The 115,470-nt window shown below is 32.0% G+C and overlaps 10 protein-coding genes and 1 pseudogene across 12 annotated transcripts; 3 read left to right on the forward strand and 8 right to left on the reverse strand.

Moving 5' to 3' along the window:
• The first annotated feature begins 5,301 nt into the window (after nt 1–5,301).
• On the forward strand, nt 5,302–7,843 carry LOC124836849 (Major facilitator superfamily protein). The gene is made up of 4 exons (XM_088107024.1): nt 5,302–5,488; nt 5,568–5,785; nt 6,143–6,690; nt 6,800–7,843. The coding sequence occupies exons 1-4, from the start codon at nt 5,386–5,388 to the stop codon at nt 7,638–7,640; spliced, it is 1,710 nt and encodes a 569-aa protein (XP_087963150.1). The 5' UTR covers nt 5,302–5,385; the 3' UTR covers nt 7,641–7,843.
• Nucleotides 7,844–18,902: 11,059 nt separating this feature from the next.
• LOC124836850 (bark storage protein A-like) lies at nt 18,903–20,797 on the reverse strand. The gene is made up of 5 exons (XM_047312082.2): nt 20,492–20,797; nt 20,327–20,394; nt 20,066–20,221; nt 19,582–19,833; nt 18,903–19,340 (listed from the first exon to the last, which is right to left on the reverse strand). The coding sequence occupies exons 1-5, from the start codon at nt 20,715–20,717 to the stop codon at nt 18,996–18,998; spliced, it is 1,047 nt and encodes a 348-aa protein (XP_047168038.1). The 5' UTR covers nt 20,718–20,797; the 3' UTR covers nt 18,903–18,995.
• Nucleotides 20,798–26,736: 5,939 nt separating this feature from the next.
• LOC148204094 (UDP-glycosyltransferase 88F5 pseudogene) lies at nt 26,737–27,998 on the reverse strand (annotated as a pseudogene).
• A 3,922-nt stretch (nt 27,999–31,920) lies between these two features.
• Nucleotides 31,921–39,382, reverse strand: VTE1 (tocopherol cyclase, chloroplast / vitamin E deficient 1 (VTE1) / sucrose export defective 1 (SXD1)). Its single transcript, XM_047294671.2, has 10 exons — nt 39,071–39,382; nt 38,755–38,999; nt 38,580–38,659; nt 37,934–38,010; nt 37,692–37,861; nt 37,128–37,225; nt 33,746–33,853; nt 32,759–32,875; nt 32,342–32,491; nt 31,921–32,255 (listed from the first exon to the last, which is right to left on the reverse strand). The coding sequence occupies exons 1-10, from the start codon at nt 39,313–39,315 to the stop codon at nt 32,079–32,081; spliced, it is 1,467 nt and encodes a 488-aa protein (XP_047150627.2). The 5' UTR covers nt 39,316–39,382; the 3' UTR covers nt 31,921–32,078.
• Nucleotides 39,383–41,923: 2,541 nt separating this feature from the next.
• LOC148204095 (uncharacterized) lies at nt 41,924–48,477 on the reverse strand. The gene is made up of 2 exons (XM_088106003.1): nt 48,043–48,477; nt 41,924–42,096 (listed from the first exon to the last, which is right to left on the reverse strand). The coding sequence occupies exons 1-2, from the start codon at nt 48,437–48,439 to the stop codon at nt 42,065–42,067; spliced, it is 429 nt and encodes a 142-aa protein (XP_087962129.1). The 5' UTR covers nt 48,440–48,477; the 3' UTR covers nt 41,924–42,064.
• A 20,199-nt stretch (nt 48,478–68,676) lies between these two features.
• Nucleotides 68,677–69,260, reverse strand: LOC124840589 (stress-response A/B barrel domain-containing protein HS1-like). The gene is made up of 2 exons (XM_047316666.2): nt 69,089–69,260; nt 68,677–68,986 (listed from the first exon to the last, which is right to left on the reverse strand). The coding sequence occupies exons 1-2, from the start codon at nt 69,226–69,228 to the stop codon at nt 68,782–68,784; spliced, it is 345 nt and encodes a 114-aa protein (XP_047172622.1). The 5' UTR covers nt 69,229–69,260; the 3' UTR covers nt 68,677–68,781.
• A 3,106-nt stretch (nt 69,261–72,366) lies between these two features.
• Nucleotides 72,367–73,433, reverse strand: LOC124840709 (stress-response A/B barrel domain-containing protein HS1-like). The gene is made up of 2 exons (XM_047316817.2): nt 73,262–73,433; nt 72,367–72,737 (listed from the first exon to the last, which is right to left on the reverse strand). The coding sequence occupies exons 1-2, from the start codon at nt 73,399–73,401 to the stop codon at nt 72,557–72,559; spliced, it is 321 nt and encodes a 106-aa protein (XP_047172773.1). The 5' UTR covers nt 73,402–73,433; the 3' UTR covers nt 72,367–72,556.
• A 6,543-nt stretch (nt 73,434–79,976) lies between these two features.
• Nucleotides 79,977–81,303, reverse strand: LOC124840701 (stress-response A/B barrel domain-containing protein HS1-like). The gene is made up of 2 exons (XM_047316805.2): nt 81,119–81,303; nt 79,977–80,344 (listed from the first exon to the last, which is right to left on the reverse strand). The coding sequence occupies exons 1-2, from the start codon at nt 81,256–81,258 to the stop codon at nt 80,164–80,166; spliced, it is 321 nt and encodes a 106-aa protein (XP_047172761.1). The 5' UTR covers nt 81,259–81,303; the 3' UTR covers nt 79,977–80,163.
• Nucleotides 81,304–82,451: 1,148 nt separating this feature from the next.
• LOC124840690 (putative beta-1,4-xylosyltransferase IRX9H) lies at nt 82,452–88,603 on the reverse strand. Of its 3 annotated transcripts, none has more exons than XM_088107026.1 (5): nt 88,348–88,598; nt 86,961–87,818; nt 85,950–86,199; nt 84,355–84,575; nt 82,452–82,835 (listed from the first exon to the last, which is right to left on the reverse strand). In XM_088107026.1, the coding sequence occupies exons 2-4, from the start codon at nt 87,737–87,739 to the stop codon at nt 84,399–84,401; spliced, it is 1,206 nt and encodes a 401-aa protein (XP_087963152.1). In that variant the 5' UTR covers nt 87,740–87,818; nt 88,348–88,598; the 3' UTR covers nt 82,452–82,835; nt 84,355–84,398. The 3 variants fall into 3 exon arrangements, with proteins under 3 accessions (XP_087963152.1, XP_047172749.1, XP_087963153.1); XM_047316793.2 differs by having other exon boundaries at nt 86,961–88,032; XM_088107027.1 differs by lacking the exon at nt 82,452–82,835 and having other exon boundaries at nt 84,438–85,316; nt 86,961–88,032; nt 88,348–88,603.
• Nucleotides 88,604–94,927: 6,324 nt separating this feature from the next.
• On the forward strand, nt 94,928–102,805 carry LOC124840675 (uncharacterized). The gene is made up of 12 exons (XM_047316776.2): nt 94,928–95,164; nt 95,441–95,568; nt 95,791–95,853; nt 96,754–96,875; nt 97,574–97,689; nt 97,775–98,579; nt 99,285–100,016; nt 100,564–100,785; nt 100,865–100,960; nt 101,107–101,301; nt 101,426–101,539; nt 102,250–102,805. Exons 1-12 carry the CDS (start codon nt 95,064–95,066, stop codon nt 102,508–102,510), a joined length of 2,955 nt encoding a protein of 984 aa, XP_047172732.1. The 5' UTR covers nt 94,928–95,063; the 3' UTR covers nt 102,511–102,805.
• Nucleotides 102,806–104,824: 2,019 nt separating this feature from the next.
• Nucleotides 104,825–106,246, forward strand: LOC124840667 (ARM repeat superfamily protein). The gene has a single exon (XM_047316766.2). The coding sequence runs from the start codon at nt 105,013–105,015 to the stop codon at nt 105,961–105,963; it is 951 nt and encodes a 316-aa protein (XP_047172722.1). The 5' UTR covers nt 104,825–105,012; the 3' UTR covers nt 105,964–106,246.
• Nucleotides 106,247–115,470: the final 9,224 nt, after the last annotated feature.

Raw genomic sequence — 115,470 nt, forward strand, 5'->3', positions numbered from 1 at the left:
AATCATATGTTTACATCATAAAAACATAAAAAATTACAAATTCTCACTAAAACTGAATATCGCTTAAAGAAATAACACTCATAGGAATAGTGTGCTCATACATTTTGGGATTAATTTTTTAGTGAGCAGAACCACAAGTTTGTGCTTATATGTTATATAAACAACTATTTATTCCGAACACTTTTTTAAACATGTAAGAACTTAATGTTTATATGATCTTTTATTCTCTACAAATACCACATTTCACGTTTAATTGTTTCCAATAATCCAATACTAAATATCGTAAATATCTATCTAAAACTTTTGTATACACAATATTTAAATAGGTACAAACATGAACATTCATTATACTTCCTTCTACTAATGCATAAATTCTACATTTTTTTCAAAGAAAGTCTTAGAGCACTAGTGAAGCCTAAATGTATCTCCTTCTGCCACAATTGTACTATGTGGGTTATAATCTTGCATGCCATACAGTTTTTAGAACCTTTTTAATATAACCTTTTTGAGACAATCCAGCACTTTGAAAATAATCTTGATATATTTGAATGTCCAATACAAAAGATGAATTACCAAATTTTTTCATCTCAGAATTCTTAACTAGAAATGTATGTATTTTATGTAATAAATTGATATCCTTATTGACAAGCAAAATATCATTAGACATTATAATAATTCCTACAGAACTTATGATGTAAAAAATGGACCGAATGAAACAATCAATTAAAAAAACTCCTCTAATATTCTCAAAACATGGAAATAATAAACAATCATGGATTTAATCTTCAATTTACTAATACATTACACGTATGCTTTTATTGTAAACAATCATTCTTGAATTTATTAATAGATATTGATTATTAGCTTTATAGGTCATTTTATAAATCCACACTTTCAAATCAAGTGAAATTTGAAGAAAACAATTAAAATATTGAGTTAGGTTAGTATTAAATAACTATATTTTGATAATACAAATCGTTAGACATTTATTTACTTACATATTATTTATAGTTTATGATTGATATTATTTAAAGATATAAATCAAACATTCAGTACATCTTAACATAAGTTACATGTAAATATATACTTTTTTTTAATACATATTAGTATACTATAATAAGTCAAAGTCACGTGGATTTGTAGGTAAATACTTTTTTTAAGAAGCACGTAATATAATTAACAAGGTCTAGACAAACTTAAATCTTCTCGTATCAAGAGAAGTTTCGTTAAAACTTTTGTCGGTTAGACTGATTCTATATGCTTTAGAAAATTAATCTTAATTCATGATTTATGAATCAAATATGATTATTTAGTAGAATAGAAAATTATTTGAAAGATTCTAGAGAGAAATATCTTATAAAGCCTAAGAATGCATAACGAGTTTCTTTTAAAACAAATAGAAAATTGATAACTTATATTTTCATTTTTTTTTCAATTCATTTTCTAGACTCATAGTGGGGTAAATTTGGTGTCATAAAAGTTTAAAAATTCGGAAAAGAAGAAAGAGTGCCACTTGTAAAGGAAGATATTTGTTTAATTAATTGCTTGATGGAAGAAGAACGAGTCCATGAGTATTGTAATAGATGAAATTTAGAAAAGAGGAAAATAAAATATAGAAAATAAGAAAGACAATAAAAATTGAGATGAAGACCAACGTAAAAAGAGAGAATAAAAGAGTTTTTAAAACGAAAAGAGATTAAGAAAAATTACATGACAAGTTTTATGGATAAATTGTCGTCACATAAAAATTTAATAATTTATTTTTTTGGAAAAATAACAATTACAAATGGTAAAGGAATCCATTTTGAAGAATTAAAAGTTAATTTGTTGAGATTTTCAAGTACTTTTAGATATCGCAATCATATATAGTTTTATTGTGCAAAAAAATATTGAGTAATAAATCAATGTAATAATGGAATGAACAAAAGTAAAAGAAACATCATAAGAAACGATAAATTGTTATATTTTAAGGCAAAGTGACTTTTTCTTTAAAGATTAAGAATCATATTATCTTGAGGCATTTATTATTGATAAGAAATTGTATCAAACGTATACATGGATGAAGTTTAGTACGATGAAGGGGAATATATTGAGATAACAATTAAAGTACATATATAAAGATTTAAATAGGAAAGATGAACAAGTTGAACAATGAATTAGACACCGACAAAACATTTATTGAGCTTTAATTGCTTTTAATTAGGTAAAGAAGAATTTAAATATTTAGAGGGAGTTGTGATGTGAAGAAATGGAGATTATTCTGATAAAAGTGACAAGTGGAGCCTAATTATGAACAATTTGAGTTTTTAAACATAGATTTTAATGATTGATTCTGAAACATATTTGTTATACATAAACTTTTGATGTAGGAATTCAAGGTGTGATCATTTTTTACTGAAAAACACTATAGCACATAAAACTAGGAAAACTAGTCACTTAAATTTTGGCTTCTCTATACAATCTTCTTCTTTTCCATTGGTAATTTATTTTTAAGTTATTGTTATTTATTTATTTTTCATTTACTCTTATTTGTATTTAATCTTTTAGTTTTCTGCATTTCAAATTTTAATCAATATTTATTACCTCTTGCATTTACTTTGATTTTTATTTTAACCTTTGCAAAAGTTTTAATTTTAACTTGCTTATAAACTATTTTACTTTTTAAAAATTCAACTTTAAGTTTAATTTAAATTAATTTTATCTTTAGTATAATACTTCCAGCACACTTTTTACTTTAATAAAAAGAAAACTCATACATTTTTATTCACTAAGTCATCAATATAAATACCTATTATAAGGTCTTAGTTACATAAATTAATGCAAAATCACAGCTTATATATGAAAAATTACATGATCTGAATTAAACAAGACTCCTAGTTATATATTCGTAAGAACATATGATAGATAAATGATAATAAAATTAATTTGTAAGATTTGCACCTACTATAAATTGATATTATATGTTTCTAATACACCTTTTATGTCGTGAAATATATATTTCAAACATAAAATATAAGTTAATTAATAATCTAATAACAGCTTCCATAATAGATGAAACAATACTCAATAAATAATAAATAATAAATTTTATTAAAATAAATTAACTAATAACCATGATATCATATTAAAAAGTTAACTATAAATTTATCTCAATTTTACAAAATTAACTTATAAAATAAAATAAGCATTGATATTACCTATATAATAGGTGTTAAACTTCCAAACATTATTCTTAATCTTTCAAGTTTCTTTTATATTTTTCAATTCAATTATTTAACATTTCTTTAAACAAATATATAATAAAAACAGTACTTTAACTACAAGTACAATATTAACATCCTTTACTCGATTTTATAAGAAATAACGAATAAAAATGTAATAATAATAATAATAAAAATCAGATATGTTTTCTTGATTTGTTACATCGATTATTATAATATAACATGTTCAATCGACGAGATTTTAACCCATACATAAACAAAAATCAATAATAAACGTGTGATTTTTGTTCGTTAATTTAATGCATAGAAAATCATCCATTGCCTTCTTAATTTTTTGTGGTTGAACCCAAACACACTCTTAACATTCGTTATGATACTATTAAAAAACCTATTTTTAAAATACACCTATTTTTATATATTGCACATGAGAGGACTTGTGGATTTAGTTAAGTGCGAGTAAGCATAACAAATGTGATTACTTAAAAGATTTAAACCAATTATTATAATACTTTTATTTTACTTTACATGTATTTGCAATGAAATTTGGTTTCGTTCTTGGTTAATTTTTCATTAAAAATTTATTCTTTATTTTCGTCTTTTAAATTACAATACAACAATAGAAAAGTATGTTACTCAGAATTTTATAAATATATTGAATAATAAACTAATAAAATTCTAAAATTAAATATGTAATATTACTCAAAGTTAAAATATACAAAACAAAATTTAATATCAATTTAAAAAAAGTACATTACATCACAAAAAAACGGAGTTGAGGACATCACGTTTAAGAAAAGTCAATAAAATTAACCATATAAAAATTAAAAACTTGCAAATGAAATATATAAAGCATAAACAATATTGTAAGAAGATTTAGGTTGAAATATATAAATTATTTTTATTATATTAATAATAATTATAATAATTAAATATATCAAAGATATCTTACAATACCGGTTTCAGTTAATTTTTAAAATTCAAATAAATCCAGCTCTTAGAAAAAGAAATTCTAAAACAATCTTGACTCTTATTTTTTTTTTCGATTTTCGATTATTTGGATAAATTTTTGAAACCCTACTTTACATTTAAGTATACTTTAACAATTTCTCTGTTGTTCAATTTTGTTGAATGTAGACTCTAACTTTCCAACATTGCAGTATTTGTATAAAGTTTTATGATTATTTTATTTACAAATCAGAAACATTGTTTTCTGGCAAAGTAGCGACCTAAACTTCAAAATCAAAAATAGAGTAGCGTATTGCCTAAACCGATTTCAGGATCTGAAAAGTGTTATAATAATCAGATTTTACAAATTTTTTGAACAAAGGGTGTGTTTTAGATACGTTAAGGAATCATTTTATCGAAAGCAGTTATCTGAGTCATTGCTTTATTGGTTTTTGAACTATCGGTCAGTGTGCCAAATAGAAAGAAGGGTAATTGAAACTAACACTTACTTTTTTGTGGGATGAAGAAAGGAATATAGCTACCTAACAGTCTCACAACACAATTATGCGTAATGTCCACACAAGAAAAAAAGGTTGGACAATGGTTTTTTTTTTTCCATAATTGGATTTACTATTAACATAAAAAAAATGTAACACTACCCTCTTTGAAACACACTTTTCATGATTACTTATAATCTACTCAAATTATGATATTAGATTCATGTTATGTTATGTCTTTCAATGAACTTCCACTCATAATGAATAATGCGCTTAACATTGAAGACAAAATTCTTTAGTCCTACACTCATTCGCCTCACTTACAACCCAAGCCTTTATCATAACGTTTTATTTTAATTTAATTGAGTTTTATCTCAACATCATTTATGAGATTTGTAGTGGTGCATTTCAATTACTGTATCTTGTTATTCATATTAAAAAGTAAAACAAAAAAAATACAGTAGTGTTGGAGATACTATTAAAATAAAGAAAATATATTTTAACATAATATATATGTTATTTTTTTAATTATTCATTATTTATTTATTACTATATTAACCGAACTAGAAAATGTGCCATTATTTATTTATTTTTAACTATTCATTATTTATTTATTACTATATTCAGTGGCCCACGTCACCATTTTGGTGTAACATAAGATATGGTTGTGCCATACTCTTCAATTCACCTCCACACAATCCCTTTCTGTTGTGTCTCTGGCAATGGAACATATCTCAGAAATGGAAAATGCCATAGAAGAGTCCCTTCTGAGCAAGAAGAGTTCCAATGCCAAGGGTGGTTTCAGAACCTTACCTTTCATCATAGGTAATGAATGAATTACCATTCTTTTTTCTTCAGATGTGTGATAATGAATATGTGCTAATAAATGTTGTTCTTGTGGCAGCAAATGAGGCCTTTGAGAGACTGGCTAGCCTTGGGCTAATGCCTAACATGATATTGTACTTGACAAGACAGTATGGCATGCAAACTGCAGGAGCCACCAATTTTCTCCTACTATGGTCTGCTGTCTCAAATCTCACCCCATTCATCGGTGCTGTCCTTGCAGACTCCTATGTGGGGCGATATTCCATGATCGCTTTTGGATCTGTTGCAAGCCTACTGGTAATGTTCTTTCTCTTCTCTTGTGTTCAAAGTTTTATTTAATTGCAAGCTCGGTTATAGCTTTGTCACGATACTTTTCATTTCAAGAAATTGCTGAGAAATGTGATTTCTGCCAAGTTGCAACTGTAAAGGATAAAACATAATGACTGCTTTTTTAAATGCTTGCCTGTGATATAATGTTTGTCTCCTTTCAGTCACCGATAGCTTTGTTTTCTTGTGTTAAATTTGTACGGCAACAGCGTTGATGAACTAAAATAATAATTAGTGGCCAACACTATGGTGTACTGTGTGAGAGTATGCATAAAATCAGTTAATTAGAACTGTTTTCTGAACCTTGTTTGTGTTGGGGCTGTGCAGGGGATGGTTCTTCTATGGTTAACAACTTTGATTCCTATGTCAAAGCCACTTTGTGAGGGATTTTTAAACGACAGCTGCAATAACTCTCCTACAACAATTCAATTTTTGATATTGCATTCTTCATTTGCCCTAATGTCTGTTGGAGCTGGAGGCATAAGATCATCCTCCTTGGCCTTTGGTGTTGATCAGTTGACCAAGAGGGACAAAGATGCGGGAATCCAAGAGAGCTACTTCAGCTGGTACTATGCTGCTGTTTCAATGTCATCACTGATAGGTTTAACTGTTGTTGTCTATATTCAGGATTACATGGGGTGGGCAGTGGGATTTGGAATTCCCGTTATCCTAATGTTAATAGCGACAGTATCATTTTTCTTAGCTTCTCGGTTTTATGTAATGGCGGAGGTTAAAAGGAACATGCTAAGTAGTATAGCACAGGTACTTGTTGCCTCTTACAAAAACAGATTTCTTCAGTTATCCCAGGAGACCGAGAATGGCACATACCACCAAGAGAAGGGTTCTGATCTCCTAATGCCAACTGAAAGCTTAAGGTATGTTTTGTTTCTTTGGTTCATATGTTCTATCTGTAGTTCACTTGAATGGTCTTGTAAAATGCTTTCGAGAGAAAAGGCTTAATGAAGCAGTGACTTTGTTTGGCAGGTTTCTGAACAAAGCATGCATAGTTAGAAATCCCTCACAAGATTTAACACCAGAGGGAAGAGCTAGGAATCCATGGAATCTTTGCACAGTGGAGCAAGTGGAAGAGCTGAAGGCACTAGTCAAGGTAGTTCCAATATGGTCAACAGGAATCATGATGGGTGTGAACATGAGTCAAGGTTCCTTTCTGGTACTAGAGGCATCTTCCATGAACCGCCACATCACTCCAAATTTTGAAATTCCTGCAGGCTCCTTTGTGTCATTTATGATTGTAGCTCTGGTTCTCTGGGTTATAATCTATGACCGCATTTTAGTCCCTGTGGTATCAAAGATAAGAGGGTACCCAGCAAAGTTAGGAGCAAAGAAAAAGATAGGAGTTGGTCTTTTTACTAGCTGCCTATCAATTGCATCCCTTGTGATTGTAGAGAGCATTAGAAGAAAAATTGCCATTGAGCAAGGCTACTCAGATCAACCAGAAGCTGTGGTGAACATGTCTGCTTTGTGGCTTTTGCCTCGCCAAATCCTTAATGGATTGGCTGAGTGCTCAAATGTAATAGGACAGAATGAGTTTTTCCTCAATGAGCTACCTTCATCTATGGCTAGTCTTGCTTCCAGTCTTAATGGCCTTGGATTTTCTCTTGCAAGTTTGGTAGCAAGTTTCATTCTGAGTGTTGTGGACAGGGTTAGTGGAGGCGGAGGACATGAGAGTTGGATTTCAAGCAACATTAACAAGGGTCATTATGACAGCTACTATTGTTTAATCTGTGCTTTGAGCTTTCTAAATTTTATATATTTTATCTATTGTAGTAAATCTTATGGTCCTTGTAAGGATAGAAGAAAATAGAACTTTAGATCTTATTTGGTATTTTACTGGTAGAGGAAAATATTCTGCCTTAGAGGGATAGACAGAAATGATGATAGTAGCTGATAAGATTGGTAGCGAGTCTATACCATGGGCAGAGTATTTGTTTTGTAGGTTCTTGATGTTGTAAAAGAACGTAATAACTGCTTACTGCATGTTTTCACAATGAATTATAGTGTTTGTTACATGGTCTGTTGTTCTGTATGTAATGCATACGCACAAGTTTATACAGAAAGAAGTTGATAACATGTCTACGTCAATTTGATTATGCAAATAGATTATCACGTAAGAGAGAATTAAGATTACCTAATACAGAAGAGGATCCAATTTTATGCATTTTTGTTGGAGAATAAGAAACCAAGAGATCATGTAGGAATTGTATTCCCCTATAATGCGTTTTTTTCTCCGAGCTTATGGGAGCTATCCATGCCATTGCATATGCTAGAAGTGTCAGATTTAGAAGATTCTGATTCGAATGTGATTCAAATTTGATTTGTAACCTTTCTCTCTTAAAGAGGTTGTATCGTGATTTATCAGAGATGGTTGCAGGAAATGCGTAAAATTTTGTAGTGGTATTGATTTTAAAATATCTCATATTTTTCGGAAAGAAAATTATTGGGAATACAAGTTTTTGAGTTTATGCATTTCCTCTAGAGATGTGTTCAAATGGTATACCAATATGGCAACTTTTATAAGTTCGGATTTTTATCATAATAGGTTCTGTTTTCCTATGTATAAGCTAGTTAGATTGTGTATAACTTTATAGCTGATTTGCTTTTTGTTCATGGATTTTGGTTTGGTTTTCATGAGTTGTTTGTATTTTTTTTAATAATATTTTCATGTTGAAGTCTCGGCATACCAGAGATGTATGATCATAATGATATCTAGTACAAGTTTTATAAAACCTAAGAATGTATTCAAGGTAGAAGCCGTAATAACTCTAGCAGAGCTTACCTATACGTAGGCTGACTACATCTTGACCCAGGTGACTAAAGTGTAATTGAATATATCTCGATTCAGAGGTGTAATTGAACATATGTAATCACTGTATCTCAATTTAAGGAACCAAGATATAATCAAACATATGTAATGTAATACATTAATTACTATATCTCAATTAGTTGTTGAAGCATAACTGAACATATGTAGAACAAAGTACATACGTAATTATAAAATTAATCTATTCAATCACATGGACCATATACCTTGATACAGACTTTAAAATTTTAGTAAAAAATATTTTTAAAATAAAATAATCTGTACGTTATAAATTATAAATTTTTTTAACAAATAATATATTGTGCATATTTATATTAAAAGTGTGTAACAAGCTGTTCTTTAAAATAATTAACAACATTTTATTATTAAATCTAAAGTCAAATATTATCTATAATATTAAATAAATATTGATAAAATTGGTATTATCTTTAAGTATAACTTATATTTAACATATGCTTAAAATACCATTATCTTTAAATATTATAAATATAAATTATAGATAAATCATACTTATTTATAATGTTAACTTATATTTTTAATCATTTTTATTCTCTTAATTTTTAATGGAGGTCAAGATTGCATTTAAATAAACCGAATTATGAGATACTATTACAATTGGTGGTTAATTTAGGCGAAAATAAATTTAAAACAACATACAAAATTAGAATAACGTATAAAATTATAACAATGCACAAAACTAAAACAACTTATAAATTAGAACAACCTATAATGCTAAAAGCAATTCCACTTTCAAGAATACTACTACATTTGGTGGCTAATTTAGAAAGAAGTATATGCTTTAAAAGACGTTGTATTGACACTTATTATAATTAGGTTTAATGTCTCAATAGGTCCCTATTTTTGTTCAGAATTTGAAATAGGTCCCTTTATTTTTTGCCGTCTCAATTGGGTCCTTATTTTTGTTAATTTGATGCAAATAAATCCTTTCCGTCAATTTCATCAAACGGCGTTAATGAATGTGTGACGTGGCCTGAGGACAGTATTGACACGTGTAAGGCCACGTCACACATTCATTAACGCCGTTTGATGAAATTAACGGAAAGGATTTATTTGCATCAAATTAACAAAAATAAGGACCCAATTGAGACGGCAAAAAATAAAGGGACCTATTTCAAATTCTGAACAAAAATAGGGACCTATTGAGACATTAAACCTTATAATTATTTTATCATACTCAAGCTGATCCAACATCTAGATTCAAGAATAGTCCTTTCTTATTCCGCATTTAAGATCACAACACTACATTTTAAGTATTTCACCTGACAATATAAGAATTCTCTTTTTTGAAAAACAAATGTAACATCATAGGATACAAATCATATGTCTATGGTTAACTATCACAACAATAAACAAATAAAAAAATCATTTAAGAAAGAGTATATGAAAGTATAACATTAAAGTAGAAAATTAACAAAATTTGATTTCTAAATTTAATAATTTTTTATTTACGTATGCGGCATTCTTAAATGATTTTTTTATTTGTAAATCTTGTTGGTCTTCCAATCTCTCTTAAATCCTTTAAAACTCAATGTTGTATTGTACACTAGTGCAGAAATGACCTTTAGCGTTAGACAGACTATCGAAAATTCAACGTAAAAAATGAGGTGACATTTTTGTAAATAAAACGTTATTATAGAAGTCGGTTCTTCCAGGATCAGACTCAAAACCTTCTTTAGACGTCGGGCCCCAGATCAGACGTCAAAAAGGTTCAAAAATATCTCATTTTAAGCGCCAATATCAATTTTTTTTATGACATAGACATCGAGCTCCCCAAATCAGAGGTCAAATCCTTCTTTAGATGTCAGGCCCCCAAATCAGACGTCAAAAAGGTCCGAAAATATCTCATTTTAAGTGTCAATATCAATTTTTTATATGACATAGACGTCGAGCTCCTCAAATCAGACGTCAAATCCTTCTTTAGACATTGGGACCCCAGATCAGGCATCAAAAAGGTCCGAAAATATCTCATTTTAGGCGCCAATATCAATTTTTTTACGACATAAACATCAAGCTCCCCAAATCAGACGTCAAATCCTTTTTTGGACGTTGGGCCCTCTAGTCAAAAAGGTCTGAAAATAAACGTCGGTGCCCCCAGATCAGACGTCAAATCCTCTGAAGCTATAAAATCAGAATTGAAAGGTCACTTTTGCAGACATTAGACGTCGAACGTAGAAGGGGCCGACGTCTAATACACATTAAACGTCGGATCCCCTTCCCCATAGGTTAATAAGTTGCGAAAATATCTCAAAAGTAGCGTAAAAATGGATTTTTTTAGTAATTAGACGTTGGATCTAGAGGGGGGCCGACGTCAATTGCCTTATTAAACCCCAAAAATCAGAATGTGAACCTCACTTTCTTTCGCGTTTTTGTTTGAGTTTTTTCTTCGTTCGCGTTCGTTAGTTACGCGTTTTCTCTCTAGTTGTGTTCATCTTCTTCCTGTGCTTTCTCTCGTTCGCCATTAACGTCCAGGTAAGTTTTCTTCCACTTTGCACCATTTAAAATCATTTTGCACTGATTATATTACCTTTGGAACCATTATCTTTCATTTACACCGATTAAAATTCGTTTTCATTGGCTTTTGGTTCAGTTCTTGGGCGCATTCTAGGACAATTGGGGCGACAATTTTTGAATGGTTATTGTGCGCGTTTTTCTCCTTACCCTCACAACGGTGTCTGTCTACACCAAACATCAATTAACGTCTGCTATAAATGCAACAGACGTGAATTGACCTCTGTTCAAAGATAACATATGTCAACTTACGTCTCCCGCTATCTAAAATAACATACGTTAAAAGCTATGTTTGTGTTAGTGTAGGTAGTTAAAGATCATTCAATTCTACTAATTACAACTTTTAGTTGAGTTACTTAAGACAATTACATGATATTATTTACCTGGGTATCTAGCTATAGTTAATAGGACGACATTGGATACTTTATGAGGAATGAATTACCTAGTCAAACATTGATTACTATGTATTGGGTACTATGTTTCCCACATTAAAGGCTACATTTATTCTTTGTTAACAACGTTGCTTATTAAGTCAGAATATCGCCTATCAATATCTTCTTGTGTCTGTCGAAGACATCCTCACGTTGGAAGACTTAACAAATAATAGGTGTAGTTTCTCACAAGTAAGCTAATCATTGGATCTTTAAGCCAATAGATCTATAATTGTAGTTCATTTAGATGAAGACTCATGGTCAATAATGTATGTCTATAGATATTATTTTAATCTTAGTTTAACTTTACTTTTTACATCAGTTCAGATTTAATCAAAATCTCTGACCAATACTAATTTGAGTGTTAGAGAATTTTTTAAGGACAACTCACTATTTAATAAAAAACGAAGAAGGCTTAAAACACAAATACCATATACTAACAATGCTTTCAAGGATCTAGTCGTTGGCAAAATGTTCTGCTCTGCCCTAGAGAACGAATTAAAATAAAGCTTGTTAAAATCATTATAATTTTAACGGTTAAATATGTTTTTAGTCCCTTAACTATCAAGCGATTTTGGGTTTAGTCCCTATTCGAAAGGTTTGTTCATTGTAGTCCTCTTAGTTTTGAAACTCTTATAATTGATCCTTAAAATTGAACGACGTTAACTTTTGAGTGATGTGGCAAACGACAAACCCACGTCTGATGCCACCTTCCCTGACTACTATGTGACATGGCAGTAAAGGTCTGGTGGTCGGTTAGCCACTCAGACGGTCACTAGGTCTGGTGGTCAGCCTGGTGGTCGCTCGGCCACTCGGTCTGGTGGTCGGTCTGGTGTGCAGGACTGAACAGTTAGTGGTGTGAATAGGAAGAACCAAATGGTTAAGTGTGTGAGTGTGCAGGACCGAACGATTAATTGTATGTTTTTGAGCAGAACCGAACGATTAAGTGTGTAGTACCGAACGGTTAAGTGTGTGTTTGTGTGCAGGACCGAACAATTAAGTGTGTGGGTGTAAGACCGAGAGGTGAGTAAAAGACCGAGCGGTAAGCGGAAGACAGAAGAGTGACTGAGGTAGAACGGTGCACTAGAGGAGAAACAAAATGGTAAGACAAAGGGAAGTGAGGCCAAACGGTTCGTTGGAGTAGATGCCGAGTGGCCGACCACCCACCAGGTCGACCGACCACTACACCTTTACTGTCACGTCAATTAAAAGTAGTCAGGAAAGGTGGTATAACACGTGGCTCGCCGTTTGTCACATCAAAGAAAATTTAATGCCGTTTAATTTTAAGGACTAAAAATAAGAGTTTCAAAACTAAGAGAACTAAAAGGAACAAAAATTTCAAATAAAAACTAAACCCAAAATCACGTGATAGTTTAGGAACTAAAAACATATTTAATCTTCATTTTAAATATATTACTACGTAAACTTGCATATGTAATAAGTTTACTTTACGGTTTTACTTAATAGAATTGCGATAGTGAACAAAATAAAAAGCCACCAAAAGTAAAAAGAAAAAACTATACAAAAGTAACAAAAAATATTTTTTTTTCTAGAAATTTTAGACCCGACAAGTATTAGTTTGGTCCCTACTTATTTTAAAAAACCATTTGAGTATTGATATGTTTTAATTTTTTGAAAAAAAATTATATACTTTTTGGTATGTTTTTATTATTTGAAAAGGAAAATGACACTTGAACAACCATTTTTGACAACATTTAGACACGCGCACACGTGTCTAAATTTGAGTGGTCCAGTTGGAAAAATTAAATGAAAATAGACCACTCAAATTTAGACACGTGTGCGCGTGTCTAAATGTTGTCAAAAATGGTTGTTCAAGTATCATTTTCCATTTGAAAAAGGTATCAACTGACATGAGAAGTCATACAGATACTAAAAAGTAAAATAAAAAAACATTTTTCATTTTTTATTTTTATATTTTTTTAATAATTTTTTTATAGCATTGGCGTATGTATGAAAAAGTTAGATGTCCAATAGTAATAGGGATGGAGGTATGATAAAGTTAAACAAATGTTGGAGAAAGTAAAATAAACACCTAAAATGTAAAAAATAAAAAATCATGGGATTATGGATAAAATGTGGGGTTTAATAAAAAGAGGATAAAAATGGTATAAAAGGAGGTGAGGTGCATGAGTAATGATGTGCGGGGTGCAGGAAAAGATTCAAAAATTAAATTAAATCAATTGGGGTGCAATCAGTAAAATGCAAAAAGAAAGGCGGGTGTGAAACTATAACTTCCAGATAAATTATACTTAATTATAAATTTAAATTGAATTTTTAATTATGTTTATCCTCTAACACTTAATTTGTTTTATCAAGATTATATGCTTTTGGGGTCAACATTTGATTTAAATAAACCAAATTATTAGACAACGGGGTGGCTAATTTAGTTAAAAATGAATTCAGAACTACATTCAAAGTTAGAACAACGTAAAAAATTAGAAAAACATATAAAATAATTTTATCTCTATCGTTTTCTACTCAAAGGACGAGGACTTTTATAGTAATTCTAAATTTTAGATAAACACATACACACAGACACACACACACACAGAGACAGAAACACACACAGACACACACACAGATACAGACACACACAGACACACACACACACACAGACACACAAACACACACACACACACGCACACACGCACACACACGCACACACGCGCACACACACACACGGACACGCACGGACACACAGACACGCACGGACACACAGACACACACGGACACACACACACGGACACACACACGGACACACACACGGACACACGGACACACACACACAGACACACACACACAGACACACACGCACACACACACGCACACACACACGCACACACACACGCACACACACGCGCACACACACGCGCGCGCACACACACACACACATATATATATATATATATATATATATATATATATATATATATATATATATATATATATATATATATATATATATATATATATATTACAGAAGTTCTAGAATAGAAGGGAAAACTAAAAACAAACCGAAATGAAAGCAGATACATGGTATGCACGTGGATAAGACAACAAACAATAATGTTATCATGATTTAATAACATTATTGTCATTAACTCCTTAGATTGGGTTCTCCTCTATGCGCAAATTCCTTATATATCCTCTTATGAAGGAGAAGATGAGATTTGGGTGAGATATTGAAGAGAAGAGATTGAGCTTTTAAGAAGAAAGAGAAATCTGTTTGAAGAAGAACTTTTACATAGGCTAGTTTTAGTTTTTAATAAAAACAGGGATTTACGATATAATTCTGATTTTAACTATTTCTCATTTAAAATTCAACACAAATAAATATTATTGTACTATATACCGTATGAAAACATGAAGATGTAGTAGTTATAAACATTGTAATGCATCTTAAATTGTAGGGTCGAACAATTCTGGAAACATGATTTGATCCGCATTCCATACATGTTATAAAATTTTGATTCGTTGTATATACTGTGTTCATGTTGAGGTATGTACTTCGTTCTACTTGATTATATTTTAAGGAAAATATTTTTTTAACAACTTTTTTATAATTGTTGTGGTTGACTTGTTTCATATATATAAATCAATAAAAAGTTATTAAAAAAATTATTAACATGATCCATATTTTACCACATTTCCTTTCTTTTACTTGAACACCAATATAAAATAATAATTAAAATCTACGTATTAATTAACTATAAAAAAAGTGAGTATTTATAAATGAGATATAGGATATACCTTTAGTTTATATGCATGCATGGTGAGAAAATTTAAATGTTTATATGTTATGGATGGAAATTAAATTAATATATTGCATAGTAATATGAGTAATAAAGTTTATACACAAATATTTAGGCTAGTGTAATATCTCATTTTAATAGTATAAAATTACTAAAATGAAATGTTACATAGATGCTAAAAGAACAATTAGGTAAAACAAACCTCGTTTGAAGAAGAGATCTATTTTTGTAGATCTATTTAACAACTCATTTGCTACTCCCTCACCTCAAGCTGAACAACGGAAAAAGTGAATCCCTAAGCTCACACCATTAGGTGATCATCGCAAAAGACAAACAACAAACAACATAAAACACAGAAGAAAGGGTAAGCTAGATACAAAACAATTCATATATTAATATAACTTACAACATACACATAAGTATTCATTCAAGACAAACTAGTTCAAACATCCTAACATGTTATGATCTAGACTTGACAGTCCGGACTTAGAATGATTGTCGAGCTATGGAGGGTTATGCACTCGAGGTGGCCTCCACTGCTTTGCAAAGTCATTGCCAATGGGTTTCACCCTATCACACTCACGAGATTAGTCTATACCACGCCTTGGAGCATATTGGAAGCCTCCAAGACTAAGACTTCCTACTACTCCTCACGACATGGATCAATCCTCTCTATACGAGAATGAAAGTCCATTGGAGTTTCTGGATAAACCCCAAGACTGAGCTCCTGCATTCATTCTAAAAACAACTCGAATCTCACCAAGAGAGTCTACATTGATACATACATTCCTCACTTTGATTCACATACTTTTACTTGGAACATGACTCATAATCATACCAAATCATATACTATATTTCACACATCAGACAAGCTTTACAATGTATTACAATTCATTCAGGTTCAAGGAATACAAGAAAGAAAAGGTTCAGGGAATACAAGAAAGAAAAAGGTGAACTAAAACCTGGACCATTCGCACAACGCACACACTCGCAGAGCAAATCCAGAAGTTTCTCGCACAGCGACCCAACTCGTTCTGCAAATCTTCATACAAAGACCCACCCCTCATAACCATTCGCACAACGATTAAATTCGTTGTGCGAACAAACTCTTAATTGTATCAAACCCTAAGCCCTCACATAGCGCCCCAATTCACTATACGAGAGCCCCAAACAGTGGCTCAAACTCCCCAAACACTCGCAGATCACACCTATTCGTTATTCGAATAAAAATGACAGTAGTCCCAGATCACAACCAGGCGCATATCGCCTTGATTCGCCATGCAGATCATCAAACAGAGAGCAAACCTCTCAAACCATTCACACAATGCATCTATTTGTTGTGCGAATGTCCTGGCAGAGAGCATCTCGCCAGGGTGACTCGCTGTGCAAATCTATTCGCTCAGAAAGTCTGCATAATCTGCAGCACCAAATACTATAGAATTATGCAACTCAACACCCTTTACCTATTCTAACTATTTTTTCCAACATCTAACCATCCTAATTCATGTTATACACCTAATTAGATTTGACTAATGGATTTTAAACCTTCCTACCATCAATCTAAGGCATTTTGTACACAATTTCTACTCTAAATCATCAAATTCATCAACTTAGACACTAAAATCCCATCCTACCACTTTTGACTAATTCACAATTTTACTACCCCACTTCCTCAAAACTTACCTAAAACCAGTATACTTCATTCAAATTTCTCATAAGTCAATCTCATAACAGATTTTAACATTTCATCTAGTCTATAACATCAGAATCATCATCCAAATAAGTTCATATTCATAGTTTCTTCACACACACTTACAACAGCCACAATAAGCACATTCATTCTAACATCAAATTCAACAATTCAGCTCATTATATATATAACTAACATATTCTTCACACATGCACAATATAGTTAAATAAACGGAGATAAAAATCCAGCTTCCCTTATCTTAGAGAAACACAACACTGTTCTAGAAAACCCCGACCGATGCTTTCACCGCAAGGAAACTCTACAAAAACCTACAACTCACCGATTGGTGATTGGAGAGAAATCTTATAACCTAAATTGAACCAAGAAACAAAGAAGAGAGAGAGTCTTGATCCATGCAAAACAGAAACGTCGTGCATGATCAAGAACCCTAGAATACCAAAGAAAAGGGTTTTTGACTTACTTGTTCTAAACAACGAATTGATTGTGCTTGAGGTTGTAGACCTTGACGCCGTGATCGTCTAGGCACCTCCTAATCGTCAAATAAATGACTTGAGATCAATAACTCTTAGAGAGAAAGTATAGAACTCTAGTAAAGTGGTTTCTAGAGAGATGATACGTTTTAAAATAATAAAACTCTCGTTTATAACAAAACTATTTATAATAACTGTTTAATATTAAAATAATTGAGTCTCACTATTTTTAGACTACCACCATTTTTAAAACACTATTTTTGAAGTTTTATATGAAAAATTTAAATAGTTTGACTATTGATAAATTTGGGAATCTCTGATAAATATTTTAAAAATCATACTACATGGACATAGGATGATAATTTGTTGGAGTTGTCAATCATGAACCAAACTAATAATGTTTTTGAATCAATTATTAATGAAGCACGTGATTTTTGTTAAAGCAAAATCCTTTTGCAAAAGAATCTTATGTTAAAGCAAGATATGTTTATTGATACATGTTATTTTTGTATTATTAATAACTTTTCTGCGTATGACAAATTATTGGGTTACAATGTTAAGAGTGATGAAACATACTTTATGTGGAAAAAAAATAAAAATTTTAAATACACAATATAGCTTCAACATTAAAGACTTTTAAAAAAAAAGTTTAGTTTCACTCCATATACTATTGTGAAAAAACTTTAATGAACATATCAAGTAAAACTCATTAATGTTGTCTTTGGATAAATCAAGAAAAGTCACCGACATAAGTCACATCGATGCAACACATGAAAAAATATGAGTGTGACATACATAATCTCCCCTCAATCATGTTACATTTTGTCAAAAAAGAACAAAATAAGTTTTTGTCAATATATCTAAAATGGTTTTAAAAGTATATCATCCAAATATTTTTAAAAATTTTGTGCTTATACACAATTTGAATTTAATTGGCCTGAATTTAATTGTTGTCACATCTTGGAAGCAATGTTTATTTGTGGCTATAATTGTGTCATCCTTTTTAAAAGTGTCAAACACACTATTCATTCTTTGATTGAATTTGCAAGTTAACAAAAAATGGATGAAGATCAAGATAACGTATTGTTATACTATAGATAACGTATTGTTATACTATGTCAATTTGATGTGTTTTTCTACCGTCCTTTTTTAATTATGATGCACTTATTTGTTATCTATTCATAGAAATTAGAGTCTCATGTTACGAGCAATGAATATAATATTAAAATTTTGAAAAACGTATGTCAAAAATATTAAAAATATGAACTCTAACATGTCAATGTCAAAGTCAAAACAATAATTACAAAGTTCCGTTAACTTCATAAACTCTATTAGAATAATTGAATGCATGGATTATTATTATTATTGGGAAACAACGTACGGCGAAGTTGTTTGTTTGTTACATATGCAACGTGGATTGCTACTCAGTGGGAAGATAAGAGCTTAACGAACTCAATGACGGTGCTGACAGAATTAGCGGCGGCGATGGATAAGAAGGTATCGGCTTCGTTGGACTCGGCGGAGCCACCGCCGGCCAAGTCGGAGAGAGCCCTAATAGCAATGAAAGGTATCCTTTGTTGAAGGCATATAAGAGCGACAGATGCAGTTTCCATGTCCACCGGACTCACTTCAAATTTGTTGTAGATGAATGTTCTGTATGCCGAATTGTCCACGTAGATGCTTTGGCTAATTCCTCTCTTCACAAACTGCATCTTCGGCGTTGAGCTTAAGCACGTCGTCGAGTTTACGCACGACTCTAACTTCAACCCCTGAACGTTAAAATCACTGCTTTTTACCATAACAATATCTACTTCCAATCATCATCAAACTAAATTAAAACCCATTTCAACCACCCTATCAATATATATTCCTTGACTTTTTTTTCTCATAAATCATTTTTATACCACACAGAGCCTTAATTATATATTATTTTTAAAAAAATTACCCATCCAAATAAATAAAGAAATTTCTTGATTTTGTGCTGAAGATTAGGGTTTTGCGATGATTTACCTGAAGTTTTTCAGCAATGCGGTAGTAATTGGAATCAACTGGAACCCAGAAGGCATGCTGCCTTTCTTCCGGAACGCCATCAACGGGAAAAATTTCCTCAGGTTGGTACCATATATTGTTTAGCTGGTTGTCTGCGGAACTATCATCACTTACGTTTGTGGTGAAATCTGCAAATTTTAAGAACCCTAAATTTCTGGTGTAGTCTCCATTGTCTTCCAAGGGTAACGTATCATCAGGTCCCAGTCCATGTCTCTGCTCAACACCCAAATCATTCATTAATCTTTCACCTTTCTATAATCATTCAGTTATTTGCAATATCAGATTCAAAACGGGGTGAATTAATGCGTCAGATCTCATCCAGCCAGCCGTAAAAGAATACACTTCCTACTTTTCCAGAGCACAAGTAAAGGTATCAGTTTTCTTTCCTTAAATATACTTCTACGTACATACATATATATACATATATGTATGTATGTGTATATACCTGCCAACTCCAAAGTGTAAGATGAGCCCATTGTTTGGGAATGGTTACATCTCCAATATGCAAGGAAGGATTTGCATTTCCAGCAATGCCGTAATGCACTACTCCTTCTACTGCGAAGAAACTCAGGAGAAGCTGAGTTGTTATACCTGAATTTATCTGCATATTTCAGCAACAAAAACAAATTCCAAATAATGAAGCCCTCAGAAATATATAGGAAAAAATGTGAACCCAAAATAAAAAGAAAAAGGAAGCCATATATACCAAGCTCAATCCTGTCATCACCAGTATGACAGGCTTGTCACCAATGGCTCCAAACCGAAATCTCTTTCCTTCATTAATAATTAGCCATGTTTCATATAGATGAGAATGAGAGCATAGAAAGTTATAATTAATAATATTTCGTATGAATGTTACATATGCATGTACCAGCAAAGTCTATTACGGTGTCATAGGGTGTGTAGCCTGGGTTCTGAAGAAGAGGGCTAAGTTCAAAAGAATTTGGTATGATTAAACCTAGATAAGGCCCCTTTTCGTTTGCTTCTGCAATTTTTCTCTGCAACTCACTCGTCAAAGCACAACTTACAGAAGCATGTTCAGCAATATTGAAGAACAAAAATGCAGCCAGAAACACGTACATGGCACCTCTGATCATCTTTATCCCTGATTCCAAACACGGACTATTCAACAAGTGAAATGAAAGAGAAGAGAGCTTTGCGTTTTATAGAAACAAAGGTACCAAATTGTTGGAAAATGTATCTTTCAGAAGCTAAGTCCCACATTGAAATTGTTAAGAAATATATCTTTCAAAAACTGTGTAATAAGTTTAGTTTAATAGAAATAAAAAAAAAGTTAAACACTATAAAAAAATAAAAAATAAAACTATAAATTCTAAATTAAAAATTAGAATTTTCACTTAATTTTCTCCATAAATATCTAGGAAATAATACCCATCACAAATCAAGAAAAGAGGAAGCATATCCTCCACACAAATTTATCACCAAACACATAGTAAGGACAAGCATGATTAAGAAATGAAAGGTGGCTTCAAAAATCTATTACAAATTGAAATTTATTATTCTTAATTAATCATCTTACTTTTACTAAAGATTATTTGAATTAGTCATTGACATATTTCAAAAACTGTGTAATAAGTTTAGTTTAATAGAAATTAAAAAAAAATTTAAACACTATAAAAAAAATAAAAAATAAAAACTATAAATTCTAAATGAAAAATTACTCATCACTTAATTTTCTCCATAAATATCTAGGAAATAATACCCATCACAAATCAAGAAAAGAGAAATCATATCCTCCACACAAATTTATCCCCAAACACATAGTAAGGACAAACATGATTAAAGAAATGAAGGTGACCTCAAAAATCTATTACAAATTGAAATTTATTATTCTTAATTAATCATTTTACTTTTACTAAAGATTATTTGAATTAGTCATTGACATATTCTATACGCATATCTGAAGGTAAGCTAAATATACAAAAACAAGACAACTTAAATTATTCTAAAGAGTTTCTGACTAGCGGATATCTTCTACAAAGGGAAATATCCTTAAAATTGTAAGATTTAAAAAATAAATCCAAATTATTTCGTTTTAACATGGATAAGTAAAAATAATAACATATACATCGTATTTTCCTTTTAAAATCAGTATTATTTAAGAAACTAGATAATAATTTTTAACTTGATTTGGTAATTTTGTGATAACTTATATTGGAATTCATCAATAACAAAAAATATTACATTAACAATACATTCTTAAAAGATATTTAATAAATTAGTATTTCAGTTTGTGTATTGCACAATGTTTATTTTTTTTATATAACTTTAAATTTTATAATAAACAATATTTTTACATATAAATATATTATAATAAATAAAAATATTTGAATATATAATTATATTTTTATTTGACAATGAAGATTTTAATTATGCACAAGTTTTTTAAATAATTAAAATTTAATATATATATATATATATATATATATATATATATATATATATATAATGAAAATAGCGTGAAATACTTTGCGTGTTCAATTGTAAGTCTTCTTTTAAGTTATCTTGAGACTTTGACTTTTAAAGTTTTGCCAAATTTTTCTAAAACTCACTTTTATTTAAAGAGACATTTTATCCACTAACCATCTACCTAGAAACTCGATTGACGATAAATCGGATATAGTGTTTACAGAAGGGTTATTATTAACCGTTTGGTTAATAACAAATCTAAAATATCTAGTTAAAGATATTAAATATGTTATTTATGAGAAATCGACCAGATTTTTAGGTAAGTCTGTTTATATTTTATTCTGTTTATATTTTATTGGACTTATGTCAATTTAAAGTTCATGAGACAACTTATTAATAGAGAGTCGTGATCACAAGTCAGGTACGTTCAACTTACACTTCATAACACTCAAACATTCAATAGTGATAATCTTTCACTAAATATTCAACTAAGAACCAAGGTTCTTCAAATTCATGCCTAACTTGAGCCTCAGAGTATCTTTTGTAGGTACCACCCCCTGGAGCAAGAAGGCAACCGAATGGTCTAGACTAAAGTCCACCGAATGACCAAGACTGAGGTGACCGAACGACCCAAACAGAAGTCAACCGAACGACTCAGACAGAAGAAAGGCAAGCAGCTCAGGCGATCCCAGCTTTTGAAAGGAAGGAAGACACATCAGAAAGGTTAGTCTCTCGGTCTTACAAAATCCCTACCAAAACATTTTGGCGCCCACCGTGGGGCCGAGAGAAGTAGGAGAAGCCCAATGGTGACCACAAGGAGCATGGAGGAACAGCAGAACCCTAGAGATTTGATAGCACATATACAAGCACAGGCACGAACCATACAGGCACAGGCGCAAGCACAGCAAGAGCTGCAGCAGAAGCACACAGAGAAGATTGCAACACTGAGAGCAGAACGAGGTCGCGCCGAACGGTCAGCTCAGCACTCGGTGTCCACGGTCGAACAGGATAACAACCGTCAGAATGAAAACGATGGAAGTCGTAATCGGTATCCATCTCAGCACACCAACCCGAACGGTAGAGGAAGGAGAGAACCATCGCCCTTGCAAACCGTTCGGCCCTCTAGTTTACTCCCTTTCACGACGACCATCATGCAAACTCCAATGCTAGAGAAGAATCCTCCTGTATTAGAGAAATATGATGGCTTGACAGATCCCGACAATCATCTCAGGATCTTCACCAATGCAATGGCGTTTTACACGGACCACGATCCGGTCATATGCAGAGTCTTCTCCTTATCACTCAAGGACGAGGCGTTGGAGTGGTATAACACTCTTCCTCCAAACATAGTGGACTGCTTCGCCATCATGGAAACAATCTTTAGAAGGCAATACGCCTCCAATCGAAAACAGGTGATAACACCCGCGGAGTTGGTAAATACTAAACACAAAAAGGATGAAACCTTGAAGGCCTTCATGAAAAGGTACAACGAAACCGCAAAGCGAGTTAAAGATGTTAATCACACTTTTATCATCAACAATTTGCCTTCATGTTTAAGACCAAGATATTTTGCTAAAAGGCTATATGCCCGACCACCAAAAACTATGGACGAACCTCAGGAAAGGATCGTTAAGTTTATTCGTATTGAGGGCATGAGAAACTCGAGGAAGAAACAACAAGAAGTCTCTACATGTGGAAGCAAGAAAGAAGGCAGGCAGTCATTCAACAATAACGACAAGAATGGAGGTACATTTCACAAGGATTTCATCCGAACACCCATGTATAATCATTACACCCCCCTCAACGCACCTAGGGTAAAAGTTCTTGAGGAAGCTCTTAATACCGAACTTCCTATAATCTGAAAGAAGTCTTCTCCAAAAGACGCCGACGAAAGGAAAAGGTTTCGGTTTCATCTAAACCGAGGACACACTACAGAGAAATGCGATATGTTGAAAGATGAAATAGAAAGGCTCATCCGAGGTGGCCATCTGCGGAAATTTATAGAAGAAGGAACCCAAATAAGAAGTCCTCACAGAGAAAAATCTCAGCGCAGGGAAACTGAACGGTTCTATAAAACAGTCGAACGAAGACATAAGCATAGTCGCAGTAGCAGTCGCAGCCATAGTCACAGCCCTGACCGCAGAGTTCTTCGACGTATCGACTAGAAAATATGATAAAAGGTCCTTCCTAACATGTGGAATGCGACAAATATCAAGTTTACTTTAGTTGAACATTACTATCATGTTTATTTCCTCAGACATAGACTTTTGTTGTTTACATTCTTTTGTTGGAATAAACGCTTATGATATCATTATCACGTTTTATCACATGTAGTCGGCCAATCCGCCTTACGGGGTCGTCCACAAAACTCAGGGAACGCTTTGAAGCGAACTTCTAGGTTCAAAATTGAACGGTTAAGACAGTCCCCCATGGACTATAAACGGAATGGTAAAAACAATCCCCCATGGACTATAAACCGAACGGTGAAGACAGTCCCCCATGGACTATAAATCGAACGGTAAAAATAGTCCCCCAAGGACTATAAATCGAACGGTAAAAACAGTCCCCCATGGACTATAAATCGAGCGGTAAAGACAGTCCCCCATGGACTTTAAATCGAACGGTAAAAATAGTCCCCCAAGGACTATAAATCAAACGGTAAAAACAGTCCCCCATGGACTATAAACCGAACGGTGAAGACAGTCTCCCATGGACTATAAATCGAACGGTGAAGACAATCCCCCATGGACTATAAACCGAACGGTAAAAATAGTCCCCCATGGACTATAAATCGAGCGGTGAAGACAGTCCCCATGGACTATAAACCGAATGGTGAAGACAGTCTCCCATGGATTATAAACCGAGCGGTAAAAACAGTCCCCCAAGAACTATAAACCGAGCGATAAAGACAGTCTCCCATGGACTATAAACCGAACGATGAAGGTAGTCCCCCATGGACTATAAACTGAGCGGTAAATACAGTCCCCCATGGACTATAAACCGAACGGTAAAAACAGTCCCCAGATGAAGGCTCACTCACAAGTATTCAGTCCTTCGGCTTCTTAGGTATTCGGTCATTCAGCCTCATAGGTATTCAGCCATTCGGCCTCACAGGTATTCGGTCATTCGGCCTTCCATGGCCTCAAGTGTTCAAACATTCGGCCATCCGGCTTCATAACCCAAATTATTTAATGTTAATTTGATTGACTATATTTTGCTAATCACATGCGCATTCGAATTGTTTTTCCTCTTCAGTACAGGTGACAACACCCTACATACAAATCGTCCGGCCTCTCTCAAGCTCATAAGTCCTATAGTTAATCATGGCTAAAAGCCGAACGATTAACTCGGACTTGGGGACATGTATCAGATATAGTGTTTACCGAACGGTTACTAATTATTAACCGTTCGGTCAACACCAAATCTAAAATATCTAGTTAAAGATATTGAATATGTTGTTTATGAGAAACTGACCAGATTTTTAGGTAAAGTCTGTTTATATTTTATTCTGTTTATATTTAATTGGGCTTATGTCAGCTTAAGGTCCATGAGACAACTTATAAATAGAGAGTCAGGACCACAAGTCAAGTACGTTCAACTGACACTTTATAACACCCAAACATTCAATAGTGATAATCATTCACTAAATACTCAACTAAGAACAAAGGTTCTCCAAATTCACGTTCAACTTGAGTGTTGGAGTATCTTTTGTAGGTACCTTCCCCCCCCCCTCCCCCCCTGAAGCAAGAAGGCAACCGAACGGCCAAGACTGATATGACCGAACAGCCTAGATGGAAGTCAACCGAACAGCTCAGACAGAAGAAAGACAAGTTGCTCAGTCGATCCCAGCTTTCGGAAGGAAGGAAGACACGTCAGAAAGTTTAGTCTCTCGGTCCTACAAAATCCCTATCGAAACATATTGTAACACGAGAGACTATGTTTTAATTCTGAAAAATATGGTTTTTATAAATAAATAATGAAAGTCAAAATTTATTTTTATGTTAAGTGTATAAATTTTAATTTTAACACATTAATTATTTATTTTTGAAAATCATTTTATTTCTTAAATATATTTTCTTAAAAAAACTTTGCTTTTTTTATTACTTCTGGAGCATAATATATTTTCTAATACCAGTCACAATATATTTTTGAGAATCTTTGAACATACTTGATAATCGATAAAATATAATATAGGCTTAAATGTTTACTTCGTCCCCATGTTAAGAGGTGAATTTTTGTTTAGTACCTGCTTTTAAAAATGCTTCTATTTTATCCCAAAGTAGTATAAATTGTATCAATTAGATCCCTTCCGTTAAATTGACATAAACGAAGTTAACTCCCAGCTGACGAATCTGCACTTTTTCTTCTCTCTCCTCTGCATTTCCTGCAATGTTCCATCTTTTTTCTGTTCTTCTTCCTCACTTTTGCTGCTCTTCTGCTCCTCTAACATGCAATGAAACTAACTACCTAAATTAATGCTAAGGAAGAATGCATGTTCATGACTCATGAATGTTTTGCATATGCCAGTTGCAGTCGTCACCGATTCTCCAAATTCAATTTTTTTTCTCTTCCATTTCAGAATCGCACAACACAGAGAGCTAGCTCTCTGAACGCGAGGCAATTTCGTTTCCAAGTTTCAAGGATTCGCGAGCCAAGAAGACTTCATCATCCTAATTCAATTAAATGTCATTTTCTAAAGAACAAGAGCCCATGTTGATTTTGCTGCTCTTTCTGCTTTGATCGTCTGAAATGCAACCTCTGTTCTGAGAAACTATTTCTAGTTATAATCTCATTGGTCCCATTGGCATTCCCACCTTTTGTTTTAGCTTTGAAGCTTCTCTCTCTGATCTCCTTTGTCTCCATCATTTCCCTCACTCTCTTTTCTACTTCCTCTGCACTCACAAACCTATCTCCTACCCTCTAATTCACGCCAAAAGCCACCTTCATCTCTCCCACCATCACCTCCTTGTTCACGTGCTGCTTTGCGTACAGTGGCCATGCAACCATCGACACCCCCGCCACCATCCCTTCCAACACCAAGTTCCACCCGCAGTGACTCACAAACCCCCCACCGATTCACGACTCAGCACCTCCACTTGCAGTGCCCAAGCCTTGACCACCATGCCTCGATCCTTGGTCTTCTCAAGGAACCCATCTGGCAACACTGAAGCCAAGTCGAATTGATCCCCTGGCTTTACTGCTTCCTGATTCTACTTTACTCCCTCCTCTTCTAATGGCCTTTTCACAACCCATAAGAATCTCTTCCCACTCTTCTCTAACCCTTTCGCCATCTCTTTCAACTGTGACACCGAGAACAATCCTCTGCTTCCGAAACACAGATACACCACGCTTCTGCTCGGTTGTTCCTCCAGCCATCGCAAACATTCCTTGCAGCCATCTAACAGGGGTTCCGGCATGTTTACCGCCTTTAGAGGCGCATTGCCCGGCACGCGCAGTTCCACGCCGACCATATCCTTAAACGACTCAATCCTCTCTTCGTGGAGTTTCGGAAAGTACGAGAAGAGCGCGAGAACGACGGTGTTGGAAGTGAAGAAGTAGTAGACTGGGATTCCCATGGAAGAAGTTGATTCCATGGCGGAACTGCAGAAGAGGTCGATAAAGAAGGCTTTGATGGCGGAGGTTTGGGAGATTTAGGAGATGGAGGTGGCCACGCTGGAAGCATTTGCTTTGATGAAGCCGAAGGCTCTAGCGGCGAGGCTTACGGAGGTTGAGGCGGAAAGTGGGATGTGGGGTAGGCGGAGGAAGGAGATGGAGGGATGGGCGGTGGTGATGCGACGGATATAGGCTTCGATGGTGGGCTGGTCGAGGAGGCCCGTGGTGAGGATGATGGTGATGTTGAAATGGTGCGTTTGGATGAGCTTGGCAAGTTCAACCATGGCTACAATGTGGCCTATGCCTGGTGCTGGATACATTACAATTGTGTCCTTTTCCACCTACCCTTTCTCCGTTGCCACCTCCGCCAGATCAATCTTCTTCCCGCCAATCTTACGCTCCTCCATCACTGCCACCTCCATCACCGCAATCTAAGCGAGAGAACAACCCTTCCCTGGAAAATCTAACATGAGAGGAGTAGGTACACTAAAACATATATTTTTTGCAACCATCTTCGTTGTTATTGGTTTGCAATTTTGGAGCAGAGAAGCAGAAGAAAATACTCCAAAATATTAATTGCATGTCAGAGGAGTATAAGAACAAAAGAGCAGAAAAAGTGAGGAAGAATAGAAAAAGCTGGAACATTGCAGGAAAAGCATAAGAGAGAAGAAAAAGTGCAGGTTCTTCGCCACGTGAGCTGGGAGTTAACTCCGTTTATGCCAATTTAACGGAAGGGATCTAATTGATACAATTTATACTACTTTGGAATAAAATAGAAACATTTTTAAAATCGGATACTAAACAAAAATTCACCTTTTAACATGGGACGAAGTAAGCATTTAAACCTATAATATAACATAATAAAATATTATAAATATTAAATATAGAGCCAAGAATGCACGGTTCTATTCCTCACATTATCTACAATTATTGAAAAAACCTTTTTTTTTGCCACCAGTTTGTAAAACCAACAAGTCAAAAATTCATTTTTATGTTAAGTATATAAATTCGAATTTTAACAAATTAATTTTTTTTTAAATCATTTTATTTTTTTCAAAATATTTTCTTAAAAAAGGTTTGCTGTTTTTTTTTAATTTTCGAGCAGAGTATATTTTTTAATACCAGTGACAAGATATTTTTTAGGAGTCTTTAAACATGCTTTATAACAGTTAAAATATTATATAATTAAGTAAACTATTATAAATATGAAATATAAAGCTACCTGATGCACGAGTTTATTCTTCACATTATCTATAATTATGAAAGCCATTACTATGCCACCAATTTGTAAAACCAACAAATATTAAGAAAATATAATAATTAAAAATTTAAAATGAATTTCAAATGCAATAAAAACTCTCTATTAAAAACTATTTTTGCAACAAATTATTTTAAATCTAAGTTATTTAAATCTATCTATCGAGTTTCTTGAAATTCTTTTTTTCTCTTCTCTCACCTTGAGTTATTCTTTTTACTATTTTTTAATTTTTATTACATTGTTATTCTATTTCAAGTTTCTATATATTTTGTGAATTTTAATTGTAAAAAAAGTTGGGACATGCAAGTAAGAATAACTATTAAGTTTTATTTGAAGTTTAAATAATTTATTTAAATAAAGTATATATAAATAAATAATTAAAAAAATGAAAATTTAACATTATCATACATGATAAAAATAAATATTATTTAATTTTTGATTGTTTAATAATTTTAAGAAATTTGTACAAAATAATGTTTAGTAACTAAAAAACAGTTCATTTAGAACTTTTTATATCATCACCTTAAGAAGGAGAGGAGAGACAGGGAAACATGCACCCTTCATATTTGCAAGATTTATATTGAAAAAAAAGTGTAGAAAAGTTGTGATTACATTTGCTTAGTTAATTATTTGCGTTTTCTTAATCAATTAAGGGTGTTGCTCCCTCCACCACCACACCTTTCTCCCTCCACCTCCCCAATTTATTTTAATTCCAATTATATCTTCAGATTAAAATGTTTTACTTTTACTATTTTAATTTATTTCAAACCTAGTTCTCCTACTTTACTCCTGCACTCAATATTTTCATCTCTCATTTTCGTTTAATAATTTGTCTTTTGTTTTACTCTGCAACCCAATCTGTCTTCTCCATTTCACTTCTCCTCCTCCGTTTCTTTCTTCTTCATTTTTCTTACATTATTAAAATACATTAAAAATATATTCAAAAATAATAAATCAAAACATTTAAATTAAATTATTAAAATATTTCAAAAATAAAGAATAAACTAATAAAAGAAACTCTAAAATAAAAAACGTAACTTTTAAACGGAGGTGACATCCTTCAACGGATGTCAACATCCGTTTAAGGAAAAACGAATGTCGAACATCCGTTTTACCTTAAACGGATGTTGACATCCGTTGGAGGATGTTGACATCCGTTGGAGGATTTTGACATCCGTTGGAGGATTTTGACATCCGTTGAAGGATTTTGACATTCATTGAAGGATTTTGACATCCGTTGAAGGATGTCTTAAAGGTTACGTTTTTTATTTTAGGGTTTTATTTGAAGATTTATTTGAATACGCACCTTAAGGAAGCAACACACACTGCACCACTCCACACACTGCACTACGAGAGCGACACTGCACCACGAGAGGGAGACTGCTTGATAATTCTTTGCACCACCACCAACCTTTGCAACTTGTAAAAGAAAGAGAGGAAGAAATATAATGTTAAAATGAAAGAAAAATATTTTACTCATGTACGAGGCACTAGAATAGGTTATTAGTGGAATAGGTTGTGAATGGGTAAAATTAAAAAATAACCTTAAAAATAAAATTTTACTTAGGGGTAAAATAGTAAATGGAAAGTGGAGGGAGAAAGGTGTGGTGGTGGAGGGAGCAACACCCATCAATTAAGGCTTCTTTTCATTACTCGGCCCAATGACCCTTTTAATAATTCTCTTTTTCTTTTTTTTTAAAGAAAAAATATTGATTATTAAAGTTTTTCTCAAAATAAATGTATTTTTTTATTGGACAAGATATATTTTAAAAAAGAAGGTTTTAAAAATATTTTGACAAGATGTTTTTCATAATATCCAAAATAAATTAAAGAAATCACAAGTTAATTTTATAAGGATGTATAAGTTCTTCAATTTTTTTTCTCATAATATAATGCCTATACAAAATATAGGATATATTAAAAAAAATCAATATCTTAAAGATAACATTAGAGGTATGGTTGTAAGGAGTATGAGATGGTAATTCTCATTCAATACATAAATCAATATAGGTTGGGATTTGAGAAGTAACATTATTCAAGTCTTAAAATTTTCTCAATTTTATGGTGGAATAACAAAATCTTAAGGGTACCCTTAGAAATTTGATTTAGAACAAAATGTAGGTGATGTGTTTTGCTTGCAAATGACATGAGTTATCCATCTTGAATTGTAAAAGTAAAACTGAGTCATTTCTTCTAACACTAATTTTTTTTTTTTATGTGAGAGTTGTAACATTTTAAATAAGATCCATTGCATGTAAAGAAAACAATGAGTGGAAGTCAACATTGGCAATAGAAATAAATATTATGAAAGAGAGTTGGTACATGATAACATTGCCACCACGAAATCTTATTAGCAGTGAACAAATTGGATTCAAACACACCACCTTTCTCAACTAGTTAACAAGTCTGAAAGAGACATCAAGTATTATGAAAAACTCATCATTGTAGTGGCCAAATTTCTCTATATTTTATTGGAAAGTAGATGCAAAACTTAATTAATAGATATTTTCAAAATTAAGTTTTTATTATAAAATTTCATTTTATTATTATTCAAAATATTTTTATTTAAATGTTCTATCTTTCACTTTATCATTAATGAAAAACGTCGTTGCTGCTTTCTCCAAACTTCTTTTATTCTATCATTTCATCTTTCGAATAGGAATGAGGAAAGTAAAGACAAGTTAAAGAAAATTGGAGATAAAATAATAGTCGCATTATTATACAATAACCAAGGACTACATGAATTTTTTTAATAAAACTTGATTAAACTCGAAATTTTAAACTTGAATGTATGTTACAAATTTTTAAAATAGAAGATCGAAATAAGTTCTTCATTTTGTTTTATTAGTATCGTTATAGATTAAGTAAATTAACGTTCACGATCGTGTTTAGTTCAGTTTTACGTTAAAAAGTCACTATTTAGGGGACATTAACATTTTTGGTGCATAGTTTGACATTAGAGTAAATAAATAATCAACGACATATAAAACTTCTGTTCATGAAATCAATGTAAACACCGTTGTTATATACTTCTTTTCTCAACAAGAATCCCTTTCTATATGGTGAAATTGTGAATCCTTTCATGCACTATTATAACAAAATCATAAAAATATAGCATGCATGCATTATGCTGCATGATTAAATTAAAACCGATTGACTACAGGCCAGGTGGTTTAAACAGAGGAACAAGATTAAAAATGCTATCTACGTCTATGGGTAATTGAAGGGCACGTCTAAGGGCTTCTGGTGTTGATGTCTTTCCCTTCCAAGTGTCAAACCATGGACCTCCTCCAACTTCTAGAGCTGCCATGTTACTTGAAACGTTTAAAATGATCTGCCATTTACCAAATATTCATGAGAATGTTCCACTAAATAACAAATCTTAAAAACAATTTATTTATGTGTGAAAAAAAGTGAGACCTTTCCCTTGCTGCCATCAGATCTTTGTTCCCACATCTGTAGTTTTAGAGTTCCAAAACATGTATCTTTACAAGCAGGGGCAAGGCCAGCTTCTGCTGTTGGAGCACGCAATGTTGTACCTGGATCCTCTGCTGTTGCTTCTAATTCAACCTGCCAAAATAACAATATGTTTGTGTCTGACATACTCTGTAGTACCAAAGCAATTCCCACTACTACCTATTCAGACGTATAATCATTAATATATTCAGCTGATTGAACTGATTACCCTCTTTTTACTCGCAATTATCATTTCATAGTTTATAGATCTCATTAAACGGGAATGAAATGCAAACTTCAATGACTTAATTAGTGTGGTCTGTGCGAACTATTGGCTAAACGACTGAAAAGGGTAAAAAGTACTTAGAAAGGTATAATTACCACATATTTGCCATTGTCCGCTGATATAAACCAATAACCCCAAGTAGCAATTTCCCAGTTAACAACACCGTTCCATGGCACAAATTCGTAAAATTTTCCATCGTAATGAATTCCAATCTGCAGCAGTTTGCAACCCAGAAAATAATATAAAATTAAGAAAATAAATCAAGAAAATAAAATAATAAAAACTAAAAAGAGTAACTGTTCGTTGCGAGCAAAAGAATAAGTAGAAAACAAAAATAAGTCCTAGATTATTGTAAGAACCGATCTCTTTAGTCCCTCCCTAACCTCCACAAAACTTTACTTATTTGACTTTTTTCAAGAACTCATTCACTTTGGTCCTTAAAATCAATGTAAATTGAGGTAGAAAAGGATTGAGGTTAATATTATTTTGGAAGTTTGAGACTAAATAAGGATTTAGAAAAGTCGGGACAAAAGCAACCAATGTCCACAATTTCAACAACCAATCTAGGGGTATACTAAAAAACCAAATCACAAAACAAGAACATGAAAGAAACTTTCACCAAAAGTTTAGATCCAAAAAAAGGAAAAAAAAATATTATCAAACATTAGACATGTCAGTTAGAAAAATTCCAAAAGAAATATTGACCTAATTAAACCACTTCAATTACATGACTATCACCAGTCTCCTCATCACTCAGGATTGCAGACGGTGGACAAAAGTTTCCTTCAAGTATTGGGAATGCAATTAATACCAAACTGAGGAAATTTAAAAAAAAAAAAAAAAAAAAAACTTGTTTTCATCCTCACACAAGGTTTTGTCAAATCATAGAGAATATTTAACTACCAAAGAATGTGATTTTGACAAAAGGACATTACCAGTTTAGCTATACATTCTCAATCTTCGTCAGTCCCACTACCCCTCGCCCCACCATTTATTTCGGAGCTAAACTTAATATTACATGAAGTCAGTGAAATATAATTAATAAATATGTCAAACTGAGAGCGAAATGCTGTATAAGTTACCAATGCAGCATTTTCATAGGTCTCAGTTATTCCAGGAAGTTGCCTCAATCCACCAGCTGCCGTAAGTGCAATTTCTCCACTACCACCTTCAAAAACATTACATTGAGCCTGCACGAGACATCAACAATTTGATATGCAAACACTAATCCAAATATTGATAAGAATAAGTAATTATTAATATAAAGTAGAAGATGTTAACCAGCCGTAAAAATTCCAAAACACTTAGTTACTGATGAAAATTAATTCCAAGTGGGTCAGTTAGAAGGATCCATTGGTGGATTTGAAGCAATTGTTAAGAAGTATATATAATAGGAAATAGAAATATTTTAAGATACAGAAACTCTTTCATGTTTATTTTTTCCATTAGCCTTTTCTGCCAAGATATATACTAATACTTCGTATAGCTAGGTTCAATGCATTTTACAAAGTACTGGTATCTTAATTGTTCTCTTGTAATACTCGAGTTGTTTTTCCATCTGGAAAAAACATCAAGTTATTCTGAAAAAAATATTTTCCAATTTTCTCACAGATAGAAAACAACTTACACTGTAATAGTTCTGCAATTCAAACTGCATGGTGGTAGTTACTCATAGAAAATAGCTGATGACCGTTATGTATAGGATTAAACTAATAGTAGGGTGCAGAATTAGTTAAATGTGTTGTTATTTGAAGTTTGTTGATGAATTACTCCCTGTAGGACACTTTTGTGGACAGGAATTGTATTGCTGTATTGATAGAACCTTACTTTGAGGGAAGGAGTCTCGAGAAAAAGAGAACGAAAAGATAATAAAATAGAGAGAAAACTAAGACTTCATTCATTGCTGCCTTTTCAGTATCATTGCAGTACATATATACAGCAAATATTGCTTGCAACTAACTATTAACTATGCATAACAAGAACCTACAACTTTGGCATTCTGTTATATTTCCACAAAAAACTATAACAATATCTTACTAAGTGTAATTCCTTTACTATAGAGTGATTTGTATCTTTTATTACTTAAACTAGGTTCATAACTGTTGCATATCCGAGTATGAAACCTAACCAAATAACCTCACACACTCACAACAATCACAGAACAATGAACGAATGATAATGCACGAATGAATCTCTTTTATTGATAGTGATATCTGAATAAACAAAAGTAAACAAGGGTAATTGGGAGCATAACCTCCGTCAATTACTTGGGAGCATAACCTCTCTCACAGGAGCATAGCCACCTGTCAACAAACTTAATAATCAAAAGCATGCCCTAAACAATAGCATCTAGCTTTATTTATATTAAATATTTCCCTAAAATATAATTCTATTTACTATAATTAACTTCTACTAAATATTTCCCTAGGATATAGCTCTATTTACTATAATTAACTTATACTGAATATTTCCCTAGGATGTAGCTCTATTTACTATAATTAACTTATACTGAATATTTCCCTAGGATGTAGCTCTATTTACTATAATTATTTCCCGCTCATCCTAACTATTGTCCCAGTTAGGATAGTCACTCTTCAACCGATCGGCTCCAGCTCTTCACCGCCTTCCGTTCGGCTTTGCTTCCCCTGCCTCCAACCGTTCGGCTCCAATTCTTCATCACCTTCCACCGTTCGACTTGCTTCCTCCTGCCTCCTATCGTTCAGCCCGCTTCCCTATGCCTCCTACCGTTTTGCTCCCCTGCCTTCTATCCTATCACCCAGTATCCTATCAATACACATATTGTTTGGTTTTAATGTTTACAACTATATTTCATTAGTTTATCAATTAATGTTCCATCAGTTTTTGTTCTCACCCAAAAGAGGAAGCCAGAATTTAAATTTGTCATATTACCATAACAGAACAAAGGGATTTTTTGGCAGAGGATCTTAAGGGATGTAGGGGTAGCATTAAGGGTTGAATTGTGGCTAGTATAGAAGAAAAGATGGCACAAATGGAAACTACTATGACGGATAACTTTTAAGTGAAATGAGGAAGGTGTTTGGAGAGCATGCTGAGGAAGAGCATGGAAGTTCGAATCATGGAGAAAGACTACAGAGAAAAAGGGTCTACTTAATTCAGATTGTCGTAAAGCATGAGTGACTATTGTATGGAAGTTAAGAAAGTGAAACTGCCACCTTAAATGGGAAAGACGTTGTAGGATGGATCAATGGGGGCAAAACCATACCTAGAAACATAGTTGTCAGACTCAAGATTTACAGAAACTTAATAGTTGATTTAAACTCGAGAGTTACCGTGAACTCATAAGAGTTTATCAAATATAAACACAATAATCAAAATCTATTAATGACATATATCATAACATAACACTCTTAATACAACAATAATTCAATTTTTTGATACCATAATAAAGAAAAGTAGCAAACCACAATTCACAATAATAAAGTATGATAGTACATTAGTGCTACATAAAATTAAACTACATAGATGATTAAACCATATACAAATTCATAAAAACAGAATTTTCGGGAAAAATTAAGGAGCTGCAATATTTAAATTAAGAACACATGGAGAGAGAAACCAAAGGCATTTTTTTCTTTACACCAACGCAAGGTGAATCAGTTCATGTTAGTAACTTTGGGAGATGACAATGCCCTTTTGCGAAGATGTAAATGCTATTGAAAAATGGATGAGGAGAATAAGGAAAAAGCCATTTTTCTACTTTCAGAAAGCAGTAAGTAATGATGGAAACCAAGATCCAAATAGATTGATTATGAAGGACTTATTGATGAATTGAAGGCAATCAATATTAGGAGTGCATGTGATAGAAAAAAACTTATCCTATATAAGTAATCAATTATGACTTCTGTATTAGAAAGTCCATGGTGACAGTGATTCATAAAAAATAACTGAACAATTTTGAATTAGGATTTATATCTCATAACAAGGTGTGTCCTTAGGCTAGTGTGTCATGATTTGCAGTTTGTGGATAGAGAATACTCTTTGTAGGAAACTTCCATCTCTAGGACAACAATTGTGTTGATGTATCGTGTGCGTTGTCTATACTAAGAATTATACTCTATCAATCTATCAATTGGTGTTCTATCATATATCACGAATCACTATAAAGCTAATCCTTTCAGAATATTATATTTTGCCTTTATCAAGTTATACTTGATCATCCAGAAGTAACATAAGGACTCCAACTCCTAAAAGTCTTCAAGCCCTAAATGTAAGGACTACCCTTTTTGCATCTAGTGATTATTAAGTAAATAGACAAATTATTTTAAAAGCTAAAAATATAAATAAAATGAAGAAACAACTCCCTATCCATAATTTTCAAAAGACAAAAAGTTTGTGATTGCATACATAAAACCAGCTATAGCTGATGAATTGATGTGATCACGAGTACTAAAGATACACTTTCGTGAAGAAAAGAAAAATTACCCAAAACCATTTTCTCGGGAATCCTCCACCCCAGTTCTTCTCTGAATAAGACGGGGCATTTTCAAACTCAATCCTCTCGCCATCCCACTCAATCCAACCTGAGATTCAATTTTTATGAGAAAAATGAATGAGGACAAACTATGTCATCGCAAACAGGGGTGTGATTAACTTTAAAGAACACATGCACTTCACATAATGATTATCAGACATAATCCTAAAAGCCGATCTTTATACAAACATTACAATTCTATCTTCAAAATTCTAAAGGAGAATAAGACCACTCACTCTACTTGTCTCACATTATGGCTCTATCAACAATAATATGCTTTCAGCCTCACAATGTTTTTGATTTAATCCTTACTAGCTTTATCTCTATTATTATCTTTAAGGAACTAAATATCAATCTCTTTGGCTAATTACATTAGTAGTTACTGTCACGATATATTCATATCAATAATTCAATCAAAATTATCATATTTCATTCAGACGTAAGAAGCAGGACACTAGATCATAATAAATAAAATAAAACATCAAATAGCCAACAGCTGATAAAGTGGCAAACACCTGTTGACAGTCCACCAGCCATGCATACTTGCCAATGTGGTTCAAAAACAGGGAAAGCTGCAAGCCACCCAGCGGTAGACTTTTGTGTAGACCCAACATCACCCCAACCATATACAGGGCGTGTACTATACTCCCAACGAGCCGTTTTTACTGTTTCCACATAATCTGACCTATAATTAAAATCCATGTCAAGTACAAAAGAATCAGAGAATGCAATATTTAAAAAGAAATCTAACCCCCACCTTCCATCATCTTGAATAAAACCTTGATTCCAAAGGGGAGTGACTTGAAAACCTTCCAACACTCTATCATTAAATTCCTAAGCAGAATGACCAACACATAGCATAATCAGCAGAGATAGAGAAGATCAATCTGGAAGCCAACTATGACATACTTACAGATATAAACCATGTGCTTGGGCGTTTAAAATTGTTGGAAAATTAAGAAAGAAAACTCCCTATTGCAATTTGCAAGACAGTCAAGAACTACCAAAAAGAAAAACCAAGGTCCAAAATTGTAACAGAACAGGTCCCACTGAAAAACCATCACTTTAGATTTTGAGTTTGGCCTAGTTTAACCTCAAAATTGGGTCGGTAAGTGTTGTCATTCACTTATATACACTATTATGATTATATATCACTAGTCAATATAAGATCTTTAACATATCTTCACCAACGACTGGACGACTCTAACACAAAAAGTTTGCGTAATTATATATCTGAGATGATAAGATAACAAGTGACCCAACAGTCCTAACAGCTACTACTATAATTGACTCTAATTTTATCTTATTTGAGTTTAGATGAAACTTTAACAAGGAATACTCATGTGCCTGGTAAAATGTGCTACTTTTATGTTAACCATGAGAGTGAAAGATGGAATATAAACCTGAGGAGGAAGCTCCTTGTTCGGAGGTCTAGAGTTTTGGTTGGGCACGAAAGTGTTCCCCAACATCAGTTCATGCCTGTCTAAGCATTTCCAAAATTCAAATCCAAAGAATAAGACATTGATTAACAATAAGAGGAGAAAAAAAGAAGGAAAAAGTGCAGAAACCAATCCTTACTTCCCCAGAAGAATTGCGATTCGGGAGAGTACTGACAAATATACTTGTCATCGGCACCGAGAATTTGGGCTCCGACACCGGTGAACCTGGGCCCATATTGCAACTGTTCGAGTGTCGTCAACGGCTTGCGAAACGAGGGACTCTCGACGGAATACATGAAGCAAAAGCTCTGCCTCCGCTCCGGAATGGACACTTTGAAGTACCATCCCTCGAAGAATTTGCGGGCAGTCCCATCGAAATGGTACCTAATTGTTGAAGAGTTAAAAGAATGGAGACATTGAAAGTGTTAATTGAAGGAGAGAAAGCGAAATAGTACCCGCTGTGAGGGGTTCGAAGGTCTCGGTTGGGAGGAGTGGGGGAGTAGGTAGGTTTGACTGTAAGAGAAGGCGGAGTTTGTGGGGTGTTTTGGAGGGGAACGGTGTCGGAGACGGAAGCGTGAGCTAGGAGGCGCGTGGTTGGTGGTGTGGAGGGAAAGCGGAGACTGAGAGAAGAAAGAGGGAGAGGAGGAAGAAGGGGGAAAGTGGGAGAGAAAAGAGGAGGGTGACAGAACTTGGTTTCCATCGTGTAGAGTGCATGCGGAAACTCAAGGGAAACTGGTCTCACTTTATGTCTGGGAGTGAGTCTATGCGTAACGTAACTGCTTTGGCTAACTCATAGGTGGCGCTCAATACACCATGGATCGTATGCTCTCAACACATCATCCATGTTTTGCTCTCAACTAACACATGTCTTGTGCAGATTTCGAAGTTTTAGTTGGATTAGAGATAAAAATATTTTTTCAAGGTGAATGTAAATTTTATTTTAATAGTTAATTTTATGAAATTAAGTTAAAATTAAAAAATATTATTAAATAGTGTATTTCATTAATGTAGAAGTACTCAAGTAGAAAATTGATTAATAGATACTACCCTTAATGGAAGATTGTTGTTAGGAGTGACTAATTCTGATAATTTGTTGGAGATTTTTTTTTATATAACATAGTTTTAATTTTAACTTACAAGATAGTATACTGTAATTAATATTTAACATGGATAGCACGTTTTTTAAAAATTCAAAATTCGAGAAACTGAATTTTAATTTCTTATTTCAAAACTTTTCAAAAAAAATATATTAAAATTTGATTTGGTGGGAAATCAAGTTCTGATTTTGTTTTTTAATAAATTGTATCAAAATTGTAAAGACCTGCAAAATAGAGTGTTATAAAGCAGAGTGTATTAGAATAATGAGATAGATTATTTTACTTTAAAATAATCTTATAATATAAATAGAATTCTTATAAATATTTCTCATTATTCTAAGAACATTTCATCTCTCTGGAACTCTATTGTTCTCTGAATTCTCTCTATGATTTCTTCTTGTTGAGTTATCTGTTCAACGATCAGAAAGTATCTGAGCGATCCTGACGTTGAGGGCTTGAGTTTGGACCGATCAATTTCTCGTTCTTCAGCTAGTAAGTTGTCTCCCTTTTTCTGTCCGTTCTTCTCTGTGTTGTGAACATGCAATGATTCTGGTTGCATGTGATTAGTAGTTATTTCTTCCTTTTCTAGCTCAATATAGGTTCTAAGTGTGGTTCTCTATCACCAATTGGTGAGTTGTAGGTTTCTGTTGAGTTTCCTTGTTGTGCAAGGTACGACTGGAACGTTTTTGTGTGTGTGGTTGTTATCCCTGAGGTAAGGGAAGCTAGGTTATGATTTAATTATCAGTTGTGGTTGTATGTAATGAATTATGTGATTAAGTGTTGGACAATTAACATTTCAGCTTGTGAATGTGTATTCTTAACTGTTAAAATGGTAGAAACTGTGAATTGTGATTGATGAGCTGATTTGGATTAGTCTATATGTTGTAATGTGAGCAAATTGGTGATTGATATTGGCTGTGATGTGTTGTAGTGTTGAGGAAATAAAGTGTAAAGTGTTTTGGGCTTGTTTAGTGTATTTTTAGAGGAAATGAGGTAGTGAAATTGAGGATTAGTGGTCAAGGGCTGTTGGTGACTGCTGGGATAGTGTAGATAGGTTATATGTGACTGGTTTGAGTCATCAAAATGGTCAAAAATAGGTTCCAAGTGGTAGAATTGGGTTTGGGCCTATAAGTTGGTGAATTGGAGGTTTTAGAGTAGAGATTGGTGCATAAACACTTTAGATTGGTGTTAGAAATGTTTAGAATCCTTTAGGCAAGTTTAATCTAGTATATACATTGAATTAGAAGTGTTAGAAGTTGGTCAAGTTGAGTAGAATTGCTAAAGAGTGGTTGACTTGTGTAATTCTGCAGAATTTCGTTCTGCAGATTATGCAGACTCGCTGTGCGAGTGGATTCGCATAGCGAGTTACCTTGGCGAGGTGCTCTCTGCCAATGTACCCGCATAGCGAATGGGTGCGATGTGCGAGTGAATTGAGAGGGTTGCTCTCTGTTTGTCAATCCGCAAAGCGAATTGGATCGCTATGCGACTAGTTGGGGTCTGGAACTATTATTCAGTTTATTCGATTAGCGAGTGGGTCTCGCTCTGCGAGTGTTTGGGGTGTCAAGTCTCTGGATGAGATTCTTGCGTAGCGAGATTGGGTCGCTATGCGAGGGGTTGGGGTTTGATGCTTTTCATATTTTATTCGTATAGTCAGTTTAGTCGCTATGCGAGAGATCCAGAGTAGTTGGTCTTTGTCTAAGGTTTTCACAAGGCGAGTTAGGTCGTTGTGCGAGAAGTTTATAGTCTCGCTATGCGAATGTGTGCGCTATGCGAGAGGCACGTTCTAGTTCAAGTCTTTTTTACTCTTATGTTGTTTGATATGAATCAATGAGTGTTGTATGAAGCAAGTTGAAGTTGTATCATGTAATATATGTGGTGATTGTGGTATGTTGAAATCAAAAGTGTAAAGTTCAAGTATGGTATGGACGTAATTCCATGATCCTCAAGGAGAGGAGACATGGTGGTGCCCTATGTTGTGATTCCAAGTGGAATCTCTAGTTGAGATTCAAGTAAGTTTAGAATGGATGCAGGAGCTTAGTTTTGGGGTTATCCTGAAACTCCAATGGTCTTTCATTCTCAAGTAGAGAGGATTGATCCATGTCGTGTGTAACACCCGAATATTTTAAAGGGTATTACTGATAGTAGAGACTAAATTAATTTGATATCTCATAGAAACAATCAAACTTTATTTCAATTACTCCAAAGTACAATACCAAACTTACAAACTTTAAACAATATAGTCTTCACCATTGAAATTTCAACTTATAAATTTTACACAACATAATCTTCCCAATACAAATTTATTCTTTTTACAAAAATCCCTGAAAGTTTTTCCCCGCATCTCTCTCATCTCTAAGCTTTTTCAACCGCATCTGCAACATTATCTAATCACATATAACATGAGTTATATGATCATAGTACAAACAAATAAGGGTAAGCCAACCATATCATAAAATCATTAAACTTGTAACAAAAATATTAAAATCAGGTATTTCTGCAATTGATAAAATATCATTATTCCGATGTCATTAATTCATCATTATCAAAATCATCTTTCTCATTTCCATAAATCTTACAAGTGTACCATGCTTACTTATGAAGCCTTATGGTCAGACCGCTCTCTGCCTGCTTCCTTAAGCCTCACTTACATACTATGTCTTACTTTCTGAAGCCTTATGGTCAGACCCCTCTCTGCCTGCTTCCATAAATCTCAGGTGTTACTTTGCTCATACCAAACTCTCATGGTATAACTCGAACATACTACTCCCGGTAGTAAACATCATTTCATAAGTAATGATTTCTCATATCCACTCCAACATTTCATAAAAACCAACAATTCATACCCTCTTATCCACCTAACTCAATCATGTTCATTCTTTAATCATGAATTCATAATAACCCGTTTTGGTATCGATAAATTAAACACATTGACAGATATCATGCTTCATATTATAAACTCATTTTGCCCATAACGAGTATAACTCAACATATTTTCACCAAACAAAGATCATGGATCAACCAAAATACATCAACATATCTTAGGAACTACATATTAAAGTCTGGGCTCAATGTAATGATAAATAAAATATATATGAAATTTTTACCATGATAATATTATGCATCTACAATCAACTTGTTTTATTTTATTTTCATCCTAGTAGAGATTTTTCTTTACCCCAATTGGTCACCGGAGAGGACCCAGATGTCTGAACGCATCAAACTCACCTTCGACGCCAGCACATATGACTAGTCACAACTGACTGGACCAGGCCAGGGCTGCTCTATGATCAGGGATGTGCCAACTCAGGTTTTTAAGGTTCCTCTATCCTACCAACAAAGGGAGGCCTTCAATAATTAACAATTTATTTATTTAATTTATCTACCTTGTTTTCTTATGCTCTAAATCTTAAAATGCCTAATTTTACTTCCTCTCACAACAACCTCAAACACTGTATATATATTTAATACCCATATACAAGCTATTATAGAACCCTTATTCCAAACCTTCCAACAAGATTAATTTCAGCCAACAAACTCATTCAATAAAATCATCACAATAAACATCCATAATAGAATTCATACAAGATAATTATAAACAATTAACAATAATAAAACATTACTATAAATGGTCATAGAAGAATACAATATTTGACAATCATAAAAATAATCTTAATATAAAAATTCATGGGGAAACAAGAAGTTGAATCTGGCAGAGCCGGTTAGACAACTTCTAATCCATCCATCAATACAATATAATTAAATAACAAGAACAATACATGTCTGGGGAAATAAGAAGTTGAATCTGGCAGAGCCGGTTAGACAACTTCTAATCCTTCCAAAAATGCAATAAAATAAATAAGTAAAGAAATAAATAGTTTGGGGAAACAAGAAGTTGAATCTGGCAGAGCCGGTTAGACAACTTCTAATCCTTCCAAAAATGTAATAAAATAAATACGGAAGAAAATAAAAAAAAGTTTGGGGAATCAAGAAATTGAATCTGGCAGAGCCGGTTAGACAATTTCTAATCCTTCCAAAATACAATAAAAATAAATAAGGAAAACAATAAAATGTTTGGGGAAACAAGAAATTGAATCTGGCAGAGCCGGTTAGACAATTTCTAATCCTTCCAAAATAAAAATATAAACCACTAATAACATACAATTGACATAACATAATCAATATCACATTTTACAATTATCACACTTGGATATTAACACACACAAAAAACATATTCTCATTTAAAATTCGAAACAAAATACTCCATATTTAAGATTTAAAATCAGACAAAAGAAAAATATAGCATATTCAAGACTCAAGATAATACAAAAAGAAATACTCAAAGTTAGCTTCCCTTACCTCTATTCCAGACTTAGTTTCCTCTTCTCAAACCGTTCTCCGGAAACTTCCAGAATTTCCCCTCTTTAACTAGAATTTCCTCTAACTCTCTTCTCTCACAATTTCTCTAGAATTTTGGTGTAAATCTTCAGCCTCCCCCCCTTGGCTATTTATAGCCAAAAATTTTACTATTCATTTTTACTATTCATTTTTACTATTCACTTTTACTATTCATTTTTACTATTCAAAAATTATTTTTTATTCACCATTCTTATCTCTGAATGATTAATTCTACGTGGAGTGTTCTCTTCCATAATTTATTTTAATATTTTTTTTTTAACTATTCACTATTCACTATTCACATTTCTAAAAAAATCCTAAATAAGTTATCAAAAATTTGAAGCTCTCCCTCCAAAATTACTATAACTTTATATCCAAAAATTTACATTTTTCTATCCATTAAAATTATTATTACTAATAAAATGTTAAAATTTACTATTATAAATATTTTTTTTTTTTCATGGATCTTACATTTTAACATACAAATATTTTCAAGGATCTTACAATCTCCCCAACAACAATTATTTTCGCCCTCGAAAATTATTTATTTAAACAAAGACTATTTAACAAAAAAAAAAATTACTTACAAAAGAGATATGGATATTCCTTTATCATAAATTCTTCCAATTCCCAAGTCATTTCCTGTGTGTCTTCATTCCAAAGTACCTTTACCGTGCGAATATCCTTCCCTCTTAACTTTTTCATTTGAACATCTAGTATACGCACTGGGCCAACTTCCATTGTTAAATTTGGCTTGACCTGAATTTCATCAACTTCTAACACATGCTTTGGATCTGGAATATACTTCCGCAGTTGGGATACATGAAAAACGTTATGCAAATATGTCAATCGAGGTGGTAGTGCTATCTCATAAGCCACTGGCCCAATCTTTTTGAGAATTTGATACGGTCCGAGAAATTTTGGTGTCAGTTTCCTCATCTTGATAGCTCTCCCGACTCCTGTAGTTGGCGTTACTCGTAAGAATACATGATCTCCTTCTTCAAATTCTAACGGTCTTCTTCTTTTGTCGGCATATGACTTTTGTCTACTTTGAGTTGCTTTCATCCGATCTTGGACTAATTTTATTTTTTCTGTGGTTTGTTGTAATAGCTCGGGTCCCACTGTCAGTGCTTCCCCATCTTGAAACCAACACAACGGTGTTCTACATCTTCTTCCATATAAAGCTTCATATGGTGGCATACCAATACTGGAATGATAACTGTTGTTGTAAGTAAATTCTACTAATGGTAGTATCTCATTCCAACTTCCAAGATGATCTAATACACAAGTTCTCAGCAAATCCTCCAAAGATTGAATAGTCCTTTATGTTTGACCATCAGTCTGAGGGTGATAAGCCGAACTCATCTTCAACTGTGTTCCCAGAGCCTTCTGTAGCGTCTGCCAAAACCTTGAAGTAAACCTTGGATCTCTGTCTGACACAATGCTTGTAAGTATGCCATGCAACCTCACTACTTCCCCGATGTATAACTCCGTCAGCTTTTCTAGTGACATATGTTGATTAATAGGCAAAAAGTGAGCGCTCTTGGTTAGTCTATCAACGATAACCCAGATAGAATCGTGACCTTTTGATGATTTTGGTAAATGTGTTACAAAGTCCATCGAGATACTGTCCCACTTCCATTGAGGAATGTCTAACTGTCGTAACATCCCTCCCGGTTTTTGATGCTCCACTTTTGCTTTTTGACACACCAAGCAGGCTGCTACAAACTCGGCCACATCCCTCTTCATTCCATTCCACCAAAATGACTCTTTCAGGTCCTTATACATCTTAGTCATACCTGGATGTATGCTAAGACGACTTTTATGGCCTTCGTCTAAAATTAAATGTTTTAATTCACTCTTTGCAGGGATACACACTCTGTTTTTAAATCGAAGTATGCCATCTTTACTTAGAACGAACTCCTTAGCTTGATCGGTGTCCAACAACCTGATCTTTTGCTGCAACTCTTGATCCATCGACTGCTCAACCTTCACTTGTTCTAAGAAGTCACTAGTGATTACTAAATGACTACACCATATGTGATCTGGGTTTAACTGCAACCCCAAGTTCATATCACGTAACTTTTCTAACAGTTCTAATTCCTTCACCATCATCGTTGTTATCTGAGCTTGTCTCCTACTCAATGCATCTGCCACCACATTGGCTTTTCCTGGGTGATATAAAAGCTCGAAGTCATAGTCCTTCATATATTCCATCCATCTTCTTTGTCGCATGTTCAATTCCTTTTGATCGAACAAATACTTTAGACTCTTATGGTCACTAAAAACTTGGAAACTTGCCCCATAGAGGTAGTGTCTTCATGTCTTTAATGCAAATACTACTGCTGCAAGTTCGATGTCATGCGTTGGGTAGTTTTTCTCATGCGCTTTTAACTGCCTAGATGCATAAGCTACAGGTCTCCTTCCTTGCATTAGAACGCACCCCAATCCTTGATATGACGCATCGCAGTACACCTCAAAAGATTTGCTAGAGTCTGGAATGATTAATACTGGTGCTGATGTTAGTCGTTGCTTCATATTTTCAAAACTGGCTTCGCACTTGTCAGTCCACAGAAATGGTTGATCTTTACGAGTTAACTGAGTTAGAGGACCTACAATCTTGGAAAACCCTTCGACAAAACGTCGGTAATAACCGGCTAATCCTACAAAACTTCGTACTTCAGTTACAGTTTTCGGCCGCTCCCACTTTAGCACAGCTTCCACTTTTGCTGGATCCACTGAGATTCCTTGAGCAGAAATCACATGACCCAAAAATTGTACTTTCTCTATCCAGAACTCACACTTTGATAGTTTCCCATACAGTTGATGTTTTCTTAAAATTTCCAACGCCACCCTCAAGTGTTCTGCATGCTTTTCCTTATTCTCTGAATAGATAAGAATATCGTCGATAAATACTACCACGAACTTATCTAAACATGACCGAAATATTCTGTTCATGTAGTCCATAAAAATCGCTGGGGCATTCGTCACACCAAACGGCATTACCACGTACTCAAAGTGTCCATAGCGAGATCTGAAAGCCGTCTTTTGTACATCTTCCGTCTTGACAAGAATCTGATGGTAACCAGATCTGAGATCAATTTTTGAAAACACCTCTGCTCCTCTCAACTGATCTAATAGATCATCGATTCTTGGCAAAGGATATTTGTTCTTTATTGTAACCTTGTTCAACTGTCGATAATCCACGCACAACCTTGAACTTCCATCCTTCTTCTTCACCAGCAATACAGGAGCTCCCCATGGAGACACACTTGGACGGATAAACTTCTTCTCCAACAGATCTTCGATTTGCTTTTTCAACTCTGCTAGTTCGGCAGGAGCCATTCTGTATGGAGCCATAGAAACCGGGCCAGCTCCGGGCACTAGATCTATTGTGAAATCGATCTCTCGACTAGGTGGTAAACCTGGCACTTCTTCTGGAAAAACATCAACATATTCTTCTACCACAGGTATTCCGATGATTTGTTCTTCAGTATTCTCTCTTTTCTCCTGAGCTAACACCACATAGCAGGTAGCTCCATCTTTGATATCCTTCGCAGCGACTCGAGTTGAGCTTAGTTCTAAATTGTTCAAATTTAGAAACTCTATCTTTTGTTTCCCACAATCAATAAGAACGTGATTGGCAGTCAACCAATCCATTCCTAAAATAATGTCTAGATTTTGAAGGGGTAAGCAGATCAAGTTCACTTTGAACTTGCGTCCTGCAATTTGGATCGGGCATCCGACACAGACTGAACTGGTCGTAACTGGTCCCGATGCTGGTGTAGAAACTACTAATTCACACCCTAGATCAAGCATCGGTAATCCGAGTCTTTCTAAACATGCTAGAGATATAAAGGAGTGTGTGGCTCCAGAGTCAAACAAAACATATACGCATTCTCCTAACAGCATACAGGTGTGTAAGATTAATGTACCTGGCTTAGTAGCCTCTTCTGCAGACATTGCGAATACTCTTCCTGTTGCCCGGGGCTTTACTTCAGCAGAATCTTGTTGTTGTGGTTCTCCCACCTTCTTTTTCTTTGGACAGACATTAGCAAAGTGTCCTGGATCATTGCAGATGAAACATCTCTTCCCTTCAACTCTTTCCCCAGTAAGTTTAGGGCAGTCACGTCTGAAATGTGCCCCTCCACACTCAAAACACTTCACTGTTCCTCGATATGATAATTGTGGTTTTTCATAAGGTTTCTTGTTGAATTTCATTGAAGATTCTCCCTTTGCAAGTCTGGAAACTCTACTTGGATCAAACTCCAACAATTCTATCATTCTGGCTTTCTCTACCAATGCTGGAAACTCTTGTATTTCCAATGGCATAAGTACCTTCTTCAGTTCATGCCTTAGTCCTCCCTCGAATTTTCGACATCTCCATTCTTCTGTGATATTCTGAGTATAAAACCTCGAGAGATAATTAAATTTTACTACGTACTCTTGTACTGATAACCTTCTTTGTTGTAAGGTCAGGAACTCCGCCTCCCTTGCAAATTTTGCACTGTTTGGAAAATATTTTTCCAAGAACCTTATCTTAAAGTTCTCCCAATTCACAGTCTCACCACGAACCGTCATCAACTGTTGCATACTTTCCCACCAATATTCAGCCTCACCCACCAAAAGAAATGATGCATAAGTTAATTTTTGTTCTTCTGAGCAAGTTATTACCCGAAAAATCTTCTCGTTCTGCCTTAGCCAAGAGTCAGCCTCATCAGGAGTAGCCTCCCCATTAAATTTAGTTGGATCATGCCTTAAGAAGTCATTCAAGCTAGAATGATTTTGAGGTACTTGATCAACTTGTTGTTGCTGCATCTTTGTCGAGTTTAAATGATTTCTTCAAAAAGATAACAATACAATTTAGCATATGATATCAATTTCCTCCAAATAGTCATTTTCATCATAACCATTAATAGTTTTACTAAGAATAATAATTTCACTCCCCATAGTCCCAAAATACTTTCGAAAACCATTGCTCTGATACCATAATGTAACACCCGAATATTTTAAAGGGTATTACTGATAGTAGAGACTAAATTAATTTGATATCTCATAGAAACAATCAAACTTTATTTCAATTACTCCAAAGTACAATACCAAACTTACAAACTTTAAACAATATAGTCTTCACCATTGAAATTTCAACTTATAAATTTTACACAACATAATCTTCCCAATACAAATTTATTCTTTTTACAAAAATCCCTGAAAGTTTTTCCCCGCATCTCTCTCATCTCTAAGCTTTTTCAACCGCATCTGCAACATTATCTAATCACATATAACATGAGTTATATGATCATAGTACAAACAAATAAGGGTAAGCCAACCATATCATAAAATCATTAAACTTGTAACAAAAATATTAAAATCAGGTATTTCTGCAATTGATAAAATATCATTATTCCGATGTCATTAATTCATCATTATCAAAATCATCTTTCTCATTTCCATAAATCTTACAAGTGTACCATGCTTACTTATGAAGCCTTATGGTCAGACCGCTCTCTGCCTGCTTCCTTAAGCCTCACTTACATACTATGTCTTACTTTCTGAAGCCTTATGGTCAGACCCCTCTCTGCCTGCTTCCATAAATCTCAGGTGTTACTTTGCTCACACCAAACTCTCATGGTATAACTCGAACATACTACTCCCGGTAGTAAACATCATTTCATAAGTAATGATTTCTCATATCCACTCCAACATTTCATAAAAACCAACAATTCATACCCTCTTATCCACCTAACTCAATCATGTTCATTCTTTAATCATGAATTCATAATAACCCGTTTTGGTATCGATAAATTAAACACATTGACAGATATCATGCTTCATATTATAAACTCATTTTGCCCATAACGAGTATAACTCAACATATTTTCACCAAACAAAGATCATGGATCAACCAAAATACATCAACATATCTTAGGAACTACATATTAAAGTCTGGGCTCAATGTAATGATAAATAAAATATATATGAAATTTTTACCATGATAATATTATGCATCTACAATCAACTTGTTTTATTTTATTTTCATCCTAGTAGAGATTTTTCTTTACCCCAATTGGTCACCGGAGAGGACCCAGATGTCTGAACGCATCAAACTCACCTTCGACGCCAGCACATATGACTAGTCACAACTGACTGGACCAGGCCAGGGCTGCTCTATGATCAGGGATGTGCCAACTCAGGTTTTTAAGGTTCCTCTATCCTACCAACAAAGGGAGGCCTTCAATAATTAACAATTTATTTATTTAATTTATCTACCTTGTTTTCTTATGCTCTAAATCTTAAATGCCTAATTTTACTTCCTCTCACAACAACCTCAAACACTGTATATATATTTAATACCCATATACAAGCTATTATAGAACCCTTATTCCAAACCTTCCAACAAGATTAATTTCAGCCAACAAACTCATTCAATAAAATCATCACAATAAACATCCATAATAGAATTCATACAAGATAATTATAAACAATTAACAATAATAAAACATTACTATAAATGGTCATAGAAGAATACAATATTTGACAATCATAAAATAATCTTAATATAAAAATTCATGGGGAAACAAGAAGTTGAATCTGGCAGAGCCGGTTAGACAACTTCTAATCCATCCATCAATACAATATAATTAAATAACAAGAACAATACATGTCTGGGGAAATAAGAAGTTGAATCTGGCAGAGCCGGTTAGACAACTTCTAATCCTTCCAAAAATGCAATAAAATAAATAAGTAAAGAAATAAATAGTTTGGGGAAACAAGAAGTTGAATCTGGCAGAGCCGGTTAGACAACTTCTAATCCTTCCAAAAATGTAATAAAATAAATACGGAAAAAAATAAAAAAAAGTTTGGGGAATCAAGAAATTGAATCTGGCAGAGCCGGTTAGACAATTTCTAATCCTTCCAAAATACAATAAAAATAAATAAGGAAAACAATAAAATGTTTGGGGAAACAAGAAATTGAATCTGGCAGAGCCGGTTAGACAATTTCTAATCCTTCCAAAATAAAAATATAAACCACTAATAACATACAATTGACATAACATAATCAATATCACATTTTACAATTATCACACTTGGATATTAACACACAAAAAAACATATTCTCATTTAAAATTCGAAACAAAATACTCCATATTTAAGATTTAAAATCAGACAAAAGAAAAATATAGCATATTCAAGACTCAAGATAATACAAAAAGAAATACTCAAAGTTAGCTTCCCTTACCTCTATTCCAGACTTAGTTTCCTCTTCTCAAACCGTTCTCCGGAAACTTCCAGAATTTCCCCTCTTTAACTAGAATTTCCTCTAACTCTCTTCTCTCACAATTTCTCTAGAATTTTGGTGTAAATCTTCAGCCTCCCCCCCTTGGCTATTTATAGCCAAAAATTTTACTATTCATTTTTACTATTCATTTTTACTATTCACTTTTACTATTCATTTTTACTATTCAAAAATTATTTTTTATTCACCATTCTTATCTCTGAATGATTAATTCTACGTGGAGTGTTCTCTTCCATAATTTATTTTAATATTTTTTTTTTAACTATTCACTATTCACTATTCACATTTCTAAAAAAATCCTAAATAAGTTATCAAAAATTTGAAGCTCTCCCTCCAAAATTACTATAACTTTATATCCAAAAATTTACATTTTTCTATCCATTAAAATTATTATTACTAATAAAATGTTAAAATTTACTATTATAAATATATTTTTTTTTTTTCATGGATCTTACATTTTAACATACAAATATTTTCAAGGATCTTACATCGTGAGGAGTAGCAGGAGGTCCTAGTCTTGGGTGCTTCCAGTATGGCCCAAGGTGAGTGATAACGGACTAACCTCGTGAGTGTGGTAGGGTGAAACCCATTGGCAATGGCTTTGCAAAGCAGTAGAAGCCACCACGAGTGCACGACCCGCCATAGCTCGACAATCATTCTAAGTCCGGACAGTCAGAGCCAGTGTGTGTTATGTGTGAAGGGTTTAAGTGATGTGAATGTATAATATGCTTGTATAAAGTTAAATAAATTGTTGTATGATTAGTCTTTGTTTAAACTAGCTTACCCTGTTGTGTGCTTTTGTTTTGTATGTTCTGATATTCTTCTTCTGCGATAACCATCCTTTGGATGTGAGCAGCAGAAGAAGAGGTCTCTTTGGAGCAAGGTGATGCTGCTGCTGAGTAGTTGCTTTTGGTTCTTTAGAGCCTTGTTTTTAGTTTTGGAATAGTTTGTAGTCTGTATATAAAGTTTTAAATTTATAGTTGTTTTTAGGTTTTAGAGTGATAATTATAGTACTTTATCATGCATGTTGCTTCTCTTTAATATAGTTTACATGGGATGTTACATAAAATATATATTGAAAATTTTCCACGATTTTAAAAAATCGTTTTAAACTTTAACAAATTTAGAAATTTTTTTAAATTATAAAACGGTTTTCGAAAATCGTAGAAAGATATATTAACTTTTAATATATTTTTAAAATTTGGATTTAAATTTAAAATTAATAAATAATTAGTTTATTTTAATACTATTTAATTTGTTATACTGTATTAAATCAAAGTTTATACTATTATTATTATATTAATATTATTATATTTATTTTTATTTTTAGTTTTAGTTTTATTATTATTATTATAATTTTCATAATAATTATTAAAACAATAACATATATTAAATTATATTAAAATAAATTAAATATTTTCTATTATAATAAAATTAATTTAAGAAATTTGTTAAACTCAAAAATATATTATTAAAATAAGTTAATTATTAATTAAAATTTAAATCAAAAAACAAAATTTTTAAAAATATGATAAACTTCAAAAACCGTTTAACATTTTTTATTAAATTTTGTTTTTAAATTAAAATTAATAAATAACTAATTTATTTTATTATTTTAATATGATTTAATATTTTATAATATATTAAATAATATTTTATATTATTATTATTATTAATTTTAGTTTAATTATTTTTATTCTTAATTTAATAATAATTATAAAAATAATAAAGTATATTAAATTTCATCAAAATAAACTAAACATTTTTTAAATCTTATAATAAAAGTAATTTCAAAAGTTTGTTAAATTAAAAAAAATTATAATATTATAATAAATTAATTATTTATTAAATTTTAAGTTAAAAAACAGAATTTAAAAAATATGTTAAACAGTAATTTTTTTTAAAAGTATATTAAAATAACAAAATAATGAATTATTTATTTTAAAATAATAAAATTATATGTTAATAACAAAATAAAAATATTAAAATAATAATAAAATATAAAATTCGTTTTAATATATTTTAACATATCAAATTTTATTAAAATGATAAAATAAATTAATTATTTATTAATTGTAAATTAAAATAAAATTTTAAAAATATTTTAAAAATATTTTAAAAGTTAATGTAATCTTCAACTATTTTGAAAACCGTTTTAAAAAATAGTTGAAGCCTTCAACTTAATAATAATAAAATATAAAATTTATTTTAATATATTTTAACATATTTTAACATATTAAATTTTATTAGAATGATAAAATAAATTGATTATTTACTAATTTTAAATTAAAATAAAATTTTAAGAAAATGTTAAAAGGTTTTTGAATTTAACATATTTTAAATTTTTTTTTATTTAAATTTTAGTTAATAATTAACTTATTTTAATATTTTAATATAATATTTTTAAATTTAACAAATTTTTTAAATTAATTTTATTATAAAATTTATAAAATATTTAATTTATATAATTTAATATATGTTATTATTTTTCAAATTCATTCAACTTCTTAATAGTTTTTAATAATTAAAAAAAATTGTTCACCAAATTTTCAAAACCATTGAAATTTTTAAGGTTTTCCAAACTTATTTAACAGCTCAATGATCTTTAATAAATAAAAAAGAATTATTCACAGGCGTGAAACCTTCAACGATTTTTCAAACTCGGCTCAACAATTTTTTAAAAATTGAATTCTAACCTACGTTTATTAAAAATAAATTAAAATATAAATTAGAATTCGATTTTTCAGAAATCCTACGTTTATAAAAGAATTGAAATATAAGTTAAAATTTAGTTTTTCAAAACCGATTTTTAGCCTATGTCTAGAAAAAAAATTAAAATATAAGTTAGAATTCGATTTTCTAAAAGTCGAATTTTCACACAAGAAAAAAGTATGTTAGTTGTGTAAATATAAAGCACAATATATTATCTCGTAATTTTAAATACAACCACTGCTATGTCGGAAAAAAAATCATTTGTTGGACTGAGTTGAGAAGTTCAACTAAAATCTCTACATAAACTTTGATTGTTAGGGTTAGAACAAAGTTGCAGGGTTGTAATATTATAAAAAAGTGTAGATATAGTTTGGCTATTGAGACAAACTTTTGATGGTAGACGTTAATGTTCACTTATTGTATGACATCATATTATCAACACAGAAAAAGAAACAGATAAATTTGTTTTATCCAGTTGTTTTAACAATGTTTTGCATGTACGAACCAACCATGATTATTGCAAAATAGTAACAATAAATCTTGATAATAAGATAAGGTTGTTGAAATTAAAACCAAAACTCTCACTTCAAGATGATGTTGTTGTGCTTAAAATTAGGATGATATCCAAAAATATTTTTATACTTAAATGTCCATAAAGGTTTTCACATACACCAAAAATTGATGAGATTGAAATTAAAAGAATATTGATAATCCTTTGAGTAAACATGATTTCTTTTTTTTAATGTTTTTTTTTTAATTTGGACTTTCTATAATTTAACTTTTTTACATGTTATCTCCCTTCTTATTTACTAAGTATCACTTTTGGAGCAATTTCTTTAAATTTTTTATTTTGAAAAATTATTTTTACTTTTACTGAGATGTTATGATGAAATTTTATTTTCATTTTCATTTTAAACTTATTCCAACTTTAACTTGTTTTAAAAAACTACTTTTTACATCATAATATTTTACAACAGCAGAATAAGTTTTTTAAATATATATTTACATTTAACCAAATTTGATAGTTTTGTCAATTATCATATTAATACACTTTTATTTGTTATATCACTGACAAAAATTTTATTTGCATCTCCTAACTTTTCTTCTTTCATTTCATAATCTAAATAATATTATTTTTCACTCTATTTTTTTTCTCTCTTTTTTCCCTCTTTCAGCCTCTCATACAAATCGAACCACCAATTAAAACAATTACTCTAATCATGCAACAAAACTATTGTATTAAAAGTGAAAGTTGAAAAAAATATATATATATATATTTATAAATAAACATTTAAAACATATTTAATCATATAAAAACTTTCTAAATTTTAATTGATGAATAAGTATTTTTAATTAAATAAATAAAAATAATTATTACAATTTCCATACTAAATTACTTTATTATATTAATAACTAAAACTTAATTTATAAATGTCAATTATTTAAATTATAATAACACTGCATATTTATAAATTTATAAAAATATAATATAAAAATTTAATTTTTTTCAATTATTTTAATTTAAATTTTTAAATAAAAATATAAAATAAAATAGATTAACTGGCTAAAAACAAACTAACTCGTTTTTTTAACAACAATTTGGTAAGTTAAGTAGATGAGTCAAAACTTATTTATAACCTAACTCATTTCATTTTGACACATACTAGTCCACATATCATAACACATTCTAACATCCTAATTTTTAAAATGGTATAATACTTGTTTTGGTCCCAATTTTGGTTGGGAATGTTCGAAATGGTTCCAATTTTTTGTTGTTGTTTAATATAGTTCTAAAGAATGTAATTTGTGTTCAATTTGGTCCTTTTTGCAAACGTCGTTTAAATCGTTAACGGCCAGATGTGCAATTACATAGTTAAATGTCATGTATTGGCTTACGTGGAGTCCTTTGTGGCGTTGTGAGTTGGAAGGCAAGAAGAGGCCGAGCAGTGAGGGAGAAGAAGAAGGGAATCGAACGGCTGAAGGGGTGAGGCTACCGAACGGTGGAGGTGATGGAGGTGTGTGCTGCGACGAATTTTCGGTTCTTGTGGTTTGCAGGTTTGGGGTTGGCGAGGATGATTGAGGTGTGTGCCGCGGCGGCGCGTTGAAGAAGGGAGAATGGTAGTAGTAGCGGCGACCATGGAGATTTCGTTGTTGGCTATGAATGTTGTACGAAACTCATGATTTAGGTTGGTGCTAGAGGAGGAAGACTCGTGATTTGTTGCAGGTTTGATAGCATCGCGGATGAAGATGTGGTGGTTGCAGGTTCTCGCGTTGAGTGGCGCGATTGGTACGGCAACGACGTCCTGAAATGGGCTTTGCTGCGCAGCGGTGGTGGCGAGGAAGATGATGCGCGAAGATGGTGGTCTGGCGAGCTGAGACCCTAATCAGAAATACATTTTCAATAATTACGGCTTAGGTGATGGAGAAGATGATGGAGGTGCGAAGATGGTGGTTGGTCGTGACCGTGGCGACGGCGGTTAGGGTTAGGTGGTGGCTAGGGTTTCTGTGTAGGAGTAATTAGGGCTTCTGGAGGTAGGAGATGATGATGACGTGTCAAGGGTGATGTGTCATTTATTGAACATCTGGACATCTGGTCGTTAACGATTTAAACGCCGTTTGTAAAAAGGACTAAATTGAACATAAATTACGTTTTTTAGGACAACATTGAACAGAAAAAAAAAATTGGGACCATTTCGAACATTCCCAACCAAAATTGGGACCAAAATAGGTATTATACCTTTTTAAATTAATGTAACATCCCAAAAATATAGCGTAAAACCATATCATAGATTACTCACGATTAACAATATTATAGTTCAGTTCTGAGAGAAAAGGGGTACGTTTATGGCCGAACGGCCTTACAAAAATACTATAGAATTTAAACTTTACAAAACGAAAGACTAAACCGAACGGTGTACAAAATGATATATACCCAAACCGAACAGTCATACAGTACTATGTACAAACCGAACGACCCTAAATTTAGAAGATGGGGGCTCCTCACTCAGCACTTGCTCCAGGGAGTCTTCATCGCCTTCTGCTCACGTCCAAAGGATGATCATTGCAGTAAAGAGAACGACCGAACGGACAGGGAAGGACAAGATAGAAAAGTAGGGTAAGCTAGAGTAATTTAATTAATCCATACAACACATTATTTAACAAAGATAAAAACCAGTAAAGAAAACAACATATCAACCATACAACCATCATGTACATGTTTCAGGCAATAACCGAGCACACAACAAGCAAAGACCGACCACGTAAACTTGACCATCCGGATTGTATGAATTGTGTAGCTAAACGTTTTTGCACCCAGGTGGTGTAGTAGCTGGAATGCCTTCAACAGCTGCCACCCGAGGTAAGTCCATTATGTTGTCACCCATCTCACCCTATGGACTAGGACCTCCTGCCGTTGTCACACATGAGTTAGTCCTCTCTACTTGAGAATGAGTAATCATAGAACATCAGGATAAACGACACTTAGCATGACTACATTCATACCTTACCATTCCAAACCATTCATGAGACATTCCGCCTTGGAATTCTCTTCCACATTACTTTAAAGCATTTTCATACACATTATATTTTCACTCATAAGACCAAACGACCCTGTGAACGTTGGAGACCGAATGGAAGTACTGCTTTAACCTATGAACATAACCGAACGTTAAACCCCTGAACCCTTTTTAACTTACACTGAACACTATTGGCTTACGCCGAACGCTACTGGCTAAGACCGAACACTATCGCCTTAAACTAAACCCTTACAATTTATATCGAACACTACGTACAAGACTGAGTTCTCTTCAGAAGTCCGAGTGCCAGTACAAACCAAACACTCTTCAAGAAGCAGAGTATCAGTACCAACCGAACATTCTTCGAGAGACCGAGTGTCAGTATAGACTGAGCACTCTTTAAGAATCCGAACGATCATGAACTGGAAAGTCTCTAAAGAGACTAACCTAGTTATGACCGAGAGCAGAACAAGGTCGAACGGTCAACACTAACCATTTCAGCGTTCTGCATAATTTGCAGAACTTCTGCAGAATTATGAACAACACCCAACATAACCATTTCTAAACACTTTGGCTAACTTCTAATCCTCAAAACTTGAATCATATATCAATTCACACCTAATCAGATATACTTAAACTTCAAAAACACAAATCTAGAGAGTTTCATGACAGATTTCACCTCAATTTACACAAAATAAGAACCCAAGGACTCAAAGTCAGATTTCTCACTTTTCATACCTTACAGAAGAACTTAAAGGCTCTAACAAGTCAAACTAAACATGCTCAGACACAATTCATTACCTAATTTCATTTCTAGCCTCAACTTCTCAATTTCACTCATTCACTTTCTCCAACTAAGAACAAACCGAACATTATTTCAGCAGAAACCAAACAGTTCACAGGTCTCGGTCATACACACAAATCAACAACACAATCATTCAAGCATACATGCATACATTCAAACAACCAATTTCAATACATAAAACGTAATTAAATTACTAGCTTCCCTTACCTTGAATCAAAGAGATCACTTTTACACGTTTCAACCCGAGAACTTCTACAACAATTACAATTTCTGGTCAGTGCAGCGAAACCAATCGAAGAAACCAAAAGAGAAAAGAATCAGGAACAAATGCAAGAACACATGTTAGTCGATCAATGCTTGCATGCACAAAAAATGCCGAGAATTCATAGGAAGAAGTTTCGGACCTTACCAGCTTCAAGAGAGGATTTTAATCGGTGCAAAGTGAGGCCCTTGACACCAGGAGTGCTCAGGCACCAACTGATTGTTGATCGGAAGAAGAAGGAAGGAGAAAATTTAAAGAGAAGGTGAAGAAATATAAGGAAGAAAGTAGAGAGAAGGAGGAGAAAATGTGCAGAAGCTTAGTGGAGAAGAAGGTTGCAGCAGGGAAGTGACACGATTTTTCAAAATCTCAATTTAAATATTGCTGCCAAAAACCGTTCGGTCATTCTCTTACTTACACCTGGCTTCCACTCTCTACATGTTTTCTTGGTCTTTAGAATTAACACTTATTTATTTTTAAAAAAATTATTTATAAATCATCTAAAAGAAAATTCATGGGAAAATTCTAATTATGTATGTTTGTAAGGGTATCTATCCTATACAGGCTCCACCATGTATGTGTTAATTATGTTTTTTTTACGAGAATAATATTGTATATTTTGATAAAGTGTTGAAATACTTCTAATTATAATTTTTTTAACATTTTTTTGGATGATATATAAAATAAATAAATATTCTTCACACGTTATATGTATAAATTTTCAAATGAAATCCTCTCTCATCAAAATACTTGAATTTTATCTGATTTTCTCCTACTTCAAATTCTTTCATCTATTCCTACTTGCAGGAGTTTTATTTTTACATCTATTTTTGATGATGTTATTCATCTCTTGTAACTTCTATTTTTATTTATATAAAAAAAAGTGATGTTCAAATAAATGGGTAGACCCTCAGCAATTACATTTCTAGTTGAGATTTTCAACCGATGCACTATCAAAATTGGAAAGAAACATAAGTGTTTCAAAATATAAGTAATAAGATGGAGTATTTAGATTTAATGATTTGGTTTGTGCAGTTTTTTATCTATTTTTTAATAAAGTTTGTGGATATGATATGATATTTCTTTTTAAACATGATTTTTTCTTCAATCTGAATCAAATGAATTTTATTGAAGAACTGATGAAGTAGAGTTTGTGTGTATAATAGTATATTATCTATTTTATTACAACTCAACAGAAACAATGCAATAGGAATAGAATAATTTGTATCGTCTGTGATGGTTGTCCTTAGCTGGAAGAATTAAGGATTCAACCTGATGCATAGAAGAACCTAGAATGAGTAGAGAAATAAGAGAGAATAGTCAAAGAGTCCAGAAGGTCAGAGAGAAGATTCATACCAGGCATATCTCTCTCCTCAAACGTAATCCTCTGAATACCCACTTCTCTTGTGTTGATGTGTGCTCCTCCTAACCGCTTTGCTGCTCCATGGATTATTTGTCATCTCCTGCCCTATGCTTGTATTATTTGCGCATCCTTTTTCTGCCCCTGCCCTTTTATGCATGTTACATTACCCTGTTCATAAAAAACAACCTTGTCCTCAAGGTTGAACCAAAGGATAAGCCTTTTTCACCTCCTCCACATCTTCCCAAGTAAGTTCTTTAGGATCTAGAATGTCCCACTACATTAATATCTGTGACACCTTCTGTTGATTCCTTGTTATCACTCTATAATTAAATACTTTCCAAGGTTGCACTATGGGACCAAACTCTGAGGTAGTTAACGGCAGGTAAAGATATTGTTGTGGTGAACTACCTTGGAACTTCTTGAGCAAGGAAATGACACATTGGGTGGATTTTAGCTGTGTTACGCAATTGTAGTTTATAAGCAACAAATCCTATCTTTTCAATCACCTCAAAGGGCCCAAAAAACTTTAATCTCAGATTTTGATTTTTACGTAAGGTTAGAGATTGTTACCTATATGGTTGCAGCTTGACCAAAGCAAGATCTCCTACTTGTAGTTGAAAGTCTCGCCTCCTTTTATCTGCTTGTTGTTTCATATAGTTTTGAGACTTCAATAGATTGACCTTTAATTGTGATATGATTTTATCTCTGGCTGTCAAATCTTCCCTCACTGAAGTGGGATCCTTTTGATTTTGGTCATATCTTCTAAGTTTCGGAGGAAGTCTTCCAAACACCGCTTGAAAGGGAGTCATACCTAAGTTGTGATGAAAGGAAGTATCATACAAATATTGGGCCTAAGGCAGCATATTCATCCAAGACTTAGGATTCTCATACACATAGCACCTCAAATACATTTCCAATGTCTTATTTAGATTCTCTGTTTGACCATCAGATTGGGGATGATACGTGAATTCCATGACTAAGGTAGTTCCTTGAGATTTAAACAATTATTGCCCGAAGGAGCTAATAAAATCTTTATCCCTGTTAGATACAATGGAATTTGGAATTCCATGTATCTTACCACCTGTACAATAAAGGCTTCTGCCATAGATTTAGTGGAAAAATCTGATCTTAACAGAATGAAATAGGCAAATTTGGACAATATGTCAACCAATATCATTATTGTTGCGTAACTAGTGACAGATGGAAGATGGGTGATAAAATCCATGACAATGTCCTCCCAAACCTATTGAGGAATAGACAATGGTTGCAATAGACCTTTAGGTAAGGCATGAGCCACGTTTGCTTGTTAACAAACTACACATTCATTGATGAATTTCCGAATGTCCTGTTGCATATTGTATATTTCTGATATAGCATTGGTCTGCATCATTCTTCTGATGTGATTTAATTGAGCTTGAGTTGGCATCAATTCCTTATCTCCTTGTAGTGTAGTAAATATGTCCTTATGAAGTAATTTCAATAGCAAAGCATCATAATTTCCAATATGAGTACCAATGGTTTTTAACCAACTAGCTCTAAGAATTAAATCTTCCCCTGAAATTGATAGTAAGAAAACAAGTAAAACAAAGGAAAGTCCTTGTGCCTGCACCTTAAGCTGCTGAATTTTTCCTTCAACTGTCATGTAATTTCATTCCCTACCATACTCTAAACAAGGAAGCAGGTTCTACTAGAAGTTTTAAGAATTTTGCAATCCTTGGCTACAAAAAATTATCAGAACTACCACCATCAATTAAGACTTGCATCGAAAGTTTATTAATGTGAGCTAAAAAGTGAATGGTGCCCACACTCATTCCCCTTTTTAAAGCATTCAGAGATAGATGATGCTCTTCCTCAGAAACATTTGGAATATCAACTTTTTCTTGTTTTGTTGCAGTATCCTGCCCAATTACATCATCCTCTTCTAATTCCAGAAACATATGTTGTCTGTTGATACATTTGTGATTAAAAGTGAATTTTTTATCACAAAAATAACAAAGACCATTATCTCTTCTCAATTGCTTTTCAGCTCGCTAATTCTCTTCACATTGCTATTTTTTATTTGTGGAGTGCTTGGAGTGGGTAACAAAGGTGGAAGGCTTGCTTTAATATTACTTCTCTGATTCTGATAAGTTTGTTGCAGAGGCTGAGACATAGGTTTTGTTGCATATGTTGAAACAATTGGTTTAGTGAAAGATGGTTTGGTTACAGGACAATACTTATCTTCGTATAGCTTCGCCAAAGCCACTACTCTCAACAATGAAATTGGGGATAGGGCCATCACATCTATTTCAATATCCACATTTAACCAACTCAGAAAACAATTCAAAAGTACCTCATCACTTAGACCTGCTGATCTATTTTCCAGGGACATAAATTGTAAATAATATTCAGAGACCAAACTTGTTTGTTGTAGTTTGAACAATTCAGCCATTGGAGAATCGAAAGGCGAAGGTCCAAATTTTGATTTAAGAGCACAGGTTAAATCCACCCATGTATTAATAATTGCTAGTCATTGTAACATCTGAAACCAAGGTACCACTTCACCCTCAAAATGCATAGCCGCTATTTCCACCCTAGCCATATCTGGTGTATTGTGATTCTCCGAAGAATTATTCCTGCATTCAATGGTCTTGGAGAATTTTTTGTCGTCGACTCTTCATGTTGTTGGTGCATTGATTTCTCCAGCAACAAGCATTCTAATGTTGCTTGGTTTTTATCAAATCGATGTTGATTTTCCGCCTCTTTTTGTGCATTGTAGTCATGTTGTTGACGATAGCTCAAATCGTTCCAACAATCTTTAAATCTCACTACCTTGGGTTTTTAATTCAGCTTGAACATCCTTTAACCTTGTAGCTTCAGCCATGAAGAGTAATGAAAGCACCAATGAAACAAATGAATTTTATTGAAGAACTAATGAAGCAGAGTTCGTATGTATAACCATATATTATCTATTATATTACAACTTGTCAACACCCAATTTTATCCAGGTAAATAAAATTCATCACAAAAATAAATAAATAAAAAAGGAATAAAAAAAATAATACTATTTATTTTACTGTTTGCACCCCCAAATTGAATTTTTAACTCTTAACCCAATGGCCCAAAATAATCCCACATTTTTTTACTTCCTCGCCACTTTTTTTTATCACACCTCACTCTCCACATCACCTTCCACATCACCTTCCACATCACCTACATTTTTCATTTACTATTACATTTTTTATATTTTTATTTTTATTTAATTTTTTTCCTAACTTTTCTAATTTTTCCACTTACTTTTTTTATTAATTTTATTTCACCTAATTTCTCCACCCACTTTTTATATTATTTCTTTCACTTATTTTCCACATTAAATTTTACTATTTACTTTTTTATTATATTTTATTTCATCTAAATTTTCCACCAACTTATTATATTATTTTTATTCATCAACTTTCTCCGTCCATAACTCTATAAATACTCATCCATTCTTAACTCCATTTTTACACAGGCAATTACATAACATCCATCCCTTCTCTTTCAAAACCTCTTCATTCCATCCCAAAACTCTACTTCTTTTTTCTCTTACACTTTATTATTTCTTAATCCCTCTATACATATTAAATTCCATACCACATTTGTACTACAAGGTCATCTTCTTCACCTTCCACCTACTTCTTCTCACAACTTATTACAAGTAAGATTTTGCTCTATCATTCAAATCTTCAACAAGGTACATATGTTCTTCTCATTCCATTTATATATGCATTTTGATTACTTTTTTAGTTTATAAATTTATCTTATTTTCTACCACATTTATTTTATCTTACGCTTTTTTACATTTGTATGTCATAGATCTTTCAACTCATCTCTCTTTCTTAAAATAAAAACAAATAAAAAAATGACAAAAATATATAAACTTTAAAAAATATATAATAATATAAATATTTGTATGAGTACTCGTATAATCATCGCCTAATACTCAATGTGCAAAACAATAAAATAAACCAAAAAGTTGTGTGAGTACTTGTGCGATCAGCCTAGTACTTATTATGCAACATAATAGAACAAATTAAAAAAGTCATATGAGTACTCGTGCGATCAGCCTAGTGCGCAATACGCAAAATAATAAAATAAACCAAAAAGTCGTATGAGTACTCGTGCGATCAGCCTAGTACTCATTACGCAAAATCTAAATATTATATAAAAAATACAAAAAATATATAAAATATCCAAAAATATCAAATTCTCATCCTAGCAACTTGAGTCAGAACTACGTGATCCTTGATTCTCTATCAAGAGTGGAGATATGTAGGAGCAAGGTTAATCCTTGTCAGGTTCACCTCCCAAAAATCCAAAATAATCTTTCAAACAATTTCCCAATCAATTTCTCAAACATCTTTCTAAACTTATTTTTAAAGAACTACGTACCCCTGATTTCTCACATGACAATACGTAGGAGCAAGGTCAATCCTTGTCGGGCTTCCTAAAAATAAAAAATATTTTTCTTATTTGTTTTGTCTTGCATTGTTATTTTCAAATCACATCAACTTTGCACGTTTAATTAAAGGTATTATTTTCAGGCAAGCGCTGTAGGGTACTAACATCTTCCCTATGCGTAACCGACTCCCGAACTCAAAACTCTGATTTCGCAGACCATGTCTTTATTATATGGTTTTTTCGTAGTTTTTCAGAATAAACTATGGTGACGACTCCAAACTCCTATTTTCAAATCATTAATTAGTTTTAAAGAGTCTCGCTAGTCATTCTCCGTCACGATTCCGGTTGCGACACAACTCAACAAAAATAATGCAATAGGAATAGAATAATTTGTATGGTCTTTGATGATTGTCCTTAGCTGGAAGAATTAAGGATTCAACCTGATGCATAGAAGAACCCAGAATGAGTAGAGAAATAAGAGAGAATAGACAAAGAATCCATAAGGTTAGAGAGAAAATTCATACCAGACATATCTCTCTAATCCTCCAAATACTCATTTCTCTTGTGTTGATGTGTGCTCCTCCTAACTGTTTTGATGTTGCATGGATTCTTTGTCATCTTCTGCCCATGCTTGTATATTTTTGTGCATTATATTTTCTGCCCTGTCCTTTTATACATGTTACACAATCCAGAAATAATTTTTATCAACAATAAATAATATATTAATTATAGAAGATATTACACGTTTAGAATATACAAATCAAGTAAAAAGGATAAATATGTGTAGCTTCTATAGATAAGAGGGCAAAAACTTAGATCAACTATAAGAGAAACATACATCCAAAATCCTGCATAAATAATACTATGTACATGTTCCTATGACCCTCGGTGTTATTTATTGAAACACTTTTATTAATAAGAGTGTTATAGTTGATGTAGTAATTCAAACCAATTATTATTAAAGATGGGAATTAATACATGTTATTTGTAAATGACAATCCTCTTCATCAGTTTTGTAAATAACACAGTGAACTTTTTTTGTAGCATTTTTTTTCAAAAAAAATAATAATAATTAAATGAGACAAATGGTTGTCCCAACCTATCTACAGAGGTCAAAAAGAAAAATAAAACTCCATTAAACAAAACTTATAAAATTCAAACAATAAAAAAACTTAGAATTGGAAGAAAAAAAACATTTTACAGAAAAATCATTAAAGTTTTGTTCACTTGAATGAATTTAGGGATAGTGATTGAATGAATTTGAGAGGATTTGAAAGTAAATTTTTTTGTTGTTTATTTGAGTAAATTTGGAGGTAAGTGAAAATGGATTTGGAAATAAAGTTTGTGAGAATTAATATAGGATTTGATTGACGTGACAAATTAAAAAATTTTACTTTCAAATCCACTCCACTCAAATAAACAACAAAAAATTTATCTTCAAATCCATTCAATCAATCTCCCCCAAATTCATTGAAGTGAATAAAGTATAATTGAAGAGAGAAATCCTCAAGACATATCTCTCTTAATTGAATCTCATTGGAAAGATTCCTTATCTTTGAAACTCTAAAGGTTAATGTTGTTGTCAGTGAAACATTTTCTGTCTGTCTTCCCCACGTTATACATTTTATTAGAGTGATTTTTCTAACAAAAGATATATATACCTTCCTTTTCTACATTCCTTTTCTACATGACTAACCTCATCCTTCTTTGACAGCATAGCAAGAACAGTTTTGGTTTATGAACTTGAACTTGACATTGTTCAGTTCCTCTGTTAAAAGTTTAATTGAAAAAATAAGTGTGTAGCTATTCTTACTACCACAAATGGTTAGAGCAAAGGAGTTTGTGGCTAGGAATAGTTTGTTGATGACATTGCACATTGCAAACACGAAAGCTACTTGGAACACCAACTTTTAATAAAAAGAAATATATATATATATATATATATATATATATATATATATATATATATATATATATATATATATATATATATATATATATATATATATATATATGATATTTTAATTCATTGTGAAAACTTTGTATGTTGATTGCAAGGAAAATCAAATGATGAATTTAGCACACCCAAAAGAAAAAAATAAAACTTGCGAAACAAATTGATGTTTATGTTTGCTTATGTGCAAATTATTATAAACTTCAAATTATTATAAAGGAGTAATTTTTCAATATAGTATTTTTTTTTATTGAAAATTGAAGTCAAAGATAATTACTGGAAAAAAAAATCTTAAGATTAAAATATTAGTAATATAAGTCCGAAAATATACAATTTTATCCTTCTTATTGTTGACTATCATTTTAGTTTTTATTGCCATTCACAATAATTGAAAAATGAAATTTACTGTTTGAAAAAGGAATCCTTAAGCCATGGAGATGAATTAGTTTCATGCAACATTAAAGATAATTACTACACTAGTTCTTGCTATGCTTAAAGTTAAAACATTTAAAGCTATATTCAGTGATTTATTATAATAGTAAATTCTTAAACAATTTTTCTTCCTTTTTTATCTCACTCTTAATTTTATTTTTTATCTTCTTAAGAATAGGCATTATCAACTACAAGGCATATATAATTATTTCAATTTATCTATTTTTTCTTTATTTTATTTGTCATTTCATTAAAATGTTTGGTGCGGTATATGACATTTAGTAAAAACTATGTAATCCTCTAAAAGGGTATTTCCTCATCTTAAAACTCAATCTCTATTAATAAGGTTTTAAGTTTAAGTATTGTGGATAAAAAACTTATTACTATAAAATAGATGTTTATATTATTAATTTGAATAAAAAATCATAAAATTATTATTATTATTATTATTATAAAAATTCCTGATAATTTTTCTATTCGATATATACGTGCAACTAATCTGATAATATTCTCCAAAGATTCTCAAATGTTGGTTTAATCTTTCTTTTTTAACAAAATAACCACTAATGTTATTTTAATTTTACTATTGTTTCAAAACTTTTGTTACTTTAGAGATTCATTACTTGATTAAAAACATTGAAATAAGAAATTTTAATGCGGTAAATCTTTTGCATGTACAATTTGTTGTCGTATTAACTTTACATCTCCGATTGCTTTTTAGGAAGAATAATACCTGCATATTTGAAAAATAAATATATTTCAATGGTCCATGACATTCTCAAATGAAATGATCAATCTTTTTCATTATAAATGTTGGTTGTCCAAAATGATCCAAAATTCAAAACTACATCATATAAGTTAAAGCTTATTTTTGCATTCAACTTTATAATTACTGGTAATATTTGGAAATATCTACGATATTATGTTTTGTAAAAACATTTTCTTTGCATTGAAAGAAGACTTAACAATATGTTTTATTTTTTTCATAATTACTTTACAAAAGATTTTCATTGATAATAGTGGCCTTATACTAAAATATCATTTTGATACAATCTCTCTCTCTCTCTCTATATCTATATATATATATTAAAAAGGTTACTATCAATTGCATTTCATCCTGTGTGGAAAGAGTGTGTGCCAATAAATGGTTTTCAATAAACTTTTTATCTTTCCAGATTTTGTTAGAATTTGTACTGTTTGATTTTCAATACTTTTTCTGTTTTTCTCCCCTCATGTAAAGTACATCCTGTGTTTCATTGTTGAAAACAAATAGAGCCTTATAATAATTAGATATTATTCTTGGAAGAGTCACACAAATTACAGAAACACAAATTAAAGAAAATTATATATATATATATATATATATATATATATATATAATGAATAAAAACATGTTCAACATAGTACAAAGTCAGAAAAAAAAAGATTTAAATTTTAATTCCATAATATATTTTATTTTTGTTGGATCTTATTTAATTAATTATTAAGTTTTCTTATTCGAAATATTCCTTCTTTTATAAAGTCACTATTACCAAGTTGGATATATTAAGAAAAATATTATTTAACACACCTTTTCACATTCATTTTTACACTATTTTTATTTATTTTTTTCTTTTTTTAAAAAAAATATAAAATTTTATATTTTTATAACTATTTTACTTTTATATAAATGTCAAATGAACGTAACAGTATGATACAGTATATTTTTCTATATTTAACTGATAAAACACTTTGAATGGGTAGTGCATAAATATAAATGAAAAAGTGAACAGAAAAATAAAAGAAGTAGGTTGATTTAGCATTGGAGAAATGATGAAAGAAAGCTGAGACAGAATGATGAATATTGCAGTGCATAGAAAATACAGTAACAATATTACTTATTGGGATGAATTTAAAGGAAAGCAGCATAAGCCATTAATTACTTGTGAAGGTTAACAGTGGTAGGTTGATAGGTAAAGGCAAGCAGCTTCTCAGTGCAGGAAAGAAGCAGCTTTTCAAAGACAGCATGGTCGGGATGATCTTCATACTCTTGAACACCTTCTATGCTGTCAAAGCTTGATTCAAATATATGAGTGTACCCTTCGTGCAGGTGTAGGTTAACTTTCTCACTTTCATCGTTGCCCCTGAAACATAATTCATTAAATTATTACGATGATGTTCTATGTTCTAAAACTAGTTAAAAAAAATTAGATAATATGAGAATAATATTATATATGTATGTTTACCAATGGAATGAGTTCATGGCTGGGATGACATCCACCAGTTTTGCATATTCTGTGATGGCCTCTTCAATCTTCTCAGCAGTAGCATCTTCCTTGAACTTTGCCAATATCACCAGTCTCACTTCTTTCTTTGCTTCTGCCATTTCTTCTCAGTTCTATTCATTCACACAACCTCATTGTCCCTCTCACCCTCTATATATATACCCACATTTACCACAATAAATACGTACATTAAATGATGCCAGCTGTATAGGTATACGTATTGTTGTATCTTTTATCAGTTTTTTATATTTATGTAGCCTCGATCATTGAGCTTCTCTCTTAATGCCACACAATAACGTTGGGTCCCGAAATACCCATCACATGCTCCATATTCCAACATTATTGAATAAATTAAATTTTAATTTCATTATTAGTAATTGGAACTTTATTTCGTAAAAATGAGTTATTGGAACTTTTGTTATTATGCGTTTAAGTTTTATTTTTTAAATCAATTTAAATAGCAAATAATTTCATATGGAGACAAAATGTCGCACTCCAATACACTATCATAAAATAACTTCATTGTTCTTCTTTCATCACTACTATCAATAATTATTGAAATTGAAATGACCTAAACTCTTAATCTCCAGCCTTACTGCTCATTACACTACAACCACAGCTCGATTTCTCAGAAACCAAAAATCCTAAAATTTCAAACTTAAAATCACATAAATTGCTCTAAAAAGAAAAAAGAAAAATCAAAATATTTTTTTACAGTATTTTTTCTCTTTATGTTATATAAAAGTAAATCATATTAACATTTGGATGCAAAAGGCATGTCTATATTTTTAAATAGATGAGTTAGAGATTTTTATTAAGAGAGTTATTTATAAGAATTATTTGAAGTAAAAGATATATGTAATTTTAATATAGATCTTTTATATAAATTATTTTAAATTCAGTTATCGATGGGTCTTTTCAGAGGAAAATCACCAAAAAGAAACAACATTGGCAATAAGACCTAAATTTAAATAATAGATTATTATTATCATTTTTAACCTAAAAAAGGTGTCAATCTTGATGAATTGAGGTCGGATTTTATTCATTATTGTATCTCTTTAAAACTTTAAAGTTTTAGGTTATGAATTGAGCACAGATTTGATTTATTACTGTATCTCCTTGATGATTTTTTTTCCGATAGACCTATCATTTATATAAACCATTTTTTTCAATTTACAAATAATTATCTTTAATTTTTTGTAAGTTGGTAAAAGTTTTAATATCAAATTCCACATGCTTTTTTTTGGAGGATACTCCTGTCACATTCTTACTTATATACAAGAGGACAAAGAAAATATGCATTCCAATAAATCCTTACCAAACAATTTCGAAGTGATTAAACGTGGAGAAATGACGAGATTTACTCTCACATTTATAATTTTAATAATATTTTGTAAGTGTAAGTATTTTCCATTGTTACATCTTTTTTAATTTATAATATTCATATCATTTTCAATTTAAAACTTTAAGTAATAATTTTGTAAATATATTCATATAAAATTTAACATTCTTATATTTATTTAATATGAAATTTAATTAATATTTAGATTTTTTATATTAATTTTTTACCATGGTGCTTATTTAGAAAATTAATACTAAAAATATATTATAATTATACAGAAATCAGATATCACAAAATAATATAAACCCACGTGCAAAAAGAAAGTAGGTAAGAAAATAAAACTTGTTTAGTTTTTCTTCCTCAATTATTGGTCTGGTGGAATGCTATTCATAATTACTGCATAGAAAAAACCAAAGGCCCATAACTGAAAATAATGATAATAATAATAAAATAATAAAATGCATTCTACTATAGTCACGTACAAATCCAGTTTCGTCCAAACCGAGTCGGGCCCAGGACTGTCTCAAAATGCCAGGCCGACAATGAAAGAGATCCGTTTCTTTAAATTGTATGACATTTTTTTATTTGAGTTAAATAAATCTTTTTCACAAATTATATTTCATTTTTAAATTAGATATATTTTTATTTCATTTTAATATTTTATAAGTAAAATATTTTTTGGAAATACGAAATATTATTTATAATATGATAAAAAATATTTATATTAAATTATAATGTGATCATTGTTATTAAAAATATATTTAATATATTTTAAAAATACAGAAATTAAATAAATATTTGATTAGAACATAAAATATAACTTTTAAAATAGTTTAAAGAAGAAAAACTATTTAATATTTTTTTTATTTATAAATAAATTAAAATTTATATATAATTTCAAAAATATGATCATGTTGGTTGTTATTTTCTCCTAATGTATTAAATCTACAAATCTTCATTGTTAGTATTTAATAGGAAAAAATATATTTAATCATGTTATAACAATGGTGCCACCTAAAAATATCTCATTTGGTGGCCATTATTCTGACACCAATGTCAATATGCATGTGGCCATAATTTTTATACCAGTGTTGATGGGTGTGAATTGGTGTCAGGATAATTAATTAATTATACATAGATATATGACATATATATTCATCTTATATTTTTCTGATATAATGACATTCTAACCAATAACATTTAAATAGTAATAGATTACATTATATATGGTAAGTGTAATTTGCCCTAAGAGGAAATTTTGTCTGCTATTATGGCCATTGAGCACGCCTTTTGGGTAAGGATGACACAAGTTTTAGCTTCAACATAACTGCTTTTATAATTATACCATTTAAGAATAATATTCAATTTTTAAAACTTAAAATAATAATATGTCAAATATAATATTATTTTTTTACATTATTTCACTTTTAATGTTTTATGTTTTTCAAATCTTTAGCAATAAATACTAATGTCTATTAATGTATTTTTTTAAGTCAACTTAGACTACATATATAATAAATTTTCTTAAAAAATAAGAGAATTTCTTAATCAATAGTTGATAATAATTATGTATTAGGACTACACCTGATTGTATGTGTTATTAGGTTTCAAATTCCATCTACTTGCTAAAAATATCAAAATGGTTAAGCTTTTCTCAACCACTTGAAAATATTTATTTATTAAACCTAAATTGGGATCTAATATACAACTCAAAAGCATCCTTACGTACCAAATTAAGTATTTCCTTTATTTGAATATACTTTTTAAAATAAAAATGAAATCATTTAGACGTTTAGAAAAAGAAAAAAAAAACTTATCAACCATTACCATAATAAAAGTATCAGTATTTTATAGAGTAGATATTTCTTTCTAAATATACTAAAACATTCCACAAATATGACACACAAATACATATGTGTAAGCTACATTCAAATATCAAATTCAGATATATGTGTTCATAAAGGAAACCATTGTAGTACATACAATAATCAAAGTAGAGATTACAATAATTAAGAAGAAACAACCAAACTTATTTTTATGAGTTACTAACTGTGAAATTGAGGCATTATTACTCTCCCAATCAAAGGTTAACTGGTAGGTTTATAGTCAATGACAAGTATTTTGTCCAGATTGGAAAGTAACAAATTTCCAAACTCAACATGAGCAGGATGAGCTAAATACTCTGCAATGGCTTCTGTACTCTCAAAGGTTGATTCAAACACATGAGTGAAGCCTTGATGCAGGTTTTCAACACTCACATCTTTGCCCCTACAATACATAATTCGCCTATCAGCTATACATATATGTTGCTCTGAAATATCTCAACTAAGTCACTAGAATGAGTTTATTTAGATGCCAATGTTTAGAAAATTATACAGTAAAAGCTCAATGACATTGCTCAATCTATGCAAGTTCCATCTATTGAGACCACATATAATTCTTTCAACAAAATCCAAAATTCTATTCATATAAGCCTTAATTGTGCCATTAAACTTTGTAAATTTGTCAAACATTTCGAGTGCAAACTTAAGCCTTAAACAATGTATCTTTAAGAAGCAGAACCCCCTTCTTTTTTTTTTTTTTTTACATATGTGGGTAAAATTGTCCAAAAATTACGAAAATAAACCAGTCAGAAAATAATTACAATAACAAAAATCAAAGGACCCTACAGTGCAGAAAAGGCAGAGATCTTCTGAAACCCTACAATTTCACCGATGGACTATTCCAATCATCTTAGCAGTAAGATTTGTGAATACTAGAAGCATGTGCAAGCAATGGATAAGGTAGCATACCAATGGAAGGATTTCATGGGTGGGATAAGATTGACCAGGTTGGCAAAGGCATTGATGAGTTCTTCAATCTTCTCGGGAGTGACATCGTCCTGGAACTTTGCGAGCACTATGTGTTTCACTAGTCCTTTTGCTTCCTCCATTTTTACAACTACCTATTTTTCCTTCTCTCACTCTTTATGTATCTATCTCAAAAAAAACACTTTTATTATCATAATTTTGAATGTTTTTAACTGAATAAATTAATTTAAAATTTTATATTTTGTAATTAAATATTTACTATTTAATTTTTTTTATTAATTAAATAACATAATTATTTTCTTGATTTATGTAACATCTCATTAACTATTTAAGAAGTTTCACAAATTTAATATAATAAAACAATTAACAATTAAAAATTTACATTTAGTAAATAAATAGTTTTACCCAAAATATAATAATTTGGAAAATTTATAATCAAAATATTCGAAGAGAATATTTGGTATTGTAACATCCCAAAATACAGTAATCACCATAAATCAGAATTAATTACAATTAACAGTAATCACAAACAGTCTTTGTATTAAATCAGATTCACAAAAGCCTAAACGGCATCAGTACAGGGAACGCTTATAAACGCATACAAAGGAAACCCAAAACGGACGTTCTTATATGCACAAAACAACGTACGCAAAATAGGGGAATACATGATTAAGACGAACGGCCTTACAAAATACTTGGCCGAACGTTCTTTAAGCACTAACATTTACAATTCCTATTCTAACGAGCGCCTCTAAGGCTCGGCCTTCACTTCAACCTCTACCAGATTGGCTTCATCCAAATTTTCTTCTTCCAGCACTTGCTCAAGGGATGCACCACCATCTGCTCACATCCACAACGGATGATCATTGCATTTGGACAAGACGGATATACATGAACAGTAGACAACACAATGGAAATGCAAGGGTAAGCTTATAATATTTAATTTATACAATCAACACATACAGTTACATTTCAACACACACATACAGCATGTGATTCATCAAATAATAATCATAGAAAAATGTAATATAAGACAGATCGTCCGGACTGTATGAACCATGTAGTTACAAGCGTCCTTGCACCCGAGTGGTGTAATAACTGATCAATCCCCAGCTGCCACTCGAGGTTAACCCTATCTGTCCGAAGTACTCAATGGACTAGGGCCTCCTGCCATTCCCACGCATGAATACCCCCTTCTACTTGAAGAGGCGTATCACGGAATATCAGGATGGACCGCGAGGCTTAACTGATCCAGGTTCATACTTTACCATTCAATATTTCATATTCAGCACATCTGAGACGTTCCTCCTTGGAACGCTCGTTAAAATCCACTTCCAATTATTCATTCAAAATATCATTCGCCCATAATAACCAGTTCTCTTTATTCACATTTTCATTCAGTGTTCCATTCTCTTAACATTAACAACATGCATCCTTTAATCAATTAAAACGAAAGTATTCCAGTTTGTTTGACCACACGTTTCTGAACAAAAGAAACAAACTCTTTTCCATTTACGGACGTTAAGAAAACCTAACATATTTAAATGAAATTGAATTTAGAAGATCAGTATAATACTTAGAAGATTTGGAGTACAAGAACTTTATGTTGAATAAAGAGGATAAATACCTTACAAAATGACTTGGATAAATAATCAGAGTAATTGTAAATCAGAAAACAACACTTACTGTCAATGACCGAACGTTCCATAAATAACCGTGGACGAACGCCAGATACGTTCGCTCAGAATTCAATAATAAGGACGAGCGTTCAGTTATAAAACCGAACCCTACTTGGACGAACGCTGGGTCAATGACCGAGCACAAATCAGAACGAACACTTCGGTATAAGACCGAGCGCCAATTGGGACGAACGTTCAATATAAGGCCGAACGCTCTGTAGAACGAACGTTCGACACAAGGTCGAACGACATTAAGGACGAACGCTCGACTTAAGGCCGAACGTCATTGAGGACGAACGCTCGACTTAAGGCCGAACGTCACGTATTTATAAAGTTTCAAATATTTATCTATACTGAGCTGAACCGAACGCTCATTCACTAATAATGGGGACGCTCGTTCTCGAGCAGAATTCTTTCCAAATGAAAGAATTCCAATCTAAGTTATTTAATGAAAAACCGAACGGTCTAAGACCGTACAGTGACGAGCGTCATTTAGCAAAGGGGATGATTTAAAATTTCAGATTTCACAAACTTAACAGAATTTTCCAGATTTCCATCTTATAAACCTTATAACTTTCATTCCAGATTTAATTCACCTTCAACTTCACCATCATACAGATTTCAACATTTTAATAATTCCATCTATACAATAATCATATTCCATTCGTACATAATCAAATCAATCATGCATTTAAATCAAGATCAACAACATATAATACATACGAGCAGTGTTCGTTCACAACAGATCATTCCAACCAGAATTCATATCAGTAAATTTCCATAGCAGCTCAAATTCAGAGGTATCATACATGCAAATCAGAATATAGAACATACAGTATAAATTAAACATATAAGCTTCCCTTACCCGGATTGGATTTCAAGCTTGTCCTAGATAGAGAATGGCTTTGTCCAACTACGCTTTTCTTACGTTCTTGACTCTTCCAAAATAAAATCTAACCACGGAATGCAGATCACTTAGAATACATGTTTGCATGCAACCAAAACCCTATTTTTTCCAGAATCCTAAGGATGAGCTACGGAATGAAACTTACCAGTTTCAGTTCTTGAAGCTGTTCGGTCCAGTGAATAGCTCTCAATGCAGTGGACGTTTCTACGGTGCTGGAAATGGAATCGGAGGAGAAACGTGAGAATTACAGTAGAGAGAAGTTTAGGGTTTCTAGAGAGAAGTTGGAGAAAATGAAAGGTTGGTTTTCTGAGGAAGAAGATGACTGATGCAGGTGAGCGGAAAGGTTTTCGAAAATTACTTTTGTTCCTTCAAATTCCAGACGAGTGAGCGTCTCATTTTCGGACACCTGCAACCCCCATTCTGATTTCAGAAACTTCCAACGTGACAAGTGGCATGCTTGCATGCAGAGTTTAGTGCGTTTTAATGCACTGAGTGTATAACGTGGTGCGTGTTTCAGAGAATGATGAGCGTGGTTCTTCGTGCACGTCAGAGAGGGATAGGATCAGTTTAGGGAGTGGGTTTTAATGGCTGGGAATGAGGTGGCAAGCATTAATGGTGAGATGTCAGGATTAATTTAGGCTAATTATTAAGGGTTTCACAGGTATAAATACGTTGAAAAGAAGTTGAAGTATAGAAAAAATTTTAAAGTAAAGGATAACTTGACTTAATTTTGAGTGCTTTTTTAGAAATAATATGTAAATATAATTTTTTTCTTCTTTTTTTATATGAGCTTATAGTACTATAACACACAATTTCCATGGAATCGTGCCAAAAGATACCAATCACGTTAAAATTGACTGATAGGGAGAGTACTCAATTAAATGTAATGAAAGGTCTTATTGTCTCTATGGTAAAAAAATGAATTTTTTTTATAACGATACTTTGACAATATCATTCTGTTCTTGATTTATGTTGGTATTTATGATTATTATTATTAATTGTAAAATAATTTTGGACCAATCACATAATGACATATAAATGATGTTAAAATGTTGTCAAAAAATATTATCAAATCATTATCCTTTTCTTTTTTGCAAGTCGACACAACTAACTAAAATTCAACAAAAGACTTTTTAAGAATTTTCTTTTAAGTAAAGTATTTTTAATAATTTTTTTATATTTTTCTATCTCTTTTAATACATACAAAAAGCTTTATATTTAATAAATAAATAGTTTTACAAAAATAATAATAATTTGGAAAATTTATAATCAAAATATTGGAAGCGAATACTTGGTATAAATACATTGAAAAAAAGTTGAAGTATAGAAAAAATTTTAAAGTAAAGGATAACTTGACTTAATTTTGTGTGACTTATTAGAAATAATATGAAAATATAATTTTTTTAGTTTTCTTTTTATAATTATAATTTATTATATGTATATTCATCTATAATAATACAATACTTCATATTTTATGTCTTATTTTATTTCTATAATTATCAACATGATCTTTTTTAATTTAGTTTATGTTATTTTTTATATCTACACTCCGAAATCGTTTCTGAGATTCTACAAAATACTATAAATTATTCTTTGTAACATAAAAAAAATCTTACCCTTAACAAAAAAAACATAATAATATCTTTCATAAACAAGATATTATTGAAATCAAACATTTTGCTCTACATCTTTATTTCACCGTTTCTAACACCTGTTCACTCTCACATTCTTCTAAACTCATACCTATAAAAGAAAAAACAAATACAAGGATAAACTAATATTGTAAAATAATCAAATCATGCAATTATAATTTAGATACAACACATTTCACTTTAAAATCAAACAAGAACCTAAACATATATAATCATTCTAGACTTGACAAATCTAGATACAGGTATTGATGTCAAGCTACGACGAATTATGCACTTGTGGTGATAGAACAACTATCCTCTGTCCAAGTTACCACACAAGATTAGTTCGTCAATCACCTCTATCCAAGCTCATTAAAGTCCAAATCAAAATCATCAACATCATGCATCAAATAACCAAACACACTCATCAAAACATAATCAACACTAAAACAATCATTTCAATTATAACCAAATCAACATAACATTATTCCTCACAACATAACAAACATAAATTCATGTATCATAACACGAAATTAAGGATAAAATCAGTTTCTCTTACTTATTAGAAGACCAAACGACCCTAAAGAACCCCAAAACCCTCTCACATATCAAAGGACATTAACTGTGCCCACAAACAATGAAATCTCATGATCAGGGTATGCCATTAAGACAATTGATCGACAATGAACTAACAAGAGAGGTTGAATCACACATGCGAGAAAGGGGAGAACTCACTGTGTCTTAAACTAAAAACTAAAGAAAAAGGAGCATAAATTGACTTACTCTAAATGGAAGACGAATCGGTTGAAAGGGGAGAACTCACTGTCGTGATCTCCTAGACATCTCTTGATCGTCGAACAGATGTCTCAAGAGTTAGAAATCTTAGAGAGAAATCAAAGAATGAGTTTTAGAGAGATGACGAGTGTTTTATATAATGAAAACTGTTTATGAAAATATATTTATATTATTGAATTATTTTAATATTAAAATACTCAGTTTTATTATTATAAAACACATATAAATTCTAATACATTATTTTTTAAGTTCTTACCTCCTTTGTTTGTTATTTAATTTTTGTTATCATTTTAAAAAATGATAGGTAATTGGAATGTATTTTTTTTTCATGTTTGAATTACAATTGAATATGCAAAATTAGTTTAATATATTATTAAACATGCTTTAATTAAAGAAAATTCAAACTTAATTAAACACGTTTCTAAGTTACTAGTATATGTTTTTAAGAATTTTCCGACCAAATGTTTTGGAACTCACTATTGTACTATCAAACTTATAACCTTGTTAAGGATTGTTCTTTTTATCCTCTTTGATACATCTTTTCATTATAGTATATAAGCAGTCGTAAGTTATTTTTGAATGTAATATTTAAAAAAAAATTAAACTCATGTGCTCAAAGAGTTTTAATGGTCTTTCCTTTTTTTTTTTTTTCAACTTTTACTTTGAAAGGTTTAAATGTAGCATAGGCTTTTGACTTCTCAAATAATAAATAAAAGCATATTTTCTAAATAATTGTCAATAAAAAAGTACTTAAATACTTTTGCCTCCATGGATAATAGTTTTATTAGGCCACATAAATTTGAATGCACAAAATCCAAAAGATTATTTGTTTTCTATGATTTCTTTTTTGTTAGGAAATTGAGATCAATATTATTTATTAGCAATTATATTCTTTCCAAACTCGAAAAAGAACATAAATTTGTGAAAGAAATTTTATCATTTCTTTTTGTTTGAAAAACTTTAATTATCTAATATTTAAATGTCTATAACAATAATGTTGAAACTAAGAAGGATATTTTTCTTTGACCATTAAACTAGATTAAATGTTTTCAATCTTTAGAAATAAAAGTTAGTTTGAGCATTATGTTATGGACATAGAAGTAACTCAACCATAATATATGATTTTTCTATCTCAAAAGAAACATGTAAGATAAATTTTTAACAAGTTCAAAGTGAAGAATAACAATCATGTATGTACTGGAGTTGAATGTGACACAAAGATATACAAAGATAATGATGGAAAAAGCGTGTGAACACATATTTCAAGAAAAATGTCGACCGTATAATGTATCTCATTGTAACTAGGCTAAACATAATGTATTTTGTCAGTTTGATTAACAGGGACATGAAAAATCATATTGAATTACATTTATTGGCTGCCAAAAAATTCTTCACTATGTACAAGAAACTCGAAACTTTGGAATATATTACAAAAAGGGTGAAAAGTGTGATTTGATTGGATTTACAAACAGTGATTATGCAGATAATCTAGATGATAAAAGAAACACGTTTATAATTAACAGGTTACCATAATACACTATACCACTCCTCATAATGTTTATGGTTTTGTAATGAACCTATTTAAAATGTTATACCATTCTGAACGAAAGATACAAAAAGAGAACACAAATTCTACTAGATTTTAGTGCTAGAGATGATGATAGCCAAGATGGGCAAGTGTGAAGTGAAGGTTGAAAGTTTTATGGTAGACATTTATATTTCAAATCCAAATTGATATGCATAAATGAAATCATTGTAGTGCATACACCAAAGGGAATCATTGAAGTTCATAAAATAACTGAGATGAAACAACCAAACTTATTTTTATCAGAGCACTAACAGTGAATTGAGCATCAATTTCCCAATGGAAGGTTAACTGATAGGCTTATAGTCAATCACAACCAGTTTCTCTACAGCGGAAAGGAACCGATTTGCAAATTCAACATGAGCAGGATGAGCTACATATTCTGCAACGCCCTCTGTACTCTCAAAGGTTGATTCAAACACATGAGTGAAGCCTTGATGCAGGTTTTCAGCACTCACATCTGTGCCCCTACAATACATAATTCACCTATCAGCTATGCATACATGTTGTTCTCAAATGTCTCAACTAGGCCACTAGAATGAGTTTATTTAGATGCAAATGTTTAGAAAGTTATATACAGTAAAAGCTCAATGACATTGCTCAATCTATGCAAGTTCCATCAATTGTAACAACATATAATTCTTTCAACAAAATCCAAAACTCTATTCATTCAGGCCTTAACTATGCCATTAAACTTGTAATTTGTCAAACATTTCCAGTGCAAACTTAAGCCTTAAACCGTGGATCTTTAAGAAGCACGAGGCCGGTCAGATCTAACACTGGCACTCAAAGCTAGTTGCCACATACAACCACAGATTGGACAATTAGTTAGAGATCTCCCTGAAATCATACTCGCTTGTATAAATTAAATAACAAATAACAAAAACATAAGACCCTACAGTGCAGAAAAGGCAGAGATCTTGTTCTGAAATCCTGCAATTTCACCGACGGACTTCTTCAGTAGTCTTAGCAAAAATTACCAGTAACATTTCTGAATTCTACAAGCATGTACAATCTCAAAATGTAGCAATAAATAATTTGGAAGCCAACCCGATCCAGTCAATGTTCCACTCACTCTATTCACCAGTATCATCGCTTTTTCATCAGCAATACTGGGCAAACCTATTTTAATGAAGTTACTGAAAAATTCAATCTTTTAGATTTTGCAGGCCTTGTTTGCATCAAGATGAAAGTGGGTGTGAGGAAGAATAAGAAAAGGAAAAAATAAACAAGGTAGCATACCAATGGAATGCTTTCATGGGTGGGATAAGATTGACTAGGTTGGCATAGTCCTTGATGAGCTCTTCAATCTTCTCTGGGGTGACATCGTCCTTGAACTTTGCGAGCAGTAAGTGTTTCACTACTCCCTTTGTTTCCTCCATTTCCACAACAACCTCTTCTTCCCAATTTCACTCTCTCTGTATACCTATTTAAGCAAAAATAAATAAATAATAATATATATATATATATATATATATATATATATATATATATATATATATATATATATATATTGACACTATCAAAGTCTTTACACATAAATTGATGAAAAAGGCCTCTCTTTTTTTTTTCTTCCCTTTTGTGGTATGCGCATATATTATTATAGATACGAAATTTCCATGGAATCGTGCCAAAAGATACCAATTACGCTAAATCGATTGATAAAGGGAAAATTAAATTAGATGTAGTAAAAGTTTTATTGTCTCTAAGGTAAAAAAAAAGAAGAACTTTCTTGTTGCGAGAGAGACATGGACAGAACTTGTATTCAACGAAACAGTTTTTAAGATTTTTCCTAGCTAACTGTGCTAAAACTTTTTTTTAATATATGTATTTTGTAATGTGCCCTGATACACTTTCATACGTATAAGTAATTTTTAGTTGAAAAATATTGATATATTTTATTTTGTAATATAATAAAAAAAATAAAACCTTTTATATATGAACTTTAATTTGACTAATTTTATTTATATCTAAAAACACGTTTATTTTTTAATAACTATATTGATTTTATTAAAGAAAAAATTAATGTTAATATTTAATTAATCTTATCTTTTTGTTTTGTGAATTTAATATTGGAAGTGATAATTGTATATTAACGATAATTTTTTATTTACTAAACATACACGACAGTTGTTAAAGAACAAAGATGCTAAATTACATTAATTATTAATAAAAATTTAAATAAAATTAATAAATTATAATTATTGTACTAAGATTTTAAATTATTTTTCCATTCTACGAAAAATAATAAAAATAAGTAATACTTGTTATAATGAACTTTCTATTTACCTAAATAAAATTAATAAATAATGTGTCCATCTACATGAGTTTACATACTTATTAAATATTAGAAATAATATGAGATTTGACTAAAACAATATTTAACAATGGAAAATATAATAATTATGCTAACTAAATATAAAAAAATTGCATTTGTTCGATGATAGAATTCTTACAAATAATGAGGGGAAATACTAGTTAGGGATTGAAAAAGTCATATCAACGTTTGTTATATATGATTCATGAACTTGGATTATTTAGTAATAGAGAATCACACAAAACCACAATATTCAAATGCGGTGAAAACTGTTACATATTTTCACATTCAAAATTCCTGCCATAATTTTACAGGAGAGATTGTTCAACTGTAACAAAAGATGGACGGAAGTAGCAGAGGTCCAATTGAAACGTTACTGCCTCTGCTATGTGCTCTACAAAAATCCAAAATGTGCCAGTGTGGTGTGGACTGCTCAGAAACTATATAATTGTTTTTATAATGTACAAATTGTTAGAGGGGAAAATGCACCATTAGTTTAATGGAGTTTTTCACAGGAATCAACCATGCCACCACGTGACAGTGATAGTCATTCACGTTATATGGAGTAGCCAACCACTGGATCAGATGAAGATAGATAAAAAAGCATTTGCAGGTCACCTTCAATTCTTTATAATATCTCCCCTGCAATGCATGAATGTAAAATTCTCAAATTCTGGATTTGTTTGACGTATGACCACACAATATCAAAAACATAAACAGTATTCAGTATTCAAAGTATACACATTTCAATTGAAAACTCAAGCAAACGTAAATATCTAGAAAGTATCTCATAATATCTTGATTGTATCTTGTAATAATATAGTATTTGATAGGAGATCAATAGAGGAAAGACCATTATTTTGCAATGTTGTGCTTTACAACAAACAATCTTACAAAATCTTAGTTTATTGTTAGTGGTTGTATAAACAATGAGACTTAATGGCTTCCTCAAAGAGCTGAACAAAGCTACTATTTCCAAAGTCCTAATTGGCAGAGGAAAAAATATAGGCAAAGGATCAACTGCAATGAAAACCTACTCAGGTTGAAAATAATTTACCATGTTCCTAGAATTAATTGATATCCTTTAACCTTTCCACAACGACTGGGACAAAATTAAAAGGTGCTGTAAACAAAAATTGTATAATTAAAGATACAAAAATATAAGTGAACTAAATTCAAATGAAAGGCAAGGAGGGTTTTGCTTTAGAATTGACAAAGGAGCAGCAGAATACAGATGAAGACAAAAAAGAAAGATCACAGTAACAGAATAGTGAAAATATGTGATGTTCGTCTCCTAATCTCCATCCATGTTTTTCAATGCACTAGTCCTTTTGTTTTGGACTAAAACCACCAGGATCATTCATTACCTTGCATTTTATTCATCGTGTTACTGTGCTCTTGCTTGTGTTAGAATATGGGTATATAACTCATTTTCTATTTTGTGTATACTGTAGTAAGAATTTGGTTTCCATTATTCAATCACTCGAATCTCTTCCTTTGATTAAGATAAAATCAACTATGAAGAGAAATCTTATTTGTTTGGTTGATTTTGATCAGCTGGGAATATCCAAACCCAGGTTTTGTCACCAACAAACTCTTCAAACTCGTAATAATTCCAGTCATCTTGCAAATCTATCTTCCAACAATCTTATATCTCTTGCCTCCATCTATGTTTTATGGATTCTGCTTCCTTTTTTTTTTATTGCATCTATTGTAACAAGCTTAAAGGTAAGGTTTAACTTTCAGAGGAGTCTTAAAATAATTTTAAGAAGTTTCATTATATATTTATTACATCTTATAAAGTCTAGATGAGATAGTGATTTCCTTATTCAGTTATTATGATAAGATGTCTTGAATTAATAATAGAGGTTAGAGCTTTGACTTTACAATTATTGTGTTTGTCTATCAACAAATACTTTCACTTTACTAACATGAGCCGCCTTTATCTATTTTCCCTCTATTGTAACCAAATCTATAATTGTTAACAGTTTCATCCAACTTCAATAAAGAACAAATCTGACAAATAATCAGCTACTGAAATTTTAGCATTGTTCCAAACATCTACTAGTTAAACTTGAAATATAAAGTGCTGGACAGTAGTTGATTTTAAAACAACCAAAATGGGCTATAGAAGTTTAGAGATTAAAGATTTTTCACTTACAGCCAGGATGAAAATTTACTGCTCTCCACTTCTCCACCAGGATTTCACACAAGTGGAAGCTGAAAAGTGGCATCTAGGTTGTTCTTTACAATCCATTTTTGCGGATAGGACGAATAAGATGATTCAAGATCGATATGCCAGACCATAACTCTCGAGCAGTTGTCCATCAAGCCCTCCATTTGACTTTCATCTTCAACCAGCTGCTCAATCAATGTGCTGACCTGCATATAGAAAAACAAATCCACCACTGATGAGGGCAGGTTCTGAACGCTACATTTTTCTCCCATCCTTATTGTAGAAAGCCATGAGGGCATATAGAACAATTCCCAACCACACTTGACTAATGATAATCTGATTGGATATGTTTTTCAAAACTTGGATTATGAACAGAAAATGTCACGTTACGTAATAATAGATAAAGTCAGAAAGATAAAGATATTGTTTAGAAGATAGAAAAGACAGAAAATGAATTTTAAGTGTTAAGACCACCATGGAGAAGTTCAATTTGTAGCAGAAAGAACATAGTTACAGAATATTCAATAACCCTATTATAGGCTAATAGTAAATTCATAATCAATCTAATTGATCCTAATATCGTCAGTTACTATATCTATAGGATTCTAACATATCTCTAAGATTCTAACAATCCACCTCAAGTTAAACCATATAAGTCTGTATAAACAAGCTTATTATACGTGTAGTTAATCTGAAGACCCTTAGTGACTGTGAATATATTTGCTAGTTGACCATAAGATAGTAGATATTTCCCAAACTTCAGTTCCTGAAACAAATGTTGAGTCAAATAAACTCCTGAGACTGGCTACAGCAATAGCTCGGTACTTTGTCTCTGCATTTGACCTAACTACAACATGTTGCTCCTTATCTCAAATATACAAAAACCAGGGGATGACAACGTTGGTGAAAATAAAAGCTTCAGGTTTTAGTCTTGTTATGGATCAGCCCTACAGAGAGAGAGAGAAAAATAATCAAACAATGTGAAAAACAATAAAAAATGGTCAACCAAACAGAATAGTCTGCCGAACACTTTCAAAACGGAAGGACCACATATCCATAAACAGCACAATAAGGGTAGTTTGGTGGCAAAAACATCTGTTCGGAAGCTCATCAGACGCGACGAAGAAGACTGAAAAGTTGCAAGTGGGGTTTGAATGCATGAGGGGTGTGAGCCCATTGATGGAGGAATGGTTGTGGTGGTTGGTTGTTGCACAACAAGACTATATCAATGGCATCAGAAAGTCATTGACTGTGAACAGTAAAATACAGCAAGGGAAAAACAAAAACCGAAAAACTTCCATGGTTTCTTAAACAGGCTCATGATACCATGTTGAGATGAGTAAAACTGAAAAGGCATATGATGAATTTTATGTGTCTAAACCTCAGTGGAACTATTCAATTTATACGTAAGAGAACACACTTATAGAATACTCAGTAACCTTATTTTAGGCTGATAACATAACTATACCATCAATCTAACTGATCCTAATATCCTCAATTAATCCTAATATTATCAGTTACTATATGTATAGAATTCTAACTTATCTACAAGATTCTGACAGATATATTAATTTACTAACCCTCAAACTGTCCTTGACCGAGTCAAGTTGCCTGATAGGTTCTAGAGTAGGGCGATGCCACTTCTTTGGATCCCAGAGTATCGTACTATTGAAGGCAAAACCCGACATTTCAGCATGAAATCTTTTGGATTTCCCTCTTGGTTCATTCGAATGCCATCCAATTACTCGATTTCCATTACAAATGGGCCCTTGCAAGACAATTCTACTTTTATCCCCTGATAATCTTGCTACAGTCCATGTCCCAAATCGCCTGCAAATCAAAATGACGATATATCTCAACTAATAAATGAAAAAACCGTTGAAAAAGCAAAATTATTGTAGGAAAGAGGAATATCCTAGAACACTATGCATGACCCAATTTGATTAAAGACTTGAAAGCTAATAAAAGAAACATTAGCAGCAGATAGGGCTCATCAATGTTCCTTATGCACATGCACAAATATATACACATTATATTCTTAATTTTTCAAAGGTGTTTAGATTGAAATAACTGTTTATTTAGACAATAATTTTCAATTTTGTATTATAATATTTGTATTTTAGAGGCATTTTAGTGCTCTTTTTCATAATAATCACACAACTCAAAAGCAGCGCTAATTCGTTATATGATTCCACACCAAAAGAGGTGAGGCTCAGGGGTTTCCTATCATTTTGGAATCCTATCAAAATAAATGCATGTATGATTGATAGAAATTAATTACTAAAAGTGCACAAAAAAAAGGGAATGACCTTCATTCTGACATTACTTTGCACAATGCAGAAGACCTTTGTGGATGCAACATATCTAGATACTAGATAGGTAGTCTCTATTTCAGAAATTGACAAATTTAAACATGACACCAAACAAATCAACTGACACTTATAATTAGAAATTCATAATAAACAAAATGTATGTATGGTTGTTGTTATCTTATTATTCATGTTGCCTCATTACATTACTTGTCAGAAGCTAAGGTGTGCAAGAGAAGGAGAAAGAGAAACAAAATTAATATCTCAAAAATTTAGAAAGACCTTATTTCTCTCATTCGCTGAAAGAGGTCCAATGAATAGATGTTATCATCATCTGCAAAGTAAACAATTCCATCAAGACGATGAGTTTCGATGTGAGCCATTACAATATTTCTTTGAAGAATGCTCCTATGGCCTGGGTTTGTTATATTTGTTTTACAAGTGAGATGCCTGTACATAATCCCACTACTCCTTAAGATGTCAGCAGTTTCTTCAGATTGGGAAGTCATCTCAACAACGATCCACAACAAGGGAGGTGAGACCAGTTTTAATGTTTGTGACAAGCGATGCAAGTAATATGCTTGAAATAGATGATTGTATGTTGGAGTCACAATGATGAGAAGCTTCTGAGACTCCACATGTGAATGTTCACGGATTTGGCTATTTGATATATTATATGCCACGCCATCTATTAGACCTGGTTCTTTCACAGTTACATACAAAGAAGCATTAAAATTCACAGCCTCGTTGATTGATGGTGTTATATTTATTGCTGCATTTTCAAGCTGCTGGAAATTTCCCATTGCAGATATCACCTCAAATGAGAAGGCTCGATGTTTTGGCATCAGATTCATTGACATGTGTACTGATGCAAGTGGAATGAGTCCAACAGAAACACCAACCATGAAACAGATGAAAAAATGGAATAGTACCTTCCTCCAGAGCTGGCCCCTGGGTTTTGATCTCTCAAAACCCCTGAATGACCTTGGGGAGAAAGCACCAAACACAAAAGCACGGTAGTCCAATCCAACTGAAGGTGACCAGTTCTGAGGACTTGACATCGACTTAGACAAAGGAGAACCTACTGAACAGACTTCAACATTTGTTGCAGTTCCAGCCCTAGCAACAGGCGACAAAGTTCTTCGAATAGATGCCATCAATAGAAATCCAAAACAAAGTTTAGTAACCCCAAATGATCCCCGTGCGTACAATAATGGCTAGAAAGTATCCAAATTCCAAAACAATAATAAAATTCTTGTCTTTCAACACCAAAAACAACAGTTGTCATGACCTATTGGCTTTGACCAAGACCTTCCAAGTGACCATGTTACAGAGCCAAAGATGCAAAATAAAGCTGGCATCATAAAACAATGTAAGCAAAGCATGTCAGGTTAAATACTTCAGCAAAGTAAATTACAAGCAATCCTTCCAAAAATACATCAAGAGTAAGCCATCTCAAATCACAAAAAGTCTGCAAAACACGTTTCATAATGCATATACAAAAACACCCCAAGTCTCTATATATTAAAGCAACCAAAATGAGTAATCAACCAATAATGAGGAGCCGCCAGCAACTGTGAAAATGGACACTCCAAACATCAAGGTGTCTTATTCAATATAGCATTTTTAGAAACTTGGCAATTAACACAAGAAGTTTGAAACAAGTTACCCAAATGACAGCGAAGCAAAATGGAGTGTTGTTCCAGCTTTATAAACAAGTGGGGCGCTAAAAGGGAAGAACTTCGACACTGTAGAATGTTTCCCTTCTGCCGCAACTAGTTCTGTGGTCGTGTCTGAGTCAAATTAACAGAGATTCAGGAATCAGTGGAGGTCTTTAGATCTAAAAGGAAGGAACTTCAAACCAGAAAATGAAAACAAATCCTGCAAAAAAACAAAAATGGAAAAGCAAAGGAAAAAAAAAACATAAAGACAGCGACAGTCATATGTTTCTTTGAATTTTTAAAGAAAATTAATACCGCTTTTGCCATGTGACTGACGATGCCAATGGGCGGGACAGGAAAGTAAAACAGTAAAAATTAAAAAAAAACAAATCTGTAAACAAAAATCCTATAAAGATTTACTATTATTAGAGTAAACATACGAAAATCCAATAATGGTTTTACAACAATAAAAATTAAAAAAAAATCTGTAAACAAAAATCATATAAAGATTTGCTATTATTAAAGTAAACATACGAAATCCAATAATGGTTTTAAAACAATAAAAATTAAAAAAACAAACTGTAAACAAAAATCCTACAAAGATTTGCCATTATTAGAGTAAACATACGAAAATCCAATAAAGGCATGAATGTGATTGAAGTTTGTTTACGTTATTAATTATAAACATACACTTTTATGTTTTTTTCATTTTCTTTTCAATTATCTTTTTTCATTACACTACTTAATTAATTTTTCACTATTTATATTCTTTGATTTTTTTATCTATTTTTTTTCCGGCATCTATTCCCCCATTGGAGTTTAGGTTAACATTTCTAAAACAATGAAAGGAAAGTGGAAAACTTTAATTGAAACAAAAGTTGAACAGCATATTTTGAATCTTTATTTTATTTTTAAAAGCCTTGTTTTCATTTTTCTCAGATAAAAAGGGTTATCTTAATGTTTTCTTTTTCTTTTTCATCTAAAGTCATAATACAAAGTAAGATTAATCACTTCATCATATAAAGCAAGTGCCATGTCTTAGATTTTAATCCATTTTCAACTAATTGAGATTTTGTGTTAAACAAGTTGTGAGTATAATTGGTTCGGATCCAAAGGCATTGTTATGGTTGTTACATTTTTATGACATTAAAGTGTCAATTAGATATAAGAGAAGAAATATGTTATACTACTTCAAATCTCTCAAAATACAATTAGAACAAAAAGATAAGATCACAACATAGGGAAAAAATTGAAATTGGATAATTCTCGTCTAATATACATTTTCACTTATTCTTCCTCTCCTATTTTCAGTTTTTCATTATTATATGTTTGCTAATTTTGTGAGTCTCAGCACATATATAACGTTTTGAAGGTTTTTATTATAGTCTAAAAACTTACATGATATATGAAAGGTAAGTACTTGAAAGTAATATTGTGACACACCTAAAAAATATATGATACATAAAAGAAGATAATTAAAGGGATTTTTTTTTTCTGCTGCATAAATTATGTATGAAATCATCTATAAAGAAAAGAAAGAAGAACATGCGAAGCAAAATAATGGTCAATGTGTTACATGAACATGATCAACATCGAAAGTGGTCAGATTTTAAACAAGACAATAGACAAGTTTAAAGCCAAGTGAGTTGTCGCCTTTCCTTAGCAAATACATTTTTCTTGTTTTCTCCAAATTTTTGTTTTTTAAATTTTATTTTGTGGTTTTGGTTTTGATATGATTGAGATTGTGTTGCATGTGTGCCTGATGATTAATTCAATATTTTGTTGTTATGTGTAATATTTTGGAATTCAATTTTAATGTGGTTTAGGTGAACCTTGGTTATTGTTTTTGAATTCAATTGAATGCTTCGTGTTTTCTTGCGTCATTTATCATCTATGTTCTTATGAGAATTTGAGTGCTTCCATGCAAATGTAGTTGTGCAATTACAATAAGCTTTATGATTTTATGGAAATCCCCAAACATTTTCTCTCTTATCCTCCACAAACTTGTGTATTCGTAATTATCACATCTGCTTAAAATGAAGAACACGAGACACATCTTCTATAACATTTCTTCTAACTTCCTTTTCAGGAATAAAAAGTAAAATAATTTTTTAATAAATTTAAACAAATAATCATTTAAAAGATAAAAATAATATAATAATATTTTTAGTTTACAAAACACCTATTTAAAGGATAAAATAAAAAATGTTATGTTAAATTTAAATAAATGCTTACTCTAAAAGTAATAAAGTAATTATTTTAATCTTAAAAAATTACTTAAAAAAATAAAAATAGACAAAATTATGTAGACGGAAAAGTTAAATGATGTATTAATAGTATAAATACTAAAGTCATTAGCTTTTAGAATAATAATATTTAAAATATAACTATTAAACGTTTTTTATTGAAAAGTTTCACAAATGAATATTGTTATTCCATTTTCAACAATTTTTATTTTTGAACATTTTGTATTTAAGATTTATAACAAAATTTATAATTACATGGAAATTTGTAACCACAAAATATTGAAAGTTCTAAATCAATAACCAATATTATATATGAACATTCTATCGAATACAACCTAATAGAAGTTTTCACAAAAAATTGAGTTAAAAATTATTTTCTTACTATTTTTAATTAATTTTATAAAATCACATGGGTTAAGTTAAAATATTTACACGTAGATAGGAAATGAGAAAAACTAACCTTAATGGATGAAAAATGGAACCGTAGGCACACAACAATGCAATCCATAATGATTATAATGCACATAATGCTTCTGTTCGCTGGTCTAAAGAAGTTTTTGTTTGCACGATGAAGAAAGTGAGCGAAAAAGGAGAATACTAAGATTTTTTAAACAAATCTACGTTTCATATGTAAATACCAGACTTAAAAAATGATTTTTACGTCTAACCCTTATATGTCAAACATAATTTTTTTTACCTTTTACACTTATAAGACAAACATGATTTTTAATAACTTAATTATAAAAAATGTCATACATATTTTTAACTTTTGATTTTTATTTTTATTTTTATAGATCAGACATAAATGGAGAGAACTAATAAATATAATGCTAGTAGAAATGGTCCTATTTTGAACAAAAAAAAATATACAAAAGTTTCATCATAATATTTTTTGGTAAGATTATTTTGTCAATTTGATGTTTTCAGTTAGTAGGCGATAAACCATTTTTAATCCAATGCAACCAAATCATGGAGATAAATTCATATAAAGAAAAAATTTTGATCTTGACAATGACTTGCAAGAAGTTAATGAACAATTAGAAAACATAATATATACGTCCGATATATATACAAAAATTATACGTCCAAACAAAATATATATATATTTTTTTAGTTTCTATGATCAACTAACACATACATAAATGGACATCTCAAATTAACTACATATACAACAAACTTGTGACATATAGTCCATATATCCCAATTTGAACACGAGAAAGATGTTAAATATAGATAAAGTAACTACTGATATTAAATTTATGTTATCAGTTCAGGTACCATAATCGATCTTTTGGTACTTATATTTTCTTTTACAATTGAATAACTCGTAATAATTTAGAAACACAAAATTTATGAAGATGTGAAAATAGTATAAGAGTATAATTCCTTCTGAAGTATACTTTTTGAGCCAGGTTTTTACTCTCTTTTTTTCAATTGAATTTTTGAACTCTTATTTGATTGAATAAATTTCTGTAGCAAGTCATTCTATTTTTAATTAATAATATCACCTAGTTAAAACAATATAAATGTAAATATTTATTTGAATTTGTTTTATGTAACATCCAAAAATATAATCTAAAAATTGAATAATAATACAAATCAGTCTTACATTAAAGAGAACTTACGGTCGTGGCCGAACGACCTTACAGAAAGACCAGAAATTAAAACCGAACACCATAAGTAATTATGACCGAATGGTTTACAAAAGTCTATATCGAACGGTCAAAACAAAAGCAAAGGGAAAAGGTGATCGAGCGTTCACCTTATTATCATACTACTATTGATCGAACGATTCTACTGTTCGGTCTTAACTTCTACCTCTACTAAGTTATCTTCCTCCAGCGCCTCTTCCAGCAGCTCGTCTCCTTCTGCTCACATCCACACGGATGATCATTGCAACAGAAGGACAACCGAACGTACAAAACAGACAAGACAGGAAACACAGGGTAAGCTTATATAATTTAATTCATGTATAAACATATATTTCACACAATCAACCAAACAAGATAAATTCATCATTCGTTCATACAAAGCCTAATATTAGACTGATTGTCCGGACTGTATGAAATCTATGTAGCTACGACGTTCATGCACCCGAGTGATGTAGTAACTGGGATACCCTCAACAGCTGCCACCTGAGGTTAGTCCTATCTGTCCAAATTAACCATAAGGACTAGGACCTCCTGCCGTTCCCACACATGACTTATCCTCCTCTACGTGAGGACGAGTAATCACTGAACATCAGGATGAACCGCCAGCTTAACATGCCCACATTCATACTTTACCAAATCCAATATACATTCATGAGTCATTCCTCCCCGGAACGCTCGTCCATAATCCAAAATATTTCATCCATATCATATTCTCTTCATTTTTCATTATCAATCATCTCAACTTCATCTTTCATTATCAATCATTTCAATCTCATCTTTCATTATCAATCATTTCAATTTCATCTTTGTACAAAGATTATTAAGGACACCAGATACCGAACGTTCAATCCTAACTCAGAACGAGAACGAACACTTGGAACGAGACAGAGAGGTCTCCAGTTTCAGAATAGATTAAGACCGAGAGGGTTACTGTCGGGTTGAGAAAGAAACTGAGTACAACTCTATATCACAAGAACGACTAGAACGAACGTTACTTACAAAGTGAGCCAATTAAATGAACTGACTCTTGAGAGCTCAAACCGAACACCGCAAAGATCATGCCAAGTGCTAAGACTCTAGGTTGAAACCAATGAATACGGACACTGCAAAGAATAATACTTAGAAGAATTCACATTATTAAACCGTATGCTTATAAATACTTAACTTATTTGAATTTACATCCAGAAATTCGAATGTGAGTCAATGACCGAGCACGGTAGAGAGAAAACTCTATTGAAGTTGGACGAACGCTATTTTCATCAAGATAGATTATAAAAGAAACGAGTACGAGCGCTTGGTATAAGACCGAGCACTACTCAGTACGAACGTTTGGTGTAAGACCGAGCACTACTAAACTTATAGTAGAAGACTTGATAAATATAATAATATACGATTTGAAATAGTGTTTAAGAACAAATGAAAATATACAAATACATATATATATATATATATATATATATATATATATATATATATACACACACACACACACACTTAAGTTTATAACCGAATACCAAGAAACAACTATGCTTGGCCGAACGCTCATGCACAGTATTTCGAAACGAAGACGCTCGTCCTCAACTAGGATTCTTCCCAAATGAAAGAATCCAATTCCAACCAAGTTCACTAGAAAAACCCGAACGGTCAAGGACCGTTCAGTAACGAACGTACTCTTTCATAGGGGAAATTTATACTTGGAAATCATTTATCTCAATTCAATTATCACCATATATCTTCATAATTTCATACATTCATATCATAGTAAATTTCATATACTTCATACATCAGAACATAGCAACCATCATATTTCATATAGTCAAACATCTTAATAATCATGCTTCATTTTAATTTAGCAACTCAACGAACGCTCATGCAATACAGCAACATACAAATTAAATTAGATAAGCTTCCCTTACATCTAAGCGTGACCGGACGTTCACAGAGACAAAATACAGTTCACCACTACCAGTTCTTCTACCCTCAATGCTCGATAATTTTCCAACTAAACCAAGTAAAACCAAAACACTCTCAGAACCACTCATTTGGAGAATGGTGATCAATGCATGAAACCAGGACTGAGTTTGCATGTCTAGGAAAACGAACGACTGGGTGAAAAGAAAGACTCACCAGCTCAGCTTCACAAACCGAACGGTTTATCTGGAAGCTCTTGACGCCGGAAGTGCTTCTACGGTGGCTGAACGGAGATCGGAGAAGAGAAAGGGTGAGATTCCGTAGAGAGAAGGTGAAGGGGATTTAGAGAGAAGGAGGAGGAAATGAGGTTTCAGAGTTTAGAAGAGAGATTGTACAGAGAATGACGTGGATTTCTGAAAACTCAAAGTTTTCCTTCCAACGTCAAAAACGAGCGTCCGCTCATCTACCAACACCTGCCTTCCACTATCTGATTTCCGGATCCTCTTCGCTTGACACCTGGTATCCGTCATCTGAGTGTCGAGCCCCCTCTTAACACGTGAACTCCACTAAAACGAATCCTGAATGTGTTTTGAATGGGCTCCACATTTTAAATAAATCAAGACTCGGTTAAAAATATCAAATAATTTAAATCACGATAAATTCAAGTATATATATATATATATATATATATATATATATATATATTATTTTAGTTTTAGTCCATTATTTTCAAATATAAATTAATTTCCTAAATATTTTCTTTCGAAATTTCCACGCCCTCGTCCTCTCTTGTTGGTTCTTGTTAACAAGTTGGAAGTCTGCGTTTGTGCGAGAAGCCGGCTTATAGTCCTGAACTGAGCAAGGCAGAGACGAAACACTATCACTCCCCAGATCCGTGCTCGTGGCTGAATCGCCATGGCCATGGCGATTAGGGTTTTTCTCCTCCTTCTCTTCTTTCTCTCATCAACTAATATCGGTTATTCTCTTTTCGAAGATCAAGTTGGTCTCATGGATTGGTGAGTTCGACGACTCTTACTTATTCACGCACTTACTGAATGCTCCCTTAACCCTTGCGATTACTCGATTGGTTTTCGTTCTATTCCTCCAATTCAATACGTTCTCTTTCTCCACTTGTAATTATCGCCCGAGCACTACGATCTGATTTCACCTATGCGTTGAATTGCGTTGTTGATGGATTATTATATTGGATAAAGAGATTTCCGATTCTAATTGTTGATTGGTCTCTTGTGCAATTTAACTGTTAGTGACTACTGAATATGTTTGACTACTAGGCACCAACAGTACATCGGGAAAGTAAAGCACGCTTTGTTCCACACTCAAAAGACTGGCCGGAAGCGTGTTTTGGTGTCCACTGAAGAGAACGTTGTAGCTTCACTCGACCTTCGTCATGGAGAAATTTGTAAGTTTGGTTTGTTTAACTGCTTTTGATGACTCCATTAAAATATTTGTTATATCATATTGTCTAAGATAATGCTCCAATTAAATGTTACCATAACTCCATTTAGTGAAGTTGAACTGGTGAAAAGTAAATCAAGCCTTCCCAAGCGATGGTCATCACTCGCTTTAACTATTTGTTTTCTTTGTTTCGAATCAGAAGTGCTGAACTCTGTTTTGTTTGCAGTTTGGAGGCATGTTCTTGGGACCAACGATGTTGTTGATGGACTTGACATTGCCCTGGGAAAATGTATTACACTTAACCCTTGACTCTGTAGAGCATTACTTCATGCTATCTACTCTTTACTATACTGCAGAAACGAAGAGCAGTTTTACTGTACATTATATTTTATCATTAAATATATCATCACAAGGATGTTAAGGTGACCAGTGTGGTACTAGTGTCCTTGATTCTCCTTATAAGTATAATTCTTTGCCATTCTTTTTGTATTCCTCTTGAAAATATATCTATGTTTGGATGTCAACTGGATGCTGGTGTCCAATGTGGCACTAGTGTCCTTGATTCTCCTTATAAGCATGATTCTTTGCCATTCTTTTTGCATTCCTCCTGAAAATATATCTATGTTTGGATGTCAACTGGATGCTGGTGTCCTCTGCTTACATAATATGCCTTATTTTTTCTCATAAAATGCCTAGTCAAAAGCAGTCCTATTGTTGAATTTTCTATTTTGATTCTCAACTGTGGTAGCGCATGAACATCTTGGAATTGGAGATCCAGATCCTGGGCATGTCAACATGTTTGCATGACTCGAAGTGTGGGGAGATATCTTAGTTTAAACTGCTTTATTGTTGAACTATAAGCTATTTAGTTTGACTTCGTTCCCAGTTTTAAGTGTGCTGTATCCAATCTCCTTTGGTTAGATAATATAACTCATGTGCATCATAGGTGAAAGAAATGTTCTGTGTTTGTTGTCCATTTCTTTTGAATAATGATGTAAAATAAATTGAAGGATGTCTGTGTGGCCATTATGCATACTGTTTTCACAGAGTGATTTTTAGCTTCAAGTTTCATTAAGTTTTCTTTGCTTTTGGGCATATTGTTACTTTGTCAGTAGATTTTATATGTTTATTTAAATGTTTAGCTTATATCAGTGGTGATCAAATTCATTAAGTACACATATTGCTTCAGATGTCATAACTCTTTCGTCGGATGGAAGTATATTGAGAGCATGGAACCTTCCTGATGGGCAGATGGTTTGGGAGACTTCCCTTCAAGGCTCAAAGACATCAAAGTCAATATTATACATTTCAGTGAGTGAATGGTTTTTTCTCTTTATATTTTAAGCACTATAATTTTTTTTTCGTAGATTTGTCTGAAGCATCCTCTCGAGCAATGGAAAGGACATGTAGGGTGAAACTTAAGTGCCACATTAAGAGTTTGACTTCTAATTCCCTTGGACATAATTATAGAAATATAAATTGAGTTAAATGCCAATGCAAATAAGTTGTCCTAACTTGAAGATTCAAGCCTACCTTTCTATCCGAGTGCATTATGCTAATTCTAACACATCTACTTAGTATTTTTTTCTTGCTCTGCTCATGTGAACACTGATTTTCTAGTTTTTGGCAGAACACTAGAACAGGACGGTGTTGCTTTAGATTTATGATTGCATGTAGGTGACCCCGCCTATTGGTAAAATACCATTGTTGCATGTGAAACCCCTAAAACTAAGTTACTTTCATTTTCAACTGATTGGTCATTGAGCATTGAAGTAATTTAGCCAACAAAATTATTCAGACTTGTCCTGCGTACCCTGTAAACATTTGTGCCCAATTCTCACCTTCAGTATTTTTTGTGATCACTGTAACGAACCTGCATCCAACAGCCCTTTTACTGTAGTAAACTTGCCCTTGGTCTTGGTTAATTTAATTGTAGGCTTGTATCTAAACCTGAGAGTGCATGAGTGATTTTCTTACACACGCAATTAAGTTCTGTTTTTTATTTGCAGAAAAACCCGAAAGCTGACAAGGATGATTTGATCCTTGTTTTTGGTAAAGGTAGTCTCCATGCTGTTTCCGGCATAGATGGTGAAGTTCTCTGGAGGAAAGATTTTGCAGGTGAAAGGTATGACTGACTCGGTTTACTGAGAAAGATGTTCTTTTTGAAGTTTAACTTGCCGTTAACATTGTTATCTTAATCATATTTGCAGCAGCATTGAGGTTAGCCATATTATTCAGTCCACTGACAAGATCTATGCTGCTGGTTTTGTTGGATCTTCAAAGTTTTATGTTTATGGATTGAATGCTGATACTGGAAAATTGCTCAAGGATGATCATACAATACTTCCCTGTGATACTTTTGGGGAATTATTATCTGTCTCAGGTGATAAGTTTGTGGTACTGGATAAGATGAGGTCTAAGATATTGACGATAAACATCAAGAATGGAGAGATTAGTTACAAACAGAAGCTCATTTCAGACCTCATCAAGGATTCATCTGGACAGGCAGTAATATTACCATCAAGGCTCCCTGAGTTATTTGCATTGCGTATTGACTCCCATGTTCTTACAATTAAAGTGACAAATGAAGATGACTTGGTGCTGGTGGACAAAATTAATAATGCAGCGGCTGTTAGTGATGCTCTGTCAATCTCAGAGGGTCAACATGCTTTTGCATTTATTCAGCATGAAGGCAGTAATATTCACCTATTTGTAAAGGACGTTAATGATTGGAATGGTGATTTACTCAAGGAAAGTATAATAATAGACCATCAAAGAGGGAACATTGAGAAGATTTTTATAAACAATTATGTGAGGACAGATAGATCGTACGGTTTTAGAGCATTGATGGTAATGGAAGATCATTCGCTATTATTAGTACAACAAGGAGAAATTGTCTGGACTAGAGAGGATGGTCTTGCATCAGTTGTAGATGTCACAACGTCTGAACTACCTGTGGAAAAGGAAGGTGTATCGGTGGCAAAAGTGGAACAGAACCTCTTTGAATGGCTTAAGGTCTGCCTTTATTCTTTTTAATTAGGACATCATCCTGCATAATTTCGTACACACACCCTCTGGTTTACACTGGTGTAAGACTTAGCACTCTAACATCATTTACTAACTTTGTATATATATATATTATTATGTGGTTTGCACTGATCCAACATTGAAAGATAATTGTATATTGCTTTTTTGTGTCAAAACATATAAAAATTAAGCATTCAGCAAGAATACAATCAAATGGTTCTAATTGAATATATTTTAAAAGTATATATTACATTTATCTTGATATATATCAATGGAGTATCAAATAATTTCGGATTATTTTAGGATTTGTTGATATGATCTATATGATATGATAAGAACTTTCAATTCATTAGCGAGTTTTTATTTAGATTTAAGTTATTGAATGATGTAATTGACTTTGACTTACACCAGTGTGCACTGGTCATTAATTCTGTGTGTACTTTTTTTAAAAAAAAATTACTCATGCTTTGCATGTGAAAAAGCCCCCAACTCATGAATTAAAAAATGCCCATCTTTCACAGGGGTGACCAAAATACCATTTGGAGAGGGAAAAGGCAACATAGAGCCGACATGTGTGACTTTTTTGATAGTTTTAATTATTGTATCCATATATTAGAGATTGGGGTTTTTATCTGGATATCATTAACTATTTTTCTAACGGTACTTTTTTATGCGTTTATTTGTTACTGAAAGGGACATGTGCTGAAGCTCAAAGGAACTTTAATGATTGCAAGCCCTGAGGATGTAGTCGCTATTCAAGCGCTGAGATTAAGGAGTTCTGAGAAAAGCAAAATGACTCGTGATCATAATGGTTTTCGTAAGTTGCTTATAGTACTTACAAGGGCAGGAAAGGTTTTTGCTTTGCACACTGGAGATGGTCGTGTAGTTTGGTCTATTCTACTTCATACACTGCGTAAAACAGAAGTGTGTGAACATCCCGTTGGGCTTAACATTTATCAGTGGCAGGTTCCGCATCATCATGCCTTGGATGAGAATCCATCTATCCTTGTAGTTGGGCGATGTGGGCCAAGTTTGGCTGCACCAGCTGCTCTTTCTTTTATTGATGCATACACAGGGAAGGAACTCAATTCTTTAAGACTTGCTCATACCATTGCTCAAGTTATTCCTCTGCCTTATACCGATTCAACTGAACAGCGTCTGCATCTAATTATAGACATAGACCAACATGCATACCTATACCCAAGAACTCATGAAGCTATTGGCATTTTGCAACGTGAGTTTTCAAATGTATATTGGTACTCAGTTGAGGCTGATAATGGTATTGTCAGAGGTCATGCCTTGAAGAGTAATTGCATTCACAAAATAGTTGATGAATACTGCTTTGATTTCCGGGATTTATGGTCTATTGTATTCCCATCTGAATCAGAAAAGATTATTGCAACGGTAACCAGAAAATCGAATGAGGTAGGGTGTCTGTGGCATTAAGTTTTTATTTGTTAAAAGAGCATTTTTTTTTATAAAATAAAATTGATTGTTATATTATACTGTCTGTATTAACCTTTCTACATTTTTCAAGAAATATAAATGTTCTATGTCAGATATATAAGCTTACATTACTTAAAATCCTCTTCTTTTTTCAAATGAATGAGTTTACAGGTTGCCTTTTCCTTAAGGCGGGTTTTATTACTTATCAATAGCATTAATGAATGAGTCTCAATTTGGAGGAATTTTGCAAATGAATATTTGATCTACCAATAATCATGTAAAATGATGTCTGTCATTCTTTTCTAAATCTAGTAAGACTCTTTTAATCACGTGCCTTGTATATTCCTAAAGTCATATTAGTTGTATTTATACTGCTCTGAGTAAATAGAAATTATCACAAACAAACAAATAATATGGCAATTAAGGATTTTCTCTTGGGATCATGTTTTATGATGACCATTTTTCCATTGAGTCTTAATCATTGCTTTTCTTCTTCCTAAAGTTGTTATTCCCTTTTTTGATGTAGGTTGTTCATACTCAAGCAAAAGTTATGACTGACTATGATGTCATGTATAAGTATGTATCGAACAATATACTTTTTGTCGCAAATGCAGCACCTAAAGCCACAGGGGAAATCGGAACAGCCACCCCTGAGGAGGCTTGGTTGGTCATCTATATCATTGATACTGTGACTGGCCGTATATTGCATAGAATGACACATCATGGTTGCCAGGGTCCTGTTCATGCGGTAAGCTTTTTAACTACACTGATTTAAAAGGTGTAACACTAATTTTTTTTAGTATCTTACATGAATATTGCTTGTTTAGGTATTTAGTGAAAACTGGGTTGTCTATCACTATTTTAATCTCAGAGCACACAGATATGAGATTTCAGTTATCGAGGTCTATGATCAGTCTCGAGCGGTATGTCTGTTTTTAACTTGTGTAGCTTCATTTAATGACCCTCACTCGTTTTGATACATGTTATCGTCGTTTTTTGTATGGGTTCATTCTTATGTTTGAGTTACTGATTTGTTCTCATTCTGGTGTGATATCCTTGATTTTCACAGGATAACAAAGATGTCTGGAAGTTTGTTCTTGGGAAGCATAACCTTACATCACCCATTTCTTCTTATTATCGACCAGAAGTTACAACAAAATCACAGTCGTACTTTTTTACCCATTCTGTGAAAGCAATAGAAGTGACTTTGACATCCAAGGGTATAACTTCTAAGCAGCTTCTTATTGGAACAATTGGTGATCAGGTTGGTATTATTTACACGACCGAGTTTTTCAACTTGAGATCAACAGAAACAATCTTTTTTTATCATTAAATTTCTTCAATGAAATCTTACAATTCGGGATGTTAACTGGGAAATTTCTTTCCAGGTTTTGGCACTTGATAAACGCTTTTTGGATCCTCGGCGCACACTTAATCCCTCGCAAGCTGAGAAAGAGGAAGGAATTATTCCTCTGACCGATTCATTGCCCATCATATCTCAGGTTTATTTTGTCTCTTGTTCCTTTTTCCATATCCATGAAACAAAGGAAAACTTAACAAATGGTGCTATAATTAGTGGATTCTCAATGTATGGTGGTGTTAGTTTGTTCGAATATGTCTTGATTTATGCATTTTCCTTTTTCATTATAAATATTAAATGACTTTTGTTCAGATAGATAGAGTACGTTAAAAAGAGGGTAGAGGTTGGGTAACTATTTTGGTTGACAACAAAAAGAAGGGCTATATGGTGTTTATCCTTAATATATATCCGTGCATGCATAATATACGTGCAGTCAATTTCGGGTATTGTTCTTCCTATTTATATATATATCTGCAGACAAAGAATGTTTGCAGTATACAAGTAACTCGTGCTTATGTTCAAGGTCGAAGGAACAGTAGTAATAATCGTAATGAATCACTACTATATTTGGATAGGAAAAATGACTTTATCTCTTCTTTTTACTTGCTGCGACCGATATATATATATATATATATATATATATATATATATATATATATATATATATATATTTTTTTTTTTTTTTTTTTTTTTTTTTTTTTCTCCTTCAATTGGCAAGCCTAGTATGGCTGCTTAAGGAAATACATATTAGTTGATTGGCTTTGTTACCAACTTTAACCTCATGCCTACTTGGGCTTTATGTACTTCTAACTAAACATGCCTTTCTTATTTTCTCTGTTTGAATTTTTGCAGTCCTATATTACACATTCCCTTAAAGTGGAAGGTCTGCGGGGCATCGTAACAGTGCCTGCCAAGCTGGAGTCTACATCCCTCGTCTTTGCCTACGGAGTGGATCTATTTTTAACTCAGATTGCTCCTTCTAGGACTTACGATTCATTAACTGAAGATTTCAGCTATGCTCTACTTCTTCTAACAATTGTTGCACTTGTGGCTGCAATATTTGTCACTTGGGTATTATCCGAGAGGAAAGATCTACAAGAGAAATGGAAATGATCTGTCCTCCATTTTTGCCTTATATTTTCTCTAACTTTTAAGATTTTATTAGGTTTGTCTCTGTTTCTATGTTAGTCATTAGTTAAGTTCGGATTACGGTTAAATCTTGTAGCTTGAATTTGCAGAAGTAATGTAAAATTCTATTAAATTCCATTGTTTGAGGTTGTATGGAGGATAATTGAAGAGTACGAAAGATAATCATAAACTCCGAGGCCGGTTGCATTGTTGTGAAATAAGCGTGCTCCTAACATTACAAATCTTCAATCCAACCATTTTCCTTTTAGGATTAATTGCAGAGTTAGTGTTCATTGTTTTTAATTTCTTAGATATTTTTGTCACTGGTTTTGGTCATTAGTATTTGTTAAAGCCTTGATTACGTCGAGAGGCCAGGTTTGTCATGAATGCTTTATCACTGCTGTTAAGGTAGTGTTATTAAGATGGTTACCGGAGTCATTACTTTGGTACACTGAATCTGCAGTTGTATGGAAGTAATGTATTGAGATCCTTTACAGTTTTCAAAAGAACTGCATAATATGATCTCATTCATTGGATTTTTCGTATAAAATTAATTTATAAACATAGTTCAATAAATCTAAACCAATTAACAGCATGACGCGCTGCAGTCCAATTAACAGCATGTACACGGATAAAGATAACAAAAGTGGTAATATGATGGTCGAGAGAAATCGAGAACGAGAACTTTATTCTTTTTAGTTGTGTATCATAATGAGTAGTTATCACTTCAGTAATCATATATGGAATACTTCCTAATTAGTTATTAGCATAAAAATCCTTACAATTTAAACCTTCCTAAAATAAGTACAAGCACGTTAGTCTAACACTATTTTACGTAGTGCAAAGTTCTTAAATATGTTAATATCAAAATACAATTTATAAAAGAATATTCTTATTATAAATTCAAAGACGTAATGTTATATATTAAATTATAATTAAATGTTTATAAAATAAAGTTGTCGATTAATTTATAAATATTGAATTTAAATATACATTGTCGTGTACTAATTATGAATATATTGCTTTATTAATGAGTTAATTATTTAATGTAATACATAACAATTAAACACGAATCTTTTTACTTATTGAAATGTAGTTTCTTTAGGGTGAACACAAACTTAGTTGACAAAATAAACCGTGACTACAGTTTCTTTGTTTTGTCAACCACACATTGGATTTTTAAAAGCACTAGTAAAAATTACTTAATGGTTGTAATCATAAGAAAATAATATCTTAGGCGAAGCATCTTGCACGATTCATTCAAACCATATGCCATTGGAAAACTTACTCTACACAACGTGGGCATTAAAGGGTTTAGGTTGTTGGATAAAAGCAATGGGCCACACAGAGTAGTTCATGTTTAAAATGTTCAGAAGATTTGGCGATTGGCCTCATTTCTGTATTTAATCTTTTTAAGGGCCTATTTTTATTTTATCATATTTCTAAATTATTTTTTCACCACTTTATAAAATAAGTAATCAAAATAATAAAGATTACATCATAATTTAAATGATTTATTATAAGTCTAAAGTGTAACTTGTATATTTAAAAATATCTATATAGATGTTCATTACAAACACATAAACACAATTTATTACCGAAGTTCATAATTTGTATTTAGATACCAATCTATTATTAGATTACACATATTTCGTTTCTATTATATTACTTTACATATTTATTTCGAAGGAGGAGTTCAAACATCTCAATGAGTAATAGGATGACGAGAAAAAAAAAATGATCTCTTGTGTATAGGTACGTAATAAATGATGGGGATTAAGAGATACCACTATTCTTTCTTTCTTTCTTCAACTCTAAACACATGTCCTATCTTCCTTATTGCATTAATCTTAACTGACCACAGCAGAGACTCACTAAATGCGTGTCTATTCTTGTACTACTGAGATTTTATTGAAAAGAAATGCATCTAACAAACTTCTGAGTTCTTTACAACTTCTTCATAGTATACTTCTTTTACCCACGAGTGTTGAAAAAAAAAACATACCAAGAGTGCTTCTCTTGTATAAACTCGTTTCATCTCTCTTTTTTATATCACTTATCATTTTATTTCATATTTACTCATTTCTTTTTCTCACCCCTAAAAAAAATTCATAACCCAATTTGATTATATAACATGCACAAAAGTTATGAGTTAAAAAAAGTAAAATAAATATATTTAAAATATTACTATTCTAAATCATCAAGTAGGTGTTTTTCTTTTCAGTATATCACCATTAAATAAAAAACAGAAATATGCAAAAGATTAATAGGTAAAATGAAGAGAGAAGGGGGAAGTGGAAGTCACTCAGATAACATTTGACCCATTCCATTGTTTTTCACGAAGGTGACAGAAATAATAGACCCACTTCGTACAAACAACAGTATCATTATTGTCACAACAACCAAACCCAAAACGGAACACTTCACAATTCATTCACCAGAACAACACAAACACAAAGCTCTCATCTACTTCCGACTTGTTCCACCATGAAAACCCACCAACAACCAAAGCTAAAAACCCAACTTTTCTCTTGTGGCTTCTTCCGCCACTGCGCCCAAACCGTTCTCAGCCCCACCGCCGCCACCCCACCTCTTCCTCACACTCCCCCAACCTTCCAATGCGAATCCTCCACCTCCTCCTCTTCCTCCACCACTTCCCAAAGCTTCACCCAGTGGAGATTCTCTCCCCCAACCCCCACTCCCAACACCACCACCACCACCACCACCACCACCAATAACACCAACAACCTCATCAAAACAAACACAAACACAAGCTTTAATGTTCCTCTTCCTCCTCCGCCGCCACCACCACCACAAATCCACAACCTCCAAGAACTCTTCCACATTTCAGAACTCCAACTAACAACAGACCCAGCTTCTGCCCTTCAACTTCTAGAACGTTCTCTCGTTCCCAACCCACCTCAACACCAACCTCCTTGCCCTCCCAACCTCATGCACGCTCTCACGCGCAACCTCGCGCTCGCCAAACCCGCCACCAAGATCCTCTTCGCGCTCTGCCTCTCCGATGTCAACCGCCGTGTGGCCGTCGAGACCGGCGCCGTCTCCGCCGTCATCGAGGCCGCCCTCGAACTCGACGGCGCCCCTTCTGAGCGCGCCCTCGCCGCCCTCGAGCTCATGTGCACGCTGCCCGATGGCGCTCACGAGGTCCGCGCCCACGCCCTCGCCGTCCCCGTCATGGTTACCATGATGGGAAAGACCGCTGCCCGCGCCAAGGAATACGCCATCGGAGTCCTGGCCGTCGTGTACGGTGGCTCCACATCCGACCACCAGACCGCGCCCCCGGAGGAGGTGGCGCGTGCGGTGGAACTCGCGCTCCAGGGCGAGTGCAGCGCTCGGGCCAGGAGGAAAGGTGCCCAGCTGTTGAAAACGCTGAAACATCTCTCTGAAGCTGAGCCTCTCCCTCTGGACAACAATTGAAGTTTTTGAAACAAAGTTCTAAGTTTTTTTTCTATGTTTTCATTCACAAAATAAAATAAAAAAAAAATCTGTATTTGAAATAGAGAAGTTGAGATTGATTGTGTTTGTTGTTATTATTAGTGAGATGTTATGGATGAATGTAACTGTGTTACAGAGTTGAAGTCACATGAGAGTCAGAAACACTAAAGAGCTTTGCCACTGTTGTGACCAAATGAAACTGGGAACTGTTTTTTAAGAATCTTTGTAAAATAAATATAGCACTTTGTACTTTTCAATTTTTCCATTTGTACAGTGTTTTGAGTTATTCCTATGCTGCTTTTTATGGATTTGACCTATTTGTAATGCCTCTCTTACAGTACTATCTGTATTTTTCTCTCTCTCCCTAATTAATTATTATCATCATCAATATTATTATTAGGATAAATTATGAATGACTTTATTGATTATAGTTCTTATTATTATCACCTTTAGTTGTTTTGTTAGGGGTTTTCTTTATAGCATGAATCAGCCATTGTTCCATACATATATGTATCACTCTATTGGTTACCTATCATTAATAGTTTACCTGTTGTTGGTAATCTAACAGGTATGTGTTTATGACATTATTGAAACAAGGGATTGTTTTCCTTTCTAATTATTTTATGCAATAACATGTTAATGTTCCTCTCTCCATGTATCAAAAAGTAATTAACAATTTTAGAAATCACCACTATATATTGATAGTATTCTTTTATAAATGCAATCTTGACTTATCTTTACATTAATACTTAATTGTATTTGGACCTCTAGTAAAAGTTTATCCATTATTTTTCAGCATGTTCAACTTACATTAAATTATATGGGATGACATTTGATTGTTTTTTCAACATTTAAACTCAATAAATGACATGCTATTATGCTAATAAAAGTTAAAATGTGAAAACATTTGCAAGATTAAATTAGAATCAAACAGCAATACAAAACTTTTCATCTTTATAAGTAAGGTGCACCCAAATATACTATGATAAAATATTATTTGGAAACTTTTTCGTACTTTGTTCAAACATGAGTTATAACCTAAAAGAAAGTTTAAAACATATGAAATAAATTATATATATATATATATATATATATATATATATTATTTTTAACTAATGTTAAAAATTTAATTTTATTGTTTATAATTTAACATAAAGTCTGCAAACTAGCCATGAAAATAATTAGAATTTAAAGATTAATCAAAAAAAAAATTTGTGAAATAATGAAAAATTGTATTAAGTATAATTTATTTTTTCCCAAAGTTACTCATGAACTTTTTTGAATTGTTTTACAGTTTGAAAAAAGAAAATATGATGAACAATGGAGAATGTAAGTGAAAGTAAGACAAAAAAATATAAATGAAAATGTTTGGTTAAAAATAAACATAAATTAGGAAAAAAGTAATTAAATGAATAAAAGTATATAATTCTGAAAATCATAATTTTTCTTTTTCTCTATCAAACCTTCTTATTTTTTTCACAATTTTACCTTATACTTGTTTTATCAATCAAAGGGTAAACATTTTCCTGAAAGTAAAATTGATGAAAGTGTGTATATAGTTCTTGTATTTGGTCATTGATAGTTTAACCTTATTATTTAAAAGAGTGAATAGAAGAAGGAGTTTAAGAAGGAGTTTGGTGAGCTGGAGTATGGAGAACAATTTAAACTCACCACTTCCATTTTCAGTCCAACATAACTTTTAAGACTGAAAGCCTAATTCAGAAAACACCTTCAAGCATTAACTATGATGATTTATTTTACCAAAAACATTCAAGTACACAATCATATAAAAAATCTAAATAATAAAAAGTCAAACAAAAACAGTTACAAAGTTATTATGTTTCAACTGTTTTTTAAAGAGTAAGAAACTCTTTTAATTATTTTATGGCAAGAGTATGGTGCAGTAAAAAAAAAAAGAACAAAAGAAGAAAAAAAGATAAAGATCGAAATGAAAGAATGTGTTGATAGTTTGTAAGATAAAAATGATTTAGAAAGAATAACTAGTTCAACATATTTTTTTCTTTTTACATATATTTGCACATAATAAGTACATGAAATTTCATAATTAAGCTAATCATGATTTATAATAAAAAGAAATTCAGAAAAAAACAAATGGAGGAGAGATACTAGCATATTTAATTTATCTTAATACATATACTCATTGTATTTATTTATTTCACCTCTGCTGAACTGTTTTAATATAAAATCAATAAAATGAAACTAATTTATAATGCACAAAATAATAAATCAAATAGAAATTCTTGACCAGTCAATATTTTCTTAAGGATAAGACCTGTTTTCTCTTTAACAAATATCTTTTCATTTCATGTGCTTGTTATATATAGTAAACAATTATTGAGCTTTTTTTTAGAAACACTACTTTTATATACAAAATGAAAAGAAAAAAAAAAATCATGGTCACACTGTGTTGAAGCAAGAGATAAAGATAATCATGTTTTTCCAATTAGATTAGGTAAAATGATTTATTGTTGATGAAGAGAATGTAAAGTAATATAAAATGTTGAATTGTGAAGAATTAGTGAAAGTGAAGGAATAAGTAAGAAAAATGATAATTTCATGTACATAATTTTTTTACATTGACACTAACTTTAATTTTATTTTATTTTTATTTTATTTTTGTGTCAATTGAATGTTGATTTGTAAGATTGTATCATTACTCCATAAACAATGAAATGAGTTGATATGAATATTATGAAATGAAGATGTCAGATGCACGTGTTGTGGGGTTAAGTTTCAGAAATTGCTGAAAATGTATGTTTGTTTCTGTATAAATATGTCAGATATGGGAGAGAATAATAGTGCAACAGATGATGCTGCCATTTCCTCAACCCCTTTACCATAATTGCTGCCAAACACCTCTTAATATTAAACTACTCAATTACACTCCTTTTAATTTTATTAATTAAATCACATTCAAAAAATAAACTTAAAAAACTTTATGTAAAGCTTGTAAGTAATTTTAATAAATTTAAATAATTTTTTTAAACACCAAGTTAATGTATATCTTATATTATTATGACGTCTATGAAAATAACACTAACTATCAAATTAGTATTAGATAAAATAAATAATGTCATCATGGTTAACTTGTTAATCAGGGTTTACTAAACACCATGTTAATAATGAGTTCTACATTAATTATTTTTAAAGAATTTTCTATTATCTATTTTCTTTTAATAAAAAAATTATGATAAGTATTAAGGTATGTATTCAAATGTTTTTTACATCTCAACCATATTGTCATAAAAAAAATAAACAAAATAAAAAATAATATGTATTTTGTTACTCTTCCATTCTTACTAAATTCATAAATATATTATTGGCCTTTTACACTTTTCTTAATTACATATTAATAATGTTTAAGTAATGGGTATAATTATAGAGTGTTTTGAATTTTTTTATATAAATTAATGAATTAATAATTTTTTCATAGATTAAAATTTACTTATTTACATATTAAGAAAAAAATTAAATAAATTATCCAATAAACTTTTATAAACTAAATTTAGTTTAAAAATATTTTTTTATTTATTTTCTACTAAACTTCTTATAGAAAAACTTATTTAAGTTATTACATGCTATAAATTTTCCACACTTATGTTTATGTCCATATATACCACCAAAAGCAATATTTTACCATTAAAAAAAAATACTTATAATTTTTACTTAAAGTTTTGTTTCTAAGGATTTACTCTTAATCTTATTTTATATAGTATGTCCATTTATCTAACACAGCATTATCAATTTTATTATATTGAATTTACTCTTTCTTGTACCCTTTTATCAACCCCTCACAAGTTCACACAACACTGTGGGCCAGACTTTATAAGAATTAATTGTCAGTTTTTTCCCCTTTAAGCTTAATTAATACTTGTGCCACAAAATATACATGATAGGCTATTTTACCCACTTGAAATCCACTTTTTTCAAAAAGAATTGTCTCTATTATTTTATTAAATAATTCCCCAAGTATAATATTTAATCTTCACTTTTAAGATTGATGCACCTCCTAACTTTATATAAATGAAAAATATATTTATATTAAATCTTTTGGTTGCTTCTTATCCTTCTTTAACTATATTAACTATATCATAGGAATATGTATTTGAATTCCATAGCCGTTTTCTTTGACACAAAGCTATTAGTTAACTAGTAATAGAAATCTTTTTATATTAAAACATACTCCCTACTTACCCTAACCCATAAGCTTCTTCTTTATACTATGATTCATGAGTTTAATTTAATCTTCACTAAATTTTCACAATTTTAAATTATTGAAAAAAAAAGATTGAATTGACTCTCACTATTCAACATTTTCCTATAGTTAGATAAACAACTGATATATAGTTTTTCTCCTAAACCCTTCCATGTCTCAAGGGGGAATTTTCTTGATACTGCTTTTTTTATGTCTCATCCATCCTTTTCTATGTCTATTCCACCATATACTTTTTACTATATGCTACAAAATTATAGATAAAAAGCTATAATCTTTATCCTTCTATCATATTCAGTGTTTACCCTATCATAATCAATACAGCAAAAAATATGTCTATTTCGTTGAATAGTTTTCTAAGGAAATTTTTCATCTTTAGTGGATATATATCTTATCTAATAATCAACATTTTAACTTTTCATAAATATCCATTAATAAAATTATATTTGATTTTATGGTTTGGCTTTAACAGTATAATTCTAAATTCTTCTAACATTTGGGTTTGAATAAAAACCAAATAACCAGTTTTATACGTTTCTATTCCCTCTTAATTTAAGAACTATTATCTGTCTTTATCTTTAAAAGATTAATATACGTAATAATTTAGTGTACTTAATTAAATCAACACGTAGTAAAGACATTTTTCCTTTCACTGAGCTATAACAATGCCAGTCGATAAAAGTTTAAAACTTTAAAAAGATAAGTTAATTAACGTCAAAGTGGTAATATAAACATTCAAAAATAATTTCAACTATTATTGTTGAAGCCAAAAATATTTAATGCAATGTTTTGGAATTCTTACAGAAGTGATCCAATCATAGTTAATTACGTTGTTATTATTATTGAAAAATTCTCATTATTATCTAAAAGTCTACCATTCCAATACTTTATAATTAATTATATTAGCTTTTAAAGTAAAAATTCAAGGAGAAGAGAAATTGATCCCATTGAAAAGAAATTAATGAAAGCTCGAACATGCAAATTAAACAAAGTTCTTTCATTATCTGTAAGTCGACATATTGTTAAGTGTACTCTTATTAAATTTGTCTATTATTCAACGGAGATTAATTATATACATGCATATATTTTAGTTAAACTATTTCTGGAAGAAACATCTAGAGAGACTTTATGGTAATTGGTTTGATTCTATGATCAGGGCAATCTATATATAGAATAGAACCATTAGACTTTATGATTTGATGAATTAGGGCTATGCATTCAATGAGATTGTCCTCTATAGACTTTATGTGATTAAACGTTGTAATAGAAGCATGTTCATTGCATGTACACATATTATTTAATCAGATAATTGTACATATAGATTGGTAAAATGATTACTAAATCTATATATATAATACACACATCAATTATTGTTTTCATGAGTATATATATATATATATATATATATATATATATATATATGTATGTATGTATGTATATATATGTATATATGTATATATGTATGTATATATCATATATATTGAGTCAAACCAAACCACCACCATTACTTCTAATTAACCATATTTGATAATGGTATAGAAAATAAGACTAATATGCATAACCACTTGAATCCTCAACTAGCTATACCATAATTCCAAAATGAAAGAAGTAAAAACATGAACATGAAAAAATATTTTCTTCTTCTTGGAAGAGCCAGCTATATACCTATATTTTTAATAGTAATGTCACACAACCATATAAATAATTTAAAAAATAAATAAATGTGTTATCAATACTTTTTATAATAAATTAAGACTATAAAATAAATCTAAAACAATATCCTCGTTGTTTTGTAATAGAACACCAATATTTTGACATCACAATTTTTTTTTTACAATTATCCTTCATTACTATCCACTTTCTCTTTCTTTTAAAAATACAAAATGAACTTAAAACCATTTTATCTTTATAAAAATTATCAAATGTTGTCCAATAACATTTTTCCTTTCTAACAAAAAAGAAAACTTGTGAAAATGATTCTATAAACATTTGATTAAATTATATAAACCCTTAAAGTTTGCATGAGTAGAGGATAAGTTTGTGCAAGAACCCTGAATTTAATTTTGAGTTTCTTCTTTGGCATAAAACTTGCCATTAAAACTTTAGCTTTATTTATATTGATGAAAATGGGCACACCAAAGAAGAAATCATTGAATATAGGACACAGCCATTATCATGCCATGCTTCCACGTTAACCCCAACCATTCACTAAATACCAGTTCACCATACATTCATTCCACTACTCCACCTTCCACATGCAATCACATAACTCCTATCTCCTACCCTCATCTAAATCTCTCTCTCTAAAACATAGCATTATAAGAAATTTCTCAGTCTTTTTTCTTCTTCTTTTTTTTAATATTTTAATTAGTTTTCATAACAATATTATATATTTTAAGAATGGTGATAAGAAACATATATAGTAGGAGGTTACGTAGCAGTATTATTACTTGGTTGATAAAGTTGAACAACCTGCCTCTGCTGCTTACACCTTATTGGGAAGTTGTCAGTGTGGGGGACTTCTTATCACAGGACCACGTGGCACCTCCTTTTCTTACCCACTCAAAAATTGAATAATTCCACTCCTTTCAATATGCACCAACCAAAATTTAACCACTGATTAAATTTAACGTCGATATATATATATATATGTATGCAAAAAGTGGTTGCAAAATTACTTATAATGAACAAAAGTATTTCGGATTCAAACATAAATCATGATACGTTCTCTTTTACGTACTGAAAATTGAAAAAAAATATATAGAAAAGTTTTACTATTGTTAGGTTGGCTGATCTGCCAGCTCATGCTGGGTAAAACTGCAGTGTTCAGTGGGGCTCTTCATGCTTCCATGATCATGTGATAGGGTTCTGCATTTTGTTTCTGCTTCAAAATCTGAAGGGCATGCATGCCAACATTATAAACTTCAACATGCATAACTTCTTTTACTTCGGCCACCACCTAAAATTTTCCGACAGTTTTAGCATTAATTAAAATCTGTGTCCTTTATGTTTCTTTCTGGTCCAAGATTTGTTTTTTTCCGAATATTTAACATAACTGTGTTGTGCTTCAAATATTAAACTTGAATTTGCTACGCTTTTGTAAAAAAATAAGGTGATTAAACTGAGATAAAAGTTCGTAACCCCATCAACTTTCGGGAAGAGTTGTTCCAGTTTCCTCATAAATCAACCAACTGCAGTTGTTGCAGTGGCAGAAAACAAATTAAAACAAGCATATAATTTCTGACGCGGTGGTTTTCATGAAGTTGAAAGTTAAATCCGTTGTTTAAAAATTACAGCGATCGAATTCAAAAGATGCGAATTCTGAACACGGTCCGTACAACTTTGGGTACTTGTAGGTTTCCACCTAACTGTTTAGATGCCGAATTTTATCCCCAAAAAAGAAAAGTTACGACAGAAGAACATTAATGTTCCTTATTCGTACGTATACGATACGAATACGAGAGTGAATACGTGGCCATGGTTTTCAGAGTTCAAAGGAGGGAATATAATACGTACGGTGATTGTAGCCATTTTTCTCGAAGAATCTGTAAAAAAGCCCTATCCAGACTTCTTCAATACTCTCTCACAAAAAGGAGAGGGAGGGAAAAATATTAACATCCATTTTTTCTTTCTTTGATTCCAAAGTATCGATTGGTCCATCCCAAAAAAGAAACCATAGGTGGCACTTTATAATGTTGTTTTAAATAAAAACCAACGGTTTGAATGATAGACAAACAAATAAGTTTGAGATTATAACCACTGTGTGTGGTTTCTGGGAACTCTAAATGATTTTAATATTATTACTCATTATATATTAATAATTCCACTGAAACGTGAAAACCCAGTATTTTAAACTTGCCGTGAGTGCTAACTCTTCCAAAGCTCACAATGAATATAGCTTACTAGTAAAACTAGCGGATATTCACAATAACCATGATCATAATTTCTCTAAAGTTTCATGAATCATGTACTTTAACCTACATTGAAGTATCTTTAGATCATAACTGATACCTTAATTTCACGGATCATGCTCAGATTGATCAAATTTTTCTACACATAGACCATGTTAATTAAATCGAAGAATTTGCATACATAATGACTTGTTCATGGATTTTATATACATGCTCTAATTTTTCTTCTGTACAATCTCAGGAGCATGCAAACGCAGAGAAATATCTGATTCATAGAGCAAGCAAGAACCTTATAAAAGGTAAAATACACACACCAGACCACACAGCACTTTCACTTTGTAGGTTGAAGAATCATGGCCTATTCTGGCTATCACATAGTGGGTTCTTTATCACTCATGCAAGAATTTGTACGGTATATATATATATATATATATATATATATATATATATATATATATATATATATATGTATGTATGTATGTATGTATATGTATACACATAAGCAAGAAGCAAAGGATTATAGTTGTTCTCTGATGTGACAAGAGAAAACCTAAAGCCTGAGATGTTCTTTTTATGTGCTTACCTAATAATTCTGGTGATTGAATTCAACTGTAGTAACCTGTTAGCTCCTAAATCGAAAGGGAGGGTGTGCATGCGGGTCGCATATTTGAATATAGATGTAACATTATTTCAATACAGTTTAATTAATAAGGTTAATTAATTATTGCATCCAAACAAGAAATAGATTCTCATAATGTTTTGATTCATAATGGTGTGAGTGGGAATCAGAAAAAGGGTGATATGATAAGTGTGATATAGAGTCTAAAAGGGCTATATATATGAACTACTTGTAGTTGTACCAAAAGACAGACACTGATGTTGTTATCTCATAAATGGAGGGAGTTACATGTTTGATATTTCTTCATCCAAGTCTTGTCAACAAGGTAGCTGGCTACTGTATGTAGCTATTTACTTTCTTCAGTAACATGATGCCTTTTTTGGTACAAAGCTTTTCTTTTCTCTTTGCCCAAACCATCACTTCCTCCTTCATCTTTCTTCTTAATTAATTTCCTCAACATTCAAGACAAGAAAAACATCCACATCTTTTCATGGTTTGCTAGTGATTGCTTATGTGTACCAGAAATTTCTGTGAAGAAACTGCTACTGCTACTTACAACTAAAATGTGGGGATTTTCTGCTAAGTATATAAACATTTATATTATGCATGAAAATCTTAAAAGTATTAGCCAGATAAAGAAAAGTTTTCTCTTCTGGTTGCATAAATATGCATATACATTGATCTATCCTAGTTTCAAAATGAAATTATCTATAAACTGCCCTATT

This window comes from Vigna umbellata, chromosome 2, assembly GCF_029865625.1.
Source record: "Vigna umbellata cultivar VRB3 chromosome 2, Vumbellata_1.0, whole genome shotgun sequence".
Lineage (NCBI taxonomy): Eukaryota > Viridiplantae > Streptophyta > Magnoliopsida > Fabales > Fabaceae > Vigna > Vigna umbellata.

What these genes read in the sequence shown, in the direction of transcription:
- LOC124836849 (XM_088107024.1), top strand. Translation starts at nt 5,386, where the DNA reads ATGGAACATATCTCAGAAATGGAAAATGCCATAGAAGAGTCCCTTCTG. An exon ending in AACCTTACCTTTCATCATAG is followed by an intron (nt 5,489 to 5,567) that starts GTAATGAATGAA and finishes TTCTTGTGGCAG; the next exon opens with CAAATGAGGCCTTTGAGAGA. An exon ending in GATCTGTTGCAAGCCTACTG is followed by an intron (nt 5,786 to 6,142) that starts GTAATGTTCTTT and finishes GGGGCTGTGCAG; the next exon opens with GGGATGGTTCTTCTATGGTT.
- LOC124836850 (XM_047312082.2), bottom strand. Translation starts at nt 20,717, where the DNA reads ATGATCAGAGGTGCCATGTACGTGTTTCTGGCTGCATTTTTGTTCTTC. An exon ending in TGATGACAGGATTGAGCTTG is followed by an intron (nt 20,222 to 20,326) that starts GTATATATGGCT and finishes TGAAATATGCAG; the next exon opens with ATAAATTCAGGTATAACAAC. An exon ending in GCATTGCTGAAAAACTTCAG is followed by an intron (nt 19,341 to 19,581) that starts GTAAATCATCGC and finishes TTTAACGTTCAG; the next exon opens with GGGTTGAAGTTAGAGTCGTG.
- VTE1 (XM_047294671.2), bottom strand. Translation starts at nt 39,315, where the DNA reads ATGGAAACCAAGTTCTGTCACCCTCCTCTTTTCTCTCCCACTTTCCCC. An exon ending in GGCTGGTGGACTGTCAACAG is followed by an intron (nt 37,226 to 37,691) that starts GTGTTTGCCACT and finishes ATTGAATCTCAG; the next exon opens with GTTGGATTGAGTGGGATGGC. An exon ending in TCCCGAGAAAATGGTTTTGG is followed by an intron (nt 33,854 to 37,127) that starts GTAATTTTTCTT and finishes TGTCTCGTGCAG; the next exon opens with GCTCAATGTAATGTTTTTGA.
- LOC148204095 (XM_088106003.1), bottom strand. Translation starts at nt 48,439, where the DNA reads ATGCCATTGGAAATACAAGAGTTTCCAGCATTGGTAGAGAAAGCCAGA. An exon ending in AGAAGAGGCTACTAAGCCAG is followed by an intron (nt 42,097 to 48,042) that starts GTACATTAATCT and finishes ATATGTGATTAG; the next exon opens with ATAATGTTGCAGATGCGGTT.
- LOC124840589 (XM_047316666.2), bottom strand. Translation starts at nt 69,228, where the DNA reads ATGGCAGAAGCAAAGAAAGAAGTGAGACTGGTGATATTGGCAAAGTTC. An exon ending in GCCATGAACTCATTCCATTG is followed by an intron (nt 68,987 to 69,088) that starts GTAAACATACAT and finishes ATTATGTTTCAG; the next exon opens with GGGCAACGATGAAAGTGAGA.
- LOC124840709 (XM_047316817.2), bottom strand. Translation starts at nt 73,401, where the DNA reads ATGGAGGAAGCAAAAGGACTAGTGAAACACATAGTGCTCGCAAAGTTC. An exon ending in CCCATGAAATCCTTCCATTG is followed by an intron (nt 72,738 to 73,261) that starts GTATGCTACCTT and finishes TATGTATTGTAG; the next exon opens with GGGCAAAGATGTGAGTGTTG.
- LOC124840701 (XM_047316805.2), bottom strand. Translation starts at nt 81,258, where the DNA reads ATGGAGGAAACAAAGGGAGTAGTGAAACACTTACTGCTCGCAAAGTTC. An exon ending in CCCATGAAAGCATTCCATTG is followed by an intron (nt 80,345 to 81,118) that starts GTATGCTACCTT and finishes TATGTATTGTAG; the next exon opens with GGGCACAGATGTGAGTGCTG.
- LOC124840690 (XM_047316793.2), bottom strand. Translation starts at nt 87,835, where the DNA reads ATGGCATCTATTCGAAGAACTTTGTCGCCTGTTGCTAGGGCTGGAACT. An exon ending in CAGCGAATGAGAGAAATAAG is followed by an intron (nt 86,200 to 86,960) that starts GTCTTTCTAAAT and finishes TTTGATTTGCAG; the next exon opens with GCGATTTGGGACATGGACTG. An exon ending in CGGTCAAGGACAGTTTGAGG is followed by an intron (nt 84,576 to 85,949) that starts GTTAGTAAATTA and finishes TTCTATATGCAG; the next exon opens with GTCAGCACATTGATTGAGCA.
- LOC124840675 (XM_047316776.2), top strand. Translation starts at nt 95,064, where the DNA reads ATGGCCATGGCGATTAGGGTTTTTCTCCTCCTTCTCTTCTTTCTCTCA. An exon ending in CAAGTTGGTCTCATGGATTG is followed by an intron (nt 95,165 to 95,440) that starts GTGAGTTCGACG and finishes TTTGACTACTAG; the next exon opens with GCACCAACAGTACATCGGGA. An exon ending in TAACCAGAAAATCGAATGAG is followed by an intron (nt 100,017 to 100,563) that starts GTAGGGTGTCTG and finishes TTTTTGATGTAG; the next exon opens with GTTGTTCATACTCAAGCAAA.
- LOC124840667 (XM_047316766.2), top strand. Translation starts at nt 105,013, where the DNA reads ATGAAAACCCACCAACAACCAAAGCTAAAAACCCAACTTTTCTCTTGT.